The following is a 140641-nucleotide window of genomic DNA, read 5'->3' on the forward strand; positions in this document are numbered from 1 at the left end:
TAACAGATCCTGGGTTTTTTTTGTTGGCCTGTTGGGTGCACGCAGGCCTCCATTTCCTGTGAATGCCACCTAATGGAAGCAAACCCTTCCCCAGCCCTGCATCAGAAAATGGAGTCTGTAAGCTCAGTCAATAGGCTATTAATAGCAGCCTCCAGTGCCCGCAGATCCTGGCAAGTCAGTGAAAGTGTCTGTTCAATTAAAATCACTGCAATCGCATCGACGACAACCTTATCATGCCTTATCTGATCTTATGGGTAAAGGGGGCATTTATGGAAGGATATCAGCAATCATTTTAAACCAGGGGAGAGGGATCATTTTGTATGAAGGACGAGGCTTTTTGGCTTAAGGATGAGAAAAAAAGGCTGAAAGTGAGGCAGGAAAAGAAGGGATTTAGCTCAGATGCTATTGGCAAATTAAAAAGGTTAAGACAGACAGCAAAATGTGAAATCAAAAGTGGCAGTCCTGTAAAAATTTTTTTTTGTTGTTGGTATTTTTTTGCTTGTCAATAAAATGTGAAATCTTGACCAGGAAAAAAAAAAAAAAAAAAAAAAAAAAAAAAAAAAAAAGAAAAAAAGAAAAAAGAAAAAAAAAAGAAAAAGAAAGAAAGAAAAAAAAAAAAAGGGATATCTGCATTCCTGGAGCGATGACGACAAGCCATCTCTGAGTGACAGCAGCTGCCCTATGGATAACACAGCCAGGCTGTTCCCGGCTCACCCACCTCTCCAGAATTTACCATCATTAATTTCTCAGGACTCCCAACTGACATTTTTCTTCCCAAGACTGTTTCTTCCTCTTTAATCTTAGGGTTTGCCACATTACAGGTGGTGCTTTGCTGCGTGGCAGCTTCTGAATGCATGCATGATAAAATTGTTATAAATGCCACCATTGCAAGGATCAAACAAAAGAATTTAACTCAAATGCTCAGATTTCCAGCCAGTTTTCTGTATCACAGGCTGCCATTCTCACTACACACCAGACCACCTGCCTGAGGAAAACGGGAATGAGGCTTTTTAACTGGATCAAATGAATGGTCCAGCTGATGCTGCATCTTGTCCCCAGCAGGCACTGGAAACTGATGCTTCAGAGTGAAATTCAGGCAGCCCTGACCTATGCAGTGAGGGATTATCAGGTTTTCTCCCCTCATGCACCATATTTAGAAGGAATTTCATGCCTTGAAATGGTTTGTGGCTTTTCCAGAATCCCGGCGATTACTGCTGGTTCCCTAACCCATCCTGCAGACCTCGCCGTGCCCCTGCCCTCATTAGCAGCCGGCAGCAGGGAGTCCCCCAGCTCCGGAAAAGAGGGTGGCGAGCGCCCAAATGGCCTATTTTCCCAAGGCCAGAGGAGTCGGGAAGACCCAGGGGTGCAGAGGGAGAAAAATAGGTGGGAACAAAGGGAGGAATGGAAGGTAAGAGAAGGGCAGCCCCAGCAGAAGCGGAGAATTGGGATGCCGGCGGGGATGAGCGCGGAGCATCCCCGCGGGTGGGAATGCGGGGTGGGGGCGGGCGGAGGGGCGGGCTCCTCACCTCGGCAGCCTCCTTCTCGAATTTCTCAATGGTCCGTTTGTCGATGCCCCCGCATTTGTAGATGAGGTGCCCGGTGGTGGTGGATTTCCCAGAGTCCACATGCCCGATGACCACGATGTTGATGTGCGTCTTCTCCTTCCCCATGCTGCTGGGCTACGCGGGGCTGGCCGGGCCGGTGGGAACGCTGCTGCCTTTTGGGGGAGGCTGCGGGGGAAGAGCCGGGCGTGTCAAAAAGAGCCCCCCTTTGTGCCAGCCCCCCCTCCCAGCCCTTCGGGAAACGCTGTCCTTCCCTCGCCCCACCTTCCCGCTGGACCACGCACCCGGGGGTGCCCGGCCCGTCTGGCAGCTCTGTCCGCGCTGGGTCAGAGCCAGCCCAGCCGGGCTATTTCGGGCTGCCACGTCCAGCCTCCAAGTCTCAGCAAGATGCCGTGGTTTTCGGCTTCTTGCCCTCCACCGCCCTCTCGGAGACCCCCATTTCCCAGGGCTGCGTCATCGATGCTCCGAAGGTGCCCTTCCCTCCCTGGAAAACCTCCCCGCGACTCAGGGCTGCTCCCGCCGCCTTCTCGCTCTTTCCAAACCCGAGGGCATCTCCTCCATGGCGTGGGTGCCCTGGGAGGAGCCGAGGGTGCCCTCACCACTCCCCAGCTGGGCACAGTCCAGGTGACAACAGAGTGTCTGCAAAATGGGGGGGGACAAAAATAGCCCTCGCCTGCTCCCCCGAGCAGGGCTGCGAACAGCGGCGCTCCTCTGAGCCTGCACTTGGGGGGTTTATTATATTTTGCTGCCATGAAACTGGATGGAACAGAGGGAGGAGGCTGAAAACGCAAACGGATATAGCCGGAGAGCTGTCCTGGCATCTCCCGGCGTTGCCATGGCTCTGCAGCTGCACACAAACCGGGCACAATTAGGAGCTTTAATCTGACGTCTAATAAAATCCAATTTCACGAATCTGCCCATAGAAGTAAAGGAGGTCAGGAGGAGTTTGCTGCTCTAATAGCGATTCAGTCATGCGGGTGATAACATTCCCAGCCAGAAGGTTCCCTGGGCAGCGGGAGCGCGGCTGTCCCGTCCCTCCTGCCCTTGAACCCAGCCAGCCCGGATCTGGCCATTTTGTGGCTGCACTGCGATGCCCGGAGCTCGCAGCCCTGGGTGCGGGTCCCTCTGTCCCCTGCAGACCCCTGGCACACGGGGGGAGATGCAGAATCGCTTTTGGAGTTGGGGAATTTTTTTTTAATTTTTTCCCCAAGGAGCTAAAGGCATCCCTACCCATGGCAGGGGGGTCGGAACGTGATGATCTTTAAGGTCCTTCCAACCCAAATCATTCGAGAATTCTATGATTCTAAAGGCAGGCTGGGGGGAGGGGGGAGCTGGGGGGATTATCAGTTTTTCCTCCTCATGCACAACACTCAGAAGGATTTTCACGTCCCGAAGCACCACGGCTTGCGCGTTATTTCCCACCTGCGCCAAGACGCACCTGCGGGATGAAGGAATGGTCCAGCCCCATCCCTTCCCTCTGGGGTACCCCCACCCCAGGGGCTGACAGCACCCACGCACGGGGGGGACACTGATCCCCCCGGGGCAGGACACCCCCCCGCAGCCCCGCTGTCCCCCCACCCCGCCGGGGTCCCGCAGCTCTTACCGGGGCGGCGGTCGGGGCGGCCAGAGGCTGCCGGCTTGGGCTCCGCCGGCTTTATCTCCGCGGGAGGGGCCCACCTATCGACGGCGGCAGCGCAATGCAGCGGCCCCCCCGCACTACGGCAATGCGGTACCGGCGGGGGAGGAGGAGGAGGAGGAGGAGGAGGCGCGGGGGGGACGGGGGAGGAGGAGGAGGACGAGGAGGAGGAGGAGGAGAAGGAGGGAGAGAAGGGGGACTGGGAGGGAATGGAAGGATGGGAGATAAAGGGATGGGAGGAAGAAGATGGAGGGATGGGGAAAATGGAGATGTGGGGAGAGATGGAGGGGTGATGGGAAGGTGGAAGGATGGAAGGATGAAGTCAGAGGGAGACGGCAAGGTGGAGGATGGAGGGATGGGAGGAAGGTGGAAGGATAAAAGATGGAGAGACAGGAGACATAGAAGGTGAGAGGGAGGTGGAGAGATGACACAGAAGGATGGAAGGATGGAGAAAATGGAGGAGAAATGGAGAGGTGGAGGGGTGGAAAATGGAGGGATGGGAAGATGGAGAGATCTAAGACTGAAATCAGAGGGAAACAGCAGGATGGAAGGTAGAGGGGTGCAGAAAAGATGGGAGGATAAAAGATGGAGAAACAGGTGAGACGGAAAATGAATACATGAGAAGAAGATGAAGAGATGGAGATGGAGAGACTAGAGATAGAGGGATGGGAGGAAGACAGGCAGACAGAGAAAAGGGGTTTTTGGAAGACAGGGGAAATGATGGAAGTGCTGGCCCAGGGGGACTTGTGGACACCCTGTGGCAGCCTGGGAGTGAAGGGCTGGGCTGGGCTTGGAGGGGCCACCAAATCCACATGCCTTGCTCTGGCCCCAGTGCGGGTGCAGAAGGGCTGTGCTCCCACGGGGGCTGGGAGGAGAGAGATCCCTGCAGGGCACAAAAACCACCCTGGGCAGACCTGGGGGCACTGCCCCACATCTCTGCCTCTCTGGGAACCCATCAGCCCAGGAGCAAGAACAAAGCAAGGGACAAACAGAGCAAAACAGGTCTCTGCACCTGCAACACATGGGGGCTGCTCAAGAATTTGTGATTCAACAACATCATCTCATTTTTAATGGGAAGTGGGGTTCAAGTCCTAGGAGGACAAGGAAACCATAAGTAATATCCTTCAGTAATATAATGACATTTTCTTCACATAAAAAATAATATGTAGTGGTCAGAATATTCATGTTATTGTCAACTGTGTGTTTCCAAGGCCAATCCAAAATTTTCTGTGTCCCAAAGCCAAATATAGGTCAAAAGAAAGCTAATTTTGAATAAAGCTGTGAAATAACCCAGAACAATTTTATGGCCCAGACCATCCTTCCAGTGAATTTAACAGCTAAATTAGATACCCTTATGAAGATACTCTCACCTTCCTAGACTAATGGTTAAAAACTTATTCCTCATGTGGATAAAAATGTCCCTAATTTCTCATTAGTGCTTAAAGGGAGGTTTTTTAAATTAATATTATAGCTCACTGATATTTTCTTAGAAATATGATAGTCAGGCTATCTTTTGTTTTCATGAAGCGTTCCTTGCACAACATAAAATGCACTGAGTGCCAGGAAAAATAAAAAGAAACTTCCAAGGAGAAGGCTCTAAGAGGATTTAAAGAGATTACCTCAGCCTTGTTTTGGGATGGGGCAGAAGCTTTACCACAGGTCTGGAGGTGCACAGCAAGTCTGATAACGTGGAGGAGGGAGAGGTTTATAAATCCCTTATTCTTCCTCTCCATATTTTAGTGCTTTGCCTTTTTTTACACGGGGCTGAGGCAGCCTGGGAACTGCCCTCAGTGGGGCAATGGCTGAATTGAATAATGAAGATGGGGATGGAGTAAATCCTGGTCACCTCTGCCAGGTGAGTATGGGATGGGCCTCTCCTGCCTCTTTTCCTTCTCCAGTAAAAAGAATTTTAGTTTTCACTCCTTTTCCCAGGCAGGAAGAAGGGAACTGGGCAGTGCCCTGTGCTGCACTGAAATAGAGCCTGACTGCCCATCAGCCTATAAATAGTGCAGGACCTGAGCAGGAGAGAGGGCTGTCAGACCTGGCTAATCCCAGCTCCCTTAAGCCACTTTAGCCCAGCCTGGAGAGGCTTAAAGCCACAGCTGTGTGCCCAGGTTTGCCTGGCACCCGGGGCAAAGGACTTCACTGAACACATGTGGTCCCGGGCACCATCAAGCTTAACTGCCATGCCTGAGTGGAATAATTTTGCCTCTCAAAGAACGGTGTGAATTTGCCCTTAAATGTTCAGCCATGTAAAATAACAGAGACCCAGAAATCCGCAGGCGGCTGAAGTTTAGCGCCTCGTCTCCTCCATCTGGCACCAGATCCAGCTGAAACAATTCCCCTCCATCACACTGAGGCTTGGTTCACCCTCCCCATAAACCATCACCAAATGATTGAGGGTGACTCGAGAAAACAGAACCCTCCCTTTCCCTGGAAGGGGTGGGCAGGCTGCACACAAACAAGGCAGGGACCTCTTACTCCTTTCATCATCATCACCTCCACCCCATCCTGCCCCACAGCCCCTGGCTTGAGATTTGGTGCTCTAAACTAGGCTAAATTTTCCATTTGCCCAGACATAACAACTGGAATTTATTTTTTTTTTTTTGCCCAAGAGGCCTGCACAGTGTGACTGGGAGAGGGAATAATCCGCAGTGCCAGTAATTTGTATGGATCTGGGATGTGAACACCCCAGGCTGCCTGCCTGGATTTGCCTGGCTCTGGGGGTGTTTCTGCCCCATGGTGTTCAGCTCACTGAGCAATTGTGTGTTTGTGGTTATAAAATGCAGCAGGTCTCCTCTGAAGGAGGGGGTTTGGGCAGGGCAGATGGCAGCCACAGGGAATGCCAGCACGGATGTTGTTCCAGAAGCTCTGGTCTCACAAGGGAGAAGCTGGAGCTGGACAGAGCTGTAAATTGCTATTTTCTTTCTATGCAAAGAAATAGAGATAGAACCCTTGAAAGGAAGAAGTGCAGCCTGGCCTCGTGCAAGAGCCATCAGAAAAGCAGATCCAAGGTGGGTAGGACAGTGGTTGTCCTCTAAAAGGCAGTTTGTGGGTAGAGTGGAGGCTGTTGGGTTTCCTTCTTCCCATGCTCAGGCTTTCAGCTCCTTCCACACCAGCTTTGGAGGTTTTGCCAAGGCTTTGCATCCTGATATTTCAGCGTTTACCATCTGCTGGGAGTGGACAAGCTCGAAACACCAAGGCACTGACCCTCCTCTGCTCGTGCACACATCACACATCCCGTGGCAATCCTGGCTGCACACAGAACAGGTATTCCCACTGCAGCTAAACCCCAGATTAGCTGGTGTTAAAACAGGATGGGATTCCCTGCTGTACATTCCAGGGGTTTTTTAGAGCATGTTTACCTGGGGCTGGCTTTGAGGTCAAATTTTCCAGATCCCTGTGTTTACATGCCATGACCCTCCAGTGTGTTTGCCTGGCAACTCCCAAGGCACCAAAGAGGAAGAGATCACAGGATCACAGGATCACAGAATCCCAGACTGGTTTGGGTTGGAAGGGATCTTAAACATCACCTCATTCCAACCCCACTGCCATAGGCAGGGACAGTTTCCACTGGCCCAGTTTGTTCAAAGCCTCATCAAACTGGCCTTGAACACTCCCAGGAATGGAGCAGATTTCATGACTTTTAACATGAGCAGGTTTTTCAGTTCATGCTCATGCTGAAGAGAGGAGATATAAAGACAGGATTTATGGGGCAGAAAGGCAGAGGAAGGAGGAGAAAGGGAGGTCCTGTACTCAGTGCATGCTGCTGATACCTTTAAATTGGAGCTAGAGATTTAAAAATAAACTTTGGAAGTGATAACAAGACATCCAAGTCCTCCAGCCACTTGGCCAGCTGGGGACAGAGTCTGGTGTCAGCCCTGATGGGACAGCAGAGCACCTAGTGCAGGGTGGGCTCCTCAGGACCCACCATGGTGCTCACACCACTGGGACCTGCCCAGTGGGCTTTAGTCACAGCCACTGGGGGTCCAGGGTGATCTGAGGTAGCCATGCTGGAGGGAAAATGCTTAAAAGCCTTGAAAACTGTCCCCATTCATCCTGGGTGTCCCTGGTAGCACACAGCTCCAGGGGATGCTCTTCCAGGAATGCTTTTTCCACCAAATATCTGAGTTATGGGGTTGAGGTTGTAGAGGGTAAAACTGCTCACCCTGAGATGCTGTCCATCTGGGAAGCAGCCAGGATGAACATTTCCATGCCCTGAAATATCTTTTAGCACCAGGGAAGGAGACAAACACCATTTCATCCCCATCTCATCAGGGACATTGTGACATTTCTGGCCTGGATGCAGCATCTGTGGGGGCTGCGAGATGCTGATCCCTTAAATCTCCCCCTGAGCTGAGCACGGGGCACAGCCCAATCTAGGTCAAGCCCAAATGAGATAGGGCACCTCTGCCCTGTGCTTTAGTGCTGTTTGCCTTGCCCTGGACCATGCTGGGTTCTCAGCAAAGATGTCTGGTGCTGTGTCGAGCTACACCAGATTGATGTGTTTGTTTTGGCAGCTGTGCACATCTCCCAGTTAGGAAAAGCCTGATTAATCCCAGGGATGGCTTTTCCTATCAAACCACAGCCACTGAGTGAAAAGAGCCCTGGCTGCCCACATCTTTTGATGGATTTAGTGGAGATGTTAAAGGAGATACCTGGGTAACAGCGTAAGCTTTGGATGCACCCAGAGTGAAAAGAGGATCAGGGAATTTAATGAGAAATTTTTTTGCTGACCAACCCCAATCAAAGCCCAAGGGTTTATATTGGGGAATAATTTGTTTTCATGTGGTGGTAGTTGCATCTCCCCTGATCCCACAAAGGAGTTGCTGGTCCAGGATCCCACAGACATAGATCCTGCTCAGGGCTGCTGCTGGTTTCTGCAAGATGACTTTCCAGTTTTTAGAGACGAACAGATGAACCAAATGTCAGGAACTTGTGGAACCAAATTCATCACAAGCCTCTGGATTACAGCAAGCAGCTGTCATCTCTCTTCACTGGCTTTTCCAAATTAGATACATCCCTTTTGCACAGACAAATCAGACAGTTTGTGACTCTGTTTAGCTCTCTCCACAATGTGAGTATTTTCAGGTCAGACTCAGAATTCTGGGGATCCTGATGCCAATTCCCTGCACCCTTTGGGAAATCAGACAGCAGGTGAGGACAGCAGAGCTGCTCCCATCACTGTGATGACAGTGATCCATGCCCTGATCTGACTTTGGTTTATTCTCATGCCAAGGTGGCACTTGGATCAGTGCTGCACATGTCCCAGAAAGGCAGGGCACCATTTCCAGATGAGAGCTAAAATATGCTGCTCAAGCACTGTGCTCAAGGAAAGCAATTCCCTGCATTTCCAGGACATTCCCTTTTCTGATTTAAACCTGTGTGGAGAGGGGAAGATGGCATTTCTATCAGGCCACAACCTGAGCATGGGCTTGGTGCCACAGCTGCTCTGACCAGAGGTGGCCCTAGTGTGGCATCTGGGCTGAGTATTTTGGGTGTTTATTATCCATAGGTGGCAGCAGCTGCCTGTGCCGGCCGACACTGCCCTAATCCCAAACCTGGCAATGAGTAACAGAGCCGGGAAAAGGCAGGGGAGGAGGAGGAGGAGCGAGGAGGGAGGAGAGGGAAAGGAGGACAAGCCTGAACACAGGCCCTGCCTGCTCCCTCCTCTGCAGCAAGTCCTCATCAGAGGGAGAATTAGGGAAAAGCTCTGTGGGGCAGGGGCAGGCAGAGCTCGAGTCTGGGCTAGGGAACAGGCTGCCCAGAGAAGCTGCAGCTGCCCCATCCCTGGAAGGGTTCAAGGCAGGATGGACAGGGCTTGGAGCAACCTGGATTAGTGGAAGGTGTCCCTGCTCATGGCAGGGAGCTGGAATGAGAGGAGCTTTAAGGTCCCAAACCAATCTGTGATTCTGCTGCTGTGCCTTCTTACCCAGAGAGAAAATTGCTGCATGCTCTGGTGGGGAAGGAGCTGCTGAGCAACCTTTTCTTGACCAAATTCCTGAAGCCACTGGAATGTCACATCCCTAGAAGGAATGTGGTAGCAGCATGAAGTCATTGTGGTACCCCAAACACCCACTGATCTGGCCACAGGTGCTGAGGGAGTCCAGAGGCAGCAGCTCCTTCAGCTCTGCAGCTTCTGCCGGCTTCCAGAAATTTCTGCCAAGTTAAAATGACCCAAAAGGCTCTTCCTCAACGGCTCACACAAATGGCAGATAACAAAAGCCAGTTGCCAGAAACCAAAAGCCAGATAAAAAAATTAAAAAATTAAAAAGAAAGGAAAGCACAGAAACCTTGCTGAAAAGCAAACTGGAGAGAGTTGCAGTCCCAGGCTCTAGCCTGGAGGCTCTAATGAGAGGAAAACCAAAGAGAAAAATCTATCCAAATCTTGTCATCTGCTTACTTTAAAAGTACCATTTCTTGATCAATATAAATGAAATGTATCTTCCTCTTTTTCCATACATCTGATATGAACAGGCTTTGTCCTGGGAAACCAGACTGGCTGCTCCATCAGTCTCCCCCAGCTGCTCTGTCCTACCCATGCTGCTCCTGCTGCATCATTAAGGCAAAATGGAATTGATTTTGAGAGGAAAAGCAGAACAGGGCACGATTTGCTGGAGACTAATCCCCCTGAAGTAGCAAAGCCCCAGTTCACCCCTCATGGCTGTGGGTGCAGCATCACACCCCCAGTGTAATCTGCTTAATGAGGTGATCCTTTAAAAGCAGCCCCAAATGTGGGTGTAAGTGGTGTCATTGCACAAAGGGACTGGGGCAGGTTTGTTCATTTCTGCTCTATCATTAATTAAAGCAATCAGCCTGCTCAGGCTCAGTGGGGTACACAGCCATCCTGTACCTGCTGGGGAGAATATAATCCATTATAGAATATAATCTTTTTATCAATACACTCTAATTGCTCTGTACATTACTGGGGGGATGGAGGATGCAGGAATACATCTCCAGGGAGTTGAGGAGGAACCTGAGAGAGGAGCCACAAGTTATACTAAAACAAAAGTGACTTTTCATGTCTGAAGCACTGAATTTTTAGCCTTCTATCATTCCCTTCTGGGACAGAAAAATCTTCCAAGCCTGTGGAAATCTCCATGCTGTGCAGCCAGGCAGGGCTGGGACAAATGGGCTGGGAGTGTGAGGGCCCTGAAATCAAATCAATGATCAAACCCAGCAACACAGCACAAAAACAAAACCTTGTGCTGGGCATGAAAACAACCACGTGCCTGTTTAAACTGCCTGTTGGAATTTGTATATTCAAAGTCCATCACAGCCTTTAGCCAAATCCTTCCCTGGAAAGCGCTGAGTCAGCATTATCAGTGGGGAAACTGAGGCACAGCTGGAGGAACTCAGTCCTCAGCTGGACCACACATGTGCTTGTGTTGGCCCTTAAACCTCTGGGGTAAATTTTGGAAATAATTATTTATTTGCAGACCTGTGGTGCCAAGGCTTTCCCTGAAAGCTGTGCTGGCTTTCCTGGGAGGGTGCCCATGGCAGAGGTCAGGGTGGCCTTCCTGGGCCAGCTGGGGACATGGCTCACATGGGGTGTCCCATGCTGGGGTGGTCATACCCCACTGAGAACCCCCCCCCTGAGGGCAGCTTGGCCCCTTTACTGCCCCATGAGCTGTGCAGGGAGATTGATGACCTGCACAACCCAGGGCAGCCTCCCGGGCACTGGGTCCTCATCCTGGTGATTAAAGAATAACTCCAGATTAATAAGGAAAAACACAGACTAGGGGAGGAATGAACCTCATTGCATGGGGAGTTTGTGACAGAACTACCCCTGTCTGCAATGGGGGGCTCCCTTCTGCCTTACATCCCTAAAATGGTTAAAGCAAAACCCCCCAAAAGTGTTTTTTCCCACAGCTGTACCTGAACTGCAAGGTCGTACAGCAATTCTCAGCGTGCTGGGCTGCAAAGCTTTGCCCTGGAGCATTACTGAATTTTAGGGGAGAAAAAATGAGCAACAGTTTAGGCACACCAAGTACAAACTGCCTTTGTGGAGATACCTTAAGGCTCTGGCATCTCTTCGAGTGTTTTGTTCTCAATCCCATTTCCATTCCAAATGGAAATAAATTTTCTCTGAAGTTTGTGTTCCTCTTAAACAGATCTGCTTCCTTGTACACACTTCCATTGCCTTGGCTCTCTCAGACTCCCATCCCACAAAACCAGTGGTTTATGGAGCATGTGTACAGGATGCCACCCAAACACAGAGGAGCTGGTCTGTGGTGTGGGCTGTACTTTGGCCTGGCTGTAAGCTTTTCCTCTGAAATAAAGTATTCTCTTCCAAAACTGATAAAACCCAGCCAGCTTAGAGTCCCTTGTATCTGTGCTTATTTATTTTTCATGTTTACCCTCATTTTAAACACAGCATTGCTCAAAAGGAGAAAGAAACTTCTCCAGTGTGTCCAGGCACATGCAGGTAGGATGTTACCCTGGTACCCAAACATAGAGGAGCTCTGGTGTGGGCTGTACTTTGGCCTGGCTGCAAGCTTTTCCTCTGAAATAAAGTATTCTCTTCCAAAACTGATAAAACCCAGCCAGCTTAGAATTCCTAGAATCCATATTTATTTACTTATCATGTTTACCATCATTTTAAACACAGCATTGCTTGAGAAGAGAAAGAAACTTCTGCAGTGTGTCCAGCCATGCTGAGGTAGGATGTTTCCCTGGTACCCAAACACAGAGGAGCTGGTCTGATGTATGGGTTGTACCTTGGCCTTGCTGCAAACTTCTCCTCTGAAATAAAGTGTTCTCTCCCAAAGCTGATAAAACCCAGCCAGCCAAGAATCCCTGGAATCCTCGAATTTTCACGTTTTCCATCATTTTAAACCCAGCATTGCTCGAAAGGAGAATGAAACCTCTCCAGTGTGTCCGGGCATGCCGAGGTAGGATGTTACCCTGGTACCCAAACACAGAGGAGCTGGTCTGTGGTGTGGGTCGTACCTTGGCTTTGCTGTGAGCTTTTCCACTGAAATAAAGTATTCTCTCCCAAAACTGATAAAACCCAGCTAGTTAGGAATCCCTTGTATCTGTATTTGTTTACTTGTCATGTTTACCCTCATTTTAAACCCATCATTGCCCGAAAGGAGAAAGAAACTTGTGCCGTTCCGAGCTGGAGCTGAACCACCTCAGCGGTTTTCTAACGCAGTCTCTCCGCTCTCCGGGCGCTGTTTGGCCGCTCCCTCCGGGGCTGTCCCCTCTCCTCTCCCCTGTGTCGCGACAGTGTCGGGGGCGTGTCGCTGCTCGCCGCTGCCATTGGCGCTGGGCAGGGCGCTGCGGGCGATAAAAGCGCGGCGCGGGGGCGGCTCGGCAGCGCCGCGGCTCAGGCCGTGCGGTGCGGTGCGAGCGATCGGCGGCCCCCGGCCGGACCCCCCTGCCCTGCCCTGCCCTGCCCCCGGAGCCGCCGGAGCCCCCACACTGCCCAGGTGAACTGTCGGGGGGATCGGGGTAGCCCCGAGACGCGTTCGCTTTGCTGCGCTGGCGAACCTGCCGAGCCGCGCTTCCCCCGCTGATCCTCCCGGCTGTCCGCCAGATGTTGGCAGCTGGAGCGCGGGACCCCCTGAGCGTCCTTTAGAGCTTTTTTTTTTTTTGGAGAATAAGGGGTCAGACTGTGGGAAGAGTCAGCTGCTGGCAGGGAGGTGTTTTGTAGCCGGAAGAGGGAAAGAACTTCTCCAGTTGAGAGCTGGAGCTGAAGCACATCAGAGGCGAAGGGCGGGCAGGTTTGTCCCCGCTGTGGGTGGCAGAGGACAGGCTGGGGCTGGAACTTCTCGCAGGGGCTGCAGAGGACAGGCTGGGGCTGGAACTTCTCGCAGGAGCACCCTCGGTGTGCGCCCCAGCTCAACATTTCTTTGCTCCTTATGCAACATCCGCCGGGGATTTTGTAACTCCAGATGTTGACCCAAGGAGCTGAGCTGGATTCCTGCAAGAAAAACACCCGGGGAGGTGGGGTCGGGAAGGGGCTGTGCTCTAGGCAGGCAGTTGTGTATGATGGAATTATTTTGGCTTTGCACGTAGGTCTTGGAGCTGTGTGGGTTTAATCCATGTGCAGTGAGCACCAGCCACCGTTCCCAGTGCAGGGCTGCACGCCCCATTTCTCCAGTAGTCACACACGTTTGCACCCCTGCAGCTTTTGGGGGTGCAGGGGTGGGTCAGGGTGGGTGCTGACGGCTGCCTCTGTGCTCCCAGGTTTAGATCTGCACAAGAACCAAGATCAGGAACCATGGCATCCATCCCATCCAGCGGCTCGCTCATGGCCACGCACAACTATCGCAGAAGTAAGGGCAGGCTGGGAGTGGGGGGTGGGTACATGGGGGTCTCTGCCAGGTGTGAGGGGACGTGGCTGCAGCAGAGATGGAGCTGAGCTCAGGTCTGTGCCTTCAGCTGCAGCCCCATGTGAGCGTTTGGTGAGGAAAGGGGACAGGCAGCAGTGTCCCTGCTGCTGCCAGATCCTGCTTTGGGCCCCCCAGCCCAGCTGGTGAGGGGGCTCAGATCTCCTTCACTTGTTACTAAGGGTGTAGGGGACAGAGGGGACAGTTTCGCCTCGCATTGTTGCTTCAGAAATGAGCTGCAAAACCAGTCTGGGCAATGGCTGCTCCTGGTACCTCACCCGGGAGAGAGTTCCTGGTTTAATGGATTGCTTAAACCAGAGGGAATTAAAGGATTCCCCCGAGATGAAACAAGCAGCAGGCTTGTAGCTGTTGGACTAAAAGCACATGGATTATACACAGGAATTTGCATCCTCTTTGCCTCAAGTCATCTGCAGAGATCTCTCAAAGCTGCTAAATTTTGTCCTTAGGGTTGCAGGTTTTTTCCTACAGAGGTGTTTTTCTGCTGCTTGCAGCTGGAATCTTTCCAGTATTCCCTTTCTAGTGTTTTTTACTGGCCTGGCACTAAACTGGGCAAGTAGTGGAGTGAGTTAGTGATGGGGCTGAGCTGTATCACCCAGGCACAGCCTCACCAAGGCAGTGTTTTCCTTCTCATGGCACAACCATGGGTCAGCAGTGGTTCTTATGGCCACGATTTTTCCACAGGGCGCCTGAGCTCCACATCCAGCACCAGCTCCTGCAGCTCAGAGTACTCTGGGGAGGTCATCCCCCACGGCCCAGGTAAGTGTCACCTGTCCTGGCTCATGGGGACTCTGCTCCTTGGGAAATCTTACTAGAGGTGGCCCAGCCTCTCCTGTGGGATGAGGCCATGGGGCTGCCCAGGTTGCAGTGACCTGGACTCTCCCTGTCATGCAGATCTGCCCAAGTCTGACCCTGGCCAGTGGTGGGCCAGCTTCTTCTTTGGCAAGACAACTCACCCAGCCATGACAACGGTGTCAGAGTCCCAGGAGAGGTGAGTGCTTTGAGGTGACATGGGGGAGCACCAGTGCAGCACCCAGGCTGCATCCCCCGGGGCGCATTCCGACCCAGTGGATCAGGGCTTTGCTGCAGGAGTAAATGCCGAGCAGCAGTGCCACATTTGGGGGGCGGCAGGATGGCTGACTGTCTCTCTGCTGTGTGCTGCAGCTTGGGAGCTCTGCGGGTGACCACTGGGCCAGTAGCCTGTGCGCTGGTGGCCGCCCCGGGCGCAGGACGGAGGCGCCACGCCAGCGAGTCCAGCGTGGGACCCTCGGTGTGAGCGGGGCCGGCGGCTGCTCCCCACCCGGGGGGCACAGCCCCACCCTTCCCCACCCTTCCCCACCCATCCCCACCCCTCTAGAGTAGCGGCTGCTCCAAGCAAACGCTGCTGCTTTCTCGTGGAGAACTGCAGCCACCCCGACGATTCCACTCCGGCCTTTTTTACTCTCTCCCAATGTAACTAAGCCCCCTCCAAGACTTGGCAACACCTTTTTATTACCTTGAACTCGTACAATGACAACCAATAAACTTGAGCAGCCTTTTAAAGCGCTGTGGGTTGTTTTTGTCGGTGGAGGGGGGAGCAGGCAGTGCTGGGGGTGTCGGTGGGACCAGGACACAGCACTCCTGACCGCAGCAGGATGTGGCGGTGCCACGTTCCAGCCTGGCTGGGCAGTCAGGGTTTGCACATGAGCAGGATCTGCTGGGCTGTGGTGGTGCTGCACGCGCCTTCCCTCGCCCTCTGCTCTCCTTACTTGGCTACACAGCCTGTCCCTGCTGGCACTGAACTTGTTTTGCTCCCCACACACGGCTGCCCTGCGCTGCTTTGGTACCTTGAGGGGCAGGAGTGAGTGCCAGGGCTGGAGCAGGTGTGGCTGGGGCTGGGGCAAGGATTTGGGTGCACTGTAACCCCTCCATAATGAGGAGAGAGATAAAACTCGCTCAAGATATGCATTTTTTGGATCTGGATATCAGGCTGGAGCTCATGGTGGTCCCTATGCTGCACTGCCCCAAGTGCTGTTTTGCCTGACTTTTGCCTTCAATTATTCAGTTTAGCTGTTTGATCCTTCTGTGACCAGCCTGATAGCTGGGAAAACAAAAGCCTGCATGAAGGGAGTGCCTTTGTTCCTGCTGGAGGCAAAAAGAAAACTTTGCAGAAGTTGATTTAAAGGTGCCAAATCTTCCTGCTCTGCTTCCAGCCACAGCATGAGGGGCTGGGCTGGCCCTGTGTGCACCAGGAGCTGCAGCCCCGATGGCAGCTGAGGCCATGGGACCCCTGAGCTGTGACTGTGCCTCCTGTGTCCTGGGCTGGCAGGGCAAAGGGCAGGGAGCAGCTGGGGGCAAGTGGCTGCTCTGCTTTCTGTCTGCTCTGCAGGGGCATCCAGGGTCACTCCCAGCTCTGTTGTTTCTACCATGGAAAGTGTTGAGTAAGCTTTTCTCTGAGCTCTGCTTCCCCAGGCACTGGTCCTTGTCTTTGGGGCAGAGTCTGTGTCCCCTGCCCTCTGAGGGGCCAGGGCAGCACTGGCACCTCTGCTCTGCCTGTGTCAGTGTGTTCATCCAAAGGGAATGGCTCCAGGAGTGTTCCAGCAGTCTGGGCACAGTTTGGAGCCCAGGGGCTGCCAGCACCCTGGAGGTGACCCCCATGTGCTGGGCAGCAGCTGATCTGATGTGACTTCCAGTAATGCACCAAACTGCTGCTGCTGTGGGGCTGCACATCCCAGAAAGCACATGGCAGCCTTTAAACTTCACAAAACACAGGAAAACCAAGATAAAATAAACTTTTTCTGAGTAAGACAAGGCAAGGTGGGCTGGCTGGCTGGCAGGTACTCCAGGGTCTTCCAGGCTTCAGCAAAGCCCTTTGGGTGCTGCTCAACCCCAGGATGACTCAGGGATCTCTGCTGCTGCTTGCCAGCAAAAACGACATATTTTTTGGAGAGTCAAATATTTTTTTTCAAGCGTGGAAATCAATGTGGACACACAAAGGTAAAGTCAATATTACTGTATTTGCTTGTTGGTCTTGTGACCCTGGAGGGACAAACCCAGCAACTGTCCTCAGGCACCCAGGGGAGGCAATGGCAGAGCAAATGCACCAGTTCTACATCTCTGGCTTTCATCTGGGCACGTTCCCCAGCCTGATCCAGCTCTAAGTGAGCTGCTCAGGAGCACATGGATGCTCCCCTATCCAGCTTTTGGATGCTGGATGGAGAATAAGTTCATTCCCAGATTGCTCCAAGGTGGGTTGGATTTACAGCAGGGACTGCAACACCTGTCAGTAGCTGCCTCAGTGAAGCAAAACTGCCTGGAAAAGCCCTGCTGAATTAAAGGCTGTTTTTCTGAATGTCTGTCAAATGTCACAGACTGAGACTCTTCTCCTGGAGTGAAGATACAGGGAGAGTCCAGATACCCCAGATGTGCCCCTGGGCAGCTTCATGGCATTTCTGAGTGCAAAGCCCTTGGCATTGTCTTTTTTGCTTGGGATTGAAAGGCTTTTAGGGCCTTTCTTGCCCTGTCACAGCCTTCAGACATTTTAGAAAAGCATCTGACAGCCAAGCACATTTATTTTTGTTCTGTTTCCATCTCCACTGCTGTGGGTGTCTCTCTTCTTAAGTAACAAGTGATGAGAGAAAACTCTCATTTCACAATTCTATGGAACAGCCTCAAATTTTGCCAGGAGAGGTTTAGGTTGGTTATCAGGACAAATTTCCACACTGAAGGAGTTACCAATCATGGTAACAGGCTGTCCAGGGCAGTGGAATCACCATCCCTGGGGGGATTTAACAGAGCTGTGGATGTGACACTTGGGGACATGGGTTGGTGCTGCATCTTAGAGAGCTTTTCCAACCTAAGTGATTCTATGATTCCAGCTGATTTCCTGTGTCTTGTGTCCTCACCTTGCTGCTGAGGTGGGATTGCAAGGGAAACACTGTGCAGTAGAAGCAAGACAATGAAAGGGGTTCCCCACACACTGCACACCTCCAAAACCAATCTCCTTCTTCCTGTAGGGCTTGATATTGGAGGGGCAAGCACCCACCTCCCAGGGCATCAACTCCACAGGGACTGATGTCCCCCAGTCTGCTGCCTCGATGGTGATTTAACTGTTGATTAAGTCACATATTTGCTAAAAACTCCCTGGTGTTTTCTCACTCGTCCCTTGCAGCAGCCCTCGTGCCACCCCACCGCCTCCAGTGAGAACTATTTCATCACATTCCCTCCCTCCTGCTGCTGGGGGTTGTTTTGGTTTGCTTTATTTCCCTCCAGCAGCTTTGCTTCCCCCTCACCCTTCAAACACTGATGTGGGACCTTAAAAATAGAAATGAGCTGTGCAGCTGAAATACACCACATTAGCCTGAGGCTGCTTCCAAATGCCACTGGGTCAAAGCTCAGATGGGCACATGCCAGGCTGCAAATGGAGCAGGAGACACCTGCAACAACAGGATTTACAATGCCCTCTAACTATGGGATTTACCAGTGCCCACTCTGGAGCAGTTCTGAGGGACTGGGACCACAGCATTCCTGCCTTCACTTAAGGAAAAGCCTGGTCCAGTTTTTGGGGAAGGGCTCAGTTTTTGCTGAGCTGCCCAGCTCAGGCTGACATCCTGAGAGCAGACAGCAACATTTGGGTTCCACTCCACCCCACCAAGTTTATCTACTTTTAGAAAACAAGTAATAATGACTCTGAGAAATGCCAAAACCCAGCAGACCCTGCTGGAGGGCAAACCCAGGCTGTGGATTGGCAGCAGAGGAGGAGGAGGAAGGAAAACTGCTGTGGGCAGCACGGTGTCATCACCGTGTCCCCATATTCCCCTTGCACATCCCCAAGAGGTCACTGTGCTGCTGAGTGAGCTGCTTTTGGGCCATGTGTCTGATGGGTTGCTGCCCTGCCAGCCCTCCTGGCATCTCCAGGTACCCCACCATGGACAGTGTGCCCTACAGCAGCCCCATCACCCCACTCACACCCTTCTCCTCCTGCTTATTTTTGAGCTCCATCTGGTGGCAGCCAGACCTGCAGATTTACTGTCCTTATTGCTATTTGAGCAGCCTGATCTGTGGAAAGTGTCCCTGCCTGTGGCAGGGGGCTGGAACAAGGTGATCTGGAACGTTCCTTCCAACCCAAACCATTCTGTGGTTCAGTGGTGCAGCAGCCCCTCCGTGCCTGCTCCAGGTGTGTCCCTGCCCTTCCTCAGGTGCCGTCACCCTCCACCTGCTGGATGTGGCTTCAGAATTTACTTTCCTGCAGGAGAGCACCTGGGCTGTACCTAGGTGTGCTCTCTGCTCAGGTGTTTGATCAGGCTGCAAAATGTTTGTGCAAGGAGAGGATTTCCTCCTGCAACCATGTCCAAACCCAACGTGTTGCTTTTTCCATCTGGAACACTCTGACCAGGAGCTGCTGCCTTCCCAGGACAGGGCTGCAGCTCTGTGGACATGAACAGAGCAGGCTTCATCCCACCCCTAAACCACATTCCTGCCTCCCCTTTCCAGGCCCCTCGTGCTTGGAGACTTGCTCAGCCAACAGCCAGACTTGTATCTGCTGTTCTGCACAGCACGGGCGCTGCCCAGGCATGGGGAGTGTTGCATAAACTTTATTAACTTTATAAATTCCAACGTTGCTGTTGGCTCAGTCCCACTGGTCACCTGCAAAGGGGCAAAATGGGCTTGTCAGGAGGAATTCTAAACCTCTGCCAGTTGCCTTTCACCCACAGCCTGTCTGCTCCTGCCACCAGTGCCACAAATGTGTTAGGGCTCCAACAGGGTTAGCCCCACTCGGGCTGCCCCTGCCTGCACCATCCTGGAGCTTTGGCACTGCTCCAATTCCTGTTTTCCACGTGTCCTTCCAGTGCTGCCAAGGACAGCCTGGCCTCTGGGAGTGTTCATGGGCAGGGGGCAATGGGGACTTAGCAGGGCAAACTCTGCCCTGGCTCAGGAGGTCCCCCTGCAATGCCATATCCTGGGATTAGGGAGGAGCTGGGGGTGGTGGGGCTTGCCCCATGGATGGGATAAAGAGCAAAGCAGGGTGATGCAGGGTTTTCCCTTTGCTGCCTGCACCTGGGATAAGGAGGCATTCAATATTAGAACACTGACATTCATATTTTTGGATTAGCCACATGATGGTGAGTGAGACAAGGATCCAGAGCAGAGCAGCCCGGTCAGGAGCTGACTGTGCAGAGACCTTGGGGTATGTGGGGCTGCTGCCTGGGAAAGGGGTGGCAGAGGCACACAGGGGTACTTGGGTGACTAGAGTCCAAAGAGACACAAGAGTGGTTTTATCTGTGGTTGCAATAGTGGGACTGGTTGCAGATCAGTGATTCCTTGAATCTATCCTAGGTGGGTTCCTTGAACCCATCCCTGGAAGCATTCACACATCCAGGCTGGACAGGGCTTGGAGCGACCTGCTCTAGTGGAAGGTGGCCCTGTCCATGCCAGGGGGGTTGGAACAAGATGAGCTTTAGGGCCCTTCCAACCCAAGCCCTTCCACAATTCCTGGAGGGAGTGGAGCAGCCTGCTGAGGGGGGAGCATCCAGCAACACCCTGCAAGGACTCCTGTGGGTGGGTGCACACACATTTATTGATAAATACACCGAACACACACTACCAGATAAATCAAGCAGAGCCACAGTTGAACATGAACTGAAAACCTTCACGTTTGTGTGGGGAGCAGCAGGGACCTCCCACCCTACCGAGTGAATGAAGATGTAAACTTTGAGTGATGCCTCCATGGGGCTTTCCCAAACTGTTACACAGCCAAGCGCTGGCACCGAGCTCTCCACAACTTATTGCTTTCTCCCTTGGCCACCTCCCTGCACCCTGACCGAGAGGGACCACAGGCTGCTTTCTGGGGGATGTGCTTTCCTTGCCCTGTCAGAGGGCAAGCCAGAAGGAAGGAACTTGTTGGCAAGAGCTGGCCCGGAGGGAAGGGCTTGTGCGGGAGGATGTGGGGAGGGTCCCTCAGGAGAGGGAGCTGAGCAGCCGCCTGTAGATGAAGCCCAGCTTCTCCCGCAGGGCCAGGAAGGTGGGGCGCTCCTCCGTGTTGCCGCTCCAGCACTCCAGCATGATGCTGTAGATCTCGGGGGGGCAGGGGCTGGGCCGGGGGAGGCGGTAGCCCCTGGTGATTTGCCGCACGGTTTCTTGGTTTGTCATTCCTGCAAGGAAGGAGAGGATGTGCTTGAGTCTGATGGCCACAAAGGATGCCCTGAAGGTACACCAGCAGTGGCCAAGATGTCACTGGTGGTGCTGTGAAATGGTGTCCCTCTGTCAGAGGAGTGGTAGACAAGAGGATCTGGGAGATCCAGACCACCTTCCTGCCCCCAGCTCCTGCACCCTCTCTGCAACCACTGAATACCCCTCTAAGCCATCCCCTAAGTGCACAATAACCTGCTCATGCTCCAGGAGCTGCTTCCATATCCCTTATAATATAACAATTCGTGACCCTCTGGCTTTTGGGGACCGTGGGCAAGCTGCCCAGCAGGAGTGGGGAACAGCCCTACCTTCGTATGGGATCTGTCCATAGGTGAAGACTTCGTAGAGCAGAATCCCATAGGACCAGACGTCGGACTTGAGGGAGTAGGTGCGGTAGTTGGCTGCCTCGGGGGCCGTCCACTTCACCGGGATTTTAGTGCTGCTGCTGGTGGAGTAAATGTCATCCTGCAAAGCAATGGGAGGCAGGACGTGAGGGGTGGGGTGAGCACAGACACGGCTTTTGGGGATGGCAGGGAATGGATGTCTCCATCACGGGACAGCTTTATGGGCTCAAGTGGTGGAGGGAGGGACTGCAGCATCCCCTGGACTGACCTTGAGGAGCCGGGCAAGTCCGAAATCAGCGATTTTGCAGGTGAGTTCCTCTCCAACCAGGATGTTTCTGGCTGCCAGATCTCGGTGGACAATGTGCTTCTCCTCCAGGTACCTCATCCCATCCGCCACTTGGCAGGCGATGTTGAGCAGGTGGGAGGTGCCCAGGGACTTTCCTTCAGGACCTGTTAATCCAGACAATCCAAGCATTGGGGGCAATCCACCAACATCAATTTTGGGTGCTCTGGTTTGGAAGGAGACCCTGTGCTGGCAGTGTGGGACATGGGGAACATGTAAAACCCCAAATTTGTGCTCCTGCCTAACTGTCCTGCTTGTGCTGTGTGGGAAGTTCAGCACAGCCACGTGCTCCTCAGGCATGGGACAGGTGGGCTGTGAAGAGCACCGAGGTCACAGATGTCCATGGCTTGTTCAAAGCCAAGGGTGGCCTTCTGCCATGCAAATCTCCCTGCAGGCCTCTCAGCCTGTTGTACCTGTGAGCTCCAGCTCCTCCAGAAACAAGGTCAGTGTGGGTGGGAGGGGGAGTACCCTGCAGAAAAACAGGTCTTGGTGGGAGCGGCTTGTTTTGTTTCCTTTCAAGACTGATTGTGATGGGTCAGGAAAAGAAAGGCCAAGAAAATTAAACTGGGTGAAGAGTGGTCCATGGCATGTTATGAGCTCTGCACACGCACCAGCCCGTGGGGAGGTTAGGCTGTTCCATTCCCAAAGAAGGAGGATTCCCCAAACATGGCAGTGAGATTCTGTGCACTGGTGGGAGCTGGCAGACCATGGGTAGGTGCAGGAGGGATAAAGGTCCCTACCAGTGGATTTGGGCTCCCAGGGGGTCATACAGACCCAGCCCACATGGACACCTAAAGAATCACGCCAGATTTTGTGACCCCAAGACCATCTCCACCAACAGCATGGATTGCTGTGCATTACCACGGATCAAACAGGACAGAAACCAGGCTAGCACTCTCTTAGGGTCCCCATTCAGATCCACAGGGCCACTCTGAGGCCCTGTGCAGTGACCCAGGATCCCTCATGCCGTGGGGCCAGCCCAGACTCACTGTTGAGGTAGCTGTGGAGGTTTCCTTTGCGCATGAGCTCGGTGATGATGTACACGGGCTCCTCCAGGGAGCACACGGCGTGCAGCTGGATCAGCTTCTCGTGCCTCAGGCGCTTCAGGTTCTGAATCTCCTTGGTGAAGTCTTCTGCTTTCATGTCAGCTGTGGGAGAAAGCCAACACAGCCCTTGTGAGCCACTTTCTCATGTAGACTGTGGGATCTCAGTGCCTCACTGGGATGAGGACCTTTTTTACCTCCTCACAGACCATCCCTGCTCCCAAAGCTCAGGTCTCCACCTGTGTCTCAGAGCCAAGGAGATGTTTTCCATGGGGCTTTGGGTCCCTTTTTCAGGATCATAGTCCTATCAGGACTTGATGTATCACAAACCCATTTGATTTGATGTGATGTCACTTATCACACACCACTGGCTGGAGCCATTTTATAGGGATGCAGACCAAGTTTAGGTTTGTGCACAGAAATATCCCAGTGGCTCCTCACCAGGTCCTACTGCAGTTTGCCTGATAAAACAGTCCCAGTGGCCAAGAGGGTGAGGAAATCCAGGAGGGTCAATGATAATGGCAGTGAACAAGAGACTCAGCTGGCTGCTGTTAGATCTGATTCCCCACGTACCTTTAATGATCTTGATGGCCACGGGCACGGAGTTCCTCCACAGCCCTTCCCACACCTCTCCGAAGTATCCCTCTCCCAGCTTCCTCCGCAGGGTGAACTCCCAGCGCGGGCGCTCCCAGCCGTCCCTCTCGGGGGGAGTCTGCCACATGGACATGGGATGGCACACTCGCACCAGCCAGCCTGGCAGGGCCTGCTGTGGAGCCTGCACCAGCCCCTGGAGCCCACAGAGGGCAGGACATGGTGATCCATGTCCATGGTGCTCCACCAGCCAGGGCCGAGCCTGAGCGCTGCCCTTCCCGCAGTGTTCACAAACACACGGGGCACCCTCTGCCTGAGCCCTGCTTTGGAGACCACATGAATACCAGGAGTTCAGGTCATAATTCACTCCTCATCAGACCCCAAAGTGGCTTTTCTCCATCTCCACCAATAAATAAAAATGAGTGAATTCATATTATTCATATTATGAGTGATTTAGACTTTAGCTCATTAAACATTTCTTTTATCCCACACCTTTCAATTTCCCTCTTGGATTATTCACATGGTTAATTGCTATTTCTAAGTCATAATCAGTGGATGGAACCCTAATCAGGAAATGAGTTGGCAATTTGGGATTAATACTGTAATTAGACTTATGAGCGCTGCACTAATTGGTATGAAAACTTTATAAAAGCCGTATGTTTTGTCTTATATTCTCAGGAAAAAAATGGGAACACAGGTATTTCCAGAATCTATATTGGAGATTGTAACAGCTTGGTTTCTAGTCTTTGAGATGGACAACACAATTCTGTGCATTTTGGTGTGTCAAAAATACATCTAAATGTATTTTCAAGGCCATGCCCAGCCTTAACATAGCTGATCAAAGGTGATGCTGGCAGCTATACTAATGATGGGCTTTAAATCTAGTTTAATAGGCTGCAAACCCAAACGGCCAGATGAATTATCTGTAATTCCCGTTTCCCTTTCCTTGCCGTGCCGAGCCGGGGAGCGGGGCTGGCTGAACGCACCGCGGGGCTGCAGGGCTGCAGCAGGGGGCTCTGGATGACCTTCCAGTGCTCCGTGTAGAAGGCGAGCAGCTCCTCCATGCTGGGGAAGGGGTGTCCCTTCTGGATGTAGAGGCTGCCCCGGGGGCTCTTGCAGATTCGGAAGTGGCTCACCTTGGCGTGGTTGCGCACTGTGGGGAAGCCCAGGTTGGGGAAAACTCAACTCGTGCAAAGATCAGCCCATCCCCACCTTCCTGCTGACTCCACCCTCTCTCCTTTGAAGATTCAGAATTTTTGAATCAAGCTAAAGGAACACGACTCTCCCCTGGACTGGTTCATCCCACTCCCCACCTCTCTTCTGCTCCCACCTCCTGGCCCAGGGGACTCCTGGCCCAGGGGGCTCCTGGCCATTGTGAGCCAGGCTTCTTTGGACCAGAGAGGTGATGCTTTATTATCAGGGATAATTAATAGGCTTTATTGTCAGCCATAATTCCACCATGGACTGCTCAGAGAAGAGCAGAGTTGCTCAAAAAGGATAAACCAGGGGCAGCTGTGACTCCCACAGCTCAGGGGCTGATGGTGGGATGCAGAGTTTGCCATGAATTTCCTAGGATTACTTTTTTGAGGGTAGAACCAGATCATAATGGCACTGCCTGGTCCAAAACCCCCTGAATTCAGATTTCAGTACATGGGAGCAGCCCAGGCCCTGGCAATATGGAGTGGCAGCATTTTTAAACAACCCTCAGATGACAAAAGCTGCTGGAATGAAATCCTGGGAGTTCATGCCACCAAACCATCATTAAGCTGCAGTGAAATGTTTATGGCTTTCATACCCCAGACAGGAGCCATGCACTTTCCTTTGCCACAGTGATTCAACAATCCATCCCTGCTCTGTAAACTTTCCCCTTGCCCTCAGAAAGCAGCCCATTCCCTTCAAAAAAAGTGCTTTAAACTTATTCCCATGTTTTTCCCTCCATGCTAAGCAAGCCAGGAGCTGCCCCTAAGGAACAGCCTGCTTCCTTTCCCGGTGCTAATTTTATCTGGATAGTTGCCACAAGGTCACCTGAGAGAGAGTATTCTCCCTTGCTGCTCTCGCTGTCCCGGACGAGGAAGGAGCCGTGCTGGTTGGGAGGAGAGAGGAGGAGCTGCTCCGCTTCGTTTCGGCTGATCTTGCTGAAGTACCAGCTGGGGAGCAGAGCAGAGGGGTCAGAGCAGGGCAAGGGGATGCTGCACAGATTTCAGGGGATCCCACCCCTCCTGAGCCAGAGAGGGGGAGCAGCTGCTGGGCTCCCACTCTGGGCTCATTCCTACAGCCACCGAGTGCATGGTGGCTAGAACATGGCTCAAAACCTGCAGATGTGGCTGCCTGCACCAGGGCTGTTCCATTGGGTGGGTTTTACAGGCACTTCTGCAGTTTATTGCAGCTCACTGCCTGCAGACCTTTTCACAGAATCTGAGAATCCCAGAATGGTTGGGCTGGAAGGGACCCTAAAACTGATCTCACTGAACCCCTCCTGCCATGGGCAGGGACACCTTCCACTAGCCCAGGCTGCTCAGCCTCATCCAGCCAGGCACTGAGCTCTGCCAGGCATGGGGTATTTCCCCCACCAGTGCCTGGACACTGCTGTATCAAGCTGTCCATGTCTCAGCTCCATCCCAAACCCATGAGATTTATACTCTTGGACTGACAGCCTGTGGTAAATAAAGCACCAGCCCCCTGTGCGGTGTGGAAAGTGCTCTGGTGAGGTTGTCCCTGTGTTCTGCCGTGAGAGCAACATCTGCAGGCACAGGATCCCTTTGCACTTCTTGACCTGCAGCTCATGGGCAGAGCCAGCTCTGAGCCCATGAGCAAATGGCATCAATGAAAACATGTCTGGCAATTGCCTTTTGCTGCTCCAGCCGTGGCAGTGCTGTTTGGGGAGGTGTAGGGGAGGACCCAGCCAAACCCCTTTTCTGTGTCACATCACCGAGATTCATCACTGAATTCCCGTAAGGAAAGGGGATGCACAGGAAGATTCAGCTCCATCCAGCCTAAGGCAGCCAGGACGTGAGAAGCCAAAGTTTCGTCATTAGCTGGGATCACCAGCGTCTGAGAAGCCGCGCAGGAAATTATATGTGATGGGGTGAGCAAATTAGCGGCCGGCTCGGCGCTGCGGCTCCGCCGAGTCTGTGCTCTCGGCTCGCTGCGCTGGGAAGCCGGGCACGATCCTGCCGCCTGCCCGCCCAGGGCATCGCCCTTGTCCCGTCCTCAGGGGCACCAGCTGCGCACGGCTGGTGCTCTCACATGTACACACAGACATACACATGTGCACACACAGGTACACACATGTACACACACAGATGTACACACACAGAGGTTCACACACAGGTATACACATGTACATACAGGTACACACATGTACACACACAGATGTACACACACACAGGTACACAGATGTACACACACAGGTACACAGATGTACACACACAGGCACAAACACACAGGTACACATACACGTACACACACACAAGTACACACAGGTACACACACAGGTACACACATGTACACACAGGCACAAACACAGGTACACTCAGAGGTACACACACAGGTACACATACACAGGTACACACAGGTACACACACAGGTACACATACACAGGTACACATATGTACATACAAGCACACACACATGTACACACACACACACATGTACACTCTCACATATGTACACACACAAGTGCATACACATACACATACAGATACACACACATGTACACACACACACAGAGGTACATGCACACACACACGTGCACACTCACACGTGTACACACTCTTGTGTGTGTGCTGCATGCTCTGCTGTAGCCTGTCCAACTCTCCCTGCCGTGGGACATGCAGGGAGCCGACCCCACGGTCCACACCGCGTGGTCCCAGCACAGCCCAACCAGACCGGATTCGCCTTTTCAGAGCACAGCCAGGGGGTCTCTCCCATCCCACCTGCTCATCGGGGACCCTTCCCGGGCTCCTCCCGCTCTCTCCTTTACCCCACTCGGCGCAGGGCGAGCGCGGGGGGTGTCCAGGGTGCCACGCCCGCCCTGCCCGCCCTCGGTGTGACTCAGGGATGGGTAGAGAGGGAACAGAAGTGTCTCGGGGCGCTTTGCCCGACGTGTCGGGACCAGGCTGCCTTATGCAACGAGGAGCCTGGGCTTTCCCAGCTGCCAGAGGGCTGAGACATCCCCCGAGCTCCCTGTCGTCTGGGAGAGGCACCGGCCGGGAGGAAGCCCCTGGGCAAGCAGGGTGGCAGCAACAGCTGGCCCTACAGAGCTCTGGGCTTCCTGGCAGGTACCAACCCAAAACGCTTCTTCCCGTGCTCCCAAGCCCTCTGGAGCTGGCAGGGCTCACGTACAGGTTCCCCAGTTCCCTCCCTTCCTGCTGGCTCCCCTTTAACGCAGGACAAGAGGGAGAGCAGACGGGAACAAGCAGGAGCCTTTGCACCCGTGCTCACCATCACACTACAACCCCATCCCAGAGTCCATTCCATTCCATTCCATTCCATTCCATTCCATTCCATTCCATTCCATTCCATTCCATTCCATTCCATTCCATTCCATTCCATCCCATCCCATCCCATGCGAGAGTGATGCAGCCAGGAAGGGGCGCAGGCATCTCTCCCCGCTGGCGCATCCCCCAAATCTCGCTTCCTGCGCCCAACACCTCCAGCCCGCGGCCACCCCGAGCTGCAGGGGCTGCAGGGGCTGCAGCGCAGCGATGCCCAGGGCAGGGCAGGGCAGGGCAGGGCAGGGCAGATCCCCGCTCAGTCCCAGCGCCGCTCGTGGCCACAGAGGGGCCGAGGCTCTGGTGCTGCCCGCGGCTGTGCAGCTGAGCTGCCGCTCCCTGCGCGGGGATGCGCTGCCCCAGCCCAGCCTCCATCCCCCGCGGATCCAGAGCCGGGGATACTCACGGGCGGTGAGCGGAGGTGCCCTGGCTCAGGTTGGCCACGTAGGCAGCCGGGACGTAGCCCGTGGCCGGCTCCCCCAGCAGCCGCCGGGCCAGCACATACTCGCCCTCCTCTCTGAGGACACGCAGTTTGTCCCCTGCGCTTATGCTCAGCTCCTCGGCGCTGCGGGCTGTGAAAGCGTACAAAGCGATACAGAGAGACGACTTGGGGATGAAGGAAATGGAAGTCGCCTCCGAGTTCAGCGAAACGGAATCAGAGCCAAGATACCCCAGCGAGCAGCTCTCCGTGACGGAGCGGGGACGGAGCTTGTTCCAGAAGGATGTCAGGAAGGTCAGGCGCTTCCTGACGAACTGCTCCATGCCCGGGGACGCGGTGGGTGCGGGGGCTACGCCGCCGCGCTCCGGGGTGCCGGGGGAGGCGGGGGTGCGGCGCTGCCGCCGGCCGGGGAGCGCATCCTGCCGGCCCGCGCTGCCGCGCGCGTCTGGGCGATCGCCGGCCCTTCCCGGCCGACTTCCTATTTCTGAAAGTGAAACTGGTTCGTCTGGTGAGACCAGTCTGCAGGCGGGACGAGTCTGCAGGCAGGAGTCCCACGCTCAGACCCACGGGCACATCTGGGAGACAGGCACAGCTGGAGCTGCTCTCGAAGAAGCAGAACGGCTGTTGTTCCATTTAATCATTATTTTAAAGTGTGCTCTTTGCTTCTTACCAGAGCACCATAAACACAGCTCTCTGTTCTTCAAGCAGCTCTTGTCACAAGTGGCTGACTCCAGTTAATGGTCTTCATCTCACTTGTGTGGGAGGATATTTTTTTTCCACAGGACATTAATTACATCCACAAATGTGGGAGAGTTAAAACAGAATTGAGGAAATAACCTTAGAAGAGATCTGAAGTGTTTGGATATTTCCTGGGTGGATATTGAGGGGCTTATAACACAAGATCATTTCTTCCTTTGGTCTACAATGACCTCTTAGAGTTACCCCACTAAAGCATTTGCTTCCTCACACCAATTCCCTGTTGCAGGGCATTGCTAGGGAATTCAAATCCCAGATCCACCAGTTTCTGGTGCTCACTCAGCTTCCCCCAGAGATGGGACCCCCTCAGAGTCAGGAGATCTTTGCCTGATGCAGGGCCTGAATCAGCCTCAGGTGCTTGCATGGCATCCACGGCCAAGCCCTGGAATGCAACCCCATCTCCCACTGTCTCAGCACAGCCACACTTCCCTGGTCACACTCAGACACTGACATGCTCCAGCCCCCCTCCCAAATCCCACCACCCACTGCCATCAGCCAAAGGACACAGATTACCCCCTCACATCTTCCATCTGCACTTTGGGCCACCTGAAGATTGCTCTGAGAAACCCCAACTCCAACCCCCCAGCCCCTTCCTGGACTTTGTCATTTAACTGTTCCATCTAATTAGTGAGAGTTTTGTGCCTGGCAACTCCACTCCTGGCCTTGAGCCCATTATTTTGATCCTCCTCTGCTTGCAGTTGGTCTGTGTAGCTCATTTTGGGTGTGTAGTTGGGATTTGAGAGAGGCTGCTTAAAAAGAAATATGAAAAATTAATTGTAGAAGTCTGGGCTGCCAACTGCAACCATGTGGAGTATGAGGAACAAGCTGGACCCACCCTTGGGTCAGCAGCTCTAGACATCCTGCATCCTGGGTGTTCCATGATGGTCAAAAAAATTGCAAAAGGATTTCCTTGTCTGGGTTTTGGACTCAGCGATTTCCTCACCCTCTCCCTGGCAGAGATGCCCAGGGCAGAGGGCAGGAGTACAGAGAGTTCCTCAGCATGCCCTGTGCATTCCTGAACTGGTGAGAACTGGGAAGAAAGGGAGTCTTTCATAAAATATTCTGCTCCCTCCTCACCCAAGTAGCACCTGAATGTATGGGTAAGTCCCCCAAGGTCTGCCCCCTGCCCAGCTCAGCCTCAGCCCCGGTGCCACACAGGGATGTGCAAAGCCTCTGTGCATTTTTCTCATTTCAGCATGAGGAGGGGAACTGAGGATGGAGCATAGAAGGGTTTGCAAACCAAAAGGAAGGGACACCCCCTCTGCTGTCCTTCTGCAGCCCCTGTGACAAGTGTGCTGCTCACATCACACTCCATCAGGAGCAGAAGGGGCTGCCTGCTTATGCCCTGAAACAGATCTGATCAGATCCAGCAGGGAATGTTTGTGCCTCACTGTTTTGAAAGAGGTCTCACTGAACTTCTGTTCTGCAGGAGGAGACTGTGGACTGATTTACCTTTACTGACCTTTGCCAGATTAGATCCTCCAGTGGTACCAGCGATAGACGAGCACAGCTGATTTCTAACACACACGGCTTCGGATCTTGATTTGCACCTAAATGAAAGAGTACTTCCAAATGACATCCCTGAGGACTAAATACTGCCTCTGAGCTGAGCCTACCAGACATGCAGAGCACAGACTCATCCCTGCAAACCTCTGTCTGCACAGGACACACACTCACAGCTCAGCCCTGTGCCAGGAAAGAGATGATAAACCACAACCTTTTTCTAGTATCTTTTTTTATTATTATTATTATTTTCCTATTCAGTTCCAGGAGCATCCCTGCTGCTTTGAATCCCTTTTTGGTACTACAAAACACCTAGAAAAAGTTAAAGAAGAAAAAGCATGTTTGTAGAAGTTTCTGGTCCTTGTGCTGTGGGAAAGAAAGTGGGAGGATGCAAGAAAAGTGATAAAGATAAGGTAGACACAGATATCTGATGGATCAAGTATTTTCTCTTCAGTCCCTGTGACCAGCTTACAAGGATGTATTAAAAACCACTTGGGGTTGTGGTGAGTACACAGGGACTTCAGTTCTAGCACCAGAGAGCACCAAAAGCAGCAGAGCTGCCTGCACAGCCCTGGCTTGGCTGCAGAGCACCAGGGAGCCAAAAACACAAACAGCACTTTGCATCCACCCGCGTGTCAAACACCACAGCGTGGCCTCCCAGCCTAATTGACAGAAACCAGCAGCTCCCCTCCACTAATGAGAGCACCCATTACACCTAATTAGCTGAGGTTCTGTTCCAGGTCCTGTTACGTTCACACTCGGAATACATCTTCCAGCAAAGAGCCTCTTTGGAGGGAAAAAAACAAAGGAAGAGGAACATAATTCAAATTAAGCCCTTAAAGAGGAGGGAAGTTGGAGAACGCAGGTCATGCTGAGGAAAATGGTCTTGAGGAATGGTACATGACTCTGGGGTCATGGGATGTGCCACTTGTCACCAACAACTGGCAAAGTACAGCTGGAGATGGAGGGTGGCACCCCATCCTGAAACATCCAGCCCTGAGGGTCCTCTTGCTCTTTTGATGGCATCAGAAGATCGCTGAGGTTTCTCCTGGGCTTCACGTTTATTTATCTTCTTTTTCTACTGATTTCTCCAGATGTTTCCTGGCACCACAGTGAATTTGAGAAAGGTCTAGCCTTTCAATGAATTGTTTTGGATGGGTGTCCATGGGACAGTGCAGACAAGGGTTAGTGGGTGATGACAGCAGTGCATGGGAAGAGAAGCAGAACAGAATAGTGGCATTGAAGCAGCTTCAATTTGTCTCTATTTCCTGGGAGCTGTGGAGGAAAGAGGCACCTTGGCAGACTCTGGGCTGTCACCATTGAGGGCAGAGCCCATCCCTGGGAGGCTGACAGGGCAGGAAGGGTCCAAGGGCTGAGGGCTTTGTAGACAGTCAGTGCAGAGGGTTCAATCCAGGCAAGCACAGTGGTCCTGGGGCAGGGAGTGGTACAGGAGGTGTGAGAGCAGGCACAGCATCAGGGGGTCTCATGGGGGCTCTGAGCCCTGCAGGGGTGGGTTGGACTGGCTGGTGGACAGCAGGAGTGCAGGTCACAGGGCACCTGAAATGGCACAAGAAAGCAGAAAAGCCCTGTAGGAGCAGCTGGGGGCAGAGTGAGCTGTTTGTAAGTGCTTGGCAGGTCTGGGGCAGGAAAACCTTTAAACCCACAGTAACACTTTTAAGGGACCCTGTAAACCCAAGCCTCAACAAGGATCTGAAACAATGGCAAGGAAAAGCCAATTCATATATCACACTGCACTCTGTCACATTTCTGAAGCAGTGTCACGGTTTGAGTGGAAAATCTGTAAAGACCAGAACACCAAATCATGCTGATAAACAGCCTGGCCAGCCTCCAGGCTTTGTCTTTCTGCTTTTTGCTGTGTTTATCAGCACAGACCAGCCTTCACTTGCCCCATCCTTTAATCTAACTTCCAGAGAATGAGCGCTCCCCCTAGTACTGACTGCATGGCAGAACTGCACTTCTCAAAACTCCTCTGCTCCTGTCCCTGAAGTAATCATTTTCAACATATAAAACCCATTCACCATCTTCTCCAGACTGGCAGCTGCCAGGGAGCTGTTCAGCCTCTCTGGCAAGGCTGCAGGGATCTCCATGGGAAGCAGGAGAAGGGAGCCCAGGCTGTTCCCCGTGCCCATGAACACCTGGACTGGAGTTCTGCCCAGGACTGTGTCACTGCTGAGTGGCAGTGGGAGTCCCCAGGCTGGCAGGGGCTGACAGGACTTTACACAGGGACTTTACACAGGCACCTCACAGCTGTGCTGCCCTGCCTTGGGCTCAGCAAACAGAGGACTGCTGCCTTCAGGAGTGAGGAGCACAGTGACTCAGATGGGCAGGGGGAACTCTCTGCCAGTTTGTAAGCAAATGATGGATTGCTCCATCTGCCCAGATGTCCTTGTTCCCTGGGGAGGAACCAGTCCATCCACCCCATCACTGAGCTTTGTGATATCCCTCCCCACAAAGGTCCTTCCGAGGCTGTTGGATTTGGGGTTATGACATTAAATGTTGTTAGAATAAACCTACCCAGAGTCCCAGGAGAATAGGCCCAAGAGACCTCACCCAATCCACCTGGTCCATCCTATACTTATGTCTTTCCCCATCTTTGCCAAACCAGTTCTTGAAGGACCTCCAGGAATGGATACGCCACCACCAGGTCCCCAGACAGCCCATTCCAGTGAGTCACTAATCATCACCAGCAGAAACGAGTGTCTAACCTGCTGCATTTAAGTCTATTACCTCATGTCCCATTCATCACCTCCCTGCTCCACTCCTCCCTGCATGGGAACACTGCTGAGGTGTGCCCCACGCTGACCCTGTGGGGTCCCAGCCCAGAATAAACACACTGACCTTACACAAGGAGACAACATGGTCATCTTTTCCTCCGTTTATCCCCAGTCTTCCTGTCCTGTCCACGTGTGCTGGAGTTCCTGTGGTGCCACCTGAGCTGGCTCTCTAGTGCATTCACCTGGGGGTGAGAAAGCAGCAGCTCTGAGAGGAGTCTGCACCACTGCACAGACAATATTTAACCTGTCCCAAATGCAAGGAGTCTGCACCACTGCACAGATAATCTTTAACCTGTCCCAAATGCAAGGAGTCTGCACCACTGTACAGACAATATTTAACCTGTCCCAAATACAAGAAGAAAATGCTGGCTCAAGTTTTCTTCGCTGAGGTTCATGACTCCATGAACATTGGGGCACCAAGTTTTACCTGTTTCCGTAGGGAAGTGACTGTCTTCTGCAGTTCAGCCACAAGGGACTCGAGATTCTCTCTGGAGGAAGAGTTTGGAGAAGGTGCCTCGTCTCTGGGGTCAGGGATAAAAAGTGAAAGGGGTTATGCAAACAGCAGTTTCCTCGGTGAGGGAATCATTTTGCCTTCTCCAAGTGAGCATCAAAGGGAAGGTCCCAACTGCAGATTCAGCTGCCAAGAGATGCCAGCCAAAGAGCCCCTTAGCCCAGGTATTTACACACCAGAGTTGGGCTCTGCACTGAAGTGTGGAGGACTGGCTGAGCTCAGCATCTCTCTACTGATCCACCCCTGACCCCAGACCTCTGCAAAGCACCAGATTCAGAGGCCTGGGTGGACTGAGTTATTAAAACTTCTGCTTCATAAAATGGAGGTGGAAGGGGTGATACTACACCTGGGCAAGGCAGGCTTGTGCTTTGCAGGGTTCTCCTCTGGGTAGCTGAAGCCAGGAGACCTCTTGGTTCGGAAGCGCTGCGAAAGAGCCCTGAACTGCCCTCGAGTCCGGCAGTCTGGGGAGGGAAGGGAAAGCCTGCAGTGAGCACTGGTGCTCAAAGCAGGACTGTGTGAACTGCAGCAGCACAAGGCAGCACTGCCCTCCTGCACCATCCACCCTGCACACATCTCGTGGGCCAGAGGGAAGGAGGCAACGAAGGTGTGGAAAAGGGCGTGCATCACTCAGAGATTACCATCTCCCAAATGGACATCTGAACCAGAATGCAGCCCAGAGGGACCATGGCAGCATCTGAGGTTTAATGGCAGAGATATAGGCTCCCAAACGAATCAGTGAAGTGGCACATGCTGGGGATCATGTCCTATTTTAGTCTCTCCCTCAGCCAGAGACTAAAACCTTCAGTGAAGTGCACTTTCAGATAGATTAAAAGAAGCTAACAGAGTTAACAGGCTTCCTAGACAGATGGCCAATGTCCCAAACCTCTCAGGGTTTAAGAAGCATTTGGTTATAATAATAATTAAGCCATAATTAATAATTTGCTTTAACTTTTGATCAGCCCTGAATTAGTCAGGACAGGATGATTGCTGCAGGTCCTTTACAACTGAAATATTCTATTCTATTCTATTCTATTCTATTCTATTCTATTCTATTCTATTCTATTCTATTCTATTCTATTCTATTCTATTCTATTCTATTCTATTCCATTCCATTCCATTCCATTCCATTCCATTCCATTCCATTCCATTCCATTCCATTCCATTCCTATATTCAGTTCTCTTTGCACCCATTTGCCAACACAAGGGTCTCAGTGCAGCCAGGAATCAGCTACAATTTCATAAAATCTGCTGTGGCATGTGATAAGTGCCACCCAGGGTGATGCCCACATCAGTCAGTGCCAGAGCATCCCTCTCCTTACCCTCACAACAGTCCTGCCACAGGCGAAGGTCCACGGCAGGAATCTCCTCACAGCTGACCATGCCCTGCAGGTATGATGCCACCTGGAACACATCTCTCTGCAGCTGCTGGATGTGGTCACTGTTGTCACAGATGACACGGGCCAGGGACGCCTGTCTGATCTGAGTCAGCTGCGCTGGCGTGAAGACTCCGGGGTTCTCATACCAAAATCTGCAGTGGGGTGTAATCACAGCCTGACTCAGCAGTGGGTGAGTGAATGAGTGAGTGAGGCTGGGAGAGGAAGAAGAGCTCCCTGACATCTGTGTGGCAGCACCCACACCCCTCAAAATGAGCGTCTGCCCTGGTGTCAGGGAGCTGCAAACACAGATGGCTTTTCCTGAGCCCACAAACCCCCATGCTCCTGCCCTAAGTGCATCACCAGGCAAAGGTGTCTCATTCACACAAGCAACAAACAGGGATTAGATAGAAGCTCCTGTGGACATTGTCTGGGATTTTCATGAGGTATTGGGAACGTCCTCAATGATTCACAGTGTACTGTAGTGAAATGAAAATCATTAAATCAAGAAAGGACGCCTTGACAGTAATTGTGACAATTGTTTTTTTGCAAATACACTGGACAGAGAACACTGTTTCTCATATCATAAGACAATAAATAACAAAAAATTACAGATTCTGCTTCTTCCTGTAAGACAAAAAACCTCCCAAAAAGAATACCAAAGGATTTGGATGATTCCAATGGCAATACCTGTCTCCATCCCTCAGCCTTCTGAACTGAGTCGTTAACAGGCACATCAGTGTTGGTCCCACTCTGGTTCCAGGAACAAGATCCTCCACCATCAGTGCTGGAAACAGGTCAATATTTTTGGTAGTTCCATATAAACTGCAGGATAACAGAGATTTAAAAAAACCAAAAAGTTAAGAGGGTCTCAAAGAGTGGTGATAATAGAAATTTGTATGTCATGAACTCATCTGGACAATATTTTGAATGGTTTTATCTAAAAGACAATTGGATAAAGACCTGCCTTCGACAAGGCAGCCAGGGCAGATAGGACGCAGTTTAGTCTGACTGGAAAATAGCTCCAAGGTTCAATCTGCTGCCAAACTCCACCACAGCAGTGCCTGACAGCATTCCACCCAGAACCAGACTGATCACTTGGAGAAACCTCATTTGCCTAAGCCCATTGTTAAACCACAGTTATTACCCTATCTTACATCTGTGGGGGGCAATATCTGGGAAGGTTATTCCATGGGTGTACTGGAAGAAGCAGGAACTTTTCACTGACTGGTCTCCAGTAATTTTGATCCTTCCACATCCAGGTTACAGTACCTCCTGAGCTTTTCTCTGATCTCCAAGTTCTTTATCTCATTCCGGAGGTCCTCAAACTCCTGCACAGAGGAGAGGTTGCAGAAGACCCTGAAGTCGTTGTAGGGTGGGATGCCGTGGTCTCGCCCTCTCTGGATGTTGATAGCAGCCAAGTCCAGTGACACAGAGTGTGCCATGGAGAAGAGTTTCTCCGTCAGCTCCATGTTGAGGAGTTCAGAGGGCACCCGCATTTTCCCCGGAACCCCAAACAGCCCACGGAGGAGGGGGTCGATCCCCCCTTCCTGCATGATCCTGAAAGGGGAGAAGAAGGCCTTGTGCAGGGGGATGTGGCCTTGCTGGATGGGCTGGAAGGTCTCGTTCAGCCGGTACAGGATGGGGTTGATCAAGGTGTGCCCGAAGCGGAAGGCGGCCGTGGCAAAGGCGTTGAGGATCCCCGCGTTGACGTTGGGGTCGTAGCCTTTGTACTCACCCAGCATCTTCATCCCAGCCTCCCCGAGGACCTTGGGCAGCCACTGGGCATAGGTGATGTGCTGCATCTGAGCACCCACAATCTTCCGTGCCTCGTGGTACAGGAGGTCCCCGTCCCAGTGCGGGTTGAGCGCGGCCAGCTCCGCGGCGACGCGGTTGTGCTCCCTGAACCACAGCGTGTGCATGGCCGTGAGCCCCAGCTGCTCGTTGGCACGGTGGTCTCCCGCCAGGAAGCACGGCACGGGGCTCTCGTTCTCATCCCTCATGCACTCCGTGGGTGGCCCCACGGCAAAGGGAAGGAGGTGCTTCCCCGAGCTGGGCACAACTTGCCCTCGCTTCAGCAGCCCTTTCTGGCCGCTCAGATCGCGCAGCTCCCGCGATTCCTGCTCCGTGCTGCCGTAAACGTTGGAGGCGTCGATGTAGGATGTCAGGTGGTTGATCTGCTCCCTGGCATAGACAGAGTTCATCAGCAGGGAGGTCATCCCGCTGCCGCACACGGGGCTGGAGCGCACAAAGAACATGCAGCGCCCGTTCCGCACGCGGGGGTCGTTGGCGGGGACCGTGATGGAGAAGCAGGGAGGGTCGTTGCTGCACACCTCGCTGCAAGGGGCTCCGTCTGAGAAACGGGACATGCTGATGGCTGCCACCGTCTGGTCCATGTCGTGGTCCAGGAACTGGCCCCACTGCATGAGCATGTGCGTGAACTGGTCATCGGGGGTGATGGTCTCGGTCCCGATCATGGCCGTGGAGACAAGGCGAGGTAGAGGAAGGGGCAGATCCCTGGCGTCTTCTGCCAAGGAAAACCCTCGGGGGAGGTTAAATCCGTTCTGGTAGGCGGGTTTGAGGAGCCTCTGGAAGGCTGTGAGGGATGCACCCCACATGGGGTGCTGGAGGTTGTTGCAGGAGCCGTCGTGGGTCCTGTACTTCTGGTGGAAGCAGATGTCGGAGCAGTTGGGCGTGCGGCGGTGCGCGGAGCAGCCCGACAGGTTGGCGATCATGGCCAGGTAGTGAGGGGACACCAGGTCATTGTAGCGATAGCCTGCAGAGGGAAGGGCAGAGCACCAGCTCAGCATCACCTGAGCCTCCTGATCCCCAGTGTCCCATGGAAGGCACTGTGTGAAAACCCCTGTCAGATGGGCATGGGATGGCCAGGTGTCTGAGCATGGTGCTGCTGTGGAATTTATGGCAAACAAAGGAAGCACATCAAGCCCACAAAGCAAAAAGGAAAGAGAAAAGAGTTTAACAGCACAGGGCTGAAAACCAGAAATGTTGTGACTGGCAGAGCCAGTGGGGGTGGTCTTGGTCCCTATTCTTGGGGTTTTTTTGGCTCCCTGGGTTATTGCTGCCACCACGAGTCCATCACCCACCCAAGCTCTACGTGACGAGCGGCAGGAAGCCGTGGGTGACTGCCAGGGCACTGCTGCACCATGTGAAAGCGCTGAATGATGCTGCATTGTGTGGATGCTGACAGGGCAATGAGGAGCAGAGGCTGGCTGTCCAACCAGCCCAGACCAGACCTGCTGCCTGGAGAGAGACTCCTCGCACCCTGGAACACATCCAGGCAGGAAAAAATATTTACAGGCTCCAAACACACATGCCTGCTACATGATGAATCACACGTATAGGTAGAAGCACACAGTGTTTGGGAATGTCTGCTGTAGATCAAGGAAGTGCCAGGCAGGAAGTTTTGGGGTGCAGCTGCTGCATGATTGGACCTTATTAGGTATTTTTGGTGTTACATTGCTTCGTTGTTTGCTATCTTACCTCAATAAAAGGAACCTGAGTTGGTGGCACTTACCTGAGTTTGTAGCTAAGTGGTCAAAGGAGTAGAGACAGAAAAGGGATATCCCACTTCCTCTGTAATAGCACCAAAAAACCTCACAGTTCACAGCACTCATTGCCATTTGGAGGGCAGGAAACATCTCAGGCCTTGCTGTTGAGGGTCTGAACTTCAGACCCACAAGGATAGTCCTTTATCAGTTAGATGGTCAATATTTTTTCAGTAATAGGGCTTTTATAGCCATCTAAGAAACTTTTACCAGAACAGGGAATTAAAACATTCTCCTTGGTTCAGTGAAAAAAAGACCAGCCCTTTAGCTGTTAAATAAAACATGAGATATGGAAAGAATTGCCACCTAGACAACACATTTCTTGATATACCAAACATTTATCAGGATTTTTGATACACCACTGCACATTTTTTAACTTCCTGGATGTCTACACATCATTGTTTTCATTTCATCCTGTGCAGAAAATCAAGAAGGGAAATGAAATCTCTCCTACCTGTGACATTCATGTCCACAATCAGCCCTTGCTGCACGTGCTCCTGGATCAGCTGCAGGGTTCTTTCAAAGATCTCCCCTGCCCTGGCTGTCTCGAGGGTGTAGGGGTCCCTCGGGTAGCGGAACAGAGCCAGGAGGTCATTGGGAGTCTTGGGGCGCCTGATTCCAGGAATTAAAAGTGATGCAGGATCATTAAAATTAATCAACTCTGCTCAGGGCAGTGAGACCCTACAAGCAGCCAGAGTCAGGCTCTAAACTGGTCTAGTGCTTGACCCCCAAATTACTGCATAACACCAACGTGGCTTGCCTGCACATTGTAGATGATTAAAGAAAGGATATTTTTCCCCAGGAAAATGCACATATTTAATTCCTTCAGTTTCTCTGGGTTTTTCTATGATAGCAATTTATTTTTTCACTTTTCAACAGCTGAAACCCAGAGGGTTTATGGCTTAATACAAACTATCCATCCTTCCAATAAAAACATATATTGGACCAGAAAAGGAGGGAATCATATTCACTCGAGAATTTATTTTTTATTGAGGAAACGGATGGAATTTTTATATTATTATTTCTGCTCACCCTCCACAAAGTCACTTGTATTCATAAAATGACTACTCTGATTATTTTCCTTTCTACTCACTATCTCCAGAACCAACTCCAGCTGACAAAATGCAGATAGAAATGACATAAGAGATGATGCTCGTGTGTCTCATTTTTCCAGAATCCCAGATCTGTTGGGAAGCTCTATCACATCCTACACGGTGCAGCTTCAACCTCCAGCACTCGAAACTCGTGACTTTCCTTTGCGGGTTGCCAGGGGTAAAACGAGCTTTGAGAAAGCTTCATTTCTTGTGGGGTTTTTCATCATTTTTCTGCTCGAGGCACTTGCCACACTTACCTGCTGAAGAGCTCAGTCCGTGTGGAGTTGATGGCGTGGTCCACGCTGCTGATGGCCTCGCGCAGCGACGTGGCCACAAACGTGTCCCCGCTCCGACCCACGTCCGTGGCTGCCCAAAGCACAAAGAAACAGCAAGACAATTTGCCTCAATTTGCCTCAATTTGCCTCAATTTGCCTCCATTTGCTTTGATATTAATTGTCCCTCCCAGCTCATGAAAATCTGAGCACCAGCTCCAGAGTGACCTCAGTGCAGAACAAACCGCGTTTTTTCCGTTTGCAATATGAACACCATGGATTTATTTTTGAAGACAGATATTCTGAAGAATGTGAGCTGCCTGAGAAAGAAGGTGACTTTTTCAGGAGATGTCTGTGGGGACACATTCAAAGTTTTCTCCTGTACAGCTTTGCAAAAAAAAGTCTATTTTGGTTAGTGGTTAAAAATCACAGTGAGTTAATCCAAAATAATATATCTTCTTCCTACAAAGGTGCTTCTCAAATTCATGAAATTAATTTAAATATATTGCTCATACATTAATTTTCTGTTTGTAGAACACTTTACTTACTAATTATTGGTAGTAATTAGTAGATATTTATGATAATAATAGTTCAAACTTATGTTAACACATCTGCTACATCATTTAAAATCAAAAGTACCAAAGTTGTTGTTGGAATAGCTTCAGAAGTAAAGTTTAAGATAACTACAGGATGCATTTTTTAAGGCAGGGCCTTTGTCACAGCTGAACAAACCAGTTCCCAGTTGGCTACTGGTCTATGCTACAGCCAGCTGGTGAATGAGGCACCAATCAAGAATAAACCACAGAAATCATCTCAGGAATTATTTCAAACAACAAAGACATTTCTGATAATTTTCAGCTCCTTGCTTACAACCCCTGTATGGAAAATGTTACTAAATTTATCTAATAAGCGACTCACTATCCACTCTGGCTATTGCTGGAACAGCTCCTTACTTATATTTTAAACTTTTTTGTTTGCCTTTGATTTCCTTTTCCTTTGCCAGTTTTCTTACCCTCTAAGAGGTACAATTTCCACTCCTGACCTCTGGATTGACCAGCAGAGGAGAGCTACTCCTCCTGGTTCATTGCAGCTGCCCTAACACACAGAGCAGGAGATTGAAAACCAGGCTTAACTCCCATTCCCAAGAGTGGTGCATGGTCTAAGGCTGGATTTGATGATCTTGGAGGGCCTTCCCAGCCTTACTGATTCTGTGATTCTATGATTCTATGACAGAGCAGACATTTAAACCCCTGTATTTGCAGCGACAATGTTGTTGTGCTCCTCCCTTCCTTGGTGTGTGAGGTTTTGGTCAGATGATGATTTGTGAGCAGGTTGGCACATTTTAATAAGTTTCTCCCTCCCAGCAGAGGCTATAACTACAAGGACACTGAACAGCTGGGCTTGCAGGAGGAGGTTTAAGACAACACCTTTGGCTTTGCAGGGAGCAACTGCAGCTCAGCTGAGCAAACAGCCAGGGGCAGCCGGGAGGTGCTGGGGTGACTCCAATCCAAGGGACCTGGCTGCAAAGAAGCTGAAGAAATCATTTCTCACATAATTATTGCTCAAAGTGCAGCTGTGAACAGAGCACAGCACCTCCTTCCAGGGGAGCCAGAGAAGGCCCAGGGGGACACAGTACCAGTGATGGTGAGCTGCATAGCACTCGAGGTGAAGCCAAAGGGGTTCCTTGCTATGCACTCGTATCTGCCCTGGTCAGCCACACCCAGGTCCTGAATGGAGAGGGTCCCATCCTGGCTGATGTGGAACTTGCCACTCTCTGTGATCTGGATGCCCTCCTGTTGAGCCATCAAAAGAGAGAAGCTGTGTCAGAGCTCGGGAAGCTTCCCACCAGCCCAGCCTTCAGCCTGCTCAGCAAACCCAGGGATGGATGTGATGAACAAATGTGGCCACCAGATGTTAGCATTGCTCTTCTAGAGGAACCAGAGAGCGTTCAAGGACACCTGGTCCTGGTGGAACCATGGTGAGGAGCTCAGCTCCTGCCCCTGGCCAGGCCAGGTGGTACCCACAGGACACCCCACACCACACAGACACCCCACAGGACACCCCACACAGACACCCCATATAGACACCCCACAGGACACCCCACACAGACACCCCATAAAACATCCCACACAGACACCCCACACAGACAGGCTGGCTGGAACGAGTCCCAGACCCTGATGTCCTCACAGAAGTTTCATGGCACTGAATAAGTTAAAATGTTGTTCTCAGTTTTAGGACAACCTGAAGCTGATGGATTTTTGCTGGCTTTGATCTGTAGATCTCATCTTTTGCTGGCTCTGACAGCATCACTCAAACCCAACATCTCAGCCTGGCTGGGGGCAGAAGGGACTTCAGGTTTTATTTTTTCATTCTCCTGCTTCTTAACGTTTTTCTGCTGCCCTGCCACAACCTAAAGCTTGTTCTGCTGCCTTCTCAGGCCCTTTCCCTCTGCTCCCACTGTTGGTTGAGCCCACAGAAAGCTGCAAAGAAAGAAAGAAAGCTGGTTCACTTCCCAGCAGGCTTTTGTGGGGAAAGTGCAGCTCAAGCATTTTCTGTGCCTGACTGTGCTCAAAGGTAACAAGGGAAGGTCCCAAGTCTTGTACTACAGAACAGCAGGAAAAAAGTCAGAAGAAATTCATCTAATGAATTGGAAAGAGCAGCAGGCTGCTGTGTGATTTTGAGGGATTGTGGCTTTGCCCCATCAAAGCTGGAGCCAACAAGCTTCATCCAATACCATCAGCAGAAATTCTGGATATAACGATGAACCACTTAGAAAAAAAAAAAAATTCAGGGTTTTGTTTTGTTTTGGTTTTTTTCCCAGGGATGGTCAATCAAGTATCTCTATCATCCTGTAATGTCACTGGCTTCATGTGTCTCTTTTGGAAGGAAGAACAGGAGACTATTTGCTGCAAAGGCTTTGGGTCTGAGGAACTGCAACGTTCTCTTAAAAACCTCAAATCAGAGGAAATGTTGGTCTTTATCCATATGTAGTGCAAAACTCATAAGGCTGGGAGAGGTGTTGAGGGGGCAAGTTGTTTAATCCTGCCCCAGTGATGTGAAGTCACCACGTACCTTGACCCAGGTTATGGTGGGGCGAGGGTCTCCCTGGGCAGCGCAGGAAATGGAAACGTCCTGGCCTGTCTCTGCCACCAGGTCTTGGGGGGGATGAAGGAACACCGGGATCACTGTGCAGCACAGGGAGAAAAAAGTCACTGGGGAGAAAAATGCATCAAGGAAAATAGAAAAATATCTGTGTGAAAAAACATCTCGGCATGGGAAAAGCAGAGCTGCTGAGCTGCTGCTCGTGCAAGGGCTCTGCAGAGGGGCAGCAGCTCACCCTGTGCTCTCTGTCTCACTGCCTCTGTCCATAAATTTATGTAATTTATGTAATTTATGTAATTTATGTTCATTATTTTCTGCTCCTCTGCACCTCTACTTGGGGCAATTACACAGGAATGTGCTCCATCATTTAAAGTCCTGAATTCAAAGGCACTTTAGAAAAGATGCTCCAGCTGAAACAGGGATCATAACTTGCTTCAGGAATTATTGGAGGCTCTCTCAAAGTGCTAGTCAGGCCAGATTAAGTAATTATATTGATCTTGCTGATCTTAAAACGTTCTGTGAATTCTGTGCTAGAAGCTTCACTAATTTCATGCTTCTAGAGAGTTTCCTTCCCTCCAGACTGTCATTAGTAAAACCCTGCCCTGTTTGTGAACAAGAAGGGAAGTTTGCTTATTTAGAAGAATAATTTATGAGGAAAAAGAAAGACAATTAAGAAAAAGCTTCAAAAATAAGGAAAAAAAAAGAAGAAATTGGGCTTTAATTAAGCAAAAGTATCTCCATGTGATTTGTGTTTTACAGAATCTTGATTTTAGAAAATCTAAATTTAGATTGAACCTATGACCTGGTAGGGAATGCCTGGTAAGACAAATATATCAAGGTTCAGATTATATGTTTGCTAGAAGGAAGTATGTTTTGCAGAATGTTCTGTTTGAAAAATAATTTTACAATTAATTCTATAGGAAATACAATTTTAAAATGGAAAAAAAAAAAAAAATAAAGAATATCTATATCTTAGTAAGAATTTAATTAGCACACTTTTTTTCCCAAAATTATCCAGTTTTTCCTTTACCAAAGCAATTTTCTCGAGGACAATTACCAAACTGCAGCAGCTTATTCCAATTTACAAACCGTGGCACTCAGGAAACCTCTCTCACATTTCCCACCAGCTGATGGAGCCCTTGTGGCTGGATTTCTGTTCCCAGGATGCTGAAACCCAAAAGCCTGGGAGTTTTAAACTTTCTGTGCTTTCTGACACTAACCCCCAGGGGAACACTACTTTTGATTTGAAACCTTAGAGAAGGCTTCCAAATTTGAGTTAGAATCACAGGTATGTAGCTGAATAAAATGTGTGACATCACATAGTGAAAGATTTAAAATTTCAAGTTTTTAGAATATAGTAATAAGTATAAAACAAAATGGAGGTTCTTAAGTATTGTCTCTTTCTTCCTTTTTGTTCCTTCTTCCTTTTTCATAATTTCAAGTAGTAGTTTTATTTAGTTAAAGCTGCAGTGCAAGTCACAAGTATAAATAATATGTTAGCTTTTCATTACACTGTTTAGCTTTCAAAAACCTTTTTTAAAGGTTCTACCTCCATTTTGCTCGCTTTTAGCTCTTAGCCAGAAATGCTGAAGAACTCTGTACTATAAATAAGATTTAATAAACAACTAAGCCCAAACACAAAAAAATCGGGAGGGGGGGGAGGGGAGGGGAGGGGAAGGGGAGGGAGGGGAGGGGAGGGAGGGGAAGGGGAGGGGAGGGGAGGGGAGGGGAGGGAAGGGGAGGGGAGGGAGGGGAAGGGAGGGGAGGGAGGGAGGGGAGGGGAGGGGAGGGGAGGGGAGGGGAGGGAGGGGAGGGAGGGGAAGGGGAGGGGAGGGGAGGGGAGGGAAGGGAAGGGAAGGGAAGGGAAGGGAAGGGAAGGGAAGGGAAGGGAAGGGAAGGGAAGGGAAGGGAAAGGGAAGGGAAGGGAAGGGAAGGGAAGGGAAGGGAAGGGAAGGGAAGGGAAGGGAAGGGAAGGGAAGGGAAGGGAAGGGAAGGGAAGGGAAGGGAAGGGAAGGGAAGGGAAGGGAAGGGAAGGGAAGGGAAGGGAAGGGAAGGGAAGGGAAGGGAAGGGAAGGGAAGGGAAGGGAAGGGAAGGGAAGGGAAGGGAAGGGAAGGGAAGGGAAGGGAAGGGAAGGGAAGGGAAGGGAAGTTTCAGGGAAGGGAAGGGAAGTTTCAGGGAAGGGTTGGGAAGTTTCAGGGAAGGGAAGGGAAGGGAAGGGAAGGGAAGGGAAGGGAAGGGAAGGGAAGGGAAGGGAAGGGAAGGGAAGGGAAGGGAAGGGAAGGGAAGGGGATAGGCGGGAAAGAAAACCTGCAGCTGGGAAAAGTATTTTTAGAAAAGTCTTGTAAAAAACAGAGCTGTAGATGGTTTTACACCAATGAACGTTACGTTGATCTATTGTAACCAATGAACAAAGTGTAAACTTTGCAGAGGGTATAAAAGACAAGATGCTGTTGTAATAAATGGTACATTAGCCTTCTGAAACGTAGTGTGTCAATTTGTATGTCGTGCCCACCCCAACAGTGACAGCTGTTTACCCCACACCCAAAGGGCTGTCCCAGCCTGCCCTCGTGCCCAGCTCACCTCGCGGGGTCACCGAGAGCTGCACGGCGCGGGTGGCGACGCCGATGGCGCTGATGGCGTGGCACTCGTACTGCCCGTGGTCGTGCAGGGCCACGCGCCCCACGCGCAGCGTGCCCGTGGACAGCACGCTGTGCCGCCGGTCGCTGGGCAGGGGCCCGCCTGGGGAACGAGCAGCTCGTTAGTTCCCTCCCTCGGTCCCCATCCCGCGGGTCCAGAGTGAGTTCTGCTTTGGCGCGCGCTTCGTGTCTGTTCGCGGCTCTGGAGGCTGCTGGTGTGTCGTTGTATTGTTTCCTAGCTCCAGCACTTCTCCCACGAGACAAATTCCTGAGGGACAGTTCTGATCCTGCTTCTTATGGGAATCAAGGACAAGACGCCTTCCCAAGATGCTTTCCCAAGACACCTTCCCAAAACACCTTCCCAAGACACCTTCCCAAGACATCTTCCCAAGACATCTTCCCAAGACACCTCCCCAAAACACCTTCCCAAAACACCTTCCCAAAACACCTTCCCAAGACACCTTCCCAAAACACCTTCCCAAGACACCTTCCCAAAACACCTTCCCAAGACGCCTTCCCAAGACGCCTTCCAAAGACGCCTTCCCAAGACACCTTCCCAAGACACCTTCCCAAAACACCTTCCCAAAACACCTTCCCAAGACACCTTCCCAAAACACCTTCCCAAAACACCTTCCCAAGACACTTTCTTGTGTATTAGACACAACTAGCAAGCAGGGAGGCTTAAAAAGGAGTTGAACCAAGAGGGGGAATTTCTTCATTACCTGTGTTTCTAACTGGGGATTCTTGTCAATTATGCTAATTTGCTGGGCTTATAAAACTGTACTTGCCCTCTGTCAAGTGTGCTTTGACACCAGTGCATTTTCAGCGTGCAATTTGCCATATTTGCACCTGGGTGCCTCCAATTAAAGACCTGCTTTTATATTATTTCCTGTATTAATATTATCTCCAAAGTGCTTTGTGTTGTTTCTAGGTTTTGAAGGCATCACCATCACTGGAGGAGTCTGTGTGATAGTCACACATTTCATTTCCTTCCCAGCATCAATTGCCCTGAAATACCAACATTACACACTGAGTTGTCTTGTCTGATCAGCTGGGAAGAGCTGGAACCCTTTTTCTTTCCTCCTAAATATTTTCTTAGTGCATCCTGCAGATTTTTTGACCCCTGATGGATAGCAAATCACTCTTCAATTATCCAAACACTCCATTTCATCAAATAAATGGGAACATTTGGCATTGTCTTTCTAAATTTGGTCTGACTTTTTGGTTTGGAAACAGTTGTTTCAATATTTTCTCTATTTCAGGAGAAAAGCTGAAAACTAAACTGCTTTAACAAACCCAAATAAAATTATCAAAATTTGTCAGGTTAGCAACTTTTTTCTTTAATATACTCCATTTTCCTCCATTTATTCATCCTCTACTTATTCACCCCAAATACCAAATCCCCTCACACTCTCAAAAGTGGCTTTGAGATGAGCAATGCTGCACTGCTTCTCTTGTCTTGCTTTTAGCATGTGAAAGCACTGTAAAGCTCAGTTCATTTTTTATTTATGGACTGCTGAGTGCAAACCTGGTTGCAAAGCAGTTATGAACCTTATTTCTTGTCACTGTGCTCTTTCCACGTGCCTAAGATATATTTTCAGGGAAGTGGAGGAAAACAGGTTAACGGAGATGGAGAACATGCTGGCAGAGCAGAATTTCAGCTGGTCCTTCTTAACTCTGTGTCAGGGCCATTGCTGTGGAAGCTGGAACACAATACCCACAAACTCTCCACAGCCCTAAACCATTAATTATGGCTTGTGAAGCATAAGGAAAAGTTGGAGGACCTCTGGGCCAAGCATTATTGGCTTCTGTCCCAGAAAGTGCTGGATGAGATCAGTTCAGTGGAGCCAGCATTAACAATTACTTGAGACTTTAAAAGTTCACCACCACCTGTTGTCCCAAAATGTTTTTTTCCTAAGCTATGAGAAAACTCTGAGGTGTGCCAGTGAATGGTGCCCTTCTGCAATGTGCTCCCCAAGGGCAGCAAATCAGGACAATGACACAGAGCTGGCACATGGTGGTACTGCAAAAGGAAGTGCTGGAATCACCATCCCCAGAAATGTTTCCAAAAAAGTGTAGATTTGACATTTTGGGACACGGTTTAGTGGTGAACAAGGCAGTGCTGGGCTAAGGGTTGGAATTCATGATCTTAGAGGTCCTTTCCCACCCAAACAATTCTGTGATTGATATCCACTGACCTGGAGTGCCCTGACCTTGTCTTTTCAGAGGAGGTGGGAAGAAATGTGGGGCTTTCCATGGGTTTTTTGCTGATGAAAACCATCACACTCCTTCCTCATGCCACAGACTCCAGATGCTCCTTCCTCATTACCTAACACCATCCTTGGTGATGTACAGCACACCTGCTAATGGGACTGGGTCTGTGCTGGTCACAATTTGTCCTGTGCCACCACTGCAAGCCTCCACCCTGGACCAGCAGCTCAGCTGCTCCCACCCACACCCCGTGGATGATGGCATGGGAGAGAGAAGCCCCAAGCCAAGTGAGGCAGTACCTGCCCTTGTCCAGGTGATCACTGGGGGAGGGTGACCCTCAGCAGAGCAGGGGAAATCCACACTTTGTCCCTCAGTTACTGTCTGATCCGTGGGAATGACGAGAAACCTGGGAGAATCTGGAAGGGAAGGCAATGACTGAGCAGCAGGAAACACTCAGGCAGCAAACTCAGGGGGTTCATGGCAGCAGAACCAGGCACAAGACTCAAATACACCCCGCTGACCAAACCCTGTGTCCCAGAAACGTCACAGAATGTCCACAGGGTCAGCCTGGGAGCCCTCACCCTGCACTATGATCCTTGCTGTGGCCTGGATGGATCCCTCGGAGTTGCTGGCATTGCAGTTGTACTGCCCCTGGTCTGAGAAGGTGACATTCTGGATGAAGAGCCCTCCAGAGCTGGTGATGGTGAAGCGGGAATCCTGTGGCAGAGGGGAGCCCGAGCCAAGGGTCCAGCTGATGCAGGGCTGGGGGTGCCCAGAGACCCCACACTCCAGGGTGACACTTTCTCCAATCAGTACTTCAGTGTTCTGTGGCTGGATCACAAAGGTGGGCTTGGCTGGAAGGAAAGGAGAGCTTTAGGAGCCAGCTCTGCTGCCTGCTCACTGATGGGCAGGAGCTGCTTGGACTCCTCTGCAGCCCAGCAACCCACCCTGGTTCTTCCCTGACACCAAATCCTCGCTGTGAGAACTGCCCCAGCATCCTCCCACCACCTCCTCACACCCACTCCTCACACACACTCTGTGCTGGACCATCCCCACGCCTTTGTCCTCTTCACTCTTGTGCTGAATTCACTCCCTCCCCATTCCCAAATTCTCTTCAATCTCTGTGTACCCCTTTTCCCACTCCAGTGGGAATCCCTTCAGCTCAGGCCTCGCTTGGCTGTCACCTCTCTCTCCCCCAGCACACCAAGAACATCTTGGCACACACAAAGCTGGGACTGGCTCTGATTTATCTCCCCTCCCATCCCCAAGCCCAGCTGGGTCACAGAGGGGTGCACAAAGCTCAATTACACGGGGAGCCAAAATAGCGCAGCACGACTTCTTGTGTCTTGACCTCCCCAGCAATGTTCTTGGCCATGCACTGGTAGACGCCTTTGTCCGACTCCTTGGTGTTCTGGATCATCAAGGTACCATCTTGCAACAGGTTCAGGCGGTTGTCATCCTTCATGTCAATCTTATTACTGAAAAACAGCCACAAACAGGCAAAATCTGAAAGGGATAAAGGCTGGTGGTTCCCCCGGGGGGATCTGGGGGCTCTGCATGGCAGTAAGTTAATGTTTCTCAGAGCTATTGTGAGACTTCATGAAATTTGCAGCAAGAGTTCTGATTCACAGCACTGAACTGCAGCCCCAGCTCTGATTTGCTCCCTGGGTGAGCTGCTTTTTCTCTCCCCACTGATTACACAGGACATTTACAGCCCATCAGGAGAGCACTCTGTGCCCACGTCACAGCTGCCATTGTCAGGGTGTCCTGCCCCTAAAGCCTGTTCTCCTCACTCACTAAGTGCAGATTTAACAATGAATTAACACTGTTCTTGTGTGCAGCCATTGCTCCTCACACTCGAGGCTCAAAGGCCTCAGAGGAGCAAAAAGCTCTGAGAAGTCACCGTGGGACCCCAACACAGCTTGGACTCCACCCCAGCCCGAGAGCTGTGAAACATCTTCCTTCTCTCTGCAAGGACCCGAGACTCCTGGATCCCAGCCCGCGGCAGAAGGTCCCAGTGCTGCATCCCGTTTGTCCCAGCACGAAGGAATCTTGGATGGCTGCAGATGATGGAAAGGGAAGAAGGGACCTCTCTCCCCCTAGGACAAAGGCTGAACCCACTATGCAATCTAATCTGCTTGCTGGGCATTTATTTAATTCCCCTGGTGTCTCCTCACTCCAGCCATATCTCTTTTGTTGAACATTTATTATCATTACCCTTCTTACAATGCTGTCTTTGGGAGCCTGCCAGCATTTCCCTAACAAAACCTTCCTTCCAAAGGGACTTAACTCAGCCATAAACTTTTGCTCTGGGCTGAAACTCTGCCTGGTGGGGGTTTTGCTGAAGAAGCACACATTGATCATTTTTTATTAATAACCAAGCCCTGCTCAGGCTTCACCAGACAAGCAGCTCATAAAGCAGCAAAGCAGCTTCACTTCAACAGTGGGCACAGAATATTTTATTGTGCAGCATTTCCCAGAACACTCTGGCATCTAGCACACAGCCTACACACGAATTTGTAAATTCTGTCCTTCAGTGGAACACAGCAATTTTTCTCTTTGGAAAGAAACCTCATACCTAGCACGATCAGCCTTTAGTGAGAAGCATTTCAGCAGTTAACAAATGGCAAGCATGGTGGCTGAGAGCAACATGAAACACTAATTTTATTTTTTCCTGATCAAAAGACAACTGCTTTCAGCCTGCAGAGTATGTTTATAGGAAAGTTATAAGCTCTTGGAATCCATTACAAACGCAGATGAAGTATTTCAGATGCAGATGAAAACACCACTTGGATTACGTGGTCACCAGAGAATGCTGTTAAAAGGAAGGTAAATATAACCCATGAAATAACCATTTCTTTTTTCTTCCTTTTTTTTTTTAACATTGTGTCAAACAACTTTTGTAATTGCAGGCAGGCACTGAAGAGCTCAGTGCTTGAAAACCTTTGCCACCCCAGGTCCTTGCGTGTGACTTACTTGTTGTGCAGCCAAATAATGGCAGGCTTTGGGTTGCCTTCTGCCCTGCAGGTGAAATAAACTGTGTTTCCCAAGAGCACATCGACGTCCTGGGGTTCTGAGGTTATTCGAGGCCTCTCTGCAAAACATCATTTGAACACAACCCAGTCCAAAGCAGCACAAAACTACCTGCAGCCCAGCTGGGCTATGGTGGGGCACACAGCACCCATCCTGCAATGCCCCAAGAAACAGGCACAGCTCCAGGCACAGCAGCATCCACTCAGAGCCACCCCAAAACTCACTAACACCTGCATATAGCATGGAGGAATGGCATAAAAGGCCCTGGGGAACTGTTGCTGTTCCTATTCCAGTGTGTTGGGCAGTGGATCAGTTCCCACAGACCTGACTGTGCAGTGGTTCATTATAGAGCTGCTCCCTGTCTTCCCCCAGAGAAGCAGAGAAGTCAGTAGCATCCTCACTAGGGTTGTTTTCCTGCCCTTGGCAGCCTGCAGCTTCCTGCTCCACCTGAACACAGAGCCAGCTCCCTGCAAGCCACACCACTTCCTTCCCAACAGGATTTCATTCATTATGGCCCTAATTCATCATCCTGTCCCTATGCAGCCAAGCCTTTCACTGTGTGCTTCACTTTGAGATGTACTCAAGCAAGTTAAACATTGAAAGGATGTGCTAAAACAGAGAGGAATTTATGGAGAAGCCCTGGAGAGCTTGATCTTGATTCAGCAAACAGCTTACCCATTTCACAATCTGCATGCTCACCAGCAATTCAGTACAACCAGCTGGATTATTCCTAGAATTGAGAACCTGTCACCTCCTCCAGTGGAAGGTCAGTGTCCTCACTCCTCAGATAACAAGTTAATGGCTCAGAAAAAATCCTCAAAGGCAAATCCAGCACAGCCCAAACCCAGCACAGCCCCACAGTACAAAACTCTGACCCGGGGCAGATTTGCCCCTGTGGCTCACAGCTGCTCAAAGCCGTGGGTTAATGGTACCAGCAGCTTTCAGACTGAACAAATATCAGCCACCTGCATGGGCAGAGCTCTGTGCTGAGCCCTCTATCATTTGTCTTCCCAGCTGGCACACCACCAGAGTGAAAGCCAAATGCCAGCAAAATCTTCCCACCAGGTGCTCTGGCTAATTTGACAGACACCCCACTGTGTTTCCATGCCTAAACCAGAACAAATTTGCACTAACAGCTGTACTGTGGCACTAGGAGTGTGTTGGGGACAGCTTGTTGTGTGGCACAGCCACTCCATGTGTCCCCAGCTGCTTTCCCTAAGCCCTTTCTATCCCCCCTCCCTTGAGGTCACAGACCCATTTGTGCCAACTCAACTCTTTGCATGGCTGTGCCCTAAATTAAGCTGTGAAATGGTCAACATTTAAAAAAAAATATGAAATCATAAGAGAAAAGCTGAATTCAATGGAGAGCTCTTCAAAATCCAGCTGAGCTCACACATTTGGCTCACAGCAGGGCCATGCACAGCTGGACTGGCACATCCAGGAGGGATGCTAACAGCCAGCCCGTGTGGGTGGGAATTCCTCAAAATGACTCTACCAGCAGCAAAGCACCATGGAACTACAGCCAATGTTCGTGCCAACCTCCACTTAAAAATCAGAGATTTGTCTTTTTTTATACAAAATAACTAATTTGGGGATTTTTCAGAACAAAAGCTAGTTTAAAATTCTAAATTTAAAGAATAACAGCCTAACAAAAGACATCAGTTACACCACAGCCAAACACAGCATTCAGCTCCATATCTATGATGCTCCCCCTCTGGTCCCCAGTTGTGTTTCCAGCCCCTCTCAGTGTTTCCCTTCTGTTCAGCCCAATGTGGGGTATTTCCTCTGGTTCTTGGTCTAGCCACTGTTGCAGCAGATCCTTTACCATCCCTGCTGTATGCATAAAGCCAAGACAACACCCTCCAGCCAAAACAGAGCTGCCTCCAATTGGGAACGCCAGCTTGGGTTGGTTTTTCCCATTTCAGCAGTGAAGGAGGGCGAAATCAGGATGCCAGCAGAGTGAAGAGGGCTGGAGGAAGCAGTTCCCAGAGGCAAGGCCGGCTGCAGGAGAGGTGAGGGGTGGCCGGCTCACCGCAGCTGAGCTCCGGGGCGGTCAGGGTGGCGATGGAGCGGCCGTGCAGCTCCCGCGGCGCCTCGCAGCTGGCGGCGCTCTGCACGCCGCCCCGCTCCGCCTGCCGCCGCAGCAGCTCCGCCAGCCACAGCAGCTCGCAGTCGCACAGCAGAGAGTTGGAGTCCAGCCGCCTGCAACAGCCAGGAGAAGGCAGCTGAGTGCCCGGCCTGGGCACGGCAGGGGGAAGGGTCACCTGCGTGGTTTGCCCCGCATTTGATTGTACCCCATGGGAAAACTGGAGATGTCTCAGTGCCGTGATGGTTAATTAGATGCTTAGCCAATTAGAAAGATTTAACTGAAAAGCTACCATCAACCATTCCAGTTTCAGATAGAAACGATTCAGTTAAACTGGACCGTGCAGTTTTGGAATACCTGAGACACTGAAATGTTGGGTTTTACCCTAGGATGGAGATTTCAACCTTTACTGAATTCTGTAAGAACTGCCTCTGTTACAGCTCTTCTCTTTATGTGTGGATGGGATCAAACCCTTTCTGTAACCAGCTGTGAGGGGCTGCAGCATTTCTGCACAACTGCAAGAACTTTTATTACTGCAACACAAGCCTGAGCCACAGCGAATGGAGCTCCAGTGCCCTCCCAGTGCCCTCCCAGTGCCCTCCCAGTGCCCTCCCAGTGCCCCCAGCCTCTTCCCTGCACTGACCTCATCCCTACGAGCAGTGCTATCCATGAGGATAAATAAGGACTACAAGGGGATTATTTTGTGCCTCCTTCCCCACTGACAGTTTTACAGTCGATGGGTCTGGGCCATTGTAACGGTTTTCAAAACCAGCACAGCCATCCAAAAAAAAAAAAAAAAAAAACAAAAAACAAAAAACAAAAAAACAAAAAAAAACCACAAAAAAACAAAAACAAAAACAAAACAAAAAAAAAAAAAAAAAAAAAAAAAAAACTAACACTTTCAGGATCACATATTTGAGAATGTGAGATTTCACACAGGGCCATGACCGAGTATTTTATAGACACCCCAGCTTTTTCTCTGGCACCTACAGACAGCATTTCACAAGATATTCTCTGTTAAAGAGAAGTGAAGCATTTTACCTGCTTGCAGAGATCACTGAGGGCTGTGGTGGGAAATACATTATTTTATTGTACTTGAAAATCATGGCAGAACACCAAAATTCTTTACCTTTTGCATTTTTTTTCCCTGCCAAACACATCATAGAACTTATTTCCAGAGATCATAAAACCAAAGCAAGAAAGAAGTAAGCTTAAGAGACAGACAGGTTATGTGGGAATGGCACCCTGGGGGATTCCTGCATGGAAAGGGAATCATGCCCCTTGGCATTCCTCTGACTAATTCCAATCTAGAAAACAAGCCTTTTCTTTTATGACTATGACTTTTCTTTCCATGTTAGATACTGATCTACAGACATGTTCAAGGTTGTATCTGTGACCTGGACTTTCTACATTTTTCAAGGATGTTATGGGTTCAAACCATTGTGAAGACTTTCCAGGAACGTCCATTCCTGTGGCATTATTAAGCTGTAAGCTGATTATAATTAGACACTAGCATAAAGAAACTTCTAACTGCTTAAATAAGCTTTCAGGTCCAATCAAAACTGTTTTATAAACTTAGCAGTGGCCTTAGAAGTGCAACAAGGAAAAGCTTTGCCAACCAGGCACATTCTTCCTCAGGTCCTGCCCATCTGATTGAAGATAAACAGGCAATGTTTTTTACTTACAGCCGTTTGAGGGATTCCAGTTGAGAGAATGTCCCTGGATGAATCCTGGAAATCTTGTTGTTGTGCAGGAATCTGCAGTGGGAGAAGCCATGCCAAGACATAATTCAGCATTTGCACTGTGAGGATGATAACAATTCAGTTTGAATGCACAGGCTGCTCATCAAAACAGAGCTCAGTTTTTAAATTCTGTGTTTGTTTCCATGAGCTGGGATTTCATCCCTTGGTGGGTGTGATGTAATGTGCCACAGCCGAGAGCGGGCGTGGGCTGGAAACAGTGACTCAGGATGTGATGGAGCAGGTTTGAGCTGGACCCTTCCAGTTTCTCTGCAAAGGGAGGAAAAAGGGCACAAAATCCCCTCAGATTGGACCCACCCTCTGTTTTCTGGGCCTGGGTCAGCTCCAGTTCAGAAGGGACCTTCTCCTTCCCTGTGCAGATGATGTGACAATCTTACAGGGGCAGCAATTAGCACTGGACAACCCCTGCCTTACACTCCATGTAGTTATTAACCCAAATCCATGAGCAAATCTAACTCTGACATCCCACCTAAACTGGGCTTATCTCTGAACAAAACTGAGGAAAATTCTCACTTCCAGAATCTCAGCACACACAGAAAACTCTCCAGTTCTTAGGGAGAAACCCTGACTGTGCTAAAATTCACAATCTTAATGGAGACAAAAAGGGCATCATTAATTCCCCATTCCTATAATGGTGGGGGGATTTACTTGTGTTGCTTGCATCTAAAACTCGTAAGAGACCATTGATAAAAGAGATGAGGCAATTTTAGTCAGTGGTGGAACAGGAGAGAAGACAAAAGCAGCACAGCCTGAGTGCAAATGTCTGCACACACATGTGTGCACCAGAGTTCAGCCTGGTTGCCCAGCCTGGAGGCTGAAAAACCTTCCTTTAAAATTTAAATCCAGAATTTTTGTTGGATCCAATACAGTGACTGAGATCAGTCATGTACTGATCCAGGTCTGAATTTTCCTAAGGGTGTGAGATCCCACAATTTTATTTCTTTGGCATGTATGGATGTAAGGCACATTTCCACCCAGCCCAGAAAAGTCTGCTGGTTTCTCCATGGAGTGGGAGCCACACAAGGACTGTCATGCTGGTGGCTCCATTAGTGCTAGAAGCAATCCTGGGGAGCAGGAGACTCCATTTCCTTACTGCTTTCAAGAAGGATGTGTGTTTTTCTTGTTAGACTTTCTTCTGACTTTATCCCTTTTCCACCCCCTTTTCTTGCTCACTCTGCCCAACAGTGACTAATTTGCTGACCTTATGCTCAGAGCAAAATCCCACTTGGCTTGACCAGCTGTAGGACTTTCTGCAGATTTACTCCTATTTAGATGGAAACCTGAACATAGCATAAAATGGGAAATTCCCTTCACATCCTCAGTCACCCTCCTACTCAGCAATTATATAAAATCTCTTTCTTTATTGAAGTTTCTTTTTGCATTTTGGAGATCCATGTTACCAAAACTACACTAAATAAAGGGGTTTTCATCTTCTCCTTTCTCCTCACTCTCTCAGTCTCAAGAAATATCCCATCTTTACTCACAGCCTTTCAAGTTTAGGCAGGTCACTAAAAGTCTCCAGCTCCAGACTTTCCAGGTTGTTGAAATGCAGGTACCTGTGACACACAAATCACACACAAATCACATACAGGTTGCAATTTAAGAGACAGATCCCCCCAGATCAATCCACCAGTGCCTCCCAGCTGGTCCCCACTCATCTCAGGGCAGGTGAGAAGCCAGAATCATGTTAGTGTCTCCAGTTCCCATATGCAAACACAGTTGCCAACATGGCTTTTCTGCTAATAATTTTTAGTTCCACTAAAATCCAAAGTGTGATCTGCCACTCCAGAGGCTGAGGGAACCTCCTGCCTGCCCCAGGTCACCCCTTGCATTCAAGAAAAGAAATGTGGTGACTGCAGAGCAACTCTCCACAATACCTGAGCCTCCCTGCTGCCATGAGCTGTGACATTCACCAGCACAAGTGACACATTCCTGACTTTTAGATGGATTTTGTTCAGTCCCCAAATTGCCTAAGCTGTTCCCTTTTATTTTACACAGGCATAAATTTCACAGCAGACACAGATTAATCACAGAGCTACAAATACTCATTCTATTGTAGCTGACTGCATTGAGAAATAATTGCCTAAGCCTCCACATGGCTGTTTGATTTGTAATGGAAGGATTCATGATAAATGGTCCAGTATCAGAGCACACACTGGGAGAGGGTGACTCAGATTCTGCACTGGAGGGTCACGGTGGGGAAGACAGGGATGTGCTCTAATCAGCCTCAGATGTCTGCTGGAATTGCTTTGGACCTTGAGGAAAGCATCTGATCCTGTCCATCAATGGGGTTTTATACTTTTTCTTGAAAAGCTGGCTTGTGGGGGACAGGAAAATGGGGTAGGATTTGAGCAAAGCCATTTCTTCTGGAGCTAAGCCTGCCTGGGATTGAAAACAGATGGGAGTTTCAGCGGGTTGTTTGTTGGTTTTGTGGGTTTGTTGGTTTTGTTTTTTTCTTTTATTCGTGACATCAAGTCTGGAATGCTCACTGCTGAAATATCCCTGTGGGCAGCATCAGCTCTCAAAGCTCAGCTTAGAGCCAGTTTCAGCTTCCTAAATTTTCTCCCAGGCATCCTTGCTGAACTGGCAGATGGAAAACCACATTGCACACAAGCTTGGTGGCACACCTATTGATAGGATTGCCTGAAACTTCCAATTATGCTCTGTCCTCTTGTGCTGTCAGCCTGGAGAACAGGCTGGATCCTATTCCTTTTACAGCAAAATCCTTGGTCACATTCCAGCCCCATAAAAGCTGCAGATGGGAACGATTCAGGAATCAGACCGGTTTCACCTTTGGTCCCTGTTCTCCAATTATACAAGTAATTCTTATTTTTCAATTATTTAGGAAGTATAAATCATTAGGAAGAAATTCTTCCCTCTGAGAGTGTTGTAGCCCTGGCACAGGGTGCCCAGAGAAGCTGTGGCTGCCTCATCCCTGGAAGTGTCCAAGGCCAGGTTGGATGGGGCTGGGAACACCCTGGAATAGTGGAAGGTGTCCCTGCCCATGGGAGGGGGTTGGAATGAAATAAACCCTAAGATCCTTTCCAAGCCAAAGCATTCCACCTATCTATGATCCAAATATCCAAGTTCACAATCTCTCCACCAGTCCCAAGTAAGAAAAATCCAGTCCCAGTTTGGGAAGGCACTTCAGAGGAGTCAGACCTCAGTCTGCCCACCTCACCTCAAGAGTGGTGCACTAAGAACAAAAAAAATAAAACTTCTTTGAATACAGCAGAGTTTTGCTGTACACAGAAGGGGAGCAAATGGGGACTGTTGGAGTGTCCCTGTGATGGGCTCCAGCTGCCAGGAAAGCACACGAGGCTCCCTCCATCCCAGATTCAGCACAGAGTGCCAGGCAGCTCGAGGGAAGGTCATTGCTGTGTTTGTTTGCAACTCCCAGATGCTTTGCAGCAGGGGAGCACCACCATCCTGGTATCTCCCAGAAATGCTGGGCTGCCCCATCTCCCAGCCTGTGCTTCATCCATTCATCCCCAGCACAGCTTTGGATGGGACAGAAACTCAACCTGCACCCTCAGTTTAAGGAAAGGACCAGATTTGACTCTCTGCTTGAGGAATCCCCAGGCACAAATGCCTTCTGCTCCAGCCCTCCTGCAGACCCCTCTCTCCTCCCATCTCGAGGTCCTTGGAAATGAGGGCCATCAGAAGCACAGCTGGGTTCTTCCTATGCTCCAGAGGTTTGGGGGCAGGAGAAAACATGGAACACCAGTAGGAAGAGACCTCAGTACTAACCAACCAAAACCACCACTCAGAACAGCTGTTTTCAAATGAACCCAGTGCAGTCTGGCAAATCTGGATGAGAAAAGAGCAGAAGCTTCATCCTACCCCTCTCCAAGCTGGGAACACAGCATGCAAACAAGGCTCATCTGTACTTACAGCTGCTCCAGGGAACGCAGCCCGTGGAAGGCATGTTGCTGGATGCTCTGAATTTCATTTTTATAAAGGTAGCTTTCAAAAGGAGAGAAAGGAAACAGCATTAGGCCAACTGATCAGCAGTTGTGTTCTAAAAAGTCACAGGAAACAGCAATGACCCTCAGCCCAAAGCAGAGCTTGCTGCCTGGATTCAGGAGCAATGTTTTATGAGACTGAACTCCAAACACACACAACACATCCTTGACTGGCAAATACTAGAAGTGGGTTGTTAGATTTTAAAGAGGTTAGGAAATTACTGAGCTACCAACTCACAGGTATTTCAGGTTCTCCAGATCTTCAAAGGATCTTCTCACGATTTGTTTTATCTGGTTATTGTTCAGCAGCCTGTTCAAATTGAGAAAGAAAAACGCAGCTGGTGAAATCAGCAAGTGTGAGATTCGTGGCATTTCTGTTCTTGGATGCTCACTGAAAAATTCAGAGCCTAGGTGTCACAGAATTTAAGATTTAATGGGGTTAGCAAGTCAAAGTTTGGGTACTCACACCAGCCAAGGCAGGGAGAAGGTTTCTCACCCAGAGGGGCCAAGTATTTCCAATATTGCAGTGTTCAAAGTATTCTCCTTACCTTTTGCCACAGTTTTCACCCCAAAGTGACAATTTTATCCAGGAAAAGGATGAAGGGATGGGAGGCAGGCAGAAAGAAGCAGTGAGGAGTGAGATATTAAATCATTGCTGCCAGACTTGTTCAACCATGATGGGTTATGGAAGTGCCTGGTTCAACAAGTGAGCAGGGGAGTGCAGAGCCAGTTTTAAAAGTACAAGTACAGTTTAAAACACCAGTTCCCAATGGAGTTATTGGAGCCATAAAACACTAATAGTTTTCCTAATCACTTTGTAACTGATACCCACAAACAAGAAAGAAATAAATTCAACTTTGACTCCTGAGGCTGCTCTTCCAATCTTGGGAGCCTCGTGCCAGATTTTAATACAAAACCTCTGGACCACAAGGAGTGGAGAGCCTTGTGTGACTCGTGTGTGCAGTTGCCATGGCTGTGTGTGCAACTGAAGGCTGGTGCCAGTGACCAGAAACAGCCCTGTAACCAAACAGCTGAGCCCTGCAGAGCTCTGCTGCAGCCCCTGCCAAGCCCAACACCGAGAAAACACAATAAATCACTTATAAATAGCTCCCTAAAACACCAAGTTCAGCCATTCATGGTGGCTGCTCCCACGGGTGTCCCACTGATGTGCAGCTTTCACAGCTGAGCTGCCCAGAGCAAGCACTTCAGCAGCCACACTAATCTTTAAAATTCCTAAATGGGGTTGTGGGCAGAGAAGGAATCTGTGACTGTGTACGGCAAAGATTTCTTTTTCAGATGCTGTAGGAAAATCAGCAATTCCCTGTGCAAGCAGCCAGGCCTGACTACGTTGGGTCACATTCAATACATGCACTGGATGTGAATTTACGAGATGACTTTTGCCATAGTTCTGCCCCTCAGGAATGATCTGCCACAGACAGCAGGTGAGAAGGCAGTTCAGCACTTTCCCAGCAGCAAAACCCAATTTTCTACCACGCTTTTTTGGACCAAAAAAGAGCAGCCAGCCTCTGTCATTACAAGCCAAGGTGTTTTCCTTGGCAAAAACAGTTTGTGCAGGTAAAGGATGGAGAGAAAAGACAAAGAGATGGGGAGAAATGGTAAAAAACTTATGGGAAAAGATGAAGGTAATATCAAACACCTCAGGGATGACAGAAGATACAAAAGATGTTAGAAGCACATGCATGTGATGGAAGCTTCACAAGTTCTCTCCAGGCACCTGAGCCACACCAGCTTTCTACCAGAATTACAGTGAGAGTAAAAAAATAAGATGTGAGAAACTCAAGAGCAAACAACTTTGGAAGGGAGGTGACGAGGGGTTGACAAAAACCTCATTATCCTGGATCTGACAATCCTCCCTGGATTAGCTGAGGTATGCCCCTCACCCCAGGGCTGGGCACAGGCAGCCTGAAGAGGTTAAGGCAGAGAGAGCTGGAAAGCTCCTGCACAGCTGGAAGCCATGGCTCCACACACACACTCCTAAGGCTCACTCCTAAGGATGCAAAAATGATGTCAAGTCCTTGGAACACACGGTCCTGCTTTGACAGCCAGCTATGCTGAGTGGAAATGCAGCCCCTGAGCGTCAACCCGAAAGTTTATTTGATGGCTGAACACCCAAGGGCTGGAAATAACTGCCTGAGAGCAGTGTGGGAGAGGGCTTTTGTTATTTGCCTGCAGGACAGAGACAGCACAGGCACCAGCCCTGCTGCCCTCCCTGCCCCTGTCAGCTTTCATCTCTGGCCAGAGCAGGACCAAGGCAGCTCCTTCTCTGCTGTCTGATCCTTGGCCCCACTCCTGAGCACACCATGGGCTGACAGAGGCTGCCAGCACCTCTCATTCCATGATGTGAGCACCTGTCACACAGCTGGCATTGGCCCCTGCCTCCCTGGGGACAGGTGACAGGGACAGGTGAGCAGGGCCACAGCCACAGCCCAAGCAGCCCCAGGGGCTGGAGACCCTCTCTGATTATCTTTAACGCCCAGAGGTCAGACCAGGACTGATCTCCACTGGGATTTCAAATTGCATTATGATGTCTGGCTGTGTTTTGGGGCTATTTAAAAGAATTATCCAAGTCTGTTTTGTTGTCTTTGCTATTTTGTACAGTTCAAGGGAGTGCAGTCACTGACCCAGCCAAGTAAGATGAATCCTGGAAGTTCAGATGGCAAGCAGCACACAGGGCTCTTATCTCATCGTCTGATACTTAAAAATTTGTTCATTGCCTGATTTATAAGAATAAAAAGTGCATGGAAGAAGCCATCTCTGCTTCCTGTCTCAGGATTCCCCATAGTAATGGAAGGATAAGTCCTGGAAAACATTTGAAAGTGAGATAATGATGAAGTCCATAATAGCCCACTTATTCCAAAATGCTGCTTTCAGAGAAATCCATGGACAAGGCAGCACATCTGGCTTCTAGAAAGACTTTGGATGGCTCCTGCACAGCTGTCTGCTCCTTGACTCCTGCAATTCACCGAGGCAGAGAAATGTGCAAAATCCTGGCATGGCCTGGCTATCAGCCCCAGCTGCCATCCACAGCAAAAATGCCCAAATTCCTGCTGCCCTTAGAGGGCTGAAAGCTGAGATCCCAGATCTGCTGGGAATAAATGCTCTGGCAGACAGAGGCTGGGGAGACCATCACCATTATCTTAAGCACATCCTGTAGCAAAAGAGGCTAAATTAAAAGTATCAGAAGCACGTTTCCTAGCAATAGGATGGGGCTTGCCCCTTCATGTCCCATGATTTGGATCCCACATGAGCAGGAGAACAGCTTTTATTCCTGTAAAACTCTTCTGGAATGTTTGAGATATACAAGCACCATGAGATCCATGAGGTCTGGCCCAGATTCACCAAGAGAATATTTTACATTCAGTTTCCTCTAGGTTTTATGTCCTGACTGCCTCTCCTTTCTCCTTCCCCACCCTCTCTTCAGGTTGCCAGGCACAGGCTTAAGTTGCATTAAATGAGTGGTTTTGTATTTTGAAGAATGTATTAAATGATGTGACAGGACAGAATTCAGACTCAAGCCATGTTCTCTTCCCTCTTTTCATTTGACAATCCACATGCTGCAGTCATTGTGACAAAACAGCTATTTTTTTTCCTCATGCCATTAATAGAAATCATCACACAGTGTAGTTAGAGGGGGAGAAAAAGTGAGTTTTATGTTCAACCACACATTCCCTCTTGTTGACAGAATGATCTGGAATATCCATTTCCCATATTTAAGGGAGAAAGTTTCATTCTGAGATCCAAGCAGGCTCTGACATCCCTTCCTTACTGGCAGGAAAACATTCTCTCAGAAGTTACTAGAGGGTAAAGGATAGAAACTCCACGTTACTGCTCTGTTCACCCTGAGACCCTTCACAGCAGCACCTAAAGCAGAGCTGCAGGGCTCCCCAAAAGTGATTTACTGTCACCTGAGCAAAGAGAAATATGATGTGAGCAGTGGCAGGGCAAAGGGCCAGCCAGAGGTACAAGAAGTGTGATCTCCACAGCCCCTGTTCTCTAGGGTGCTCTTAACTCAGGAATAACAAGATACACACTGGGGATGTTCAGAAATGTTGGTCCCTGGGTTGGACATTTCTGTGGGTGGTGCTGGAGAGACCCAGGGAGCAGCAACCCTTTGGCTGTGGGTTGAAAATGCAGCAATGAACCAAACAGGGTTTGACAGGGCTGATTCCTGTGGGAACCTCACAGGGGTGTCATCATCCATCCCCACCCAAAAATGACCTAAAGGAGCAAAATCTCAGTGAGAGGCTGTGCCCCACCATGGCTCAGAGTGTTTCCTCTCCCCCACAGCCCAGCACCTGCTCTGAGCTAATGCTGGCTTCAGCCAACAGCAAGTGATGGCAAACTGCAGCAGAACAGCTGTGCTGGAGCTGGGGGCTTGTGCATGGCATACAGGAGGGGTTTTTGCCTCACTCTCCTTGATACCTTTTTTTTTTTTTTTGTAGCAAGTGGACATATTAAGAGTTTAAAAATATATAGCACCATCTGCACAAATGGGAACAGAGCAGGGCCAAGAGGAAGGGACGAGGAAACCTTAAACTCTCTGATATGTCCAGACAAGAAAAGTCCTCCAACAAGGAAGCTCCAGTGGTGCAGGATTTGGGACAACTGCCCATTACCTGTGGTGCTGCACCAGGAGTCCCCAGCTGGAAACAAACAGTGACTTCCACAAACAGGCTCCTGTTTTTAATGCTAAAGTAGTGCTCTGTGATTTATCAAGTCTCCCTCACCAGAGGAAAGCAGAGGAGCCAGGGGAGGGGTTGAATTGTTGAACAGCCCCACTGGACATCCACACAGGCTCCTCTCCTGTCAGGCTCTCAACCCATTTCCCTGCATCCAACACAGGCTACAAAGGTTTCCTTTGCAGGGTGGTTTATAAACTGCCAAACTTGGACACAGAACAGCCACCCTGCCCTAAAGGAGATGGAGAACAGAAGCTTCACCAGAATCTGTTGCTCTTCCTCTGCCATTAGTGGAAAAAGCTCTTTTAAAAAACATTTATTTAAATTCAATGGCAGAAAGCTGCAAGCTCAGAGCTCTGCACGTGGAACCTGAGCTATTCTATCCTCCAAACCTCTCACCTCAAATTTTCTGGACAGATTTTCCCAGGAAGCCTCTCAGGGATTTTAAAGGGTTTATTCTCTTTATCACTTGAAAAGCTATCCAAGTCCTCAGGCAAAATTTACCATCTAAGAAACATCAGCAAATTCTTCAGCTCTTGTCAGTTTTGATGTGGGAATTGGACAAACCAAAGTTCCTGGAGAGAAATTTGCTTCAGGAGTGTGAGGTCCAATGTTCTCTCAGTCAGTTATCCAGCTCCTCAGCTGTGGGAGTTGACTACTACAAGTGTGAGAATAACTGAGTGCTCCAGTCTGCTGGCCAGACCAGGACATACAACTAAGCATAAGAAGTAGTATCTAAATGGAAAGGTTTCCTTGGCAAATCAGGTTGATTCTCAGAATCCAAATGTAAAAATGCAGTATTTTGTTAGAGCAGTATTTCACCTGGCCCAGCTCTGACATGGTTTAGGGAAAGCAGGAGTGTTTGCCCACCCCCTGTGAAAACACATTTTTCTTATTCCCCTGGCATTCCAAATCACGAGATCAGGGATGCCAAGGGCTGCATTCCTGCCTGTTCCCTCTGGTATCTGATCATGGACTTGCTGTCCTTGAAGTCTCTGTCCAGCAGAATGTGGAGACAGAAAGGAAGAACTGGAGAAATTCATGGAGCACCAACAGGGTGTTAGAGAGAGACAGATCTTTCCCCTCAGTCAGGCTCTATCTCTATCCACCTCTACACAGAGTAGGGGAGTCAGAAAACAGAAACAAAAGCTCTGCACAGGTCAGAGACCTGCCCAGTGCAAGGTGTGGCAGGGCAGGAATGGGGACCCCTTCCAGAGCTGGGCAGGTTGGGTGTGCCCCCTCCCAGTGAAGCCCTGCCAGCATCCCTGTGTTCCCCAGGGCTGGAACTCGCCTGGTGGTCCTGGAGCTGCTGCCAAACATCTGCCTCACACTGAGGTGACATCATCTGAACCCTTTGTTTCCTCACTCAGGAGAGCTCCAGGGTGGAAGAGCAAGGCTGGAGATCAAGAGGTGTCAGCAGAGCTTTGTGATAAGACAAAACCCTACAGACTTGGGTCTGTTATCTCTCTGGATGTTTCTTGCTGTATCTGACCCTATCTCAAATGACTGAAATCCATCCAAAGCATCCTTTCTTCCCTATTATTTTTGGCAATTAAGCACCACAGGGTGCTGTTTGAGACACTAAGCTGGGCTGCTCTGGATGAACAGCATCAGTGCCAATAAAGTTTTTGACCAGCCCACTTGATGACCACCTGTCCTGGGCCACAGGAGCATCCTGCAGTCATGGCTTGGCCACTCAGCCCCACACAGAGTGGAACAATCTTTGGCAAATGCTGATTTCTCAGAGATAACACTTCAGCAGGTCTCAACAATAAAGTGCTGCTGTAATCCCACTTTTCCTACAACTACCTGGAGTTGACTGAATGCCTTTTTGCCCAGGATTGCCTTCCTTCAACTCTGCCACCTTCACAGGATCAGGGACTTCAGATTGCTCAAGGCCAGGCAGAAAAAACAACCTGAGCTTTCTGTTACCATTTGGGAACATGAATGTATGAACATCTGTCAGGTTCCCAAAGGAGCTGCTTTGCCTCACTGAGGAATTGCAGCTGGGACCTGGAAATCCTATGGCTGTTAGCACCATGTCACAGCTCACAGAGTAATTATATCTGAGTCTCAACAGCCCAGCTGCATCCAGCACAGTGCTGTGCTGACACAGCTTCTGGTTCTGATTTGGGAGCTGGTGTGTCTGCAGCTCCTTGGCTGCAGGGTGCAGATGCACTCAGATCTGTCTGCAAACCCTCAGCCCTGCAGCAGCCAGGAGGAGCAGAGGCTCCCAGGATTTCCTTTGGGAAGAGTGAGGAGCTGGTTAGTGGAGCAGTGTGTACAGTGATATCAGAGTGGTGCAAGGCTGGAGGGGCAGCTTTCTGCCCCCATTCCACCTGGAGCAGGGTAGATGCAGACACCTCTTTTAGGGCAAGGCACAGGGAAAGATGGCATTTGAAGGATGCTCAGCCAAACTCACACAGAGCAACTGATGTGGTTCATGTATTAGAGGAGACCATGGAAGGGAAGAAGATTTTAATCCATCCCTCCACTGTCTTGATCACAACTGAGAACTTTTATGGGCTACTATAAGGCCATACCTGCTCAAACCTCCTCAGGCAGTGCTAGAGCTCATCATGTTTTATTTTTAAACAGAGGTTAGGTTAATTGTCAAAAATGAAAGTTATTAAGCTCAAAAAGGTAAGCAACATGACACAGGGGGGAGCAGAGGGAATTTTGAAGCTTTGGCTGGATATGCACAAATTGACTGAAATAAAAGCCCAAGGCCACCTTTTAGGTGACAGTACTAACACAAGTAATGAATGCACACCCTCAGAGTGCAACTCACAGTGTGTTGAGGTTCTTCAGTCTTCTGAAGGCTCCAGGTTGTATCTCCTTGATGTGGTTGAAGCGTAAATCTCTAAAAGCAGAGCATATAAACAAGTCATTAGACCAGGGAAGGGAGTGGAGAAGGAGTGGGGACAATGGTTGGGGTCTGTCCTTGTCTGCAAAGTCAGAAAAGTATTTATTCTAATTTCATAGAAAACCAGACACTAAAAGGACTCAAGGGATCATTCCCATGAGCACCAGAGAAAAGTCTGCAGCAAAACACCCCAAGTTTCCATGCAATTAAAACACCCCAAGCTCCCATGCAATTACCCTTGCATCTCATCCTGATTTGTAAAGGAACTCACATCATCACCTGCACCCATAATTTAGCTCCCTTCTAAAACTATCTGTGCCCTAAAATGGTTAAATCTGCTCAAATAACCTCACTTAATAAGAATTTCCCATTTTGCTCTGCAATGCTCCAAGACTTACAACAGCTTATTGCTGCCTGCATTTCAAATCTGTGCCAACTTCAATTAGAATTACTGGAGTCCAGGGGATTCTGGCAAATTTCAAGGGCTGCCCATGGAACTACATCAGCTTGGAACCCAAAAACATGGGGTTTGGATTGCTAATGGGATAATGAAATAAGAGCTAAGTGGTTTAACCTGCTTAACCAAGCAGAGACACTTCTATAGGAACGTGCATTGGTTTGGCACCTTGCACAGCCCAGTGTATTATAACAAATCACAGAAGGCTGACAAACAGGGATTGCTGCAAGTTTCTGTCCAAAGCACACAATGAAGTGGATTTTTTTTCTCCTGCACCACTTGATCTATCACATTTAGAGAATACACAGCTATTTTTTCAGTTTAAGGCAGCCTTTTAAGGGCATTTGCTTTAAGAGGAAAAAAGCATGGGTTGCCTGTTCTGGTGGTAAATTCACACTTGGAGGCAGAGTTTAAATAGCTACAAATTCAACAATTGTTTTGAGACAGGCATCAACAAGAATTGTGGCATTTATATAATTTGAAATTAGAAAGAGATGCAGTTATTGCAGGTAACCCCAAACTGAGAGTGAGGACCCAAGGGGGCTGAAACAGCTTGGAGCAAATACTCAGGGAGAGGCTGCACAATGAGTAAAGCTGATTTTATTTTAAGATCATGGAATCATAGAATCACAGATTGGTTTGAGTTGGAAGGGACCTTAAAGGGACCTACAATGTAGTCATTCTATGCTAAAAATCTCATAATAAATTTTCTTATTTTTTAGGCAGGAATTGCACGGCAGTGTTACTTAAACTATACTGAAATATAAAATCTCTGCCTTTTCACCCCTTTGTTATCACTGGATGCAACAGCACATGGGCCAGTGAAAGCTGTTTTTGTATTGTGTTTTTTTCCTTTAAATTTTCCTCTTTGACCACAGGATTCAAAAGTCTAATATAGAAAGAAATCTTTCTATAGATTTCTTGCACAGAGAAGAATTAGAGGGCAGAAAGAAACACAGCTTCACATTATTTTAAAAACCCAGTATTTCTGATTGTAATTCAACTTCTCTGTTTATCCACTGCAAGCTGCAGCCCCAAAGGTTCACCTCTGACATTTTCAGGCATGTTTGGCTCGGCCAGCATTGCTTCAAATGTGCATTTCTTGCCCTCCTTCTCAGAGGGAGCTCCACATCCTTCTCCCCTGACAATGTGAGTTTGAGGGTATCTTTAAGGATTTTCCAAAGCAGTGGCTGCCACCACAAAGCCAAGCACAGTGAAACAGTGGCAGCAGTGATGGCACAGCCTGCTGCCTCCTCTCCACTGCCTCGTTAAAAGGAAACCAGGAAAGCCTGGACCAGGAGAAAAGGTGAAGGAATGCAAACTTGATTTATAGCCTGCAATGCACAAACTCCCACCCCACTGCCCTGGGGGGCTGTAAAGGGCCCTTTAAGGGCTGTAATTAGTGCAGGTAACAGGGAACATTGCAAACACGTGGCAGGAACACACAGGGTCAGGGCTGGAGCTGGTGATGCTCAGGGAAGGCAGCAGGGAGCAGGCAGTGAAATGTAAAACCCAACTTCAGGTCACAGGCTGCAGGTGGGGACAAAGCCTCTGAGCATTTTAATGAATGAAGACAACTGCAGACCTTTAAACTATACAGAACTACAGTTCTTTTTAAACTACACCACCCTCAAGGAGCATGTAATAAAGCTTGGCTCATTATTTTAATGAAATATTTTAATTTTTATTCTGTTTTCTGTTCCAGGTAAGGCCCTTAAATGATTCTCTGCACCTCAGCTATCTTTTAGTCCTTTGGAAAGTTCATTTTTGGTTTTCTCTCCATCACAAAGGCAACAGCCTTCCCCACAGGCAAAAATGGAACAGAAACACTGCATCTCTTCTCTGAGCACCTCATTTCAAGAAATGATGTGAAATAACTGGAGAGAATCCAAAAGAAAGCAATGAGAGAGATAGGAATTCTAGAAAAGATGACAATGAAAAGAACTGAAATAGCTTATTTAACCATAGATCAAATAACTGGCAGGAAATTGCTACAAACAGAAAGGACAAATAATCAGTGACTGAAACTGCAGATTCAGGGTTTTTTTAAAATATCTCAATTAGGAAGGTTCATAAAACACCCAGTGGACTCCAGGTAAGCCAGGCATTAGCCACACATGGTTTGGGCAGGTGGATCCTGCCCTGGAGGATGGACCAGGCTGTTCTGCTCCCTGTACCCCAGACAGCATTAAAAGGTACCAGTACTGATGTTCCTGCACAGCAAAGAAAGTGCCTGGGCATGCAGAGGAACCTACATATTCCTCTTTACTGTGTAAAACCCCCAAAATTTGGCTCATCCTTAGAGTTTTTACTCCAGACCTTGCCTTAGCCTAAAGCATCTCTGGCAGTGAAGGGCTGCACTGGGAATTCCCTGGCTTGTGTTTGACTGAGAACATTCCCTACAGAGCTTGTCTCCTCTCACACAGAAACTCTTGTTCCTCTCTATTCCCAGGGCAATTCTTTTCAGGAACAAATGTGCTTTTTACAGGGACCCACCACAGAGCCTGTCCCAGCTGCCCCATGCTGAGCTCCCTCCCTCCTGCCCCCTTCTTTCCACCTGGGAATTTGAAAAATGGGGGGGAAAAAAATAATCCTTTGTGATTTAACTCTCCCCCATGATTTCAAGAATGGCAGTCTGGGATTACAAATGACCTTCCCACAAGGAACAGCTGCTTCTAAAGGATTCTGGATCCTGTTCTACCTTCACACAGAGTGCAGGCCTGGGACAGCAGCATCACCCAGCACTGATCCCTCTGGACAAAACCAGCTTTGCTGGCTCAGCAGAAAATCTCACCAAACCCTCCTGCCCAAACTCTGACAGGAAAGTGACCTGGAATATGTGGATAATCCAGGACCTGCTGTAGAAATCAGTCACTTTTTCTGAATTTGGGAATTATTAACAGAGGCTACAGAGAATGCCAGAATTTGCAAATGGATGGGGAAATGTGTCTTTACAGAATGGCACTCCAATCTGTCTTGAGCCTCTCAGCTGCAATCAGAACAATCATCCCTGCAAGCCTTGTGTTAAATAATTACCAGTGATTAGCATATAAAGCAATCAATGGCTTTTACAAGAAACTTCCACTTCTGTTTAATCTATTTAGGCTTTCACAGACCCATGTATTACTATGTTAACTAAGCAGATAATTAGCTACAAGAGGCGTTTTACTGCAGTTCCATGGAAATCACTGGGTTTGTTTCATTGAAGAATCCTTTGTGTTCCCAGTGCTGTGCACAGCAGTGATGCTGAGGGCTCTGCCCAGAGCTGGTTGGAAAGTGGCAGCCACACAATCACTGCAACAATGCCACTGAGAGTAAAGGTGCTTTTACAGAGATAAGATGTTGAAGTTCCTCCCAGTGCTTCCTGAGGAAGGGAGGGCATGAAGACATGCTAAACACATCCTAAAAATATCCTACAAGTCAAGTTTCCAATATACAGGAAGAGCCAGGACATTTATCAGAAAGATGCTCGTTCCTCACATTTATCTCACAACATCAGTCAGCTCTGAGTCAGGTCCCCAGCCCTGCCAAACCACTCCGGTCCTGGCAGGAAGGGAAAATTGCCTTGCTGAGATGGAAATGAAGTCTTCCAGACTCACTGTCATCAGCTCCCAACTCAGGAATGTCCCTGTCCCACACCAGTCCCCAAATGGCTTTAATAAATGACAGCTTCATCCCAGAACCCCTTACATGGACAGCTGAGCTCTGCCCTGCCAGGCAGATGAGGAGACCATGGGGAGGCTCAGGGCTGGGCATTTTCCAAGTCCTGGCTATTCTGGGCCTCACCAGCTTAAGACACCAAGATTTGACTGTTCAAGGAGTGAAGAGGAAGGAAAATATGAGCATGGAGGTACAAGGAAATGAAATGACGGGATCAAGGTTTGAAACAGTGGAGAACAAGCAGGGAGCCTCACTCTGCAGAACAGGCTGGGGTTCCCTGCTGCACTGCCACACCACTGATTTTGAAGATTCAGGAACACTAGATTTTAATTAAGAAATTACCACAGGCATTCCTGAACCCATCTTTTTAAGATTTCAGCTCCCACAAACAGGAGTCAGATTTTCAAAAGGGTTCCCTCTGTGTCAGCTGGGGAGGAACTTCACCACAATCCAGCAGCCAGTGAACCCAGCTGGTTTGATCTCACTTTTTCTGTCCATGTAAGCTGTAGGGAATGCTGTGCCTGAAAGGCAGTGTCAGGGCAGGAGGGATCTGCTGCTGCCTCATTCCTGGTGGAATCATTTCAACCACCTGGCATCCTTTTTCCAGGAAGGGTAGGAACAAGGAATAGCTCTGAAACATAGTTTTGGTCCTGAACACATATTCAAGCAGGAAGATTACATAAAGGGATGCTGAATTCATCAATGTTAGATAATTTGAGCTATTAGTTATTAGCAGTGGGATGAAGATTAGGGTCTGATCCTACCCAAAGCAGCTGAGTCTGTCCTTGGGCCTTCATGGCAACATGACTCTCTTAACCTTTGCATTAATTAATTTGCATTAATTAATTCCTTTGCACCATCTATCCAAGATACTGCCTACATCAAAGGAAGAAAACTTTCCTCCTCCTGAAGAGTGCTCTGACCCTGATTCAGAGGAAGTAAAATAAACATTTTAATATTGAGTCTTGTATAGCTTAAGTGTCAATCTTCCACATTTTTAAGAGTGCAATCATTAAAGTTTTTACCCAGAATACAAACACATTCTTTCACCAAAAAATACTGAATTCTCCTTAAAGAGCACAGGAGAGAGTCCTGGTATCCCTATGGGGAGAGGGATGTGGTGAGGGCAACAAAAATACAAATACTCAAGTGGGAACCAGATGCTGGAGCACTGGGAAGTTCAGTGAAAGCAGGATTTTAAACACCTAAGGTAGCTAGGATCACAAGATTTAGGATGCTTCCATCAAAAGATGCTGGAATGTTTCTAGAAGAGAAATATATTTGAAGTACCTTCCCTCCCCATTTTCCTGCTAATGAAGAGACTTCTAAAAATAGAACATAAAGTCCTTGGTCACCTCTAGAAGGTTTACTAAGGATTAAATACTAGAGTGAAAGAAGTCAAAAGAGATTCCACCTGGCACATGCAGAATGTGTGGGTGTGCATTTAATGGCTGCATATAGGATTATCACACACAGAGGAAATGAGTAATCCCTTCTTCAACCCAAAACACACGGCAGGACCACAAACAGAGCAGCTTTTCCAAGAACTCATTTGCTCAGTAAACCTTTCCCCAACAAATGTATAAAATTCCTTCTCAAAGTGTGCTCATTACTAGAGTAAGAGACTACACCCTGCCCTACTCCAGCCTTCCTCCTGGAGGAAGAGAGGAACTGAGCAGGCACCAAAAGCAGCACAAGGAGGAAGGGAAACAAAACTTGTCAAGCTGGCCATGCTTACACTGCCTAATTAGCAACCAGGTCTGTGAACAACTGGGTCACCTTCAGTTCATGCCAGCCATGTGCCCTGTGCCCTCAGCTATGTTTCTCCAGCAGTACTCATTCATTATGTGCCCTGCATAATGCAGGAAGAAGAATAACCCATGGATAATTGGATTGCAATCCATTAGCTGCCAGCCAGAGGGGAACTTCTTTCCATGGATTTCTTCTACTCATGCCCACACATTTTGAATTTATTGTTTTAAATGTCACAGTGCAGAACAAATGGCTGCGAAGGTTAAAGACCTATTGAAATTTTTGGAGTGTATGTTCCACAGCTGTTCCCTTCCTTGGGCTGCTGGCTGGGAGAACTGCCTGAATCCCAGTGGTAACCAGCAGATCACATCTGGATAATCATGTTCCAATAGAACAGACACCAGCCAAAGTACGTTTGCAGTTCTACACCATGAATTTTATGGTTATCTGTACACGTGTAGTCGTTCCTGCCATCCCATTCTCTGCTCGGGATAAAGCGAGCAGACTCCACCACCAAAGATAAACAGTCTACGGCCAAAACCAGACCTTGGGCCAGATCCTCAGCTGTACCCAGCTGGGATGGGGAGGGGAGGAGGGGAAAGGGGACCCAGGAGGAGCCAGTAACAGCTCATCAATCGTGGAGCTGGTTCCATGCCAGCCCCAGCGTCCTGGGGAAGGCGATGGGCGGCTCCGGGTGCAGCTGGCGCAGCCAGGGGCCATCTGCCAGGGGTGAAGCACAGCCTGTGCCAGCCAGGAGACCTCCCCACTCTTCCTGCATTCTTACAGAGGGTGGCACGGAGGTCAGAAAGTCCCAAACTCCCAACTTCAAAGCAAACTCCATCTGGAAACTGCAGCTGTTCTTCGAGGGAACCGAGCTGGAGCCTGGGATCCGTGTTTGGAGCTGCAGTCACAGACTCAGCCCTGTTCACACCGAAGATTAACTGTGGAAAATATCCCAATCCCACATTTTCTGCTCAGAATAGCTCCGTGATCAAGACTATTCTTGCTATAATTCCAAATGTTCAGTCTGACACAAGGGTTCTCCCAGGAGAAACACTAACATACCAAAAAGCTGGAAGATCCAGGGCTTGGTTAAGAAGCATTCCTTGATCTTCCACAATTCAAAAAAAGTTTCATTATTCAAATGCTATTTATAACAGATACAATGGGATGCTGGCTGGGGAATGCATTTTCATAGATTAGATCTTCAAGATAGGCAGACAGGCAGGATTTTTCCTTGCCACACAAAGGCCCATGATCTGCCAACACAGAGCACTCACCAGGCTCATCTGTCTTTATGTCTGTGAGGATCTCTGATCACCAATATGTGGTTTGCTTATAATTATTCAGACAGCAGTAAAAGAGAATAAAATGGGTAAATCACTTTTAAAAATACTGTTTCATGAAGAGTCATCTTCCTTTGCAATATTGCAATTTTTATATCTCACACCTATATTATTTCTTTAACATTTTAAAAGCCATTCAAGGTGGTGCAGAGAATGAAGTGTGCTGCTGCCAGAGGGAGCTTGGAACCACACCATTGCAGAAGTGGGAAAGAACTGGTGACACAGTAAACTCCCCTCCATCTGCACTCCAAGGATCTCTAGCAGAAACACACTCAGGCTCCACTGTGACAGCAAACATTGCCTCATTTCAAACAGGGAACAGGAATTAAGCTTCAGTGATCTCAGAAATACCTCAGTTCAGCCAATGGAACAAACCTTTCCCTCAATAAAATCTAGGTTTAAACAAGGAGGAAGAAGTTACTTGTGAAATCAGTGTCAGGGTATTTTAAATATTTGAATATTTCAAGATGCAGTGGAATTAGGAGGAGAGAAAGGTTGATAAGAGTGTGAAGGGTCAGATGCTGCAGGTTACTGTAAGAGCACACAGGCACTGCCCAGTGAGCAGGTACTGAGCAGGTCACACTGAAAATAACCATTGCAGCACCAGCCCAGGCAGAGAGAAAGCTTTGGCAGCTGCAGCAAGTGCAGATCTCATCCTGTGGGCCACCAGTGCAAGAACCTCTGAGATCTCCACCCACCAAAGCAGACCTGGATGGCAGCAGTGCAATGCCAGCACCCTGCACACAGCATCTCCCTGGCTGCCAGCACAGAAAGCAATTAGCAATATTAGTGAGATGTTCATGGGAGAAATGCTGGGATGGAAGTGCCAGCTGAGATAAAATTGAGTTTGTTAGAAGTAAAGGGAAGAACTGCTCAAACTCATGCTGGAAAGGTTTTGCAACTGGCAGCAGTTTAAGGTGGATGAATATGATGATTCATTTTTGACAAGTCTTTCCAACTACTTACAAAAAAAGGGACACCCAAGACAAGGGATCAGATATGAGTAGCACAAAGGGAAGGATTTTGTCACATCTTCAAGCCACTTTTAAATTCAGGATTAGCTTAGAATCACAGGGAAGTGCTGTTCTGCACCTATCAGTAAGAGCTTTAGGAATCTCCAAGCATTCAATGTCCTTTTCCTTCACCTTTCCTCTTTGAATGGACTCAGCCACCAGCTCCCTTACCTTCTCATTTCTCAAGGAATCTGTGAGTTACCACAGTTGTTATTTTCAAATGAGCCTTAACTTTAGTTTGAACGGTTTGAGTAGAAAGTGGAAAACCAGTACTTAAAAATTCAGTACTGAAATGGTGTTGTATATATAAGGAAAGTGTTTGTGTCACTGGAGACAAAAGCCTGAGCTGCTCTATTTCCTCTGTCCCCTACACCCATTTACAAAGCCTGTTCTAAAATGCAAACTGTGTTCCTTTCCATAAGCTCAGTTAAACATTTTTGACCTTTGATTCTCCAAAACTGTCTTCCAGTGCTTGCCCTGGAATAACCCTCATTAAATTTTTCAAGTCCCTTGATTGTCCCATTAGCAATTAACTGATGCCAAAAAGGAGCAGTTTCTGTTTTGTGTTTTAAAAGCACAGAACAGTTCTTGAGGCAGATAATTCTGCAGGAAAAAAAGAGGATAAAAGTATGCCTTTGGCCTTGACTTTTTTTTTTTCCTTCTTTCTGAAGATGATGCAGGTAAGAAAGGCAGGAAAATGAAGTGGTTACTCACAGAATGTTTGTCTGGGGCGGGATCTCGGGGATGGTTTCCAACATCAGATGCATGCATCTCACTGTAGTCCTGAAGCACAGGCAGCGGCTGGGGCAGGAGCAGGAGAAGCTAGGCAGCAGGAGAAAATACAAAAAGCCTCCAAGAGCTGAAGGTTTGATCAGCATGGTGTTTGCTGGAGAGTATTTGCCTCAATTCTGAGCTGCAGGGAGCTGACAAAAAAATTTCCCAGCCCTGAGGTCCAGGAGGAGGGGACTCATCAGCATGTGTTTGCAATTAAATTAAGGCAGTTTGACAGTCCAACCGCCCCCCTCTGCCATTCTGCACATCACTGGAGATCCCACTGTCCCCACCCCTCTCTGACTGTGGCGCTGAAATACAAACTCTTCATTTTCTGCTATTTTCTCCTTGTTGCTTCTTTTAAACAGCAAGTTAACTCCTCACCTTCTCCTCAGCATCTGTCTGAGAGCACAGTGAACCTCCATGGACAGCAACCAAAAAATGACCCTCAGAGGCAAAAGATCCAGGGCCAAAATTTTTAAGTAAATTTTCTTTCCCTAGCACATTCTGCAAACTAAAGAGAGAGTCTTATCTAACAGCCTGTCAAATTGTGCTGTAAGACTTTCAGGATAGAATTGTCTCATTGCATGTAGTTACAACATCAAGCAAAAATATGCCTCCAACCATTCAGTGGGCATGGGATGTAACAGAGAAGGGATTTCAAAAGGGAGATCACTAACAGAGATAAAGAACCTGCAAATAAAGACAAAACCCCACCCTGGAACCTGTAAAGTTTCTTAGGCAGAGTAAAAGCTGATTCATTTCAAAGGTGTTTGACCAAGTATAATTTCTTTCAACAAGGATGTAATTTGAAAAAAATGTCAGGATTCCTGAGTAACTGAAGGCAGCTGAGGGGTGGAGGGAAAAAAACCCATGAAATCAACTGAGTTTGAACTGTAGGAAATGCAGTCCTCCATTTGTTTCTCCCCACTGGATGATAAAATTGAGATACAAAAGGCAGGATTTGTTTCCAGTTGAATTAATCACCTTTATAAAAAAGCTACAGTGAAACCAGCTTATCTTTAGGTTTTAAGCTATTACTACACAAGATCCTAAATGTACAAGGGAGGTATTAACACATCTTAGGATATAAAGGTACTTGAGGAATTTCACAGCTCTATCCCACACAACCTGGAAGGTCAAATGAAAGCTTCCCATCAAGCTACACATCTGCTTTGTACTGTACACTACAAAATAATTAATGTGGCAAAGAAGAGAGAGTGACATTTAAACCTTCCTGGCTCAGATTTTCTGTCACTTGAGCATTTGGGGAGAGTGTTTGGTTTGGGGTTTCACCTAAAATTTAATGCCATGGAAGGTAAAACGTGTATTCTTTTGTCCAGCTACAAAAAGAGCGTTTTACTGCAGGTTTTCTGTACTTAGTCCCCAGGCAATCAGCTGTTTGTTTGCGCTGCCATCACCGGGAAATCTAAGTTCACTGAACTCATGGTTTTGGGCAGAGTGTCCTCTAGCGGCCACCCAACCCAACCGAGGCCGACCCAGCTCACAAATACGGGTTGTAAAAAGACAAATTATCATCTTCAGCCTTCATACAACAACTGGCATCTGGAATCAGACTCCTCTGGTGAACTGAGCAGCCAGCTTTTAATTCCACGGAGGCATTAAGTGCTTTGGAAGCACGTCCTCCACGTGCATCGGGCAATGTGTTACATGAAAATCTTCCTGACAAGTTAGTTCTGTGTCCTTCCAGCCTCAGTGCTCCCCACATCAGCTCCTTCCAAAGCACACCGGGCTCTGCTGGGACAGGGTAGCACAGCTGGTAGGAGCTGTTCTGCAAAGCTGGGAGTATAAACAAAACTGCTCTCTCCAAACCATGCTACAGTTATTCTAGAGCCATCATTTCCCCTGGCACATCTGGACACTTTGCAAACATGAGGGTTTTCTTTCTGCCTCTGTGGTGCATAAACTTTGAGTTCTAAACCAACCCTTTTGAAACAACAAAATCCCTTTTTATTTGTATTAGAGGAGAGCTGGGCCAGGGCTCAGTTCGTTTTCTGTGGGATGAGTCCTGTCTGTGTGGCATTGCATTTCAGTCTGGCTGTGCTGTGGGGGAGCAGGTCTGGGATGGATTCAGGGGAATTTGCCCACTGAAAGTTCTGAAACCCACCCATTTTCTGAGAAGCAGATCTTCACCACATCTCTCCTGCCTAGCCCATCTGCCCTCGTGATAAATGGGATGTTGGTGAGGGTTGAGGAACACCAGCAATCCCAGGCCCCTTACCCTCACATTAATTTATTGTCCATCAACATGACCAATTATTTAAAAAGGAGAGTGCATATCTGAGCAGGAACCAAAACTTATCTCCTGAACACCAGGAATGATGACAACCCTTATGTCCCATCCTCCAGCATTTCCAGCCTCTGCTGCACAGGCTTTTCACACCTATAGAAAGCAAGAAAGTTGGGGGATTCCCTCAGGTGGGGTTTTTTTCCCCTTCACCCTTTGTTTTTTTATTTTTAACTCTCCCTTCTGTCCCTTTTTCTTCAGCAGAAAGATTTCCCTCAGGGACCTGCCCCCTCTACACGCCAGGGAACTGTGATGCTCTTTATTTTACAATGAAGTGAACATAAACATTATCTGACAAATTTAATTTCTTCAATACCATTTGTATGACACATCCACAGCTTTCCAAAGCAGAAAAGGATTTTCTTTCAGCACACATCACGCTAAGGAAAACATTAACGTTGAACTAATCTCCTGTTATAGCTGGGAAAAGGACATTTATCATACACACAGATGACAGGAAGAAACACACAGCCAGGCAATTATCCTATGGAATAAAGGTTAACAGATTCATTTAATTAGCAGCAGCTGTATTTGCTATTATGATCAGATTCCTACCAGAGCTGAAACCAAAATATTGTTCTCAATACTGGAGAAATGAAAGCCTTGAACACCAGCTCTTAAAACTCCACATCAATTAAAGGCTCAGACTGAGCCCTGGGGACAAGAGGGGAGCTGCAGTGCAGAATGCACAGAACCAACTCCTGACATTTGGTTTAGGCAACTCCTTGAAGTACAGAAATGGATGAAAACACCTTTTGATATCTGTTGTTTACAGGTCAAACAGCCAGAGAACGGAGTTCACTCTTTAGCCACTCTGATACATTAAATCTAGATCAGTCCTGTGTGTGCTGATCCCAAAATTCATCCTGCACAACTGCATCACTTCAAGGTTTGGAACTCATCATCTGGGCAGGTTTGAGAGATCACATTCTGAGGAGTTCATCTAAAACCATGCATCTGCACCATACTGTTAAGCATTTTTTCTGCTGTTTTTGTGTCTTGACCTCCAATCATGGAAATAAGCACTCAACTACAAAGTATTCTAATCACAACATGATGCAAAGCCATTTAAAGAAGGCTAAAAAGTCTTTACTGAATTTATTGATACAGAAACACGTATTAATAAAGTTTAAATTGCAAAACACTTCTGCATGCCTTAGGCCAACTGAAGTCTAGTTCCTATACAGAGATTTTTCAGCTTACACACTCATGATAAAGCAGCTTGAAGTTCAGTTCTTTTTGCTAATTTGCTGCAAAAAAAAAAAGTGACAACTACTGAGAACACAAAAGGAAACAAAGCAGGTACAATTCCTGGACATCTCACAGATCCATACAAATGCAGCTCTGCCTCAATCCCTCTGCTAGAAATACCTACAAAACTACAGTGCAAGTGCTTGTGCACAGGGAAAATGTATTTACAATTCCCCTTTATTTACAGGCTTTAGGCAATACTATTTCACAGTTGTATTATTTATAGAATTCCTACTATCTGTTTAGATCTGTGGGGTTTTTTTGGACAAGGGGGCAATTTGACAACATGGAACATAAATTTCCTATATATATATATATTTATTTATTCAACCTTATGCAGGAAAAAATAGCAGTATTTATGCATCTTATAGAACGCTACAAAAATCTAGCAAATGTAATAAAAAAGGCAAATCTGGTGAAAAAATCTGATAAAATACCTCTTACAACTGGAGCTGGGATGGGGATAAAAACCAAATAAGGGATAAATAAAAGATAATCCTCCCTCAACTGGTCAGCTTCAATAGAGCCTCTGCAGGGATTACTAACAGGAACTTGAAGTTTAATGTCATTTTTAAGGGAACTTCTGTAAAAGTCTTGTGATTAAACTGAAGGATGACCTGGCAGCCAGAAGCAGGAGGCACCCTGGACTATGGAGGGGTGTGGAAATTGTGCCACAATCCAGAAAGGCACATACCTGGCATGACACCTATTAAGCAGAAATTTCCAACAAATAGTGGGCCACAGCCTGTAGGGAAGCACTGAGAATAATTACAAACAGATTCTATTAACCTTCTATTTCCCACCACATTCAGGACTTGCATTTGTAGAAAGAAATTCATGGGAATGGCCAGAATCCAATGATGGGGACATGCACCTTTACAGGAAACCATCAGCTCAGGGGCCACAGAACTGCCACACTGCAAACAGAGAAATCAAAATCCAAGGGAGCAAGATAACCTGGGTACCACTGGGACCAGAAGTGGAGACAGGAAACCAGAGGCAGAACCCAGCCTATCACTGTGTTACATGCTGGCAGCCACATGATACAGGATTATCAGACAATATTCCCAAAGAGACACAAAAATCCTGTTAAGCAAGGAAAAGTTCTCCACTTCAGGCTAAGACATACAAGTTATTCATTTATTTTCAAAGCCACACAGAACTTTGAAATTATTTTTCATGAAGCAAGTTGTGCAACTCAGGACCATTTGGCAATACAGTCTTCACTCATTCCTCCTCAGAAAATAAGGAGACAGCACACATTAAAAAAAACCAAGATATCAAAGTGATACCAACTTAAGTGCTTCTGATGGGGCAATGCCTTAACACAGCTTCATTATCTGCTGAGAGAGAGCTTTTCATGCCCCCTAGCTTTAGGACTACTTCACACCAACACAAACTCCAGGGTTTCTTTCCAGCCTTTACCCGTTTAAGTACATTTTCCAAACAGGCTGAACCAAGTAAACCTCTTCTAAACACAGTATTTTATCATCCACAGACATTGTGGATGCCCCATTCCTGGAACTGCTCAAGGCCAGGCTGGATGGGGCTGGGAGCAACCTGGATTAGTGAATATGGGGGTTGGAACAAGATGGTCTTTAAGGCCCCTTCCAACCCAAACCATTCTGTGATCCTATGATTCCATGGCATCTCCTTCCATCACCGTGACAGATATTTGGGAATAAAAATTACACCTCACATCCACAGAACTGCAGAATGACAAGTTCTTCCATCAGAACCTGTTAAAATTTCTACTTCATTGCTGCATAATAAAATCACCTACCAAGCTGAGCAGCTTCACTCCACTGTGGAGCACATGTGGACAAGTTCTGGCCACCTTGCCAGAGCAGGGGCACACACACAGGAACTCCTGAGAAGGGCCTCAGTTTGGCTCTCTAGACTGCTGTCAGGCTCTGCAGACTCTCCACAAATCTCTGGCTGATTTACTTCTCAGGCTGGTGCTCTGCACCTCACTCTGCTCAGCCCAGAAGATGTGAGTTACCTCACACAACAGCAAAACCCACGGATACTGCTTTCAGCTTGCACAAACTCACGGCTCTGCAGCTCTTCTCTACCCTCTTCCCCACTCAGAATTACTCTGTAAACATTTCCAGAGACAACAGTCCCAACCCTGACTACCCCCTGCATCCTGTCAAACAGCTTTGCAACTCCTCACTTGCCTCCATCGCTTTAAAAGAACCACAAAAACCCAATAACTCGTTTTCTAGGACTGGTGTTTTCCATTAGAAAACACAGTATTTGGTGAAACACATTTTACTGAAAAATTATATTTAATTTACAAGAAAAACAGACCCATAAAGGGAAGCTGATGCTTTCCTTCTTGTTCAAAACCTGGATGCCACAAGGGTAATGCCAAAAATTCTTTCCTTTCTGTAAAAGTTGTGCTTTTCAGATTACTGGAAGAAACATGATTTACCAGGTCAGGTTTTAACTAATAATCTTGATCCTCCATTAAACACATACCATGACAAATACATAGCAGGTTTAGTGGGAGAGAGCACAGACAGGAAAGCTCTTTGGGGAACTGCTTAGGAGTTTTTCCCAACTGATATTCAGTAGAGCAGCCATGAGATTTTTAGGAATATCTCCTGCAGTTAGTTTTGAAGGAATTAAACCCTCCTTTCCATAAGCAGCTGAGCACTTCACCAACTTGCTTCCTAAGGAATCCCTGCTGTAGGATAAAACTATAGCACACAACTGAGAAGAAAGAAGGAACTCAAAAAAGCTATATTGTCAAAGTTTACAGCAGCCACATTCCCCAGCCAGCCTACTGCCTCGGGTGTCACATTCGCAGGCAAGCAAGTGGGACACGTTTGTCAAGCCCTAAGGAATACTTTATTCTCTGCCTACTTCCCACTTCCTAGAAGCAGGAAAACTACTTTTCCCTGTAATAAAGCAAGTAATACTTCAAGGGGTCAGGCAGCGGCAGGCTCAAGACCTTCTCCCTCAAAAAGTTTACGGGAGGGTCTGGCTTGAGTTCAGAGGGTTTGGTTTCCTCCTCGTCCGGCCTCTCCTCGTCCATGTCCTCGCTGTTGTTGTTGTCGTCCGAGGGGCTGGAGATGCGGCTGGCGAACACCTCCTTGTCCAGGAACACGATGGTCTCCATGCGCCGGCGCCGCAGCCGCCTGCGCTTGAACCTGGGCGGGCTCTTCAGCCCGCTGCCGGCCTTGCCCAGGGCCTCCTGGTGGATGATCTTCTTGATGGTGCCCCGGATGGCGATGCGCGCCAGGTCCTGCAGGCTGCGGACGGCCACGGGGGCTGCAAGCAAAGCACACCACACCAGACCCGTCAGCAGAGACACAGAAACTCCCCCAGAAGTATTCCCAGGAAAAGTTCTGTTTGCTCAGATGAAATCAGGCCATTTGAATTCCCTGCTGGGATTACACAAACAGCTCTATTCAGCTCCTGTCAACTCGGATAAACCGTGTTGCAACTTTCCAAACACTATTTAATTGTGGGTTTCTCTCATTAAAAAATTTACTCTCTTGATTTCAAGTCCTCCGTTATTCTAAGATGCACATCTTAAAGATTGTCTGAATGCAGACTTAGTGACTGTTTAATGGCTTAGAATAAGGTATTTTCCTGTGGTAGATAACTAGACCTGAAGTCTGCTTAATTCTTCCATAAAATCATTTTTCTACTGTACAGCTCCTTCAGCTTTGCCAAGATCTGCACTTATAAAACACAAGTACTATTTATGCTCCTCAAAAACTGCTTCAGACTCAGTGGGTGAAAACAGACTGGAAACCATTTTGTGGAAGTAATTATAGAAACATTACAGTATTAAAATACCTCCCACATTAATGGCTTGGAAGACTATTCTGTCTTCTGCACTTATTTGCTGCCTGCCTAGAAATGCAGCAAAAATTTAAAAAAATGTATAGATGAACACATATCCATGAACTAAAATAAATTAAAACTGACACAAAAAGTCCCTGTCCTCTGTCAACAAGTGAGAACAAGGAAAGAAGCAGAAAATAATACATGTAATGTAATGTAAGTCTCGCTACAAAGTGAGAACGTGCTGAAACATGCACTTATTGCACTTCCTAGCATGCTGTGGATTGTTTCCTGAGCTGCTCTCTGCCATGCAGACACCTTTCCAGGTTAAGAGCAAAGCCTGACTAATCTCTTTATGAAAGTGCCTCTGTCTTCATGTGTTCTTAAGAGCCCTCTAGACACTGAAGTCTTAATCTAAAGATTGGGGCCACTGATATGACCTGCATTTTAAATAGCTAACTAAGAACTGCACAGCTTGCATCCCTCAAGCATTCCAGGTTCAGGATCATTCTGGATTGCTGGGGGTGAGAGTCTTTGAGCAGATACAACATTTGTTCACAAGTACTGCTTCTGTGTTTTCCTCTCCTTGTGGCACAGTGCCTGAGAACCATGAGAGGATTCAATCATTCAGGACTGGAACAGAATGTGCAAAAACAAGGATAAAACACCCTGCAAAGTTCAGGTATAATTTCACAAGAAATTTGTGTTCACAATGATGGCCCAGTGTCCCTATCCACAGCAGGGATATTGGAATTAGATGATCTTTATGGTCCCTTCCAACCCAGACTTTCTGTGTGTCTGTGATTTACAATCCATTTCATTCAACACCAATGCTTGCACAAGATAGACAACTGCTCAGAAAAAGGAAGGACTTGGAGTAATTTTCCTTGAAATGATGCCCAGGGATGTTACAGCTCAGAGCCAAGGAGCAGAAGGAACCTTGCCCAGGCTCAGGAATATCTGTACTCACGCAAGTGAACGAGCCTTGATTTTCCTGAATCCGAGTGGTTTGGCTGAATCAAAGGAGCAAAAGAAACAGCAAGAATCTTCTTTGTCTCCCAGGCAGAAGGACCAACCCGAGTTATCTTAGTCAACTGCAGCAAAAAAAGAGATTATTGTCCATTGTGGGTATTACAGAGAGATTTTTGAACAAAAAAAATGAACAAATGACTATTCTGCCTGGACAAGTTGAAGTACTGGAAGCTGCAACAGTAAAAGATGATAAGGAGAAACAGTGCTGGTTTTGGAAAACAAAATTGGGAATTTCTTACAGGATTAGCCCCAGGTAACTTAATCTATTGGAACAGAGCACGGGCACTGGTAATTTGGGTCACTCTGCTTGCCAGATCTTCCTCCAGGCTGCACCAGAGCAGCTGTGTCTGACCTCTGGAAAACTCCTGAGTCACCACAAACACTTGCTGCTGAAAAGGTCTGCAGATCAAATCTCCCACCCCAACCCACTGCACAGCCTCTCACTGGGAAGAAACTCTGCTCCCTGCTCCTCTCACATTCCCTGACAGAGGCAAAAGGTCAGGCACTTGACCCATTTTTTATAAAAAGAATCCACTGACACTTGTAAGTAGAGACATCCTGCATGCTCTTTCAAGAGCCAGTCAGGGTGCAAAAGTTGTGTTTTGCCATTAAGCACAACACTAACTTATAGAATTAAACAAAGCTTTTGCTCACAATTTCTGACGTGTAGAAGTAAAATTGCAATTAACAACAGATTGCAATATATGGAAGACTACAGAACTACAAATTTCTTAAATATTAGGAATGTGCAGAGTTCAGTTTTCAGTCATAGTGAAAACCAGTGCACTTAATTCTTTCTTCAGCCTGCTGCAAGGGCAAGATAAAGGAACAGCTACTGATTAAACCAAGATTAGAATTAAGAATAACTGAAATAAAAGTAAAAAGGCACTCAACCTTCTCTTCTAGAGGCATGACAAGAATTCCCCCAACTTTCAACAGGCTCTTCATGTAGTCCTCATGCTCCTTCTGGACTCCAGCACCACAGTAGACACGGTCATACTGAGTGCAGTCTGGAGAAATCTCTAAACAATTGCCAATGACAAAGGATGGCTCACAAAATTCAAACCTGAAAGTGAAAAAGACTTGTGTTAGACAAGAATATGATAAATTTATCAAAATTATTCTCACAATTCTGGAAAAATTGGACTATGGAAAACACTTGAAAAAAAAACACAGTTTTACAGGATTTCTCCTCCAAAGCCCATCTATTCCAGATATTATTGTAACAGATCACAGCTAGAAGTCTTAAAACCATGGGGCAATGAGGTCAGAATTCATGGATTAAAATCCCCAAAGGATAAGCATGCATAATTTCATATTTGAGCTGCAGATAACTCTTCAGAACAGGCTATTTTTAGTCACCTGATGCTGACTCAGTTGTAATATGCAAATATAAATATTAGACCTGCACTTCCAAATGTCAAGGTCTTTTAAGGACTGCACCTGGGTTTATTTTTGCATTTTCAAAAGCTTTTAACTGGTTTTTAGATGTGGGGAATTACCACCTGATGATACAGAAGTCAGCTGTGCTGAAGCCAATGGAAGTTTTGCCATCAGTTTCAAAAGAACTGTGATTTCACCCCTCATAAAAAAAGACTTTTTGCCTAAAGCATTTCTGACTTGTTTTAAAAGAAAAATTAGTGATTCTCTAATGCCTCTGGTTTTCTTACAAGCTCCAAAGCTCCCCGAGTTTTAAGGCTGATTTTGGTTGCTCAACCCATCCATTTTTTCGCTGGTATCTGGAGTGGCAGCTCAACACAGCACCTATTTATTCCTAAATGCTTCCTGGAGCTTTCTGGGTTTGCAAAGAGTGCTGGACATTCAGAGCAGCCAGAAAACAGTTCCTGCACAAGCTGTTCCAGGAGGATAACCCAGCAGACATCACTTAGCAATGCCAATTTTCCAGGCATGCTGATTTCTGAATTCAGCTTGCTTTTGCTCCATAGCTATATTTGTCCAAAGAGAGAAGAAAGTCTTCCCCAAAACATCTCCTCAAACAATAGCAACGTGACTGAAAAAACCCCTGTTGATCACCACCCATGCCAGAAACTTCTACAGAAAATACAACCCCTTCCTCAGCAGCTTCCCAGGGCAGCAGGAACAGAAAAAGGCTGAGTAGCCTAAAATCCTGCATGTCATGATTTTAATTTTCTTCCTCCTAGGAGAGGAGAGTATCAGGTATTCACAGATGCTTTGCTTCCCTGCTTGAACAAACTGTGAAACAGGTCCAAAAATGTGACAACCACAACTTTTATTGCTGAGGTTACTATTGGCAATGGTTATCAAGCTGGGAAGTTACTACTTGTGACAGCAGCAGAATGGAGGGTCTAAGGAAGAACATAAATCAAATCTTAGGCAGTTTTAGTACAAACTTAATCATCATAAAACTACCTTCATATTTTAAAATGCCATTTTTCCTTCTTCTCAGATAAAACATATTAGGCCACCACAAAAACCAGTTCATAATCTCATCACTATGCAGATCACAAGCACAACCAGGTATTGTTCCTTGCAAGTTTTAAGCTCTTACTGCAAGTGCATTGAAAAATAAACAAACTTCCTCAGCTCCCTCTAAGCCCTGCAACATCAGCACTGCTATTAAGAACACTGCAAACATTTCTGAAATTCCCCCACGACACACACAGGCTTCGAAGGTCACACACTGCAGCTCAGCAAGCCTAAGGAGCCTGAATCCTCAGATTACCCTGAGTCCAGAGGGGCCACATGGGAGCAAGAGCTGCCCTGAGTAAAGCCAAAAGCACAAAATTAATCCCAACAGGCATTTTGCATTCTTACCTGTCAAAGCTGTCGCTTGTTTTAATGAAAAAGTCCAATTTCTGCTTGGCGTACTCAATCACGTCAGAGTGAAGCTCCACACCGTGGTTAACCCCAAAAGGACCTGCAAGTGCACAACAGCAGGGAATGGCAACAGCAGCAACACAAAATCCAGCAGGATTAGTACACTTTGGGTTCCCTCCTCCAGCAGATTGTTCCATGAGTGTCAGTCGGTGTTTGTGTAGGGTCAGCTCTCCCACTGCTACAATGGGATTTGCAACTCTATACCTGCAATTTCTGGCAGCAAATGAGCCTCTGGTGCACAATTGATTCTGAATCATTTGCTCTTAACTATGCAGGAAACTTCTCTATAGGAGGGAAACATTGATGCCATTGCTGTGAAAAAAATCCCAATGGCCTGCATGTTTTAGCACATCCATGTTATTTCTATACCCCCTTGCTGATATGCTAAAAACCTCTGCAGTTAATCAGGAATCTCTGCAGTCATCATACACTGTACCTCAATTAACAGCAAAAACAAACTGGAAAATACAGAAGTATTTATATCCATGCTTTTTATTCAGAACTGACAAACTTTGCAAAAAGAATATAAAAGCCCTGGAGTTACATATTGGTATTCTAAGTAATGTCAACAAACCTAGGAGAAAATCACAAATGGGAAATGAGACTTCACCCTGAGAATAAACATCTCAGCAGTTAAAATTCTGGACACCCCTCCAAAATTTAAGTAAGTACCTTATAGCACTTGCTATCTATCCTGGCAGCACAACTCTGACTGAAACACTGCAGGGGGAATTTAAATTGTCCAATTACATTTGGATGATTTGCTTTGTTCCACTGTAGATGTGGTCCCAGATCAGTTCTGCTGCACTCAAGTGTTTTCCAGAGAATATTCCCATCTGTGTGTTGGGGAGTTAAGAGTCAAAAGGGGCTCTCAAATATGTCTCACTCCAGTTAGGACTGTCAACACAAACCAGGCATAGGGCAGGTATAGCCACAGCTTTTTTTGGACTTGCTCAGTTCCAATTTCAACTCTATATTCCTGATCTGGGGTCTTGCTTAAGGAGAAACAAAGCCAGGTTTGTGTCCAGACCTGCAGGAATCCACCAGAGTCACCTCTGGAACTACACTGCTGCCTGTTCTGATCTGCCACAGAAATCTGGATCCCACCCAGTTCCAGAGAGAAGGTTGTGAGAATCCAGATAAATTGCCGTGCTGGATTAATGCATTCTTTACTTTCCCAGCTACTTTTTTAACTCCATTAGTGGAGGAATGCCTCATCCCCGATTTCAAAACCTGTTTTTAAAGCTCTAACAAAACAGTTAAGGTGACTGAAGAGGTATTTACCCAGGATGAGTCCAACCATGGAACTCAGATAACCAGTGCCACTGCCAAGGTTCAGAAACGACAGCCCTGGCTGCAGGTCCAAAGCTTCCATCACCTCTGAGTAAATGCACGGAGCTGAGAGATGAATATTTCCATGTTTCCAGGCCAAGTCCTTGTAGGCATTGTCTTTGAACTCTTCCAGGTAGTAATCTGCTCGATCAATGGCTCGGAATGCCTGCTCCACCAGCTCTGTCCTGATGTACTGGGCCTCCTTCAGGTTATCAATCAACTCATCGTTATCTTCTCCCGCACTCACCGCGCCTCCCATCTTCAGCAGCCTGCTAGAAACACTGAAAGGGAAACAACAACAAAGCAAGGTGAGCTACAGCACATGCACTCCAACACTAAATTATGCTGCTGTACATGGAGTACTTTGAGAGAGGTCTTTACATGCTCCAAGGGCCACAAGCTCCAGAAAAACCTGACCCCCAGACAATGGAAAACAAAATGCTGCAGATCTGGCATCCAGTACCTGACATCAGTGGGGGAAAAAAAATCACAATAGGCAATTTCAATGTGCAAGGTCTGTCTTCAAACCCTCCCATCGTTTTACCAGCACATCAGCTTTTCCACTGAACCCTTTTATATAAAGGATTATTCCAGCTCCTGTGCTTAGGGGTCGTTTTTCACTGCAAGCCCAAACAACAGGGCAAGTTTGGGCTGTCTGTCAGAGCTCCTGCCACACACAAACTTTCCACCTCTAACAGCACCAAAGCAAATTGAAGAGACCACAACACAGTCAGAAAACCCAGAAAAATCTCAAATTGCATTTCCTTTGAACGCGCATCAGGATGTTGATTGCACAGAGGTTCAAAAAATCCAACAAAACTCTGACCTGTTAACCTTGCTTACATTGGCAAATGCACTTTAGCAAATGCACTTTCACACAGCTCATCTCCAGAGCCCCAGCCACCACCATTAGTAAAGCACTTAATGACACAGACAGCAGCTCCAGAGAGAATTCCCACTGCAGCCTCCAGGTTTTAAAGGAAAATGTACAGGGGAACAAAACCACTCCAAATTAACCTGGCTTCTTCTCCCTTCCTCATATCTTAAGGAAAATAAAATCCTTTCCAGAAAGCACAAAAAAAAAAAGTGTTTATTTACAATGCCTTTCCCTGCTCACAGTAATAACCACGAAGCAGCAGCTTTGGAGTTCATTCCTAAGATCAGAAGATCTGCCTACAGCAAAATTGTTGGCGTTTATTTGTTACATTCAGCCAGAGCAAATTATACACTTTCATTTTCTGAGGAAACAAAGCAAAGCTACAGGATTCCAAGGAGATTTCACAGTTGTTCAAATAACACACCGTTCTGACTACCTGTAGAGGCACACAAAACAGGATATACTTAGGCAGGGAACTCGAGCCAGTTCTTAATCCATTCATGTCTCAAACACATCAATCCACTTCAACACCATTAATAACACTTGAAATAAAACATCACCCTCCTCTTTCCACAGTTACTCCTTCATTTTCTCTACAAAAAATGACTCTGTTTAATTACTTCACACTGGAAACACATCAGGTTTCAGGTGGGTTAATCTACCAATTATTTTTTCCCCCTCCTCTTACATACGAAAACCTCACTGCATTTGCAACATAGGGCTGCCTGTACCTTTGGTCTTTTATTTAACAATCCACATTAAAATACTCTCTTCACCGAGGATCTTTTATTCCCTTGACTTTCTCTTACATATTTTTGTACTTAGGCTTCTTCTTTCACTCTGCTATTTATTTTTTTTTTTTAACTATATTTTTCGATTTAAAGTACGAATAGGAAGTTGTGCCTTTAACAGTGCTCCACTTTGGATCCCCAACAAATTCCTGCTGCTGTACGCAAGCCCCACTGGGACAACTGGTCTGACCTGGTTTTAGCTCAGCTCCATGGACAACAAGTGCAGTTCCATGTTCCACACCATGGAGAACAACAACAACCACAGCTGGCTGAGACACTGTCATAATGGGATCAAGGAACATCTGTGCTGTGACAGCTGTCAGTCACTGCTGAAACCACCACTTTCACTGGACATCAACTTACTTCCAGTAAAATGCATGTTTTATAGGCAGAGCTTAAAACTCTGACGTTCAAACTCCTCTCTTCATGAGATTCCACACCTTCGCTTAACTTGGTGGGAAATGGGAACCAAGCACGGCTTATTTTTAATAAACTTTTCAAAACAAAACTCTCACTCCGCAGCAAACCCCGGCTGCATCTTCCCCACTCCTAAGGCAAAACAGAGATTTCCCCAAATCTGAGCAGGCACAAAGTCCACACGCAGAAATTCGGACTGCTGCCCAAAATAGAGACATCAAAGACGGCTCTGCGTGTTGAAACATCCATCCCCTGGTTGCCATCTTCCCCTTTGAGGAAAACAAACCAGAACACGGACCAGAACGCGAGCCAGAACACGAAACAAGCGCCTCAGCAGAACACCTGCTGCCCTCACAGCAGCAGGGCCCGCGCTCGGGGCAGGCTCAGGACCCTGCACAGGGCTCAGAATGCGGCTGCTCACCCCCAGCAGGTCCGCAGGGCAATCCCTGCCCCGGCACAGCGCTGGGAGCGGTGAAGGGGAGCTTATTCTGGGATTTCAGACAAAAGCGGTACCTCAACGGATGGCTGGGCTCCGTTAGGCTCGGCTCGGCGCCGTTCGGATTGATTCGGCTCCGTTCGGCTCGGCTCGGCTCGGGTCCGTTAGGTTCGGCCCAGTTCGGTTGGGTTCGGTTAGGCTCAGTTCGGTTAGGCTCGGCTGAGCCCCGTTCGGTTCGGCTCGGCTCGGTTCGGCTCTGCCCCGTTCGGTTCGGTTCGGCTCGGCTCGGCTCCGTTCGGCTCGGCTCAGCCCAGGCCGGCGCGCTCGGGCTGTAAACACTGCCCAGCTGAGCGCTGCCAGCGGCACTGCGCATGCGCGGAGCGCACCACCGCTGCGGCCGGGGGGGGAAGGGAGCATACCACTGCTGCCCGGCGGGGGGCGCAGTCTGGGCCGTACCACGCAGAGCCGGCGCGGGGGGCAGGACTGTACCACGGCTGGTTCTGGGAGGGGAGTCCCGGGGATGGAGCCGGCTGGAATTGGCTCCATCAGGTACGGGGAAACTTCCAGCAGCTTCTCCCAAAAACACCCCGCTACCAAAACCTCGCCATGCACACTCAGTGTAACGCAGCAGGAGCAGGCTCGGGCTGTGCCTTCTTCCCCTTGCAACTATAAATGCCAGATGTGAATTTAATAATAAATAAATAAGTGAGACGCAAATTTACATGATTCTAGGGGCCAGAGCTCGAAGGAAGCATGGAATATTGTGAAACTTCACAATATCTGACATGCCATTCTTGTCGTGAAGGATCCCTGTCCTGTAACTGAGTGTTAAGCCACAAATTTTAATTTTACACACTCATGTGAGCTCCTTCAGTGACCTGGGGAAAAGGTGTCACCTGTGTAGAGAAATTATCCTCTAAAAGTGCGTGTTTGTTTTGTGTGTGAGTCACCCACCCAGCGCTGGCTGATGCTGCAGATGAAATAAAATTGTCTGCCCTGGACTTCATATGGCTGCAAAATGAGAGAGAATAACAGCAACAAGACAAGAACCTCTTAATTCAAGTTCTCCGGAGATGAATTGTGAAAAAAAAGCTGTCTTGGCAGACACAACAAGCCTGCAGCAGAAAAAAAATAAGAATTACCCTAGTAAATGAGACTCAAATAGGAGAAAGTGAATCAGCACCCGAGATTTATTTATGCTTTAAGGTGATTATCTCAGCTCCCTTCATTAACGTGATAACAGCAGACTCTGCAAACAGGCGCAGGGTAATACTGTAGATGTCTGCACTTTCATTTTGCACAAGACAGCTGCCTGGGAGAATGGGATTATTTGTGGAGAGCCAGCTCTGAACCTCCTCCTTGCTGATTCAACCAAAACTCTGGTGATTGCTCTCTCCTCGTCTCTCGCACGGAGGATGCTCGGGGACAATGGCAGCGCACTGCAAACTGCAAACGCAGGACACACAAACTCCTTGCACGTGTGATTCCGCTCAGCATCTGCTCCCTTTGCTGCTGGAACCGCTTGAAAAACAGCACTTTTGGTTTTTTGGTTTGTTGGTTGGGGTTTTTTTGGTGCAAAAATTGTTAAAATGAAAGCTGGGTTTAAAAAAGAAAAAAAAAAAAAAAAAAAAAAAAGGCAGTTGTTGCTAAAGCAGCTGTTTTAGCAGGGGCAGAGGGGAGCACTGCTTGTGCCTCTTTTTGGCAGCAATGAGTGCTCAGCAGGCCCAGTAAGAATTTGAGGAGTGTTTTAGGGATTCCCAAATACCCTGTCCCCTCCTGGGTGTATTCATGACTCCTAGCAGCCTTAAACTGCCAAGATCAGTGAGGCTTGCAGCTTCTGTTTCCCAGAGAACTGCAGGGATTACCAGGAGAAACACACAGGGAGGAGGACATTTACCCACTGCAGGTCCCCCCCTCGTTGCCTGCACCCCAAACCTGCCAGGAGCAGAGCCATGGGGAGGGAGCAGCTGAAGGACATGGCCATCCCCGAGGGACAGGTGGTTTTCTTCACCTCTAACTCCTGCACATGTCTGCTGCACGTGGCCCAAATCCCTCGTGCCAGGCTGTGCCCACCCAGCCCCTCTGCCACTGCTCCACGGGCTCATCCCTCTGCTCCTCCTCCCTGGCAGCTTCTCCCTTCTCTGTCCTTTGAGAAGGACTGTGGCTGAAAACACCTCCATGGGTGTCAGAGCATGGGGCTCCAGCTCTGGAGGATACCAAAAATTGCCTGATAATATTGCAAAAATCCCCACATTTAGAAAAAAACGAGCAGTTGGGTGTTTCATCATTCCACAGGGCTCCAGCTGCTGATTCTCTGTGTTTCTTTTTTCCCTGTTCTTTACAAAGTCCTTCCTTTCCTCCTTACACCTCCCTGGGGCTCTGTGAGCCAGGAATTACAGTCAGCAATAGCTGAGTGACTCTCTCCTGGCTGCAAACACCTGTGGGGCTTGCAGAGCTCCAGCACACCCTGGGAGTGGAGAAAGCAGAGCAGGATTAGGAGAGCAGGGCCTGGTGGCACTTGGATCACAGGGTTTGTGTCCCGTGCACCACAAGGTGTCCCCAGCAGCCCAGGCATTGCCACAGGGCTCAGAGGTGGCACCTCAGCATCTTCTGCTGGGCTGGCTCCCATACAGGCACAAGTCCCTGCTCTTAGCATCCACGGGGAGAAGCAGTCTCCATCCTTCATTACTTGAGATAATTGCTGAGAGTGAGCAATTTTCACAAGGCCAAGCTGAAGCCAAGATTTTCCTCATGTTTGTTTCTCTGTGTTTTACAGTTTCCACCTTCATTTCTTAAACACTGATTTCTTTAACAAATATTTCCAAAACAACAGCCAGCATGAATTAACTTCTGAACTCTTAGTGATGCTGAGTTAAAATGAGATGATTTCATTTAGTTGGAAGATCAAACAGTAGAAATGCATTTTAGCCCCAAACCAGGGCCCAGCAGACTGAGCTGACCTGCAGCCTGGTGATACAGATGGTTGGTTAAGTCAACAGGGTAATTAGTGAGTGACAGGCAGACTCACATAAATTAAGAGCTAGGGGAGCATTAAACCATAGGGGTATATTTTCACCTTTTTTTTTTAAATTTTGTAAAATATGCTGTGTTGCCTTTTCTGTGGTCAGTTTGGCTCTATACCACTTCCATATGCAAATATTCTATATATGCATATGCACACACGTGCATATATGCAAATACATGCAGACATATGCATTTACACTGGAATTAATATTAACACATTGACAGCAATGTGTTAGCTTGAGATCCTGCTACCCATGCAAAGGATTTATATATAAATATATGTGTGTGTGTGTGTGTGTGTCCTCTCACTTCACTTCATCTCAGGGCTCTGTGAGTAATTGCTGAAGCAAGAGGAAGAACATATGTCTTGATTTCCACTGGATTGCACCGCACATAACCAGTGCCACATGGAAAAAGGACTCCAGAGCCCTGGATTCATCTCACTTAAGTGTGTCATCGAAGGAAGGCAGCCAGGAGATGCTGCAGCCTGCCTGAGAGTGGGAGAAGGTGTCACCAGACATCCCTGACAGTGGGGGCATGGAGCAGAGAGGTGTTTCATCTCTTCCTGGTACTGCCAGGAGCAGCAGCCAGCCCAGCTCTCTGTCCTGTCCCTCTGCTGCCTTGCTGTGACCCAAATAAAAATCTCAGAAATCAAGCTTTTCATATTGATGGAGGAAGAAAACCATTCCCGGATCATTCAGATGATCCATGGATTAAATAAAATCAATGGGTTTTATGGATTTATAAATAATAAAAATGCCATCAGATGGCAGCCATGTCACACTTCCCTCCTTTGCCTTTGGCAGTCCTACATGTCCCACCTGCAGACTCACTGGTCAGGCTGTGCCAGGCACATTTGTCCCCTCAAAGATCATGGGGACCCATCCATCCTGCTCAGAAGGCTCTTCCAAAACCTCCCTTCTCCAGCAATAGGAAAACATCTTCAAATTCCCAGTGGCAATTTATTCCTGGCTAAGATGTGCCTTATTTGATCTCCCACCCGTATTATCCTCCAACATAAATCATTCCCCTTCCTTCCACCCTGAATGTATTTATGAAAAGTAATCATATCCCCTCTTAACCTTTGTTTTTCTAGGCTAAACAAGCCAAGCTCTTTTAATCTCCTCTCCTAAGATAGGATCTTAGTTCTGCTAATCACTCTGCCAGTCCTTCTCCGCACCTGTTCAAGGATAAATTAATATTTTCTTTTTCCAGAGAGAGATCCCAGAACTGCACACAATATCCCATACGAGGTCATACCAATACTGACATTTCTCTGTGTCTGCCAAATAAATGGTTCGGTGCATGAGACATCCTGCAGAACAAATGGAAGATAGATGCAAATCCAGAAGTTAATAACCATAACACAACCTTAAACATAACAAAACCTTACTTAAGGTGATCACTGTGTTACTTGGAATTGCATTCTGCTCCTTTGCATTTGTGGGTGCAGGTCCTTAACAGGCCTTAATCAGTGGGTTTCCATATTTCATTTCCCCTGGATGAGCACCAGGACTTTGTATTAAAGGAAGCACCGAGGAAAAGCTTTTCTGTGTTTCCCTCAGCCTTTGCTGTGGCAAAACACACTTTGAAATCAAGGATGAGGGTTTGAACTGCAGAGATGCAGAGTCAAATGATGAAAAACATTTTGCATTCGTCTCTTCTCTTTTCAAAATGATTTTCCAGTTTTACTCGGGGTTTAATTAAATTTCTGTGACCCAGGCAGGGAGTTCAGCCTTTCTTGATTAATGCTCTTTTAGGTGGCTCTGCTGATAAGAATTTAGCATCAACAATTGAGCTAACAAGCCCCAGTGAACAGTTTATAGCAGGAGAATAATTCTATTAACACTTTGCAATGTCAGGACTCCACTTTGAGCTCAGAGCTGAGAGGAGAGATGGGGGAAAGGGAGCAAATGCAAAATTTGGCAACTAAATCACCAAGATTCAGCTTCTTTGTGGGCAGAGCTCATCTGGAAACTCTTTTAGCTGACAAAATCAGAATTTCACCTGTTCTTTTTTTTTTTTTCCTCCTGACTGATGTTCTGCACTTTTTTGGCTCGTTGTGATAAGGGCTGGGAATAAGGAGTGGAACTGAATGGCAGCATTGATAAGAGAAATGGAAGAGTAATGTGATGACATGATACTGGAGTGGGGCCTCTGCAGTTAGCCCTGCCTGTGCTGGATGTGTGCTGCAGTACAGGATGGTCAGGACAAAGATGCTTGTGCTGATGGTTTCAAATTAGTCTGCTGGGAGAGAAAAATTGAGGTGAATGCTCTGCAGAAACCTTTCTGTTACTTTTTGGGTGACAACAGAAATATCCTGCAAGTCTGTTGTGATTCACAAGAGTTTTTTCTCTCTCTCTTTCCTTCTCCTCCCTACCCTGCTAAAAGTACCCCTAAAATCTCACTCTGTTTGTGTACAAAGTCTTGGCCAAGATATTGCAGTCCATCCATCCATCCATCCATCCATCCATCCATCCATCCATCCATCCATCCAGAGCTTCTCATCCCCAGTACCTGGACACCCAGGTTTGGACTTGTCTGTTCTGAGCTGCCCACAAACCTCATGCAAGGATCTCCTTTGTGGGAGCCTCAGAAACTAGAGCATTATTTTACAGCTGTTGTTTTCCTTTCTCACCGGGGCAGCACAGATTCCTTTCTCCATCTCTGGCCCCCATCTCTCCTGTTGACCTTTCTTACTTCCTCAGGCACCACTTAGGATTCCCACTCGTGCCTGGGATCAGTGCTGTGGCTCTGAGCTCTCCATGGCTGGAGGAGGATCAGGGATGCCCATGGACAGTGGGGCTCCTGGCTGAGCTCTGTCACAAGCCCCCCAGCACCCTGAGCTGCTCCCTGCCCTCTCAGGACCAGAGTGGACACAGTGCTGCTGGAGCTGATCCCTCCCAAGGAGGCAGCAGGCCAGCAGTGACAGCCCAGGCAGGGCTGGGTGGCTGCACCCCGTGCCCGTTTTTAGTTTGTTTATTTTACAAAACAGGCTAATGATTCAATTCAGTTATTCAGGGAATTTGATTACCTTTGCTGTGGCTGCAGTCATCAGGGAGGATTAGCAGCGTTTCAGCCCCTCATCAGCAGTGATGTCCCACATCACACACTGCTCTGCTCAGACCTCAGCTGGCATCTCATTGCTGTCCCTGGATGAAACCAGTGACAAAACACACCAAGGGAGCACAGCCCTCCCTCTCTCCCTCCCTCTCCCCCCAGGACCTTTGCTACAGCACCACTGCAAATTGTAGCTGCCAGCAGGGGAGCAGGCTCATCAGGGGCTCCAGCCATAATCACTGCAAAGATTGCATGTGGATCTAAGTCCTGGATGCTCCCCAATATCCAATCACAGCAGGGACCCAGCTAATACCCTTGTTCCCTCTCCTGAAAACGTGAAGACCCACTGAGAAATCCTTGATGAGGGAGGCTCAGACAGCGCTCCCGACCTCTCAGGACCAGAGGCAGCCGAGCTCAGGTCCCCAAAGGCACTGCACTGCCGTGGGAGCCACGTCCTGGGCGTGGGCAGGGATCCCCTGCCTTCATCCCTGCAGCTGCTGGCAGTGGCATCCTGCACAAAGGGCAGTGTCCTCATTAAATCCCGTGCAGGGTTGCCATGTGGCCAGCAGAAATTCTGTTTTGTTTTATTTTGGGAAGCAGCACAGTAATATATTCACCACCTCCGAGCGTAATGGGGTGACAGATGGGAGCTGGGCCCTGGCTTTCATGGGAAAGGCTCCACTCAGCAGGGAAGCAGTAAGTTTCCCACCTAATATTCTGCAACCTTCAGACTCCTAACAACTGTAAGAAGCAAAGCAATGGGTAGTTATTAAATTAATGACTTCATCCCCAAGCTGGTAATAAATATTTTATGGTTTTATCTCTCCACCCTGTAGACTGCTCTAGACATACCAGACTGTTTATTAATCTAGCTTCTGGATTTATGTTATTTAATTGCTAAACAACCTCAGCATGGTTAGGCTGGATTATTAAATGTTGGAGCCTGAGAAGGAGTACTCTAACAAATGGCAAAACCTGAGGAGCTTGATCTTGGACTTGGCTTATCAAAACCAACTTCCCTGCAGTGCTAAGGCCAGGTTAGCCCCTGTTTGAGTCCAGGCCGTTCAACCATTGCCTCATGATCAGTGTAGTTGGACTTTGGGACTTGTGTGAGTAAGGAAGAGGGAAGGAGAAGTTTTGGCACATGCTGGTTTCAATAAGGATGTGCTGGTGTTAACCTGTGCTGGGCAGGGTGAAGCAAGGGTATCTCAGCATGGACAGGTCCTTCTGGGGGAGCTCAGGCAGGGCATATGTCCTTGTTCTACCCCTTCATGGCTCATGCCTCTTTGGGTCATCACAGATAGTCCTTGTCATTTAAACAAAAGAGCACTGCAGTCATAGACATGAAGGCAGACTTTAGATGTTCTTATACTTCCTTGTTGACAGGGTTGAAAACGTCTTTAAAACAGATACTACCATTTTTACAACAGTTGCTGGTTTATTCATCCCACTGAGAGACAGGGATGAAGGCAGCTGGAATAACAAGAGCTATTTGTCTGAAGAATGCATCATCCCCATGCTTTCCAAAGCCTCAATCCCACGAGCCCTTCTGTACAAAGCAGGAGGTCGTTTCAGGATATGTTTTCTCATAAAGTGTAGGAGAAGTGAGTGTGCTGACAAGTGCAGTCCAGAGCCTTTGAATCCACCCAAGCTGTTCTGGAGCAATTTCCAGCTCAGGGCTGCTCTATTGGCTGCAGTGTCATCTCCAGCCCATCCCATTGCCCCCATTGTCTTTCTGAGGCACAGGGGAGATGAATTTGATGCTAAATGGCATCTCTGAAGAGCAAAGTTGCTTTCTCTCCCCTGTAGCCTGATAGGAACGAGGCAATCCCTTCCTGACCACCCAGCTGTGTGTTTTTCAGGATGCCTTGGCTGTGGGAGCAGGGTGAGGTGGTTCAAGCCTTCACTCAGAGGAGCTGTGGGGCAAGGGGAACAAAAATCAGAAAAATGCACGAGGCTGGGAAAGAACCCCCCCCTTTCTGCTTACAGCTGGAAGCCATGGCTGGAATCTCCTCTCTGGGAGAGATTAGGTCAGTGCTGACAAGGGGAAGGTACTGCAGGAATGGGTCATTAGCAGCTCTCAGCAATTAACAGCAGCATCAGCAAGGCCAAATGACTCTTGTTGGTCAATGGTTTATCGATGTGTTGAGAGACAACCATATGCTGAGAGGATCTTTTCCCCTTGGCACCCTTGGAGCCAAAGGCCCACTCTGCTCTGACATTCTGCTCTCACCCTGTGCCCTGCTGGAGGCAGCTTAAGAGCTCTCCCAAGCACACCTACAAACTGCCAGTGTACCATCTTAAACCAATTCAATTCCCTTCCCTGCCATAAAGGACGCCAGTTCTGAGAAGATAACATCTCCCAGTAATGGTTCCCCGAGCTGCAATTTAGCAGAAATCTGCATGATCCAGCTCAGCCAATTCGTTAGGGAAGGACAGGTGAGCATGCCCATTAGCTCCATCATCATAATCAAATATTGGCACAAGGAGCTGCTCAGCGCTAAAAAATCCAGCAAAACCCCCATAAAACAATTATGTGCCCTTCAGGAAAACAACATGCCCGCCTGTGAGGTGAATATGAGTCTGACTGCTTTTCCTCCTGTGAGAAAAGGACAAAATCCCATCAACTCCAAGTTAATTCCAGCAAAGCCTCAAAGAGACTTTGTTCTTGGGGCTCCTGGGCAAGCTGGGCTCCATCTCCAGCACTCCTCGTTGCTGGGGGTGTTTATTCTCAGGGACCACTGTCTGAGGGATCCTAAGCCTGTCCTAAGCTTCTGCCAGTTGTCCTGCACCAGGACACTTTGCAGACAATAAATGAAAGCAGGAAAAACTTCCAGTGAACACCCATGGCCATGCACATGCTCAAGGAAAGGCTTTAGGAAATCTTCCTTCTACCCAGACTTTATATTTTTCTGACTACAGTTCTTACCTTTTTGGCTGTGTTTTACTCTGCCCCTCCACTTTCCTGCCTATGGTAGTGCCACCTCCTCCTGCTGTAACCCAGCAGTGCTTGTGCTCCCGTGCAGGGACAGACAGAGAAATTCAGTTCAGTTAATCAGACAATTGAATTCCTTGGTGATGAACCTGCCTGAAATTCCCATTTGATCCAATTCATTCAGCTCCAAATGGCTTTTACATGATTTACCTTATTTCACCGCTGCTACAGCAGAGGGAAACTGAATTTTGGCAACTTTAAAATTATGTCTCCAACACAGAGATCAGTGAAAAATTCTCCTCATTGCTATAGCTTCAAAACATAAAGTCTTACCAGAGAAAGGGCTCTGTTCTTCCAGGAGGTAAATCTGTGAACATCACAATTGAGTTGATGCAACTGAGGCAATCTTGTTGACAAAAATCAGTTTTTGAAGTTTTTTTGGAAATCCAGGAGGGAAAAGTGTCCATCTCTGTGTTGCATACCAGGGCTGGCAACTCCTGTAGCTCTTCCAATGGCATCTCCTCTGCTCACACACCACCTGTGGGAGCACAAAACCACAAGATCGTGAAATCCTAGAATGGTTTGGGCTGGAAAGGACCTTAAGGATCATCTCACTCCAGCCCCCTGCCATGGGCAGGGACATCTTCCACTATCCCAGGGTGCTCCAAGCCCGGTCCAAACTGGCCATGAACACTTCCAGGGATCCAGGGGCAGCCACAGCTTCTCTGGGGACCCTGTGCCAGAGCCTCAGCATCCTCACAGGGAATTCCTTCCCAATATCCCATCTAACCCTGCCCTTTGTCAGTGTGAATCCAATCCCCCTTGTCCTGTCTCTCCACACCCTTGCCCCAGGTCCCTCTCTACCTCTCTCAAATGTCCTTCAGACACTGGGAGAGACCTCTTCTCTTCTCTTCTCTTCTCTTCTCTTCTCTTCTCTTCTCTTCTCTTCTCTTCTCTTCTCTTCTCTTCTCTTCTCTTCTCTTCTCTTCTCTTCTCTTCTCTTCTCTTCTCTTCTCTTCTCTTCTCTTCTCTCCTCTCCTCTCCTCTCCTCTCCTCTCCTCTCCTCTCCTCTCCTCTCCTCTCCTCTCCTCTCCTCTCCTCTCCTCTCCTCTCCTCTCCTCTCCTCTCCTCTCCTCTCCTCTCCTCTCCTCTCCTCTCCTCTCCTCTCCTCTCCTCTCCTCTCCTCTCCTCTCCTCTCCTCTCCTCTCCTCTCCTCTCCAGGCTGACCATCCCCAGCTCTCTCAGCCTGTCTCCCTAGCAGAGGTGCTCCTGCACTCCTGGGGATGTGGAGCACTGGAGGTGCAGGGTGCAAGTCCTGCCAGAGGAATTCTGCCTCCAGCCTGACTGGGATTTATGATTCCCATCACAGCACTAGTGGGATTTTAAGCAACTCCTTGGCTGGATGGTGACAGCTCCTTCTTCTCCAAAGCCTTCAGAGATACCAAACCTAAATTCCCCTGAAATCCCCCAGCTCAGCAGGGACACACTGACCACCCCAAGCCACGGTGCAGGACAAGGACAAAGCCCAGTGGGGACACATTGGCAGCAGCTCGAAGAAAGACCATAGGAACTAAAGTCACAAACAGAACTGGGTTTTATTATGAAATAACCCTGCCAGTACATAAGGAAGTTCTGTCTGCAAAATACATTTCCTGAGGAAAGTAGATCACAGTATTCGTTTTCACAGAATAACATGTAGCCTGCTATAACTTTCAATGTGACTCTTTATTATTTAAATATTAACAGTATTCCTTCACATAAACAAGTACTCAGTCATCACATAACCAACACACAAACGACAAAATAAATATACAACAAGAGCACAGTTCATTTTTTTCCCGACTTAAATATTAAATAAATAATAAATACAGAATTTTCATTTCCTATTATCAGTGCCTGAAACAATATGAATGAAAAAGAAAAGAAAAACTGAAAAAGTCTCTCTTCCCCCCAGTGCCCCTGCCCCCACAAAAAAACAAACCAAAAAATTATCAAAATGTCTCAGTTATAAAATATCTTTAAAAAAATTCCCATCATTAAAAGAATAAATAACAAAATATATAAAAAATAACTTGGTTGCATCAAAATTACAAGTAGGAGTTGTAGATAGGGTTTTTTCTTTTTTTTTTCTTTTTTTTTTGGAATATCTTTTTTTATGGTCAAAAGTTTTAATTTTTAACTTTTTTTTTGCTTCTTTTATCTTCATTTCTATGGTGCAGTGTCCAGTTTAAAATAAGTATAAAATTAATAAATAAAAAAGTTAAATAAATAGCAAAAAGTTAACATAAGGTGTTGTAAATATAAATTACATACATCTTGCCAAAATTAAATAATTTACAGGATAATTAAACTAACTACTTTTTTTTTTTTCTTCTCTTTCTTCCAGTAAGTGCAATTTCTCTACTTTTAAATACTAACTGAATTGCAGTCACAATCAATTTGGACTCTATTTACATATTAAGAACATCGTGTTTTTAACACCTCAAATTTTATACTTTTTTTTTCCCTTTTTTTTTTTTTTTGTCTTTATTTTTGCACTTGGAATGGGTTCTAAAATAAGTGAACTGGTGGAGTCTGATCCTGCAAACACTTAACTGTGGGAACAAACCCACCCAGGCCAACTGCCCCATGGAACATAACACAGGGAACAGCTCCAATCAAGTTTCATTTATGGGCTTCCAGGCCAGATCCAGTGGCCATGGTAGTCACTGGGACTTTCCACTGATTTCTCCAAATTGGGAATGGTACCCTAAATATCCGCAGGATTTGGCTCCAAATGACACCACACTTTTGGTTGGGGTCAGCAAGATCCTCCCCACTCTGCCTGCCCCATGGCTGCGAGTGATGCAGGATGTGGGATGTGGGATGTCCCCACGTTGGGGCCCCTCAGGGGGTTTTGTCCCACTGAATTGTTTGGAGAAGGAAGCGAGCTCTGGGTGGGAGCAAACACGGGGAGCAGCCCCATGGAGTGACCGCCAGCCCTGTGGACAAAAAAACATTCACAGAGATGTTCTCTAAGTGCACAGAGGGCTGCACATACCCAGCTGCTCACAACTGCTTCTTTGGAAAAATTCCCAATACCTGAATCCTCTTTTTTTTTTCCTTTTCCCCTTTTTTTTGTTGCAGAATGGCGCTCGCGCTGTGATGTCGCGCAAATCCTAGAACACCAAACCAAACCGTCCTCATTGCCCTGTGGATACGTGTAAGGAATCAACTCCTGTTCACAGTACATAAGCACTTTTCTGGCCATCAATTAACAACTCTCTTTTTGTTGGTTTTTGCTTCTTTTTGATTTGATTTGTTTTGTTTTGTTCATCGCGATCTCAGCCGTTCTCTGGCATTGATGTATGATCTCTGGACTGGCAGTACTGCGCCACTGCAGGGATGATCACAATAATGAAAAGAACCAGAACTGTCATCAAACAGATTTCCAAAAAATCATATACACCGGACCATGACACATTAAAGAAATTCTTCTGTTTGAAATATCTGGAATTGGCCTATTCATAATAGCTACTCTCATATTTAAGACAGACAAAGGAATACTGTAGTTGCAAACTCCAAAAGCTTCCCTGAGAACCTTTTTTCCATTGCGCTTTCCACTGGAGATCCAGAACTGCTCTTCAGATTTCTTTCAGAAAATAAAAATAAGCTACTTTATAATACTTCAGAGTTCCCATGCCCAGTGGATATCTGAACACTTCGGGGTTGGGAGGCCCAGCACAGGTTCAGATTTACAGGTAGCTTGCAGCTCCAGCACTTGTAGCAACATAGAACATAACTCATGTGTGAGTAGGTGATCTGGACATACAACCATAGACAACATGAGGGTTTAAGCCAGTCATACACTAGTCTTGGATCAGACAAGACCCTGTTCTTGTAACGATTTAACCCTTGGATCAATTCTGCAAGAGCAAGCAACTCATGGAAGATGCCTGCTCTTCACCTGCTACCAAGCCCCACAGCCTACTGGAGAATTTAACCTTCCATCCTGATCTACCTCGTGGTCCAGGTAGAAAAAAATCCCACTTTTCTCAAGAAGGTCCAAAGTTAAGTAAACGAGAACATTGAGTTTGATCAGTTCCATGTCTCAGAAATGGCCTCTTGGTTACATTTTGGTCCTTTTTTTTTTCTTTTTTTCATTCATTAAACTAGTTTTCTAACTTGTAAACCTGAATACTTGGAGGGGAAGTTCCATCTTACAGTCTGTTTGCTTGCTGCTCTCCATCCTGCTGCACTACACCTGGATGCCCTTGACAGCTTGCTTGATGCTCTCCAGCAGGTCCTTGTTCTCTGGGTTCTGGTAGCACTCCTGGTTGGTGTACATGTCTGTCAGCGTGTTCACATAGGCATCAAAGTTCTGCTCACTAATTGGCTCCTGCAGCCAAAAAAAAAAAAAAAAAAAGTGTTAGTAGAAGAGCAGGAAGGGGATGAGAGTCTTTGCAATAAATTATCTGCATATTTTAGTGCCCAGAGAAGTTGTAGATTCCTGAAAGTGCTCAATGTCAGGCTTGGACAAACCTGGTCTAGGTTTGTCTAGGTAAGGACATCTTACCCATGGCAGAGGGCTGGAAAAGTGTGATTTTTAAGGTCCCTACTGACCCAAACCATTCCATGATTCTCTCTGTGTACAGACAGCCAAAGGTCTCCACATCAAAGCCTTTTTGTGGGCAGAGCTGCATCTACAGGAATCTCATCATCCCCTAATCCCACCAGATCTTAACCAGGTCCTTAATTTTATGCACTGGCCTTGTGGAGCTATTAACAGCATCAGGTTAAGTGTGTGCAGGCAGCCTGGCAGGCTGGAGGCTGAACTGAGGCATGGAAATGAAGGGCTGGAGGACAACAGGACTGCTGAAACATCACAGAGGGAACCAAAGGCAAAGTTGGGTCACCTTGGGCTCACAGCTGCCCAGCCCAGCTCTCTGCTGCAGCACAGCTTCTGCCTTTGAGGGGCATTGCAAGTACCTAACTTGGGCTTAGATGGAGAAAAAGACAGGGAGAAGGAAGAAAAAGAACGGGAATAAAATGAGCATTAAAGTCTCATGGGCATCATTTAATTAGAGTTGCTTGAAACCTTGAAAAAATATTTGCTGAACAGTTTATTTGACCTTTATGTGTCAAATACTTTACAAAAAAGCTCTCAGCAAGTGGTTTTCTGCCAGTTAGGCAGCTGGGTGAATACTATCCAAAACTGCTCTGCTGGAAGATGGCTTCTCTCCAACCAGCCTGAATTTAAATACAAGCCCCAATGAAAAGGATTCCCAAAAAAAAAAAAAAAAAAAAAAAAAAAAAAAAAAGAAAAAAAAAAAAAAAAAGGATGGAAGAAAAAATAAATCAAAAGCTCATTCCTCTGATCATTGCAATGGTCTTTATGAGTTGTAAGAGGACAGCTTCCTCAACAACATGAGCCCCACCTCCACACACCTGGTTTTGACAACAGTAATTACATTCCTGGGAATAGAGAGAAGGTAATTAATAGCCTTTTGTGGTTTTACTATTTTAATGCAGTCTTTTCATTTCTCAGTAACTCTATGGTTACATGCTGTGGGCTGTTAGACCTTGTTAAATTAAACAAAATACACTCTCTTTAAGAATGCTATTCTTTAGCTGCCAGCTATTCAAAACTGAATTGAAACTACCTGCATTATAATAGGAGCTCTAAGATCTTTCTGACGTTGAAATCCAATCCCTCCTGATCTCTGCTTGTGCTGTCTTAGCCTAAAAGGCACTGGGTGCCCTTGATAAAGTTTCCTATTTTGTGATAGTGCTCCCAGATGTAATGAGACAGAACAATAGATAAAAAGGGAGATCAGCAGAAAATGACAACAAAAGGGAGATATAATGCAAGCTTCAGAGATAAGGGAAAAGAACTGATCTTATAAAGGACACATAGGTGTATGGAAAGAAATTCTCCCCTCTCTAATTGTGGAAAAGCTTTATCATGGATTGGGATTGCACATCCCCCTCGATGACGCCGGCTCGGGCTGGGCACTGTCCGAGTTTCTTACCATGTGCGGAAGGCGGATATTGGCAAGGCTTTGGATGAGAGCCTGGCTCAACCCTGAGAGCTCCAGGAACAGGGCTTCGTTTTGCTCCTCTATGATTTTGTTTTCCTCCTCAATGTTCTTCAGGTTCTTCTCCATGGTGGAGATCTGTGGGGCAAGGAGCACGGCAGGGTTACCAGCCCTCACCAGTGGCACCCACCCACACCCTGCACCCCCAGGATTGGATGCATGGCCAAGGACACAAACCTGGGACTGGAGTTTCACCATGGCTGCTTCCATCTCCGAGTTGGACTCGTTCAGCTCACTGATCTCCTTGTTCAGCTGCTTGATCTCCTCATCGTTCTCCAGAACTGCAGAGACAAGGTCACAGGCAGTCAACAAATGCTCTTGGGGAAAGCAAAAGTGTTGAGTGTTCTGCTGAGCCCATCCTGCTGCACTGTCCTTACCTTGGCTTTTACAGGACGTACCTCTCACCTGCCTTTTTCTTTCTATTTTATTTATGATTAATACTTTTGTCATCACAGTTCAATGATACTTGAACAGGTCAATATGTAAATGCAAAAGCAAAGGGCAGCAGAGCAGTTGGAGTCCAACACATCCCCACACCCGGCAAGGTTGATTGTCCTGAACAACCAGGTCACTCTCTCCAATCCTGAGTTTGGAAAGATGCCATTTAAAAAACTAATGCAGGTTTTGATGAGAAATTACAAGGTCCATAAAATAAAGCAGTATTTCTGGAAGAGTGCAGGTATTTATAGGTTCCAAACTATCTAAGTATTCAAGTTCAATGCTTGAACCTTGTCAAATACCACAGAAAGCTCAGTAATAGCACTGGAAATGCAAAGTGCCATCGCCAACAAAATTCCAGATCCAGAAATATCTCAGTATTAAAAGCCCTGAATAGGTGAAAATTGCTGAAAGACTGCAAGGGATTTGTAAAAATGCCAGTGAATATAGGGGAAAAAAAAAATCTGAAAATCAGCATTACTTCTTTTACCTTCTTTATTGTTTCTCCCTTAAAATGTGTCACTCAAGGAGTGGGACCAGTACCATGCTACCAAAAACACCCAGAAAACCCAAGGAATGGGTGTTCAAAATATGATGCCCTCGAAATGTGTGCCCAGATTTCAGCTGAAACCTCCCCAGTCAAAAAAGAAAAAGATCTATGGGCTCAATACTCTGACACACCTGCAAGGCAAAGGAGTGAAAAACCTACCATCGCTGGTCTTGAATTTTGTGTTGAGAATTTCATCCCCTGAGAGTTTTCCTTTCTTCCCAGCAAAAGTAGCTCTTGGACACCCTGACAAACTGAAAAACAAGTAAAAATGGGTTTCATAAACTCTCAGTATTTATAGGTGCTTATGTTCCCAACATAAGAGCATGTGCCATTTGGTGGAATTCAAGCTGCGAGACAGTTCTAAAAGCTTTTTATGGTACAGAGGAAATTGCTTTATGAATAATGCCACAAAATGCCCCATTTATAAAGTGAGAGCAATTTTCTTTAAGCAAGGATTAAAAACACATTGCTTCCTAAAAGAGTATGTGTGCCAGGTGAGGAGAGTGACATGAGTCTGGTTTGTCTTGGCTGTTCCAGCATGCAAATAGAGATTTAGATTAGAGGTTGGGAAGAAATTCTTCCCTGTGAGGGTCATGAGGGAAGAGTTGCCCAGAGAAGCTGTGGCTGTCCCATTGCTGGAAGTGTCCAATGCCAGGTTGGATGGGTCTTGGAGCAGCCTGGTCTAGTGGAAGGTGTCCCTGCCTGTGGCAGGGGGTTGGAATGAGATGGTCTTTAAGGTCCCTTCCAACCCAAACCATTCTGTGATTCTGTGAATATTAAAAACAACCACACATTTTCTCCATCCAGTAGACTTCAACCTGACTGAACTCAGCATCAAAAGCAGCAGTTCTTGAGCCTGAACGAGGAGCTGAACGCTGCTCAAGCAGCACCTTAGGGCAGGTCAGTTTGCCCACAGCAAAACCAAAAGGATTTACCTTCTGTGAGTGAGGAAGCTCCCGTTGGCGTGGCCAGAACCATCACAGCCTGGGGTGGGGCAGGTTGGGCCTTCGTTCTTCAAGGACTTCCAGGAAAAAGAGGATCCGTTGAGCGACCCTTCCTTCTGCCGGCGAGCGGCCAGCGGGCAGCCGGAGGCGCTGCGGTGGGACGCGTACTTGCCACTGATGTGTCCCAGCCCCACACAGCCTGGAACAGGACACCTGTGGGAATCACCCACAGTTACAGCACAGCAACCAAGAGTGAGGGACAGAAGGAATAAAGGTGTAAGGGAATTGTTGATGTATTCCAGCCCAACGCAGCCCAGAACAGGACACCTGGGCACGGGGAGACACCCACAGTTACAGCACAGCAACCAACAGCAAGGAGCAGAAGGGAGGAATAAAGGTGTAAGGGAATTGTTGATGTGTCCCAGCCCCACACAGCCTGGAACAGGACACCTGTGGGAATCAGCCACAGTTACAGCACAGCAACCAAGAGTGAGGGACAGAAGGAATAAAGGTGTAAGGGAATTGTTGATGTATTCCAGCCCAACGCAGCCCAGAACAGGACACCTGGGCACGGGGAGACACCCACAGTTACAGCACAGCAACCAACAGCAAGGAGCAGAAGGGAGGAATAAAGGTGTAAGGGAATTGTTGATGTGTCCCAGCCCCACACATCCCAGAACAGGACACCTGTGGGAATCACCCACAGTTACAGCACAGCAACCAAGAGTGAGGGACAGAAGGAATAAAGGTGTAAGGGAATTGTTGATGTGTCCCAGCCCCACACATCCCAGAACAGGACACCTGTAGGAATCACCCACAGTTACAGCACAGCAACCAACAGGAAGGAGCAGAAGGGAGGAATAAAGGTGTAAGGGAATTGTTGAGCTGTAGGAGTGATGAAGCCTGGGAAGAGAGCATTTGCATTTGGGTCTCGTCTGGAGTTTACAGGGGAGATGCTTGGTTGATGGAAATAGCAGATGGGAAATTAAGAGTTACGGCTGCTCCTTCAAAAGAGGCAAAGAGAATCAAGGAGAATTCTGCAGGAGGGAAGTCTGTGGAGGTCACATCACACACAGCAAATTAAGTCCCAGTGGTGTCAGAAATCAGGTATTTGGTGCCTCACTGGGGACAAAAATGGCAGGTTGGGCTGCCTGACATGGGATCCTGATGTACCCCAAGGCTGGCACTCCCACACACGTACTGCTGGCTCTGCCCAGTGCCACTGCTAATGAACCCAGGCTCATCTCTTATCACCCTGCACCTGCACAGTCAACACAGGACAGGAGCACTGTCTGTGCCCTTGGGGACATAGGGGCCAGGAGACAGTCCCTGGGCCAGGAGATGTTCAGGCTGTGCACAAAGAGCTGCATCACCCACTGAGCCATCACTCACCCTGCAGCCACAGCATGGCCTCAGTTGCCTCCTCCTCCTCCTCCTCCTCACATCCTGCCTCTCTGTGGGGATCAACCCACGCTCTCGAGGGGATAAAGTGGGAATTATCATCAAGACAGCACGTGAGCCCTGCCCTTACCAGACTTCTGCCTCTTTATGGCCATTGAAGCACACAGGAGCTGTGAGGAGCCCTGTGGAAGCACCAACACAGCTTGTGCTGCTGCCAAGCACACGAGTGGCTCTCTAAAAGGCATCTCTTTCCTCCCTCCTACCCTAATGGCACTCTCCCTAAATCCAGCCATCCTACAGGCCCAGTGTAACTATCAAGGTTTCTGCTGTGGTTTGCGTTTGTTTTAAAAATGCTTGTCAATTATAAACACAGTCAAAAGTTTATTACTCAAGGGAGGTTACTCAAAAGTAGGGGAGGTGGAAGGAGGTAAGAAATGACAAAAATAACCCCCATGTCCTCGGTTTGGAAGCAATTAGGGACTTTGAGGCTCTCCAGCAAAAGCATTCACTGAGCTGCTCCTGAAAATCACAAGCTGCGTTTCACCGCAGAAATTATTGCCCTGATTGTTTACATTCCACACAAAAGGGAGATGACAGCAAAAGGGGGGGCCCTACACCCAGCCTTTTCCCAAGATAATTTGAAAAATGCTGATCTCGATTTTAATCAGCTGCAAATGCAGCACAATTCACTTATAATATCCCTGCCAGCAGGATCCTCAGTAAATTCATAACATCATTGCTTTTATATGATCACGAGCAAATTACTGAATCCTCAGGAGGAAAAGGAGAAGGGGGAGAGGGGGGAAGAGCAAGAGAGAAAGAGACAAACCCCAGCATTTCGTATGCAGCCGTTACAGCCCAACCATTACATATTTTACACCGTTAATTTAACTTTTATTACATTTTCATTGTTAAAAAATAAACCAGAGCCTTATTGTGCAAAACAGCTGTCTTGGACATATTTTAAAGTATTTTTTATATTATTATTATTTAATGGGAGCACCAGTAGCGTTTGATCAATTAGACACCTGTGGATGCTCCCAGTCTGTGGGATGGGCTGAAGGTTGAGGTGATCTGTTCAAGCACGTCTGCAGCAAATTACTGGAGGGATGAGCAGCACAAACAACAGGGACTAAATTACTTTCTCCTCGGTGAGGATGTGCAAATCTCGGCCGGGTTCCAAGCAGAGCTCGAGGCAGACAGAGGAAGGATTTAGAGCCAAAGCTCCTTAACACAAGCCCAGACCAGGCACACCTTGCTGTGGGTGGTGGGACAAACACTCCCATGGCTGGGGGAGGACAGCAGCCAGGGACTGCTGTGCCACCTTGTTTTGCACATCTCAGAGGAGTTTCTGCTCCTCCTGGCTGTGCTGGAAGAATGGGGGGTTGCTCTCTGGGCCATGGGATGTTAGGGAATGCCTTCACCTCCTGCTGCAGAGATCCTCACAGCCCATCCCACATTTCCTGCACCCATGCCCAGAGCTCTACTAACACCTGCCTGGGGGGGATGGCACCAGCTTTCTAGGAGTCAGAAAATCCAGCTCTGGTGATGCTCCAGTCCCATTTGGAGCCTGGAACCCAGAGAATCTATGGATGCCCCACCCCTGGAAGTGTCCAAGGCCAGAGTGGGTGGGTCTTTGAGAAATCTGGTCTAGTGGAAGGTGTCCCACCCCATGGCAAAGGGCTGGAATGAGGTGAGATTTAAGATACCTTCCAACACAAACAATTATATTATTTATTGCAACTTTATCTCCCAGTGTTTGCATCTTCAGGGTGGACTAGGAGAAGCCCAGCCCCTGGTGAGGATGCTGCTGGGGACCCTCACTCTGCTGTATGTGTGTGTCCTGCCTGCCCACCCTGTGTTCCCCATAACAAAACAGCCAAAATAAAAACTCCTTCCTCCTCAGGCTGGGAAGTGATTTCTGTGCAGAGAAACCACAGTGGGAAACTGCTTGCACATTCCTGCCCTGTCCTGCCCTGAATGAGGAAGGCACAAATGAGCAAAACCACAGCTTCCCCAGCCCCACAGGGCAGTGTCCCTGGGGAAACCATGGAGAGGGGTCACCTCCCAAATGGGGGCTCCAGCCATGGTGAGAGCAAAGCTACAGCAGCCAGCAGCTGCACATCCCCAGTTTGCTGCCTGCCCTTTCCTTCCCTGTGTCACTGGTTAATGGCACAGCACTGCAACACCACCAGCAATTCAGTGTATTTGAGCCAAAAGAGGCTTTTTTCCTGCAGATTCTCGAGTAGGTTGCTTAATTTTTAATAAACTCTGCAAACTCCTGCTAATTATCACACGGCTCATTTAACTGGGAGGCTTTCCTTCCTGTAGACTGAGGAGGAAGAACAGAGCAGATGGCTCAAATATCATCTTTTTCTGAAAGGTCCTTCCCCCCCAGCAGGCAGATCCCAGCTTCCCACAGCCCCTGCAGGGTTCTTCCACCCCCACTGTGTCCCACTTTGGCTCAGCCTCTGCTCCAGACCAAAACCTGGGCACATGAAAATATCCACCTCTGCTCCTCTGTGAGGGCAAGACCTGCCCTGGGAGTGAAATACTTTAAAAAAGATCCATTTGGAGTCAGTCTGCTGAGCCAAAGGAGTTTGGACACCCAGAAGCTCTTGGAAGTGGTTGATAATTTTTTCCATATTTCCTTTTATCCCCTTCCACCTGCACTTGCTGGGTGAGTGTACAGGCTTCAGAAAGGCTGGAGATGCTCTGAGGTAACAAAAAAAAAAAAAAAAGGGTCCTGTTGTCAGTGCTGTCTTTCATGTCCTGTAAGCTGTGTAAGGAGATACAGATCCCAGACCCCACATGCTGAGCCTGTGATGCTCAGACTTGCTAAAAGTCAGGACAAATGGATTTCACAGCTCATGAAAACTCCTGAGGTGGACAAAGCAATTTCAAATCTCTATTCCCCACAGGAATAAACCCCCTGGGATGTTTTGAAAACTTCAGTCTGAGGCAGCAGAGAGAGGTTTTTTCAGTGCACTTTGAATATCCTGTCCTGGCAAAGACTCCACAAAACACAGTTTCTTCAGGTTTGCCAGATGCTGACCCAACTCAGTGCTGGGTAGTTTCTACTTCTGCTGTGCTCCTGGCACTTAAGCCAGTCCATCAGCCCTTGCCTGCCCTCTGCTTCCCAAAAACCTGCAATATTTGGCTTCAGGGGTTTTACCCTCATTTACAGCACTGGTGTGATTTTCCAAGAATTATACAAAGTACAGGTAGCAGAGAAACTGCTGGTGCTCTACCAACCCACCTTTCACATCTGCAAGAAAACTGCACCATTACCTGCCCACCACCCAGTTTTTCCATCAAATACCAAAACTGCAGCACCAAAACACAGCAAAGAGCTCTGGTGGAGGATGCTCCAAACAGTGTGAGTGAGGGGGGTGTGGGGTGGGTGCTGATCCCCCAGGTGAATCTGTGTGAGGCCAAGTGGATGGAGTGACAAGCTCTGTCAGGAGTTATTTCCAGACTTACTTCATCAGCTCTGGGTCTTCTTTATCATCCTTTGTTGGGGTGATCTTGATCCCACTTTTCTTGGCACGAGGGCAGCCTGACAGACTGTGGTTAAAAAGAGAAGAAAGGCCTGTCTCACTGGCAGAATCTCTGCATTTGCTATTCCCCCGCTTCAGTCATCTTTCCCTTGAATTTGGCACAGTGTTTTTGATCTCTCTCGTTCTGCAGCTTCACATCACGAGGAGAAGTCAGAAGGAAAAAAAATAGTAAAAAATTGAGGGAGATGGACAGTAATTAATGGTGTCTAGATAAGAAGATATCTGCTAACAGCCTGCAATGTTTAATGGAATTGTTGAAACAGAAGGCTCAGATCTCTGCTATTAATGTTCTAAAGTGATAATAGAAGTCATAAATAGGTAGCAATATTAACAGGAACATTGCATCAGCTAAAATCTGACCCTTTGTCTTTTATTCTCTTGAAAGGAGCTTCTAATCAGATGCTGGAAACATCAGAAAAAAAAAAAGTCAGATTAAAGAGATGAAAATAGGCTTCAGTTGTCAGTAACATTAATGTTTTATTCAGAACTTTACAACTCTGCCCACTGCAGGGGAAAAAAAAAAAAAAAAAAAGAAAAAAAAAAAAAAAGAAAGCAACACAGAAAGAGGCTAGAGAGAAAATAATTTAAGGGAGATCTTACCTTCTATGCGATGCATAATTTCCTGTTATGTGACCAGAGCCATCACAACCAGGAGTAGGGCACCTGCAGAGGCAAGGGAGGCTCAGGTTAGCAGGGGATGGACACTCTGTGACAGCCCTGCTCAAAGAGAAATCTGGGCACTGCCAGCACAGGAGCAGGTTGTTCCTTCCTGCCCCTTCCCCCTCTGCAAGGACAAGATTTGGTCTGGAATATCCGTGGCACTGAAGTCAATGCATCCCTGCAGGGTGTGACATTGGAGAGGAGCATCTCTGGGATGCTGGGAGCACAGTGAGGGGCTGCTTGTCCATGAGGGGACACAGGTGCCAGCCTGTGTCCCCACCCTTGTGGAGGGGACAGCTCAGGAGCTGATAATGAGCTAAAATACCCCTCCAGGAGGGTTTGTCATCTTGAGGGAGGCAAAAGGAGACAGCAGGGACCGTCCAGGGCCAGCAGGATGGACCCAAGCAGAAACAAGAAACAGCTGGCAGCTCTGGACAGCAGGGCCACCATGGCCACCACCTACAGAAGGTTTTGGCTCAGGAATTGATGCCTCGGGGAGAATAATCTCAGGGAGGGCCAACGGGCAGGAGGGTCCTCAAAGGGCAAAACTGGCCAATGCTTCTGATGGAAAATGATGGAGAAAGAGGAGGGAAAGGTCAGGCTAGCCCTGGGTCCCCTCCTTCCACACCAGCAAGGGCAGGGATGGGGAGTCTGTGGGGGACAGGCTGTGAGGGGCCTCGGGCTGGGGCCCAGCAGGTGTGACCCGCCGCGGGGTCAGCACTGCCTTACACCGTGACTGAAGGAGCATCCGCAGCCCTGGGCTGCAAGGTGAGATCCAGCAAAGGCTGGGATGGCTCCTGAGCTCCCAAAGCTGCACAAAGGCTGCCGGCCCCAGCTGGGCCCCGCCTCGCTCGGGCCGGAGCGAGCGGCGCAGCGCAGAGATCTGCTCGGGGCTGCGGGGACAGAAAAGCTGTCCTGGGGACAAGGAGGAGAGCGAGGAGCGCTCAGAGGATGTGCACGCCAGGCTGCGGGTGAGCCACGGCTTTTTGGGTCAAGAGATGAGGGCTGGGTGGGGTGTGGGACAAAGCCACGGCGCTGCCGCAGGAGCGGGGGCGATGCTCAGCTGCTCCTCCCGAGCAGAGCCAGCGAAGCTCAGGGCACACCCACGAGAGCCCGTTCTGCCCGGGGGAAGGGTTTTTGGTGTCCCCACTTTCTCCAAAAACCCCTCTTTTGGAATCCACGGGTGCCTGTTTGGATGAGTGGCTGGTACCCGCAGGGCAGGGGTCGGTGTCTCCAGGACGAGCCGCTGAAATGATGGGGATGTGGTGATGCACGGCAGCCCCCGAGGGCAGGGCCCTTGGGAAAGGCAAGGTCCTTTCCTAGATGCTTCTCCTGAAGCTGGACAGGGCTCTGAGCAGCCTGATGTGGCTGAAGATGTCTCTGCTCACTGCAGGGGGTTTGGCCTTTAAGGTCCCTTCCAAACCAAATTATCCTGTGATCCTACACTGGTGCTCTGCACCCTGAGAGTTAGTGCAGCAAAGGTTCCCACAGGTGACTTCGGTTTGGCAGCTTGGAAAACACCTTTTTTAAAAATCTTCTTTTTCTCTGTTCAGAAAATATCAAAATTTTCCTCTTTGCAGCAGTTTTGAGGGAGACTTTGGCATTTGCAGGTCACTGAATAATCTCCATTGGCAAAAAAAATTGCACCTCACCTCGGGTAGGAGAGCAGGGACATGTTCTGGTTCTAGAGGGGTAACAGGGAGGCTCAGAGCCAGGAAAACATAAGAGCACATAGGTCTGGTGCAGTAAGAGCAGGACACATCCAGTAGGACCTCAATGAGGGTGAAAATTCTTCAATTCATTTAGAAATTAGAGATTTGGCAGATGACTGTGATATTCCCCAGCTCTACATTGTAGAAAGCAAAACTATTTCTCTGTTGTTCTAGCTTCAGGGTGGGAGCAAATTATAAAAACCCTAACACTAAACTCTTTTTCCCTTTCAGGATTTTTAAGGAGGAGAGAGAAGTAATTTGATTTTTATTTTTAATTATCTGGAGACAAATCATACCAACAGAGACCTTTTATTGCATGTTCCAGCCTGGAGCTATTTTTTTTATATCAGGGATATTAACCTCTGAAATAGAATTTATAATAGAAACACTGACATGGTCTTATCTGGAGCTCTGAAAAGCTATGACTGTACAATCTATAATATCTCAAAATCCCTTCCTCCCTCCTCTGCTCCCATCCTCACCAGGACATAGAAAAAAAAGTAGTATTTGAGGAAATAATATTAACAAGCTCTTTTGGTGCCAGAAGTCTCCTTTTTAACATGGTACTTTGATAAAAAGCCCTGACATTGGATGCCAGAGGGGAGCACAGGATGCTGCACAGCCAGGCTGGACACCATGCTCAGTCTCAGGGATGAGCCCCAGGGATTTGCTTTTTGTCTGGCCCTCACTGGGAATGGCCACTGCTCCTGAGAGCTTTTAGTACCTGGAACACCAATTGTCTGATCACTTGGCAATTCTTTCAAACTGTTGGAGAAACACCAGCTCAGCAAAGCTCTTTGGAGAGGTCCTTTCCAAACGTGTACAGGCTATAGTGTGTGATTAAGTGTACTTAGCACTAATCACAGCAGTCCTTGCCATCCACCAGCAAATTCTATTAATATCAACTAATCCTGCCACTTTGTCACCTCTGTGATAAGGAGCAGGTGGTTAACTAACACTTTTCCTGGCACCAGCCCCACACTGGTGGTGGGGCACAGAGAAGTCCAGGAGCCAGCACAGAGGGATTTGGGACTTTTCCAATGACCTTAGTGACCAGTGGGGCTCCACTGTGGCTCCAGAAACCCCTGATTGCACACAGGGCACAGCATTTTGGGTTTTTTTCATGACGACCCTGTGCAGTGTGAAGTCCCTCATGAGGCTTTACTCTCAGTGGAGGCTCCTCAGTTGTAGTTATGAATGGCTCAGTGTCTGAATGATCCAAAAACTGGATTCAGCAAAGCTGGGAACTCAGAGCAGACTCAGCCTGCAAGGTTAGGCTGGGCCCATGAAAGAGATGATGAAAAACAGTTCACAATGGGCTTTACCCCAGAGATGCAGACTGGGTGCAGAGGGTTGGGGTCTCCCCAGTGTTCCAAACTAAATACAATTTCACCTTTCTTTAGGAAAGGCAACCTAAGAGAGTGTTTGGGAAACCCACCTGTGAAGAATAAGCTCCTACTGCAAAGCAGGAGTTTGGATAAGACAGCAGCAAAGCTGAATATGGGATTCAGAGGAAAATACCTGAACAAAAATGTCAGAAGCAGGTTCCTCCCTTCAGAAACAGCAATGGGAATGGGGAAGTTTGGATTTCTGTGAGCCCTTGACCACTGGCTTAGGATCTGGCCTCACTAAGCATTTTTTCCCTCCCTCCTTCATTCCCTCACAAATCATGGAAATGAAGAGGAACCTCTCTCACTACATCCCAAACAGCCCCTAAAAAGTAGCACAAAAATAGCACCCCAGGTTCTCCAAAAGAGTTGGCTTGGCTGTGGGCTGGTGATGAGTTCCCAGCTGTGTCTCTACCCAAAAATAAATCCAGGCTTTGGATTATTTGAGATGGACAAAAATGTTAAATGAAAAGGGTTATGGCCCACACTAGGCAACAAGAGCTTGGGAAAAGATGCCAAGTGAAAAAGAAAATAACATGTCTACAATGCCCAGAGGAAACCTGCCAGGCATCCAGGTTATTTCCAATCATTGCCATCAACCCCCTCCCCAAAATAATCCTTGCTCCAGGCGATTGCCTCTTCAGCACAGCAGCTGGAAGCTGGACTCCACCAGAGCCCCTCACAGGCAGGTTTTGATCAGCTCTTTGGAAGGAGAAGGGAGGGGATGGAAAAGCAAAAGCAGAGCAAGAGGTGTGGGGGCAGGAAGGGAGAAGAGAGAAAAAAAGGGTGGAAATAAAGAAAAAAAAGGAGTTCCAAGTTGAGCGCAAACATACTTGAGGTCAGCAGAGTGGGCAGCCATGAGGTTTCTGAGGCTCTTGTCAGCAAGAGGACAACCAGAAAGGCTGAAAGAGAAGAGATGGAATATCTGGATAAGCAGAAAAAAAAAAAAAAAAAAAAAAAAAAAAAAAAAAAAAAAAAAAAAAAAAAGAGAAAAAGGGCTGGGGCATGGGGAGGGAGAGGGGCAACAGAAGGGGGAGGAAACAGAACCAAACTATCCACATGGTCACAAACTATACCAAAAGAAAAAAAAGTTGTTTTTAGAGTTCAAACCATGGAAAAAACCTCGACCCACCTGCGGTGAGAGGCATAGTTCCCCGTGATGTGTCCACTGCCGTCACAGCCTGGGGTTGGGCAACTGGGCAACAACAACAACAAAGAGCATAAGTGTGGGAAAGGAACAGCTTCCCCAAGATCCATAGGTGGGCAGAGCTAGCAGAGCCCCCTCAGGGTCTGTCTGGGGCATCTCAGTCCAGCCCTGCTGCCAGACCCCTGACACCAGCCCCATCCATCAGATCTTGGTGTGTGCTTCTGTGTTTGCATGGATATAAACCAGCTGTTCCCCTTTCAGCTCCCCTTCCTCCCCTTTACTTCTGAAAGATCATAAGGATCCTAAAAACACAATTAAAAAAACTGTGACAAGGGCAAAGAAAGTGTTTAAGACCCTTAGTTGATGGGAGGGCTTGGTGGCAGTGGGGGACTGGCAGCAGCCTGGCAGCTGTGGCCACCCCTGGCTGCTGCTGCCAGGTTGGATAATTCCTGCCACACTGAAGCTCTAGCTGCAGGAATCATCTTGTTCAGATTTCAGATCTGAATGAGGTGCTTCTGATTTCAGCTTTCTGAAATGATTTTTTCTCCCATCCCTTACAGCTGCACAGAAAAGCTTGCAAGCACTGTTTGCTGCTGAAAGGGAATGACAGTAACCTCTGGCTGTGCCTGGGGTGATGGGAAGATACAGGTGAGAGGCACCTGCCTGGAAGGAGCACAAGAACCACCCAGACACAGAACATCAGACACAGCAGGCCAGTCTACTCCTGAGTTAGCTACAGCTAATTCATTACAGCCCTTGGGCCAGAGAGCAACAAGGATATTAAATGGAGAGGGAAGGCTCAGGGCTGCCCATGACACCATTTATTTATTACAGGGCTGTTTCCATTTAGGAAATTTCTCTACCATCACAATAAAATTAAAGCACAAGAGGACTTCAGGGCTTTAGCTCAGAAATTGTTGTTCACATCACTGGTGGGTTTTTAAAAACCCTTTAAAAAACCCTAGGGCAGCTGCTCTGGGTTTGCTCATTTAGGGAAGTTGCTGCTGCTGCTGCTCTGGCCCCACAGATCTGCTCCCTGCCTGGCTGCTCCCTCACCTCCTGCCTGCAGATAACGAGTGAGTTGGATGAGATCAGCAAAACGGTGCCACCAACTCCCTGTGTGGTGTGTGGGAGGGTCAGATGCACAGGAAAGAAGCCAGGAACAGCTGGGATGCCTGGGAGGGGAAACCTCCCTATCACAGCCTCCAGGCTGATCCCAACGTGCTGTTAGAGCAGAGCCAGGTCCAGGCTGCCGTGTTTGGCTCAAACTGTTAAACATTAACCATTCCTGTGGGAATCAGTGGGGATGAGAGCCATACTCTGTCCAAGAGGGCAGATCTGGGTCTGGGCCTCCACCCACACGATGGACAGACAGATTAAGCTGGGTCAAGGTCTCTCTCCAATGCAAAGTGCAACACAAGAGCAAACGTGCTGCAGCCTCAGGTCACAGTTTGTGTTCCTGCTGTATCACAATGCTGGGACCCACTCCTCTAAGCCAACAAATCCTGTCTTCTCAATGAGACATCTTGTGTTCAACACCCCCTTCAAGGCAGTACTGAGATCCCTTGGGTGCTCTTGGCTCCACAGAATCAGCCAGTGTCCCAAAATCCCAGGGGTTTAGGACATTGGGTAGGTGCCATCACCATACCAGAAACACACTTGCAGGAAAATACCAGGAAAAACTGGCCCTGAAAGGAGTTTCCCACAATCCTGTCTATGAATCCCTAGAACACAAAGCTCTCAGGTTCCCTTCATCACTGCAAAGTAATGTAGGAACATATTATGCCTCATTGATCAGCAGTTGTAGGAGGATGAGTAAGGTCAATCACAGTAAGAAAGGGAGCTACAGCTCTTATTTATAACATGTATTTACTAATTTTGTTTCCAACCACGCTGGCTAAGTACATATTAATAGATTTTGGAGGAAGAGACAAGAAGGCAGGACTTACGTGAGCAGCTCTTTCTTGATGTCCTTGGAGAGGAATTTCAGCTTGAAGTTGGTTAAAGTAACTTCACCTGGATATTTTCTCTCTTCAAAGTTCTCCTCTGACACTTCTTGCTCATCAGCTTCCGAGGAGGCGAAAGAGTGAGCAGCAGGCTCTGACTGCAAGGAAAGGGGCAGAGTTGTGGTGTGCTCATTGAGCTGTGGTGGGAAAGGATCCCAAGTCCATCACAGCTAAGGGTTAGGGCAGCATTGCCAGCACTCCTGAGCCCCCTGCAAGCACCTCACAGCACCCAGCCTGGAGATCCAACAGCCTGTCACTTCCTGGGTTTGTAGGAGAAATCTGTAAACCATGTCTGTAAAGGGATTTACATGTGGCTTTCCCAAGGTCTTGAAGGGATGAAGATCAGTGCAACCCCCTCACACTCTTCCTCAGGAGCCTCCCCATGGGCAGAGAGGCAGGTGATGCTCTCAGAACCCTCACCCACGCTGGGGGTCATGGCTGGATTCCCCCCTGCAGGATTAATGTCCATGCCATGCAGGGCTGTAGCTGCTAATGGCAGATATAAATCATCCTGAAAAACATCACCAGAAGCAGCACTGCTGCAAGGGAGCTGACAGGATTTACAATGGAGAACACTGCAGACCCAGTACAGCAAAGTGGTGGGTTCTCCCTTTGCAAGGGCATCCCAACAGATCCAAGAGCAGTTGCTTCCTGCCTGGTTTTCCCTGGCTGATATCCGAGAGCACCGACAAAGGCAGGAATATTTCTTTACTTAGCTCAAAGGACAAACTGGGGTTCTGGGGAAAATAGAACAACTGTGCTGGCAAACAGGGCATTCAATGTCCCCTGAGCTGTTATTCAAGCATCAGGACCCACTGCTCACCTCCTCTGGCTCCTCTTCCCGCTGGCGGTTTGGTTTCGTGTAGTCAATGGGCCCATCCCACTCATCCTGGCGGGAGGTCTGGCTGGACTGGGGCGAGGTCATGGTGCTGCTCGTGGCACTGGTGCTGTTTTGGCGCTGGGACACGTCTGGGGACTTCACACTGGGGCTACTGCTGCAGCTGCTGCTGCTGGGGAAGGTGCTCTCCCGTTTGCGGTGCTTGTTCATACTCAAGTCCAGGGTCCCGTTTTCATCCACCTCAATGTCCATGGACTGAAAGGTTGGAAACACAACCAGTGTTAGCAGCTGCCAGGAAGTCCCCATGGGGATCTTGCCCCCGTTTGTCTTTTGCAGTGCAGTGGGCAGGTATTCATGCCCCATCCTCTCCTCAGTCAGGAAGGAGGAACTGAACGAAAAGGGTTGCTCTTCCCTAAATATTTCAGGAACGCGTCATGCAAAGGCAGCCCTCTACTACCAGCAGAGTGGCACTTTGAGTGAGTTGATTGAACACAGCATCTAGTGCCACTTATGCTTCATGGCATCCAAAACATTTGCCCAAGGCTGGGAGTGTTCCATGTGACTTTGGGAAAACCCATGTTCCTCTGAAAAACAGACGGAGATCAGTCTGGACACAATTGGGGAATTCAAATGGCATCAGATATAGATCAGGGAACAACTGAAACCAGCTCTGAGAATCATGGAATTACAAAATTGTTTGGGTTGGAAAAGCCCTCTGAGATCATCAAGTCCAAACTTTCACCCAGCACTGCCAAGCCCACCACTAAACCACATCCCCAAGTGCCACATCCACATGTCCTTTCAATCCCTCCAGGGATGGTGGCTCCACCACTGCCCTGCACAGCCTGTTCCACGGCTTGACCATCATAAATCATAAATTTTTCCTAATATCCAGTCTCAGCCCAAGACTTGGCTCATATGGGTAATTTGAACCATAGACACCTCCACATCACTCCAAGAGCCAAGATTCCCTCCTCCAAACCCAAAGCAGGGAGCCAAAAGGGTGAATTTGCATGAGTGCCTGCATTCCCTCTATATTTAAAAAACCAAAAGGAAACGAAAGGTAAACCAAGGTGTTTCTCCCATCCTGAATTTCAAGCTTGGCCCCTGGGCAGTGTCTCCTGGCCACATTCACCCACCTTGCCAGGGGCCTCTTGCTGCTTGGTGCTGAGGTTCTCGGGCATCTCCCAGCAGCGGGTGGAGAGGTTGAGGATGGCAGTGGCTGCCATGTGCGCAGCCTCCGCGTCGTGGGAGTAGTCGAAGCCTGTGGAGGAAGATGAAGTGCTCTTCACGTAACTGCTGGAGGGGCTGTGGCTGGGGGAAGAGGCCTTTGGAAAAGGTTTGGCTGGAATAAAAAGAGAAGGAACAACACAAGGCTAATGTATAAGCGGCATGAGCAGCAGGGAAAGGTTAAGTCAGTGTGACGTGGTTAATGTATGCGTGGTTCCTGGGGTTATTCCCAATCCAGGGGTTGGTTTGTTGCCTGGGACGTGCAACAGGAGCAGTGCTGGCTGCAGCTTGTGCTTAGTGTGAAAGGTTAATTCATGAACTGACTCTGCCATCAATACCCAAAACACAAGTGCTTTTCTTCATTAGAGCTGCTCCTCAGCAAAGCAGTTAAAGCAGGAATTTAGAGAAGCTTCCTGGCTCTTTTTTTATTGTCTCTCTCTGTCCATAACTTATCTCCAGGGCTGCATTACAGGGAGATTTCTAGTAACATGTTTGAAAACTTGAAATTTATAAAATCCCATTAACAGAAAAAACATGGTCATAAAATATGAGCTTCCAAGGATGACACTAGTGAAATATGGATTTTCTGACAGCTGACATATCATTTAAATATGCCAGAGTAACAGGATTTATTGCACAGCTGCACATAGCCACGCTGCTGCTCTGCTCCTGTATGTCTCAGCAGCAGCAAAGCCAGCCTGGAGATGCAATTTCTCTTCATACCCTGTGAAATTAAAGTATTTCTCAGGGTAGACACACAATAAAACTTTCCCTAATAATAATTAATAATTCCCTATTAATAAAACTTGAAGCTGAACCCATTTAGGGGCCCTCAGTAGTTTCAGTGTGTGCAAACAGGAAATCATCTGATTTAAAGCAGTTACAGGATTGTATTCTGAATCAATTATCAAAATCTTCAAATTCTTAATTCATTCCACCATGCTCTTTCTGGGGGAAACTGTCTCCCCTTCAGTGGGAGGCTCACCCAGGGAAGATTCATAAGCTTTGTCCTGATCATGGCAAAACAAAGCCGACCTCAGCTGATGCAGCCACGGAGCAAAGTGATTTCATTATTCCCATTACAAACTCGTAATATAAGACACTATAAAATACTAATCTTCCCCAGCACTGCTTTCTTCCTCGTTGCGTGCGTATATAATGCATATTGACATTAATGGGAGTTATGCACACGCATGTGGGGGAATATAAATCCCTCTGGATGAAGATCTCTTTAAAATAAGTTCTCAGTGAAAGGAGCAGATTTCCCTGCTATGATTGGCAATCATATTCATCCTGTCGCTTTGATTAACTCATTGGAGGTTTGCCCACATGGTTATTCTTGTGTCTGGCTGCTTGTTTTCCTGTCCAGTTTAATCCATGTCTTCGAGGCGGGGTGCGAGGATCCGCCAACCCAACCTGACAATATCCAGGATCGGGAGATGCCAATTTCAATTTCACACCGTAGGCTCACTGATGCTTTTCCATTTCATAAGTATTTCTACCACTAATAGACTCGCAATCAGCAAATTAGTGAAATAAGTGATGAGAAAAAATAGAAAGGATTATCCTAGTGGGTCTGCTGGAATTATTTTTGTCAGTACAATTACCCTGAAAATTCTTTGCTAATATTGCAAATAACACAATCTATTCAGTGAGAGAATCACTTGTACTGGGAAACAAATTACTTTTCCATCAGCCCTAACCCAGGATGACAGTGGCAGTTGTGCTCTCTGGCCTCCATCCAATTTCATTGTCTGATCCTGTACAGATTTAGTACTGTAATAAAGGGCGCTCCCATTGTAGTGCAACAACCAGGATGCTTTCAAGTACGAGCACTTTTTTAGAGAGCAGCTGCATCAGGATTAAGCAGGATTGTGGAAGTGGGATTAGCCAGACAGAAAGCCCTCTTGAGGCTGCTGACTTCTACAAACTGGGCTCCTATTTTTTTTTTTTTGCCCCTTGAAAGAATGTCTTGAGGTGTGCAGTTGGTGTCAACACATTTGCAAGGGCTGTGTCCCCATGCAGTGTTCCTCTTGCCCTTTCACCCCGGCCCCTCAGGGTTTATTCAGCCATTTCATTTTCACCCAGAGCTATAACAGTGCAAGGTCCTCAGAACAGAGCAGAGGTGGGTGGCTACGATAGGAAAGAGCTGGAAGATAGAGGTGGGTGATCGATAGGTAGAGCTGGAGAGCAGAGCACGGCAGGGAAGACAAATGGGGGGAGTGGGTCATATATAAGATGGAAGAGAAGAAAACTGTAATCCATTTAGCTAGATGAGGAAAGCCAGATCAATAGATATGAGCTGCAAAGCAATGGGGACCAACTGAGGACAACTGTGTAACTTATCCCACCTCAAGACATCACTCAGATTAATGTTCCCACCACAGTTCATCCCACAGCCAAAGAGACTCTTTTCCCAATAAACTTTCCCAGCAGCCATGGACTCCCCCTCACCATCAAAGGTGCTCACCTTGGGACGCACATGACCCTCCCCATCCCAGGGGGGTCCAGCAGCTCAGCCCCAAGAGTCTCCCATCACCCCAAAGCCACCACCCCAAGAGCCTTGCAACATGCTGAGAAAGGCAGAAAACGCAAAAAGCGAGTCCATCCCTGCTCCCAACTTACATTTAAAGGCTTTAGGTGAGGTTTCGCTAGTCTGAATCTTTGGGGCAAGCATGCGTTTGCCAAAAACCTGAGCATCAAAACTTGCATAATCGAAGGTGACCTTGGAGTACTTCTCCAGCTCCTTGGCCAAGTTGGCCCGGGGGGTGGCTGGGACCATGTTGGGCCGGTAGCTTCCATACTGAGGGATCTCCAGTTGCTTCACAAAGCACATAGGCCTGAGGATGAAACAATGAACAGCAATTATTTCTCTTTTCCTTGATGAGGTGACTGTTGACAGGGGACCAGACACAATGGGGGCACAGCTGCACCTTGTTCCTAAAGGCTTAATGGGGATGAGGAAGCAGCTACAGCCCTTTTGCTCTTCTTCAGCAAGTCTGCATTTGATTTGGATCTTTCAGACTCCAGTTTTATTTTTTCTATCCTTTTTCACCTTCTTTTTTTCCCTCTTTTTAAGCAAAACTATCGAGGTGTCAACCTCATGCAGCACAGTGTTCTTGCAGGCTGTTACGGCGTGGCAGCACTTCCCAGAAGAGAACAAACTTGGGCAATAACTCCCTCATGGGACCCTCATGACACAGGGTGGCACACAAAGACGTGAGGACCCCAGTTCAGCTCAGCTCAGCTCCCTGCTGCAGGTTCATTGCAGAGGCACCAGGGCTTCTCCCCTGCCTCAGCCCCTCCTAGAGACCCGCCTGCTACGGGGCTGCCTATCATGAATCAATTTGTCTTGCATATAAATTGTATATAAATGGCCTATTGTTATTCTCCTTCCCGTGACCTCTTTCCACCAGAGAGTCCTGGGAGCGGGAGCTCCTTGGAGCATGGACCGTCCTCGTGATGCGCTCAGAGCGCTCAGCGCGGGCTCCGCTGCAAATAAATAAGTAATCGCCCTAAATGGCCTTTCCAAAGTAGCGAGAGCTGGAGCACCAGGGTGCTCAGCAGTCCTGGGGAGCAGATAAATAAATGAATCAGAGCTCGATGCCTTTGTGGGAGGGCTGCTCAGGGCTCGCACCGCGGTTTGTATCCTGCTCTCGTTGCAAAATAACCAACCATATTCCAATCCATCTGTAGCCTCATGAATCACATCAGCTACGGAAGCCAGCATCTATCAGGGACATCCTTAATGGGCGACAGCCCTTTCTCCCAGGAAGAGAGAGACAGGAAAAGTATCAAAATTAATGTGACTGGTTTGGAAACGAGCGGCAGGTTCCTCTCCTCTGAAACATGCAGGCTAAGGAAGAAAAGCAGGTGGACTTTAATGCACAACTGCCATGGAGTGATTTGTGTGTAGCCTAAATCTCCTCCTCCTCCCCCTCCCCAAGCCCACCCTACTTATAATGCTGATATAATAACCAGCCCTCGCTGGCAGTTTGTGCTGCGGAGCAATCGGCACAAGTGCCTTCTGCTGCACTGCTAAAACCCTTTGGCCTGTAGCCTCAGCATTAATTGATGCTACAGAAGCAATTCATTGTCCTCAATGCTCTCCCTGGGATCATCAATTAAATATCTCCCCACCTTGGCGAGACCTATGCTCATAATAACAGGACTCAGCAGTATCAAGATACAGCTGGAGGGAGAGGTGGTGGCTGTTCCTGGAGTGTGGTGGGGTGCAGAGGGCTGGGGCAGAGTGGGGACATGGAGCTGAGCCCTCCTGTCCCCCTTACCTGAGTATCCGGTCAGAATTGGAGCTGGTCTTTGCAGAATCACCAGACTGGGTTTGTTGCTTTTCATGTGATTTGGCTAATTTTTCAGCAGCAGCAATGGGGCACCCAGATAAACTGTGGGATTTGGTTGAGGTTTTTTTTGTAGGAGAAGAAAAAGAGAGAAGGAAACCAAGCATGAGGAATGAGCACAAAAACCTTCATTTCATACACCCAGAGCTACACTGAGCCTGTGACAAAAGTGTTTGCTTCCTCCACACTGAACAAGCAATAAGACAAATTCACCTTTCACCTCATCAACACAGAATCATGGAATCATGGATTATAGAACGGCTTGGGTTGGAAAGGACCTTAAAGCTCAACTCATTCCAGCCCCCTGGCATGAACAGGGACACTTTCCACTCTCCCAGGTTGCTCCAACCAGCCTTGAACACTTCCAGGGATGGAGCAACCTCTGCCAGGGCCTCACCACTCACACAGGGAAGAATTCCTTCCAATCCAACCCTGTCCTCTGTCATTTTGGAGCCATTCCCCCGTTGTGCCACCCCGTGCCTGTGTAACAAGGCAAAGCTGGTACCTCCTGTGCGTGTTGCGGTTGCTGTTGACGTGACCCTGTCCTGTGCACCCGGGCGTGGGGCATTTCAACACGTTCTCGTGCATCGCCAGGACTTCAGAGCCAGAAGGGGAAGGGCAGAAGGGAAGGGAAAGAGAAACAACTTAATAAAAATCAGAGAGAAAAAAAAAAAAAAAAAAAAAAATCATCAAGCCTTGTACGCTGGTTTCCTAGAAATCACGGAATGTGAAATGCTGTAATTAGGGTTTGCAGAGGGAAAAATAAAAGATTTGCAAGGCAGCAGTGTCTGGGTCAGCACTATAGATTAGCATCTCTGCACAGAGCCTGGGCTTTCTCCTCAATTTCTGATTGCAATCCAGTTCCCCCCATCCAGCCCCTCCTCCTCACTCCTGCATTGGAACCAGGTCTCCAGTTTCAGGTAGTTTTAAGTGATTGAAGTTGTAGCTCTGCTTTTATCCTTAGGACCAGTCTTTGTTTGATTTTTATTTTTTTATTTTTAATCTTCAGGATTATTGCTTCCTGCAGCGCTGACCTTAAAAGTAAAGAAAATAATTTGATCTGCAAGCTTTTGTAAAGCCCACAGCTTGTGTTAGTTATTTATTAATATTTTTGCTTGCATTCCAGCCTGTGAAGATAACTGTACTTTCTCCTTGTTTCTTCCAGTTCTGTGTTTGTGTCAGACCTGCAACCTTTGAAATTACTGATAAGGAAGGGCTCCTCTTTCTTTTGGTCTATTATGCCGTTATCATAAACGTACAACATTGATTTTTAATGTATCTGTACTCAGAAAGCTATTTAGGATGCTGGTAGAGAGGTGGAAATACAATCTCTCTCTGTGCATATGTATATAAAAAAATCTGTTATGAAGATGATAAATATTATCTGTAGAATAGGTGGATCTTGGTATAGCACTTTGGGAATTTTGCAGTGACTAGGGCCCAGGAGACTCAGCAATCCTGCACATTCTGAATCACTCCTCTTTTTTCTACGTGGCAGCATTTTTGGACAGCAAGGAAGAATTTTTCCCAACGTGATGTCCTGAAGTAGGGAAAAATATGCAACTTCCAGTGTAAATATGGGCACTGCTTAACACACCTCTGGAGGTGGGCAGGTGTTTTTAAAGCCCCTCTTTGATTTTCAGAGAAGGGATCTCATTCTCCACAGGATGGTGCTAAAAATCCTTTAAGAAGGACAGGACTTCCAAGTAAATCCCTACCATGGTTCCTGTGATTAGTGATAACACTTTGGTGGATAACAGCGTCCAGGATCAACTTGGAAAAGCACCATCCCTTGCCAAAAACTCTTGTTATGCTCCAAGGAATAGCATCACACTTGTTCTAGGGACTCAATCATAAAATTCAAATCATTTGAGAAATTCCCCCAAGAAAATTAGGCTCTAGGCTAATTGAAGCAGCCCTTGGTGTCCCAGCATGTACTCACTCTCGGGGGGGATCCTGTCCTTGTGCGGACAGCCGGAGAGGCTGCGGTGGTGAGGGTAAAGCCCGGTGACGTGTCCAGTCCCATCACAGCCAGGAGTTGGACATTTGATTTCTCGCTTCTCGGGTCTTGAAGGATCTAAGGATTGTGGGGAAAGGGCAGGTTAGTGGATTTGGAGGGAAAAACGTGGAAGGAAGTGCTGAAGATGCTCCTCTCCATCCTGCCAGTCATGCAGGGAGAAACCTTCGGGTTTGGAGGTTTTTCTCCTGGAGTTGGAAGCGCAGCACTGGAAATCTCAAAAATTGAAATTGGCAAAGTGATTTGAGGAATTAACACAGCTCAGAGCATAGAGGTACTCACAGTGACTGAGCAGGCAGCCTGGCTCAGAGCCAGAGGATGCTGAAGTCCCTGCCCTCATGTTTCTGTGGCCAGAAACCACTACTTTAAAACCCACTTGGATTTTTACCAGCCCTTCTGCTCAGGCTGAGATTTTCAAGGTTAACAGACAATTCAGGCAAGCAATTCCTCTGCTCAGAGGGAGGAACCCTCGTGACGGTGTAGAGGACACCACCATTTTATGCATTCACTGTTGACATCAAGGATGTCCCCATCTCTCTAGACATTGAGGATTTGTGATTGAATTTCCCCTGTGGGCTGTGAACTCCCCCACATCAGCCTAATAGTCTGTGCTGAGCAGACTTCAGCTCTTCCACCAGGGACGGGAAGGAGGGAGGTTCACACAGGTTTGTCCCGTACCTTTGCCGTAGTAGCTCTTCCGGATGCTGTCCAGGGGTTTGTTCTGCTTGTCCTCCACCTGGAAGTGCTTCACGTGCTCTCCTGGCAGCCGGCTGGGCTCCCGCACGATCTTCACCTGCTCGGCTTTCAGGGCAATGGCTTGTTCCAGCAGCCCCAGGTTGCCCCTGGTCATCATGTCGTACATCTCCGACTCGTCAGTCACAGCTGATTTCTGGGAGCGCGCGTCGTCGTCCTTGTCGTCATCTGACCGCACCTCCACGATGACCGAGTACTCGGGCTTGGGGCTGAACTGCCCTTCACAGTGGCTTTTCTGGGGGTCCTGAGAAGTGTGAGGAGCTTCCTCGCAGATCACTTCAGGAGCCATCTCCTCCTCCTCTTCCTCCTCCCTTCTTCTTCCTCTTCCTCCTCCTCCTCCTCATCCTCTTCCTCCTCTTCCTCCTCCTCGTCATCCTCATCGTCATCCTCCTCCTCATCCTCTTCTTCTGCATCAGCCTTTTCCAGTTTGCAGGGCTCCTCTCCGCTCGCGTCGTCGCGGGGCTCCGGACACAACTCGCTGCTGCGCTCGCTGGTGACCTCGATGACCTCCTCCGCGTCCTCCGTCTGGATGATGATCTCCTTGTCACACTCCTCCTCCACCAGCTCCTCTCCCGCATCCTCGTGCACCAAATGCACCACGTTGGACGCTGGCTTGGAGCCCTGCAGCTCCGCTTCGGGCAGCTGCCCTTCGATGGCGAGGGTTTCCTCTGCTATTTGGCCTAAGTTTAGGAGAGAGTTGGCGATTATTTCTTGGTAGCTGCTATAGTTGGCCTTGCTGGGCCCAGATGTACTTGTTGCTGTGTTTTGTCCATAGTGGGTTGATTTTGCTGGGCTTCTCTCTGAAGGGGGAAAGAAGGAATAGAAAGAAGGGAAGAACAAAAGATTGAAAAGAACAAAAAAAAAAAAGAGGAAATGAGAAAAGGAGGAAAATAAGAAAGGAGTAAAAGAGTAAAGAAGGGGGAAGAGAAAAGAAGAGGGAATAAAAAAGGAGGCAAAGAAAGTAATTATATAAACTCATAAAATACAACTTTGTCATATTTAAACTTAATTGAAATCAGAGCCTGGCAGTTCCACCCCTGGAGCAGCCTAATTTATTGAATTTGGGGATGGCAGGTGAAAGAGGATTTCCATATGGAACTCATCTTCCCACTGCCACCTCTGCTGCCAGTGCTCCGCAGCCCAGGGCTCCAAAACAGTGAGCAAGGCAGTCTTGAGACCCCAGCTGAAAATCCATGTCCTTTCCCATCTCCTTTTCCTGACACTCCTCTGCTCTTGGATAGATCTGTCCAGGAAGGAGGATCCTGTGTGGGACACTGGCTGCCTTCCCTACCCCACAGCAAGCTCCTCTGTGCTTTCCATGGGTCTTCCCCTAGGGAGCATCCCTGATGGCAAAGCTCTCATTTTTAAGACACTGGAGGCACTGTGCCTTCTCAGCTTAACCAGAGCATTGCCACTGTGCTTCTACCCAACAATGGGTCCCCCCAATAACTGAGGGACCCATCCTGTACATAATTCAGGGGAGCTATAACTCCTAGCTGTTAACCCTTCCTGCCCTCTCTTCATCTGCAGAACACGGCTCTGCAATCAATAATGATAAAGCACCTTCTGCTGCCTCAGGGCTGTGGGTCTCCTCCTGCTCCAGCACCTCTGCCTCGTCCTCCTCCAGCATCCCCTCGGACTCATCAGAGCCAGACTCCTCCTTGGCCTCAGCCTCCTCACTGCCATCACTGTCCACGTTGTAGCCTTCATCCAAGGCCAGTTTGAGCGGATGGGATTTCCTCTTCGACACCAGATGTTCGGCCTCAGCATCCTGAAGTTTCCTCTTCTTGGCCAGAGGGCAGCTTTGTAAACTGCAGATGGGATCAAGGACCAGAGAGGAGGCATTGCCGAGTGAGAAAGGCCTGGCTGCCTCATCCCAACCAGTTAGGCAAAAATAAGTGGGACAAATACACAAAAACTATTAAAAGAATTATCCAGCATCCCAGATTTTTAGCTGGTTTAACCCTCTGTGGCCAGATGTGCTCTTAGACCTTGACTTTGTGTAACCACATCAACTTTTTTCCAGAAATCAGCACACAAATGCTGGGATGTGACATCCCAGGACTAATGTTGGTGATGAACACCATGAAACCAGGCATGGGATGCAGAACCAGCCCCTGGGACACATCCACCAACTGCTCCAATTTCAGAATCCACGGGTGATGAAAACCCTCAGTAAGGCTTGCACGGTCTCCAAGGCAGCCAGTGTGTTCTCACTTGCCTTCCCCATCCATAGAGGCACCAGGCAGACCCAAATCTCTGCCAGTCAGCAGCTCCCACCAATCCCAGACAGCTGAGTCAGACACTTCTGGCCAATTTTGGGATCTGTAGGAAGGCTGCTATGAATCTGGAAAAGCAGTTCCCCCCAGGATCCCTCAGGAACTGATGGAGAGCCAGAAACAAGAAGATTTGGGGCAGACAAGTTGGGTTGCTGCTCTGAACCAGACTTTATCCAGTGAACACCTGTCTTTGGGTCTGTTGCTCACATTTTTCCATCCCCACCACCTCCAACCCCACCTCACCTTCTGTGTCTTGCGTACTTCCCACGGATATGTCCTGAGCCGTTACAGCCTGGGGTTGGACAGCTTGGGAGGGAAACAAACAACCATCAGGAACAGCAAGAGGGCCAGCAGAATTAATTAGGATTGCATAAAGTACACTCAGTTAAACAGGTTCTGTGCCCAAGGAACAAGCTAACTGTGAAGAGGAAGTTAATTTCCTTCAAATGGTTCTGTTTGTCCCTTTGAAATCCAAGGGAGGACAGGAGAGAAGCCTTGCAGTTTGCTAAAAATTAATGGAATTACTCACCCCATTTAATTAGATGAACAGTTCACTGTAGTTTATGAGTATGTTTAATTAAAGATTTGCATGTGTGAGAGCAAGCTTTTAAAGGCAGACAGCTACTGCACTCTGCCTCCCTGCTGCTACACTCCAGTTTTCTTTTTCTCAGGAGGAAAACATGGGGTTTTCCCTTATCTGGTGGCTTGTCAGGGAAGTGGGGCCACTTACAGTAAGAAATATGTGTGTTTTAGGGAAAAGCAGACTGAGATTTTATCAAGGAGGTTTGAGCCTGACACATTGCATGGAGATCCCCAGGATTAAAATCCTCAAAACCTTGCTTTTGGGGGAATGGATGGGGTTGAGGTGAGTAGATCTCCCAAAACCCTGCAATTTTTTCCTGCTGCTCTGCAGGAGAGGATGAGTTAAAGGCTTGCAGGGAGCTCTGAGCCCGCTCACAGCCAGTGCTGCCTTCACTTGAGCATCCCTCACACGGGACCACGCGCCTCCCCTGCAGGGGTAATTAGTCCCAGCTCCAGGAGCTGTAAGGGCTCCAGATAAGAAGCATTAAAGCAAACATTTTCTGGCAAAACCAGATTATGGCATTGATTATAGGATGCCCAAGTGACTTGCCTGATGTCTGAGGAATTCTGGAGTCGTGTAGGATTAATAACCTCGTTTAGCACTGTGTCACCCTCAGCCTGGGAAGCTGGAAGTGCTAATGAAATCTCCTGATGGCAGTGCAGAGGGAGAAGGCATTGCCAGCCCAGAGGGGATCTGGCCAGCCTGTTATTCTCAGAGTAAAAGACATGGGACAACATTAAACAGTACCAAGTGCAAAGTCAGGCTTTAGGGACTCAGAATTTCTGCTCTCAGCAGAGCTCAGCCCCTGCAGAGAGCTGAGGAGGGTCTGGCTGCACTAATGGGTGCAGCAGCTCTGGGAGCACCGTGGGTTTTTAATGGTTCAGCTCCCTAGAATTCAAGTCAGATCTTTTTCAAAAACTATAACTCAGCCCAAAACTGGGGCAGGACAGTGCTGCTGAGCTGTCAGGAGGGTGGGAATCCTTCCTCCAGGGAGACCAAGTGTGGCTTTAGGTTAGCAAAGAAATGCTGAGGGGACAATGGTGGCACCACATCCCCGAAGGGGACACAGTGCTCTGGGGAGGTGGAAGCTGCACCTCATGGCTCCTCCAGATAAGTCCCCTCTTCCTGCTGTCCCCTTTTCCTGTGGCCTGGCTTGAACCCGTGGTGCTGCACATCCTCCAAGGCCATCTCCTGTGGGATGGCTCCCAGCTCTCCAGCATCCACCCCTGGGGTCTGGCCTGGCAGCACAGTGTCCCTTCTCCAGCAGGACACTCGAGGTCATAGGGAACAGGACCTCATCCCACTAACATGTACAATTGGAAGAGGAAGCTTCACTCTTCGCTGCTTATGATCTAAAAATCTATTTAATTTTAATTGCCCTTAGGACTGACTAAGGCTGCTCTGTCCCAAGCAGCCCCTGCCACACTTTCAGTGACTGCACACCAAAAAGGAGAGCAGTGTTTATGTCACCAGTGACTTGCCTGAAAAGGGCCTTATTCAATGGCAAACAAGAGGAGCTCTGATGAAGATGGTACAGGCTTTTATAAGTTTCCCTGTATCAATTAAAGTGGATTACCCATCACTCCATTTTTAATGTGGTTAAATGAAGCCTGCAATAAAAAGTATGTAGGAAAGAGACAAGTGGCTCAGCATCGAGGTTTGCCAAAGCAGGTGCCGATTTGGGATGTTTCTGGCTTGGCTTTGTTGATTTAATGCCTTTAAAAAGCACCAGCACAAAGGTGATGCTCTCCATGCTCTGGGCCAGGCTTTCCCTCCCCACTCTCCGTTGGGCAGTTTTCGTGTATTTTGGCAGGAGTCCCGAAAGGGGAAACGGGCTTCGAGGTCTATTAAAGCTGCTTTCCATCCCTCAAGAGCCACACACCGATCAGCTCTCCCCCTCTCCGCAGCCTTCATCTGCTTGACAAAAGGGCTTCTTATTGTTATGCAGACGATGCCCTGCTTCCAATTAGTCGATTAATCGTCCAGTTATTCAGGCAATTAGGTGACAGCTGCAGAGATGGCTTTGTGGAGCACTCTGTCCTGCCCCTTAGATATGTCACCTGCTCCAATTACCACCTCCACTCAAGTGTTCAGCAATAAAAGTTGGAGAAGGGGCATGCCCAGTGCTGGCTCCTCCCGGCTCTCCAGAGTAATAGGAGAGTGGAGGAGCAAAATGCTCTGAAATGGGGTTGGTTTAGGTCCAATTACTCTTTGACACACGCGGGAGGCTGCAAGGAGAGGCAGCCCCTGCTCTGAGTGCCTGTGCAGGTTAAAGGCTCCTTCCTCTGGCATAAGCCCTGTGGAAGGTTTAGTGGGAGCTTACAGGTGGGGGAGGCTCTTACATGGAATGAAAGCTCTGGAGGGCTGCAAAGGCTCTGCTCCTGCTCTTTTGGCTGCTGCTGTTGGCATCCCAGCACTGCTAAATGAACAGAGGTGACTGAGCAGAGCACAGGGGGGCTGAAGGAGCACCCAGCACCAGAAGAGATGTGACAAATACATGGACAAAACCTCTGGTTAGTAGGATGGTGTCCCCAGTGATCCTGAAACACAAACCGTGGGCGTTAGGTTTGAGTGGGGTTTAGATCTGGGGTGGGACACCAGTCTAATGTGATTCATCCAGAGCTTCAGATTATTTCTCTAACTCTTGTGATTCCTCTGATATGCTGTCAAATGGTACCCTGGGGACTTGGACACAACCACCAGCAGAAGCCCCCCATCCAGACCCCGTTAGTCCTGCAGGTTTGCTCCCCTCACCCAGCTTTTCTCTCAAGCCAGTCCCCCCATCCCTCCCGTGGGCAAGGAGGAGCAGGGTCCTTACCTCACCTCCTGGCCGATGAGCTCCGTGGGCACTGGGCGAAGGGCAGGACGCAGCAATGGAAACAAACAGCAGGTCAGAAACAAACTGAGGTGCCCAGCCCACCCAAGACTGAAACTCTCCTGCCAGCAGGATTTGTGTTTCCTCCCCAGACACCCCATTTGGAAAAGAAAGGGCCAATCAATGTATCCTGTTGTCTTTTGCTGCATGCCAGCCTGTAGTAAATGAAAATCCTGCCTTGTAAATCCTCACCTGTGCTGATTTTCAAGCAGGTGAGTGCACATTGGCACCATCAGGAACTACCTCTCTTTGAATTCATGATGACTTTGAAATCAATGGAACTATTCTGCATGCATGTAACTCAAACACTTCTAAATAAAGACCATGTTTTCTCATGCTTTCATCTCTCTTTTTGCTCTTTAAATCTGCTCATCAATTTCTGTCTTTCGCAACTGTTTCCCTGCAATGGCTGCATTCACCTCTATAACACCAGCATTTTTCTCCTCTCCCTGTCCCTTCAGACTGATGCAGGAGCCCCTGACAATGCTCAGACATATGGTAGGGATTTGTTACTTGTGGTATAGCATAAACAAGAGTTTGTAGAATTTTTTGGGATTATTCCCTATTTGTGAATGAGAGGGCTTCTCACTGCTCACAACAAGAACACACAACAACTTCACATCTCAGCTGAAAACTTACATCTAGCCAGGAATCCAAATAATCAAGAGGAAAAAAAAAAATCCCTCAGCACAAGTCTAAATTTGCCCAGGCTAAAAACCATAACACGTTTGCTCAATTTGTTTGAGCTAATTGGGTTTCCTGGGATCCAGCTCCCGGTGGGATGACTCACAAGCTTCAACAAACTGGAGGCAGTGACGAGTCCCAGGGTGCAGGCAATAAATTACCTTTTCACATCGAGAAACCCACATTCAAGTGTGGGGAACGCAGGGTGTGAGAAAATAAATAGAATCAGGGCGCTCTAATTTGCAACCTGAACGAGCACCTTTGTGTATGTGCAACAAAGCAGTGAAATCCAGATATTCAAGCTCAGTTCAACACAGCTGGTAACATCTGGGTTTGGTTTTGTTTTGAAAAGGTGCAGGTGCTGTGAAGAGCAGGGAGGAAGGGAGGTGAGGACAAAAGGAGGGTGGCCCAGCCCAGCTGTAGGATGAAGCTGCAGTCCCTGCAGCCATCACACCTTTCCAACCTTGTTGGCTCCTCACTTCCAGCCACCTTTGTCACTTGTCACATCTACAGCCACAAAAAAGAACCAAAAAATAGAGAGGCCCCTCTGTAACTATCACACCTGGCTATGGGACCACCTGAGGTGACACCCTGGGCTCTGTCAGAGCCTCTCACCTCCTCCCAGGGAGAAAGCATGAAAAGAATTTCAGTTTTCTTTTCATTTTAAACATGAAATAAATCACAATCAATCTTTGCATTAACCAGTTGTTTGCCCTCCCATCCCTGCCAGGGATGTCCCATTTGCTTCTCCAGCATGAGCTACTTCTGCCAGGCACTCTGAGATGAGAGACTTCAAAGCTTCTGGCAGAGTGAGCCTGATGAAAGCCCCAGGAGCTGATCTGAAGCTCCAGTGATTGCCATCCCCGACAGCAAAGCAGGCACGGGGGCTCTTTTTCCTTATTTACTTGTTATTTTCCTTCAGCTGTGTGTAGAGGAAGAGGGTTAAATATCATAAGGACCAATAAAGTTTTGTGGGTGGGACTTTTGTGGGGTTTTTGAGACAGATTTCAGTGGGGCAGGGGTAGTGAGCATAACTTGAAGAGTTAAACCTGAGCTTGAAAAACCAAAGGGTATTTGGAACAAGGAAAGTGCAGGAGCTGAGGTCTGCACAGCCCAGGGCTCCCACTCACCTCGGACAGACTTGGACCGAGTGCGTGCTCTCTTATCGTCATTTTCTAAACTCATCTGCAACAGAAGGAAAAACATCATTAAAGGTAACCAGAAAATCATCATTAAAAGTCAAGCTCATATGTGGTTGTCACTTTGTGTAAATACTTGGGTGGCTGGGAAAGCTTTCCTGTGTCTTTGAGATGGAGGCTTCCTACCTTAATTCTATTGTTGACCCACAGTGCCCAGATTTAGCAACTTTAAATCAATTTCCACATTCTGGGACACAGGAAGGACTTTGTCGAGTAGCACAGAGAGACAAACACCCAGATGTGTTGGCTGTGCCTGAGATAGCCCTTGTTAAGAGCAGAACTGATTTCTCTGGATTTGCAGCACAGAGCTGCTGTGAGCACCGGGGTGGAATGCAGAATCAGAAATCTCTGAATGTGTGTCTGAGCTGATCTCCTGCCTGAAAAGGGCAATTTTTCACAAGTGCCCTAAAGAACAACCTCTCCTCTCTGCTTAAATTTGCCGCAAAGAGGACTGCATCTAAATAACTCACAACGTGGACATCAAACACAAGGTCTGCAGGGAACACGGGCATGAATAAGTAACATTGGGGACTTCAAAGTTCTGGATATTAATTAAACATCACCACATGCCACAAGGTAGCAGGAGTCTGAAGTGCAGCCACCTCTGGGGTACAGCACCTTTGAAAGCAGGCAGTGCCTGGAGGTGGGAGCAGGAAAGCAGGGACCTCCATGGCATGGCACAAAGATGTGGCTGGAATAATAGAAATGGGATTTCATTAAAGTTGTCAGAGGAGCTGCTGAAGCGGTCAAAGAACTGTTTTACATCTTGCTCTTGACACAGATGCTCTCTCTGCAGGCAGGAGTGCCTGGCAGTAAATGTCAAGGGGGAATGGCAACATCAGGGTGTGAGCAGGGCAGGGGATCAGGGCCTGGTAGGTTGGGAAGACAATCTGGGTTTTACTGCAGTGTTACCATGTGGGACATTCCCTCCAGAGATTACAGGGAGGGAGAAAAGGAGGTGAGAAAACCATTTACAAGCTGGATTTGACATAATAAAAACAAACTGTCTTTGGAATATCCTCCAGACCCAGTTAGAGAAGGAACAAACCAGCTAAATGAGGAGGTTCCATGGCTCCAGCAGCCCTGACAGAGCAGGGACACCATCTGTGCTGTCCCTGGTGCAGGGGCAGGAAGGGACATGCATGTGGAGTGTGTGCTGCTCCACTGGCAGTAGGGAATGTGCTGCTGAATCCCTAAAGGCACCCTAAAAACATCTCTATGAATGCTACTCCAGCTCCCAGCAGAAGCGCCAGGGCTCCTCACCCTCAAAGGAGGCACTGCTTGGTGCTTTCCCTGAGGTTTGGGAGCAGCAGAGAGGGAGGGAGGCTGTTGGGGCAGGCAGGGAGAGAGGACCAAGGTTCCCAGTCCTTGGGGCATCACAGCAAAAAGCCCCTCAGAGGAGAGATGAAGTTTATCCCTCTCTCCTTCACACTGCCACCTTCCAGAAATTCAATGTTAACTTGCAATGATTGGTTAGATGGGCATGTTGGAGAGGAAAGGAGGAAAAAAAAAAATAAAATAAAGGTGGGGGGGTTGGTGGGAGGTGAGAGGAATCAAAACCTGGAGCAATTTATGCATCCTGTCAGCATTCAGCTCATGGCACGGCAGTGCTGTGCTCCACGTTTATTACAATCTCCCCAATAACACAGCAGACAATTACTATAATTTGTATTTTTAAAGCCCTGGTTCCCTGCAGACCAATGGCTCCTGTTTAAAGTGTGGAGAGGAGCAGGTGTCACAGGGACTTCATTACATTTATGAGCCTGAGCTCGCTCCCTAAAGCTGCTGCACACTGCCACTGCCACAGCACCTTGGATTGCTGGGAGCCTCCAACAACAGGAATTGCAGAGAGATTCTTTCTTTCCTTTTTTGACAATTCTCTCAGGGAATTGGGGTGCTGACCTGGCAAAGTGGCAGAGGAGGTCAGGCTGTGGGAAGGGCAATGGGCAGTGCCTGTGAGGGGCCAGCTCTGGCCAAAAATAGAGACTGGGACCCACATGGACAGGATGGAAAAACAAAGCAAAATTTCATTTTTCTTAGCCAGGTGGGTGGGATGGGCTGAAGCTGCTCATCTGTAAATAGAGGAGATCCCATTTCAGGTCACATTTGTCTTCAGGAGTTAAATATTGTGTGAGCTGGCATCCAGGCTCCTCACTACACCACAGCACCTCAGAGCAATTCCTGCCATTGCCTCCCACTCCTCTTTCAAGCCAGGATCAAACACCCTGGGAAGACAGGAGCAGATCCAGCCACCACATGGGCAAAGGGGACAGGAACCACCTAAGACAGGAACAAACCCACAGAATCACAGAATTCTCAGGGTTGGAAGGGACATCTGTGATTCAACCTTGCTAAGGACCAAAGAATGGAAAAGGCAAATAGGCTGCCTTGCCTGGCCTCTTATACAAAACAAAACCAAAAAAAAAAAAACAGAAACAAAATACAGCCCAACACCAAACTTCTAAATTATTGGGAGTTTTCCCCATAGGGAAGACCCCACCCCTTGTTTAGAGAACCTGACACAGCCCCACTGCTGTGTATTTATAATGTTTTATTTACATCACCATCAGGATGGGGAGGGCTTTGCACTCCCAGATCCTGTTTTCTACCATCAAGCTCCTTTTTTCAGCTTAAACCAACATCAGGATCATCCTCAAAAATCGTCATTTCCCTCCAAAGTGCTGAAACACCAGGAATAAGATCCATTTTGGAGCTCAGCCCCTGCTCCTCCCAGGCAACTTAACCAGCTGCCAGAGCCCTGACTGCACTTCTGGAGGCTCTGTGATATCAGGCTCAGATGCAGGAAGGTTACATGAAACCATTGTCCTTTATTGCTGCCTTCTCAGCCAGAAGCCCTCCAGACAGATCGTTTTAATGTGAAATTTCAGGTCACACAGTGCATGTTTGCAGTCCTGGAGACCGACAGGCTGTTTTCATTAGGTCTCTCTCTTGTTCACATAACAGCCAGGCTGAGGAGCTGTCTGGATTTCAGTCTTATTGCTTTAACTCTGAATGAAAGCAAAGCAGCCCAAAAGGAAACCTGCAAATAAATTATTGCTGCCAGATGCCAGTCACAAGCACATTAGTCTGGCTGGAAAAAAAAAACCAGAGAATTCTACACCTCCTCATCTTTTCCATGGGTTATCTCTAAGATTAAATCAAAATCAGCATCTAGCAAATTTCCTTACCCAACACTACAGGAAAGGACCCTGTGCTGGGTCTCAGGGTACTTCCTTCAGGATTCAGATCAGTGCTCTGCCTGTGGTAGTCAGGGTAACCTTGGGAACATCACTTCATCTCTGTTTTCCCCCTTTTCCCCCTTTTTTCTCTCTAAAAGAAATGTCCCCTGTCCTGTTTACCCTGCACTAAGGAGCTCCCTGACAAAAGCAGAATACAAGGTCTAATGATAATTTGGCAATGCTGCAGATTTAAATCAACGATGTTCAGACAGATAAACTTGAAAAAGAGTTTAACCCAAGCACAATGTGAATTTTAACAGCCAGATTCTATAGTCAAGGTCTTGTTCTGCTGCCAAGACAGCAATACAGCACGGATCTGAAGTTTCATTTTATGGAGTACCTACAGAGTTGACATTTTCTTCTTCCTTCTTGTCTTAATCCACATTCTCCTCCCAATGGAAGCCCGAGGAACATAACAGAGCACAAACCCACTGGGAACCCAGCACGTGCTGATGCCCAGGTGTGCCTGGGCTTCGACAGCTCTATGCAAATCTGCCATTAAAGGCCCTGCTGAAATTCCCCCTGGTCAGCAGTAATACTTTATATGTATTCCAGAGCACCACGGAGCTCAGAGAAAATAAACACGCTGAAAAACCCTTCAGCTGGACAAAGGGAGGTGAGGATTCAGCAGGAATATTTATTTTACACTGAAAGCAGCAGAGCTTCCATCAGTGCTTATTTGTAGATGTAGCAAAATGCCAATTGCAAGAACAGCATCTGAGCTTTAGAGGGACAGACAGACACACAGTGCCTCTATTTTTAGTTTTTAAAACACCCTAACTTATATTTGCCTGGCAGCAAGAGGAAAAGGCCAGAAGAAATGCCATATTTTCCTACAGAATTGTTGAAAAGGGGTTTTGTGCTTGGTCCTTCCCCTCTTGAAGATCCAAAGAGTCTCCTCTTTAGCTCCTCAAGGGAAAAGGCAGCAAAACTGCTTCTCAGTGAGGATGGGCTTGAATGGCCTATCCTGATTTTTCCTCCCTTCTGTTTCTTATGAGGAATTCCTCCTTGGTTGTTGCAGGCTGAACAGAGGTGGAGAGACCTGGATCTGGGTCTCCAAATTTTTCCCCTTTCCTCCCTGTAAAGTGCCATGGCATCTTTGTTCCTTGCAGAAAATGGGGAGGACTTTGTCCTGCTGGACCTTCTCTAGCTGTGAATTTTTAAATAAATAAATAAGGGAAGATGGAGGAAGAAATACTCCTGATCAACAGTGTGCCTCTACTTTTTAAAAAAGGCTCGAGTAGCTCCCAGCTGCTATTTTATAACCACACTCTGAGATTAGGAGGACTTTTTATCCCTCTTCTTCCTTTAGGGTCTTCCTAGCTGCTTGATTTAAATCCTCCTGACGTTCCACCTATTGTGAGTCCTGTTCTCGGCT

General features: G+C 48.1%; 6 protein-coding genes across 10 annotated transcripts in view; 1 reads left to right on the top strand and 5 right to left on the bottom strand.

The window, feature by feature from the left end:
- Nucleotides 1-3960, bottom strand: part of EEF1A2 (eukaryotic translation elongation factor 1 alpha 2) — a 15164-nt gene extending 11204 nt beyond the window's left edge. The window contains exons 1-2 of one of the 3 annotated variants that reach the window (XM_056507097.1): nt 3166-3960; nt 1527-1730 (exon numbers count right to left, since the gene is read on the bottom strand). In XM_056507097.1, the coding sequence (XP_056363072.1) occupies nt 1527-1670 (144 nt within the window). In that variant the 5' untranslated portion in view covers nt 1671-1730; nt 3166-3960. Of the gene's footprint in view, nt 1-1526; nt 1731-1826; nt 2315-3165 lie in introns of those variants that run through there. The other 2 variants (XM_056507098.1, XM_056507096.1) reach the window with 2 other exon arrangements.
- Nucleotides 3961-12376: 8416 nt separating this feature from the next.
- Nucleotides 12377-15095, top strand: PPDPF (pancreatic progenitor cell differentiation and proliferation factor). Its single transcript, XM_056507045.1, has 5 exons — nt 12377-12632; nt 13393-13481; nt 14238-14312; nt 14448-14544; nt 14718-15095. Exons 2-5 carry the CDS (start codon nt 13427-13429, stop codon nt 14827-14829), a joined length of 339 nt encoding a protein of 112 aa, XP_056363020.1. The 5' UTR covers nt 12377-12632; nt 13393-13426; the 3' UTR covers nt 14830-15095.
- Nucleotides 15096-20089: 4994 nt separating this feature from the next.
- Nucleotides 20090-28465, bottom strand: SRMS (src-related kinase lacking C-terminal regulatory tyrosine and N-terminal myristylation sites). 2 transcript variants are annotated; one of them, XM_056507689.1, is made up of 8 exons: nt 27941-28465; nt 25067-25188; nt 24028-24194; nt 23024-23162; nt 22397-22555; nt 21333-21514; nt 21029-21185; nt 20090-20683 (listed from the first exon to the last, which is right to left on the bottom strand). In XM_056507689.1, the coding sequence occupies exons 1-8, from the start codon at nt 28294-28296 to the stop codon at nt 20490-20492; spliced, it is 1476 nt and encodes a 491-aa protein (XP_056363664.1). In that variant the 5' UTR covers nt 28297-28465; the 3' UTR covers nt 20090-20489. The 2 variants fall into 2 exon arrangements, with proteins under 2 accessions (XP_056363664.1, XP_056363665.1); XM_056507690.1 differs by having other exon boundaries at nt 28205-28463.
- A 2019-nt stretch (nt 28466-30484) lies between these two features.
- On the bottom strand, nt 30485-75337 carry LOC130261471 (peroxidasin homolog). Its single transcript, XM_056507760.1, has 23 exons — nt 75146-75337; nt 66129-66200; nt 58876-58947; nt 58567-58638; nt 56157-56228; nt 54598-54669; nt 52859-53028; nt 50770-50887; nt 49102-49271; nt 48375-48647; nt 48093-48209; nt 45527-45685; nt 42916-43028; nt 41480-41636; nt 39829-39937; nt 38932-39089; nt 36184-37687; nt 35602-35736; nt 34858-35066; nt 33885-33999; nt 33455-33548; nt 33092-33209; nt 30485-31789 (listed from the first exon to the last, which is right to left on the bottom strand). The coding sequence occupies exons 1-22, from the start codon at nt 75307-75309 to the stop codon at nt 33114-33116; spliced, it is 4221 nt and encodes a 1406-aa protein (XP_056363735.1). The 5' UTR covers nt 75310-75337; the 3' UTR covers nt 30485-31789; nt 33092-33113.
- Nucleotides 75338-77755: 2418 nt separating this feature from the next.
- On the bottom strand, nt 77756-90758 carry PCMTD2 (protein-L-isoaspartate (D-aspartate) O-methyltransferase domain containing 2). Of its 2 annotated transcripts, XM_056507129.1 has the most exons (7): nt 90544-90676; nt 90384-90408; nt 87738-88066; nt 86391-86493; nt 84489-84660; nt 83533-83656; nt 77756-82040 (listed from the first exon to the last, which is right to left on the bottom strand). In XM_056507129.1, exons 3-7 carry the CDS (start codon nt 88042-88044, stop codon nt 81658-81660), a joined length of 1089 nt encoding a protein of 362 aa, XP_056363104.1. In that variant the 5' UTR covers nt 88045-88066; nt 90384-90408; nt 90544-90676; the 3' UTR covers nt 77756-81657. The 2 variants fall into 2 exon arrangements, with proteins under 2 accessions (XP_056363104.1, XP_056363103.1); XM_056507128.1 differs by having other exon boundaries at nt 90384-90758.
- A 10273-nt stretch (nt 90759-101031) lies between these two features.
- MYT1 (myelin transcription factor 1) lies at nt 101032-136010 on the bottom strand. Its single transcript, XM_056507416.1, is given in 22 exon segments — nt 101032-103703; nt 105337-105480; nt 105580-105683; nt 106550-106641; nt 107326-107547; nt 112219-112302; nt 112896-112958; nt 116889-116957; nt 117188-117250; nt 119152-119306; nt 120032-120301; nt 121186-121310; nt 123902-124116; nt 125566-125679; nt 126140-126230; nt 127577-127711; nt 128330-128716; nt 128719-129204; nt 129968-130215; nt 130927-130989; nt 134085-134115; nt 135956-136010. Coding segments are annotated over 22 exon segments (3357 nt in total). The 3' UTR covers nt 101032-103562.
- Between the last annotated feature and the right edge of the window lie 4631 nt (nt 136011-140641).

This window comes from Oenanthe melanoleuca, chromosome 20, assembly GCF_029582105.1.
Source record: "Oenanthe melanoleuca isolate GR-GAL-2019-014 chromosome 20, OMel1.0, whole genome shotgun sequence".
In the NCBI taxonomy this organism is placed as follows: Eukaryota; Metazoa; Chordata; class Aves; order Passeriformes; family Muscicapidae; genus Oenanthe; species Oenanthe melanoleuca.

Excerpts from the sequence above, each read along its gene's own strand:
- PPDPF (XM_056507045.1), top strand. The coding sequence starts at position 13,427 with ATGGCATCCATCCCATCCAGCGGCTCGCTCATGGCCACGCACAACTAT. Across the intron at positions 13,482-14,237 it reads CACGCACAACTATCGCAGAA|GGCGCCTGAGCTCCACATCC; the intron begins GTAAGGGCAGGC and ends ATTTTTCCACAG. Across the intron at positions 14,545-14,717 it reads GTGTCAGAGTCCCAGGAGAG|CTTGGGAGCTCTGCGGGTGA; the intron begins GTGAGTGCTTTG and ends TGTGTGCTGCAG.
- SRMS (XM_056507689.1), bottom strand. The coding sequence starts at position 28,296 with ATGGAGCAGTTCGTCAGGAAGCGCCTGACCTTCCTGACATCCTTCTGG. Across the intron at positions 25,189-27,940 it reads GGCACCTCCGCTCACCGCCC|CTGGTACTTCAGCAAGATCA; the intron begins GTGAGTATCCCC and ends TCTGCTCCCCAG. Across the intron at positions 21,515-22,396 it reads CCTCCACAGCTACCTCAACA|GTCCTGAAGGAAAGTCCCTG; the intron begins GTGAGTCTGGGC and ends CTGGATTAACAG.
- LOC130261471 (XM_056507760.1), bottom strand. The coding sequence starts at position 75,309 with ATGCTGATCAAACCTTCAGCTCTTGGAGGCTTTTTGTATTTTCTCCTG. Across the intron at positions 54,670-56,156 it reads CTGCCTAAACTTGAAAGGCT|ATTCCTGCACAACAACAAGA; the intron begins GTGAGTAAAGAT and ends CTCCCACTGCAG. Across the intron at positions 45,686-48,092 it reads GATCACCTGGACAAGGGCAG|GCGGGCCCCTGCCCAGCGAC; the intron begins GTACTGCCTCAC and ends CTCGTTCCCCAG.
- PCMTD2 (XM_056507128.1), bottom strand. The coding sequence starts at position 90,679 with ATGCGCAGTGCCGCTGGCAGCGCTCAGCTGGGCAGTGTTTACAGCCCG. Across the intron at positions 86,494-87,737 it reads CATGGTTGGACTCATCCTGG|GTCCTTTTGGGGTTAACCAC; the intron begins GTAAATACCTCT and ends GTGCACTTGCAG. Across the intron at positions 84,661-86,390 it reads ACAAGCGACAGCTTTGACAG|GTTTGAATTTTGTGAGCCAT; the intron begins GTAAGAATGCAA and ends TTTCACTTTCAG.